This window comes from Triturus cristatus, chromosome 5_1, assembly GCF_964204655.1.
Source record: "Triturus cristatus chromosome 5_1, aTriCri1.1, whole genome shotgun sequence".
Lineage (NCBI taxonomy): Eukaryota > Metazoa > Chordata > Amphibia > Caudata > Salamandridae > Triturus > Triturus cristatus.
The window spans coordinates 912,031,632-912,175,810 of record NC_140587.1 but is presented as its reverse complement, the minus strand read 5'-3'; the positions used below and the strand labels follow the sequence as shown (position 1 = coordinate 912,175,810).

At 46.6% G+C, this 144,179-nt stretch overlaps 1 long non-coding RNA gene across 1 annotated transcript; it reads left to right on the top strand.

The window, feature by feature from the left end:
- The first annotated feature begins 38,404 nt into the window (after nucleotides 1-38,404).
- Nucleotides 38,405-90,378, top strand: LOC146831591 (uncharacterized). Its single transcript, XR_014961594.1, has 3 exons — nucleotides 38,405-38,487; nucleotides 56,521-56,668; nucleotides 89,701-90,378. It is a non-coding gene; the product is annotated as an uncharacterized LOC146831591 (long non-coding RNA).
- The last annotated feature ends 53,801 nt before the right edge of the window (nucleotides 90,379-144,179 follow it).

The following is a 144,179-nucleotide window of genomic DNA, read 5'->3' as shown; positions in this document are numbered from 1 at the left end:
TTGTGTGTCTTGCTCTCTAATCTCATAAAGAGGTTAGTAGAGAGTGTTTAGAAATAAATACATACATTTTATATATATACCTTGTGTGGTTCTCCTTTCATTTAGTTATTCAAAAGGTGATAATCTGGTAAACCAAGCTGCTTTACACTCCTTCAAGACTTAGCCTGAAGGCTACTCTCCATAGCTACCACTAGGATAGCTTTCAATGAAGGTTGTCTTAAACCTCTTCATCAATAAGGGTTGTTTGGACTGGTGCAAGGTGCCCACTATAACTAGTGGACAGCATATGCAAGGCCAACTTCTCACAGCTTGTGCACACTTATTTTCCATCATAAAGCTGCAGCAATCCTGATGAATTTCGGTCTCATTAGACCTTGATCACAAGTGACGGCAATCATGCCCCTGTGCTGGAATCTGATTGGCTGACAACACTTTAACGAGAAAATGTTGGCAATCATCTTGGACTCAGCTTCAGTGGAGTCTCACAAATAATGTTCAAAATTAAGAAAAGGGGGTAGGTGAGAAATATCCTTACCCCCTAGGTGGGGTGGGGGGGTTAAAATACTTTTTTTTAAATCTTGCAGCGAAATTTCGGATGGATTTGCACATTTGCATCACAATTGCACTATACCCCCCTCCCCCGGGTGGGCCAGGTCCTGCATGCATGTGTGCCAGATAAACTTTAATGTTAAGGCTTATTGGTATTATGCATTACATTTTATCTAATTATTGTCAACGTTGTAACTATTGAAGATAACAGCCCTTTTATAGCACTGTTTCTAGGGAGGAATAACAACAATCATTGATTAACATCATTTTATAAGGTGGCACTCAGAATGAGAGCTCCTCGGGCCATTGTGGGAATTTAGCAGAGATCGCTGTTAGCATGAGCTGAATCCATCTTGTTTGTGGCAGCCATTTTAGTTGACCATGTGCTCGCCATGAGCTTTTTCCCTCTTCACTGTTGACTGCTCTTCTATTTCACTTGAGTTAGGAACTATAATTAACTCCTTCAGTATTGAGCCAGAGCACTGCACATGCTCAGAAAGGCTCAGCTTCTAGAAGGCACCTGTCTTAGTTTGTAAATGTCAGGCTGTTTCAACTGATGTCAGCAACTCATTTCTCCTCTTACTTTGTTGACTGAGCATTTTCTGTATGTCTATGTAAGTGAATAGCTATTCTTGTGTGTACTTGTACCGCCTCCTTTTGAGCTCCTGTGTGGGTATAATAGACACATAGTTCTTCTACTCCTTGTACTACCTCATACACTGCCTGAGGGTTTTGTATGGATGTAGTCCCACCTCATGAGGTTTAATAAACTGTTTTCTTGATATTCCAGCTTCTGTGCCAATCTCTACTTATTGGTCTGAGGACTTGTGCGCAAAGAAGAGCGAACCCCTAGCACCGGTAGGCCTTGCTGAGTTCTACTTCTATACCATCACTAATCAATGTAAGACATGCGAGCATCAATTCATGCTTAAGATGTGAAATGGCACACAGTGAAAGTAAGACCTATTTTGAATGTGTCACCTTCTTTGTTATTCAGATATATCACTGGAGGCGCTGGGCTCCTGCAGTCCATGTATGTTTATGGAGTTCTCCTCCTTCATGAAACAGGCAGTGTTTTCAATGAGGCTTCGCTGACCGCTTCACCACTGTTGCATCGTCCAACAGATGCTTATAGGTGCAATCTTAATTAAGGATTAGACAAAATAAACTCATCATGGGCAAGTGGTGGCAGATGGTCTTTCGAAGCACAGATTCCACGAGACGACAATCAACCACAGGCGCATCAGCAGGGTACCCTGCAAGAGAACTAATGAACGCTTCAAAGACAAGTGAATGGCAAGGAAGAATACTGTTTCTTAATCACAATTACTAGCTGATCAACTCTGACTGTTGCCTGAAAAAGAAAAACGAAGAATTGGCAAAGCTAGTACATTTGGGGGGATATTCTCAAGAACGTCTGATAACCATCACAAAATTAGCTTAACGCAACTCTTCACATCGCAATCTATTGTGGGAAAATAACTACGTGTTAACGTGGTATTCTCAAGCGGCGGCACCATGCGATAGTCCCGCGCCAAATGACCGCGTTAGAACCAACACGACACCGCAAAAATGCAAAACACGAACGCAAACAAAGTTGCGATGAGGCCAAGCGCGATACAAAAATCACCGATAACCAGCGACAGGTATGCAAATCCCACGCGTCATGCGGGAAAATGCACTATAAAAGCAGAACAAGAAAAACACACCAAAAACAAAATAAACTGCGTAGCAACCTGGATGCACCCGGACCGAGTGTGCAGGTCAACGCGAACCCCACAAGCCCCACAGACCACCAGCAAGGAATCTCAGGCTCGGGGAAGGCCAAGGAGAAGAGGAAGACAGGGTACAGTCCGCATGACAACCGGATCATCATCACGAAGATGACAGAACACTAACAACACCTGTCCCTCACCTCCGCCTTGTCATTGGCAACACAGACGGAAAAATGGCACTCCATCGTGTCGAGGAGGCCAAGATGCTCTGGCATGATGTGAAAAGCCAAACCAAGCAGAAACCCGCTGCCAACAGGAAGGCAGCAACGGCGAATGGAGGTGTGAGTCCAGAGCCACAGGAGCAGCTGGAGCAAATGGCGGCCACAGTCATCAGTGTGGAGACAGTGCAAGGAGTCGGGAGTCCGGGCACAGCTCGACATGACCTGACACAACATCAACAGGGTGAGTAACAAACAAGGTCTGGGGGGACGGGGGTTACCTGCAAAATGGCACACATGCACAACACCGCACACCCAAAATGACCCTGGGTCATGTCCCTGATCCCCGCGGCACACTGCAGCACACATACAAACATCAAGTAGGCCACCATGTCCCAAAGGGGTTCCACCCCACACATCACCAATTCCACAATACACACATGCACCCGTGCGAAACACAGCAAAGATGTGTATTTGTGAGCCACACTGACAATGCAAGTGACACTACATGACAAGCAGCATGGCTGGAGTACAATCACCATGACATCGTGCAAGCCACGACACTGAGATGGCTGAGTGTGGACCACATCCGTAAAGGAGCAGGTCACACTCTGACACATCCACGTGCACAAACAACCACTGACGTCAACAGTACATCTGAAGACATACAATGCACAAGAGTACAAAAACGGTCCAAGAGCACAAATGACCCAAGTCGCCAACATCACAGCACCTTAAAAGCACAAAAGTCAAAGGCACACCGCATCCAAGGGATAAGGGGCAGCAAAATCACAGCTGCAGGCGCGACTCTCACACAATGCAGCACACACACATAGCGATGACAGCACATCCACATGGACGACAATGTGGTACACAGTGCAACACTTACACTGCAGAACAGAGGACACAACTGGGTCGTAGAAAATGGTCAATCACATCTGACATAGCAGGAAACTGTGAGATGAAAATGTATGTGTACAACCTCACCTAAGTCATGTAGTCCAAATGTCCACTGTCCCGCATCAAATAGTCCGCTCCTCACAACAGTCACAATGTACATTGTCATGCAGTCTGTATATAACCTTGAACAATGCGTCAACATACATGCCAACATAATGTCAACAAGAATATGCCCTTCACATTGCAGAGGGACAAACAACACCTCCAGCAGAGCAGACCAGACAACTCTACAGTGATGCTGAAGAGAACCTCCACACTTCCTACAACAATTCATGGACATCTTAGGCAATCGACCTGAAGGCAGCACAGCTGCATTGAGGATACCCCACCCCCTGCACAGACCACACAGCTGGACGCACCCACCACCACGGCTGGCTCCCAGCAGCCCACCGAAGCACACATCGCATTTAAGGCCAGGTGTCAGGCTGCCAGAAGGGGGTGGCCCAACAAGTGCGGGTGGGGTTCTACCTTATGGAGGCCGAACTAGATCACATACGTGGGTGTCTAAGTCCCTTCAGGGACCACCTACACTCCCCAACGGAGACCCACACTGCGACAGAGACACATGCCTTGGCACATTTCCAGTACTAAACCACACCCAGAGCCACAGGACAATCATCCACACCCCACACTGGACTGGCGTACCCTGGTCCAGTCCACTCCTCTTACGAATTGAGTGGGGAACGACCAAGCTACATGTGCAAGGTCCCACCCACTGCCTGCGGTGACATGGCTGCATCCGCTGTACACGGCACAAGGTAATGTTGTAGGGCCCGGGGCCCTATTGCATACATCATGAGCACAAGGACACACTCAGATAGTTCATTGAACTGGCAACGGGCACGTGTGCTCGACACCTTTATTGCCAGAGTCACATGTACAGTGATGCCTGTGCTGGATGGGTGTGGGGTGAGTGTAAGCCAGCCCTCATAGAGTCGTTGGTGCTGGCAACAACTTGAACAGTGATCACAATTAAAGCGGAAACAGAAAACACCAGCAAAACATAAACAACTGTGAAGCATCATGGTGGCAGCCGGAGAAAGTACAGTGTTCACCCAATATGCAACCAGAATGGTCCGTGAGTTGTGCTGCACTGAGTTAGTGGCACCTGAAGAGCTGAGCAGGGTATCAAGCTGATGATGGCACCTACGACAGCGGCAAATGGAGGAGTGGAATGCTACAGCCTCGTTTTTGCCACAAAGGCAGTATCACCAACATGATGATAAAGACAACCCCCAGTCCATAGACTCAATCGCCACCAAAGTTTAACCAGAAAGTGTCCATGGATGCCGGGGAACAGACTTAGTGGCATTGGAGCTGAATGGGGATGCAGTCTGCGATGAGGCCAGTACGATGATATAAAAACTACCCTAAATAAATCAAGACTGAGTTCCCAATGTGTGACCTACTCGACCGCAGTGTAGGCCCGAGGCAGCGGTAAGCAGGAGCACACAGCCCCGTGTCGTTGGCTCGTGATGCACAGAGTTAGTGACACTAGAGCAGTTGTTGGCAGTGTTCGATCACCTCCGTAACGATGATGCGAGTAGTGTAGGCCGGAGGCAGCGGTAGAGTACGTCAACGAGAAAGGAGTGAAGCGGGCCTGTGTCGCGGAGGAAGTGATGGTCTGAGGAGGCTGCCAAGGTCGCGGGCCTCGGGCTTGGAGCTTGCACCGGCATGTGGTGGGCCCTCTATGACACACGCCGGTGTCGGCAGGTGAGCAGTGAGGCCTGGCTGCGCAGGGGCGGGCATGACGGGTTCGGAGACCAGCGGCCCGGGGTGCAGCAGGTGTACAGGATCGCAGGCCACACCGCTCACAGCGACGGCGTCGGCCTCGTGGCGGGGTGGGAGGCACCACCCTGGTAGACACGTTGGGCATTCCGGAAGAAAACCACACCCAGAGCTATTTGCTTTTTATTCACACCCCTTTGCTGGTCTGGCATACACCAGGCCAGCCCACTCTGCACACGCTTACAGGGGGAATATCAGAACCTATAGTTTGACGATCTTCCTCACTGGCTGGGGTGACATGGTTGTTTCCACTGTCCACCACACTCCAAACACCAGCAGTGCATTTAGACATGGATATGTCTGTGGTCTGCATACTGCAATCTGTCCAGCACATCTCTGCCACACTTGGCATTGTATACAATCTCATTCATGGGTCACTTGCCTCCTTCGCACATGCCTGGTTTCCACCTCTACCCACATTTCACTATTGTGTGGCTGAGTTGCCATGTTGTTGATGGCTCATGTACATGGCTAACCAAGGTTACAACAGTAAGTTGTGCTGTCGTGTCTGGTGGGTGGGCATGTTGTTTGGCATGTTGAATGTGATTTTGTGACGTGTGCATTGCCAGAGTTGTGAGTTGCGTGATTGTGGAGTTGAGGCGTGTCTGGTGGGTGGGCATGTTGTTTGGCATGTTGAATGTGATTTTGTGACGTGTGCATTGCCAGAGTTGTGAGTTGCGTGATTGTGGAGTTGAGGTGTGTGTTGTGTTCATTTGGTACTTGCCAACGAGCAGTGCATTCCCATAGGTGCCATGCTGGAAGCACTGGTTGAGGTTGGACTGTCGGAAGATGAAGGTATCATGCACACTGCCTGGGTAGTTGGCGACGACATTAGTGAAGAGTCCCCGGTGGTCCACTATTGCCTGCACATTGATAGAATGTGTGTGCTTTCTGTTGCGGTAATTGTGTGCAGTGTCGGCAGGGAGCACAAGTAGGACATGTGTTCAGTCAATTGCCCCCAACACGTGCGGGAATCCAGCTATGGCGTATAGTCCTTGCTTGGTCTCCAGCTGTTCATGCCCATTGTGGGGGACGTATAGGTACTGGGGTACATAGCTGATGATGGCATCCCGGACAGGTGTGAGGAACTTGGATGGGGCTGGCTGTGGGCCTCCTCCAACTCTGGCAGTTCTTGGTTGGGAGGTACCAGAGGCCAACAGGTCTAGCACAGCCAGCAGCTTTGTCTGAGGGGGATGTTGGTTGTCTGCTGTGTTGGTACCATCAGCCTGGGGGCAATGATGGTCAGGATGAGGAGGGTGGTTGTCCTTATGAGCCTGTAGTGGGCATTGACATTGTCTGGTGTTAGGTCTGTGAGGCTAGTGCATTTCCTGAAGGTCCGTTGTCTTTGTCTGTGCTGCCTCTGTGGTGGTCCGGCGGGAGGTTTCCGGTGGGGACGGTCCTGGGGGTGGTGGCGGTGGGCGTTGTTACCCTCTCGGGGCTCTGAGATGCATGGTCAGTGGCTCCATGGCATCTGTTGTTCTTCATGTGTGGCTCTGGGCTGGGCTCTGTTTGATGGTGCAGGTTGTCGTCCGACTTTGCACCAGGTAAGAGAAAGTGTTAGTTTTCTGCAGCTAACGCGCCTTATCGCATGTTTTGTGTTCTTATCGCAGATCTGATTTGCATATGGCTGGGTTCAAACTGGAACGGCATGGTGAGCAAAACAACGATGGATTTAGGCCCAGAGCTCTGTACTGGGGTGAATGTATGACATTGTTCTGCATTCTGTCCATCAACTGTTGTTTTTGCATTTGTCACCCCGAGTGGGAAGGGTAAGCCCAGACGTGGGTCCCGTGCTCTCCATGCCACTGTAATCAAGCTATCCTGGCTGAAGAGGGGTGAAACCCCGAAACCGGTCCTAGGATGCTTGTTTCCGGTCTAGGGAGGAACTGGCTTGGCAGTTCGGGCTGGACAGTACCCATGAGGCACAGGGCCAAGACTGATGTGCATATGGCTGAGTTCAAACTGGAACAGTATGGTGAGCATAAAAACGATGGATTTAGGCCCAGATCTCTGTACTAGGGTCAATGTATGACATTGTTCTGCATCAACTGCTGTTTTTGCACTTATCGCTGATCTGGCTGGTCGTTGAGAATGTTGAGGTGTGGTGTTGTCGGGGATTTTTGATCGGGAACACCTACTCTGCATCTCATTAGCGATAGTTGCCGGGGTCATCTGTGGCGATGTTTTTTGCGGATGCTATCGCAGGTAAACTGGTGATATCGGCTGTTTGCACTAGCTTGTGAATGGGGCGATAAATTTATAGCAACTTCGGCTGCGATAAAGTGCTGATAACTCGGCGATAGATCCTTGAGAATATACCCCTTGGCTTTCTATAATCCGTGCACTCCTTTAAGGTACCAATCTAAACCCTTGTAACACATACCGAAATCCATGCAACCAATAACATAAAATGAGGGCACAATGAGCACATCAGCAACATGCATAAAGGTAATCATGCAGACACAGGTAACACACACACTGGCATGGATGCACACAAACAGAACCAACATACCGTTACCCATGCACACAAAGACAACACACATAGCGACACTCGGGCAGGAGTCAAGTCGGTTAACCTAGCTATGCCTTTTCACAGCGACACAAATTTGAATTTTTGATTTTGATTTGATAATTTATAAGATGCAGCAGTTACCAAACAATTAAGTTTTAGATGATAAAAGCTGCAAAAAACTAACTGAATAGGAAAGTTTTCAGTGCCCATTTAAAACCCAAAGCACAATGAATGAATGAATCTATCAATCAGGAGTTTGCATAGCGTGGCTACTCACCTGTGAAGGTCTCAAGGCACTGGGGTTGGGGAGGGGGGTGCTGATCCGTCTGGGTGTCGAGGTTCAGCCAAAGAGCCAGGTCTTGAGGTCCTTCCTGAATTGGGTCAACAAAGTGGATTGCCTGAGGCGGAGGGGCAGGGTCTTCCAGGTCTTGGTGGTGAGGTAGGGGAAGGATCTTCCTCCGGTTCTGTTATTGTGGATCCGTGGGACAGGGGCCAGGGCAAGTTGGGCGGAGCGGAGTTGTCTGGCAGGTGTGTGGAATACGAGGCGGTTGTTCAGATATTCTGATCCTGCTTCATGGAGCGCTTTGTAGGCATGTGTGAGGAGCTTAAAGGTGATTCTCTTGTTGATTGGGAGCCAGTTTAGTTGTTGGAGATGTTGTGTTATGTAGTTGCGGCAGGGGATGTCGAGGAACAGTCTGGCTGCCGAATTTGATACATTCTGTTGTTTCCTCATGGTGGCCGAATAAGTGGGTGTGTGAGTAACTGTGTGGGTGAGTGAGTGCCTGTGTGAGTTGCTATATTGTGTGGGTTTGTCAGTGGCTGTATGGGTGAGTGAGTATCTGTATGGGTGGGTTAGTGGATGGGTGAGTGGGTGTTTGGTTAAGTGAGTTGGTATGTGAGTGGATGTTTTGAAGAGTGAGTGTCTGTGTGAATGGCTTTATAGGTGAGTGAGCAGATGTGGGAGTGCTGGTATGGGTGTGTGAATAGGTATATAAGTGATTGGTAGGGGTTATCCGGTGGCAGGTGCTCCCTAAGAAACACTGACTCCCTTCTATTGAAACCACAGAAGTTTAAAAAAAAGAAAAACATACAACCGCTCCTCCTTTCCCCCAGAATTTGGAACACTCATCTGCCTACTTAGAAAAAGAAGCAAAAAAGCTCTTGATGCATAGATTCCTTCTCCAGGAGCGATGATCCTTCTTCAGCTTGTCTTTCATTGGGTGGACTCCAGAGGATCTTAGAACTGCTATATTTAACAACATGCTGTAAATATGTACTTCATGTTTATTCCTTCTTGGATCATCACTTGTTTTTCTCCTATATATACAGACAGATCGATAGAAAGATAAATAGATAGATAGATAGATAGATAGATAGATAGATAGATAGATAGATAGATAGATAGATAGATAGATAATAGATAGATAGATAGATAGATAGATAGATAGATAGATAGATAGATACATAGATAGATAGTTAGATAGATAGATAGATAGATAGATAGATAGATAGATAGATAGATAGATAGATAGATAGATAGATAGATAGATAGATAGATAGATAGATAGATAGATAGATAGATAGATAGATAGATAGATAGATAGATAGATAGATAGATAGATAGATAGATAGATAGATAGATAGATAGATAGATAGATAGATAGATAGATTAACTGAAAAAACCCAAAGGTTAAAGGGACATTATAGCTAGGTGAAAATGTCAGTTAAAACACACTGGGGCATATTCTCAAGAACCTATGATAACCATCGCAAAAGTAACTTAACGCAATTCTCAACATTGCAGTCTATCGCGGGACAATTACGCCATGTCAACTAAGTATTCACAACACGGCAGTACCATGCAATAGTCACCAGATATCGTGCCAAATGGGCGCGTTAAAATCAACACCATGCCGCAAAAATGCGAAACACGAACGCAAAAAAAGTGTCGATGAGGCCAAGCGCAATACAAAAAGAAGCGAAAACCAGCCACAGGCCTGCAATTCACACGTGTCTGGCGGGAAAATGCACCATAAAAGTAGACCAAACAAACGGTGAGATGACAACGTACGAGCAGAACCTCACAGCTATGACGCAGAACAAATGACCATTGTCCAAATCAGATAGGCAGTACACCATAAACAGCCACAATGTACATTGACATGCATTCAGTATGTAACCTGCGCCAATGGAAACATGGAACACACTGTGAAACCGCATCTCCTCTTCACATTGCAGAGGGACAAACAAACCCCCTTGCACACCGACGTGCCATGTCCAAGACCAAACAATGATGAAAGCATGGAACAATGTAGGGGCAGTGACTCCCCTCATGTACATGTCGCCCATGTCACGGGACTTGAGTCACAGGGTGCATCCCTGCATCATGGCGGCACATATCAGAGCCCAAAATAAGCCCTGTTGTCACTTGCAGGCCACAAATGACAGCCAAAATGGAATGAATTGAGACACATGTGAAACGCCGAAGAGTGGGATACCATAACAACTGTGACACACAGAACTGGCAGTTTGAATACGTGACACCCTAAGTAGCCTCACTGCACAGAGGTGACACACCCACCATCCATTAACAAATTCCTAAATTGTCAGCACAACATGTCGCACCTACACTTGTCTGAGTGAAATGCCTGTATAGATGAGTGACATGCACGCAGGGAATGTGTTTCGGAATGCATTTATTAGCACATGCTGTGCCTGTGGTCAGTCAAAGTACTGTGCCATTACTGTTAAGGACCCTCACAATGTGATGTCATATCAACCAGAGAAGAAATTGTCAATGATGTAGTCCCTACGGGCTATTCCTGCTGCGGCTGCAGTGGGGTGTGGTCCACCTGCCTCATCTTCATCATCATCGTCTGGTGCATCTGGCACTCGTATCCATGGGGCTCTGCTGAGTACACATATGTTGTGCAACACACAACATGCAACAATCATCTTGCACATGAGGCCTGGGATGTACAGAAGCTTTCCACCTGTGACGTCCAGGCACCTGAAACGTGACTTCAACACGCCAAATGTGAGCCCCACGATGCTCCCGGTGCGTTTGTGTGCCAAATTCTACTGCCTCTGGGTCTGTGTGTTTGGGGCTCGGAGGGGTGTCATCAACCAAGCGCAGAGTGCATATCCTTGGTCACCTGTGACAGTGCAGAGAGATATGAGTCAAGACTACATACTGCATGATGTGTTGGCAGGCTCACCGGTTCATTGGTGTGTGATATGTGTGACTTAGTGATTCCTGTATGACATGTCCTGCGTGTTGCTAATGAGCAGCATCACTGTGTATTACGTAGCCTCACTGCTGCACCTCCCCCCGAGCACATTCACTATTGTGCGCAGCGCGATTGCATCACATGCACCCCTAAGGCACACCATTGTCATGCCTGTCTGCGCATGTCCACAAGCCTGACTACGACACAGTGATGATGTTGCGCAGAATGTGGCCAGCCATTTGTGTGTCGGCCCATTGCAAGGACATGGCTGAAACAGATGTAGAGCACCTGCCTGGCTGAACCCGACATGCAGTTGAGGGTACATCTTTGGCTCATGCTGCGATAATAGCGACACACACAACAGTTGACATCAGTGATCCCTGACCCCGAGCGGGCATGCCCTCCCCATGTACCCCTTCAGCCGAGCATGCACACCGGGGGCATGCCATATCGCAACATTGTCGATTGCGTGACAGGGGCGTAGACACTACAACAGAGACACACGCATCAGCCACATCCTCGGCAAGACCTACACTGAACCACACACCTGTGGAGGAGCCACACCCCTACCCAGTACTGTTGTGTGCCTATCCACCCCACTTATGCTCACATGGAGATACGACATGGTTACATGTCCCAGGTCTACACCACTGCCTGCGGTGACATGGTTGCGCATGCACAATTTAAAGTGGAATGTCCCCGGTCCCTCATGCATACATGATGTCCACATGGACACACTGAGTGAGTTTGTCGGACTGGCCACGGGCACGTGCACCGGGCCCCTTTTATTGCCAGGGTCACATCTCCAGTGGCGCCTGTGCTGGATGGGTGTTGGGTAGTGTAAGCCTCCACTCAGGGGTTGGTCGGTGCTGGCAAAGACCACAACAGTGAGCAGACAATCAGCAGTACAAGGTACAAACATCATGGGTCCCTGACTTAAGCAGCACAGAGTTTGTGGCCCCGGATGCAAAGCGGCCGGCACAGGCACACTGCCACGAGATGGTGACTTGCGGTGCACTGAGGTAGTGCCACCCGAGCTGAACGTGTACTCGTCGATGTCCAAGGGAAAATTCGCCTAGGGTTGCGAAAGACAGTGGAAGATGTCCTTCCAGGGCATGATGCAGAGGGCAGAAGCAAGCAGAAACAGGCAGATGGCAGAGTTGAATGCCACAGACCCCACTTTTCCACCTTTTCAGTATCAGCTACATGTAGATGAAGACAGCCTCCAGCCCATGGGCTCAGACACCACCGACGTCCAAACAGAGATTGCCCATGAATTTCAGGGCACACACTCAGTGGCACCAGAGCTGGAAGGGGATGCATTCTGCGATGAGGCCTGTACAATGACATGGACTCTGCTATGTAGAGAGTGTGAGAAGTTGGCCTGGTATATGATGTTCACTAGTTAAAGTGACCACCTTGTACCATGCCAAGCAACCCTTATGGTGTGGTTGTAAGTCAACCTTTTCGGACCAGCTGCCCTAGTGGTAGCGTAGGCTAAGCAGTCTTTCAGGCTAAACTCGTTTAGGCATGTAAAGCAAGCTGTTTTACCATATGTAACCCCCCTTTATACCAATGAAAGGACACCACACAGATATATATTCAAAATATATATGTATTTATTACTCAAAGTATCCCCTAGACTCTTTATGAGCACAGGAGCACAAATCGTTAAACAAGAAAGTATCACAATATACAGAAGTTGCACTTTATATGGATAGGCCCTGGTGGCCGCTCAAACCATATACTAAAATAGTGGTATAAGTACCACGAATAGGAAAGGTAGAAGGACTAGGGCCTCTATAATCGCTGGGCCTACAAAGAGCTAACTTTAGTTAGTGACCAGGAGGTCCACGGGTCGCGTGTGCAGTGAGGAAAGTTACACGCGGGCTCCCATAGGTTTTCAATGGGTGCGTAAAAGTTCAAAAGTTACTGCTAGAAGGGTCTTCTGGTTGGACTACGAAATCAAGACTTAAAACCTAGACATTAGAGATGTTACTCTACACTTGTGCACCGGAGTGCCAGCTTTACCTCACCCACAGGAAGCGGGTGCATAGGTCTCGAAGTGCGTCGGGTTTCGTCTATCTGTTCAATGGAGCCTGACGACAAAGATGCTGCAGGCGGTCGGTCCAGAAGAGATGCGGTGGATCCAAGGATGGATCGGAGTTGTAGAAGACCTGTAAGCAGAGGGGACAGTGTTCACAGTCACTAGCCAGTGACCGGCGTGGCACCAGGTAGGTACCAGGCGATGTCGGGTGCAAACAGGTGAAGAGGTGTAGCTTGTCTCTGCAGCCACGTGGTCCCTGAAGGTTGACGACGTCCAGGAGTCGGTTGACGAGCTGTCCCACGCAGGCTCTCACTGTCGGCGGTGTCGGCAACTCAAAGGAAGCAAACAAGCCTTGGCAAAAGCAGGAGTTGCAGGAATCGAAGAAAGCTTGTAGTTCTGACCAGCAAGGTCAGAGGGGCTGCTCCTTTGGAGGGCAGCAGGGGCCAGTCTGGAGCAACCAGACCAGCATCGTAGTTTTCAAAGATGGTCGCCAAGATGGCCACTAGCCAACGGGCCAGGGACCGGGCAGGCGCGTCGAGTTGCAAAGTGCAGAGGGCACGCTTGCAGCTTGTCGAGTGTCTTCCAAGATGGCTGGCTCCACGTGTCTCGGTGCCTCCACGGGTTCCTTCTTTGCAGGGACTGTGGATCAGGCTGTGAGAGGTCTGGAGGTCCAGTTCTTGTCAGTCTCTGGGCTCGGGCTCCGGCAGGAGGTGGCGGCAAATCAGATGTCGATTCGCTGGATGGTGCTTGCGTTAGCAAGAGGGTCACTCCCTGACCACAGGGGAGATTTCCTTCAGTCTTCTGTGCAGCAGAACATCAAAGTTCCCGTCTTCTTCTTAGTTTCAAGTTGATTCCAGGATGTCTGAAGTCTTAGGACACAGCTCCTACCTTTAAACGGATTCTAGGGGCCGGACTACCTGCTAGGTCCCTCCCTAAGGGTGGGACCAGGAAGGGGGGTGGTTACACCCCCAATCCTTTGTCCAGCTCGCCCCAGGTCCGGGGCTGGTGTGCCCCAGGACCGGTTTGAACTGGCATATGCACCGAGGCTCCTTGTGACCCTCAGGCATGTCTGATTCTATTCAAGCCCTACCTAACCAATACACAAAATCCTGTCTGGGGTGGTGCTCGCACCTCCCCTGGCAGGAAACCGTTTGTCCACGTCTCCCAAGCTGGAAAGACTCCCAGCAGCAGGAGGGCAGACTTGTGTCTGTGGTGGCAGCGTCCATTTTGTGGAGCTGAGGCTATGTCTGATTTTACCCGGGTTTCAGGTTCTGTACATGTCGTGTCCCTCTAGAAGGGTGGAATGCTAACCCCGTCGCCAGAATTGGCGAGGGGTTAGTATTCCAATTCGTATGACACCTTACTCGACATGTTTTGATAAAGCCAAACCAAAGATAGCATTTAACCGCGAGGTTCATAATGCACTTAAGAGTATATGGTATGGCGATATCTGGAAACGGTAGAAGGAAGTTGTTCCAACCACTGCAGACAGGCTCAGCTCATGCCAGAGCACCATCTCACACGTAACCAAGCACTCTGCCTTCAGGATTGTTAAGGCCTGCCATAGGAGTGACTTATAGGTTAACATGTGTCCCATTTAAGGTTAGGTATAGGCATACTACACCTAAGTAAGAGGTGGATACACCAACTTACCCCAGCTGAGTGGTCAGCCAGTTGTGTCAAATTGTTAGGCCAGGCCAGGGGTTGCACAATACATGCTTCAGCCCCTGGTAGGCCTTAGATACACCAATGCCCTGGGTACCTAGTGTACACTGGTACAGGGGCTCACAGGGTGAACCAGTTCCAATTGGTTATGCCCCTAAAGTGCATAGTGTCAATTTAGTAGAGAGAACAGCAGGCAGGGGGTCTGATTAGCAGGCCCACAGCCTCAATATGTCAAAAACCAGTGAAGCAAAAAGCAAAAATTTGGGGTGACCATAGGATAGCAGACCCTACTCTCCTACAGAGAGCAAGACTCAATTCAAATTGTGTGACCTACTCCACCGCAGTGTGTGCCGGAGGCAGCGGTCAGCAGGGACCCACAGCCACGTGTGGTAGGCATGGGCTGCACAGAGTCTGTGGCACCAGTGCAGTTGTTGGTAGTGTCCCATTAGCTCTGTATAGGTGAACCTTTTCTCCTCCGGACTGAAGCGCCTCTTCCTCTTACTCCTCTCTTTGCGTACTGTGACATGAACACTGCCATGAAGAAATCAAGACTCAGTTCCAAAAGTGCAACCTAGTTGGCCGCAGTGTCGACCGGAGGCAGCGGTCAGCGCGGGCCAACTGCTGTCCAGCCATATCCTCCTGGATCTCTCACATACGCCGTTGGAATGGCATTTGTATTAGATTTGTGGCTGATGTAGGTAGTGGCACCAGAGCTGAGCGGGTGTGCAGCCGGCGAGGAGGCTGTGTCCTGCCTGTGACAGATTGCATTGGATTGGTGTGAGGCCTGCAGGACCGCAGTGCAGGCCGAAGGCCGGAGTCAGCAAGGGCCCACAGACACGTTTGGTGGGAGTCCTATGCACAGACTTGGTGGCACCACATCGGAGGGAGTATAGTGACATGAACTCAGCCTTAAATCATGTACTCTGCCATGGTGTAATCAGGACTCAGTTCCAAATGTGTCCTACTTGTCTGCTGTGTTTGCCGGTGGAGTACGTTAACGAGAAAGGAGTTCAGTGGGCCTGTGTCGTGATGGTCTGAGGAGTCTGCCAAGGTCGGGGGCCTCGGGCTTGGAGCTTGCACCGGCACATGGTGGGCCCTCTTTGACACATACCAGTGTCGGCAGGTGAGCAGTGATGCCTAGATGCGCAGGGGCGGCCATGACGGCTTCGAGGACCAGCGGCCCGGGGTGCAGCAGGCGCACAGGATCCCAGGCAACACCGCTCACGGCGTAGCCCTCATGGTGGGGTGAGAGGCACTGCCCTGGCAGGGACGTTGGGCATTCCGAAAGAGGACCACGCCCAGGGCTACGTGCTTTTTATTCACAACCATACGCTGACCTGGTGTACGCCGGGCCAGCCCACTCCTCTCACGCTTACAGGGGGGGACGCAACAAGCTACATTTCCTTGATGTCCCCCACTGGCTGGGGTGACATGGTTGCGTCCATTGTCCACTACACCAAACACCAGCGGTGTATGTCGACATGGATATGTGTGTAGTCTGCATACTGCAGTCTGGCCAACACATTCACGCCACACTTGGCATTGTGTGCAGTCTCATTCATCGGTCACATCGCCTCCTTCGCCCATGCCTTGTTCCCTCCTCTTCCCACAATATGCTATTGTATGCCTGAGGTCCCATGCCGTTGATGTCTCATATACATGGCTAGGCCAGGTTCCCACGCTAAGTTGTGCTGTCGTGTCTGGTGGGTGGGCATGTTGTATGTGGATTTGTAATGTGTGCATTCCCAGAGTTGTGAGTTGTATGATTGTGGAGTTGAGGTGTGTGGTGTGTTCATTTGGTACTTACCAACGAGCAGTGCATTTCCGAAGGTGCCATCCTGGAAGCGCCGGTTGATGATGGACTGTCGGAAGATGTATGAATCATGCACACTGCCTGGGTGGTTGGCGACGACATTGCTGAAGAGTCCCCGGTGGTCCACTATTGCCTGCACATTGATGGAATGCGTGTGCTTTCTGTTGCGGTAATTGTGTGCAGTGTCGGCAGGGGGCACAAGTAGGACATGTGTGCAGTCTATTGCCCCCAACACATACGGGAATACAGATATGGCATAGAAGCCTTGCTTGGTCGCCAGCTGTTCCTGTGCAGTGTGGGGGAAGTAAAGGTGCTGGGGTACCAAGCTGATGATGGCATCCAAGACAGGTGTGAGGAACTTTTGATAGGGCTGGCTGTGAGACTCCTCTGACTCTGGTGGTTGTTGGTTGGAAGGTACCAGAGGCCAACAGGTGCAGCACAGCCAGCAGCTTTGTCTGTGGAGGGATGTTGGTTGTCCGCTGTGTTGGTACAGTCAGCCTGTGGGCAATGATGTTCAGGATGCGGAGGATGGTTGTCCTTTTGAGCCTGTAGTGGGCAATGATATACTCTGGTGTTAAATCAGTGAGGCTGTTGCGTTTTCTGAAGGTCTGCGGTCTGTGTCTACGCTACCTCAGTGGTGGTCTGGGGGGTGGTGCGGGGGGGTCCGGGGGATTGTGGCGGGCCTGGGGTTGGTGGCAGTGGGTGTTGTGGGCCTGTTGGGGCTCCGAGTTGCATGATCAGTAGCTCCATGGCATCTGTTGTCCTTCAGGTGTGGCTGTGGGCTGGGCACCCTTTTCTGGTGCCGGCTGCTGTCCGACTTTACACCAGGTCAGAGAAGGTGTTAGTTTCCTGCTGCTAAAACGCCATATCGCATGTTTTGTGGACTGATCGCCGATCTGGCTGGTCGTTGAGAATGTTGCAGTGTGGTGTTGATGAGGCTTTTTGCACGGGAACGCCTACTCTGCATCTCATTAGCGATAGTTGCCGGGGTCGTCTGTGGAGATGTTTTTTGTGAATGCTATCACACGTAAACTGGTGCTATGGGCTGTTAGCACCGACTTGTGAATGGGGTGATAAATTTATCGCGACAATAACTCGGCGATAGCTCCTTGAGAATATGCCCCACTGTTTTAAATTAACAAAACCACTGAAATTCATCAGTTATACTTATCTCTAGTAGACTATGTATTATCTACATAGTGAGAAAAATGATATCTGCTTTATACAATAAACACATATTGATGATAAACTTTTGACGTACATGAAAAAAGAATGGATGGGTGAGAGATGTAGTTGCCTTTCCGTCTAAGGGGAGGAACAATTTGGTTGCTATCTTATTTTCGAAATAGTTGGGTCTGTAAATATTGGACAAACGTTCAGATGGGGATGGTCGATTCATATATGCTAAAGTTCAATTTGGTCACTTTATTCTCCACATAGCTAAAATTAATGGTCCCGCAGGAGACAATCCCTTATTTTGGAAAGAATGTATTACAGAGATAGTAAGTCTACACAATGTGCCTCTAATTGTGAGAGGGGATTTCAATCTAATATATGATCCTTTCTTGGACAGACTGCCTAGAGTTAAATAGAAACCTTTGAAATCTGCTCAGATGTTTAAAGCCTTTTTCAAAAACACTAGGGGACATATTAACAAGGGCTTTATCTCCACTTTTTGACTTTCAAAGTTAAAAAAGCAGAGATAAAACTATTGCCCTATTTACAAGAGGGTGCTAACATGCATAATCGCATGTTAGCACCCTTTTTCCCGATGCCTCCCTTTGCATCTCTAATGAGATGCAAAGTGGGCGTCACTGGGCAGTACAGCCTTGCAAATATCGCTGATGTGCACATCGCGATATTTACAAGGCTGCCCCAGCATTTTAGCAGACGTTAGTTTTTGGAGAAAACCGCAGTTTTCTCCAAAAACTAACGTATGCTAAAATCCTGACTTACCCACCCCTAACATAGGGGGTGGATTATGCTGCTACAACCACAGGGTCGTATCAGTAAGGTTATCGCCCTTTTGCAGGGAACATCGCTGAAAAACCAGCGATGTTCCCTGCAAAACGGTGACTATCTCGGAATGTTTATCGCCCTGGAGCAACGTGTTGTTGATAACGCGCTACCAGGGTGATAAATTCCAGAGATAGAGGGCGATGAATAACACAGCGCTAAGCGCGCTTTGCGTTATTCATCGCCGTTCCATGCTGATATGCCCCTAAGTTCATTGGTGCATGGAGGCTCCACTTTCCTACACAGAAAGTCTTTACATTTGTTTCCAACTCTCATTATTATTGCTCCAGAATTGATTATCTCCTCATAGCCAGCAACATTTGCTCTACCATTTCATAACCACATATAGGGCAAATAGATATTTCTGATCATGCTCTGATCTCTATCACCCTTATCATAGAAAATTTTACAACCACTGTACCTGTATGGAGAATGAATGCGACATCATTTTAAATTACTCTAATAAACCACATTTTTTTTATCATTTAGCGAAAATTAATTCATGCATAACAATACAGACGCTATTTCTAAACTAACCTGCTGGGATGCATTTAAAGCCTACATTAGAGGTATAACAGTTTGAATGCTGGCATTTGATAACAAACACTGTTATACTAAACTAAGTCCCTTGGAGAAATACATTTCCAAAACTGAACGCCTTTTCTTTATATCTAATAATAAATCATACAAAATGACTTTTAAGAAACTTCCTTATGATTATATCTCACTACTTAGTACTTGTGGGGACCTTCAAATTTCCAATGCAGAATAAAAACTTTCATTTTAATAAACCAGGTAGACTACTTGTAAATTATTTACATATCAAAAAAGGTAAAACGCGGATACATGCCATCAAAATCAGTACTGGTAACATTACAACAGCAAGTTCTCATATTTAGTTGCTGAATTAAAAAAGTTCCATTCCATCCTCTATAGTTAACCTAAACCATTGATCCAGTAGAGATTGATTCCTTTTTGCCAAGCTATCATTTGCCTGTTCTTTCTCAAACTGATAAATTAAGTTTAGAACATTCCATCACTCACGAAGAAACTTAATATGATAATTAAATCTCTTAAAACAAAAAAAAACACCTGGTTCTGATGGGATACATGCAGAATTTTACCAATCCATCTCATCTCAATTGACTCCTTATTTTTTATTCTCTTTACAGAATTTAGTGAAAGGGGTCAAGTTTCTGGTTCATTTAAAGAAGCTTTGATAAGTGTCCCGCTAACCCGGATAAAGACTTCCCTATAGTATCTAATTAACAACCTCTCTCATTAATAAACCAAGACTGCAAAATATATGCCAATATATTAGCTAACAGAATTGTTAAAGTCCTCCATACCATCATTAATATTGATGAGGCTGGCATCATGAAAGGTAGATTTTCAGCTAATAGACTAATAAATCATCTATAAGAGAACAATGCATCTACAGCAATTTTTTGTTTTACACTATGAGAATTTTCTACTTTGGTGATAACTTCAGAAAAAATGTAGCTGCTTTATACACTTAACCATCTGCTCAACTATATCTTAATGAATCTTTTTAATCATATTTTCAGCTATACAGAGGTACTAGACAAGGTTGCACTTTATCACCTTTATTATTTTTTAACCTATTCTATGTTTCTTAAGAAACTCAGAGGAGTATAGAGGTATCAATATCAGGACTTTTACCCTTAAAACCTCTGTATAAGCTGATGACATCTTTTTGTTTGTAAAAGAGCCTGATTCTTCCATTCCTACTATATTAAATATCATATATAACTATGCTACAGTCTCAAGTTGTACTCTAAATATTAACCGAACAGATGTTTTCCACTGAACATTCCCTGTTCATCAGATGTAATTTACCACACCAACACTATTTGGTGTGCAGACAAAATTAAATATCTTGGTATATCTTTCTCTAACAACCTTAGCGACAACATAAAACTAAACTGTCATTACATCCTTAATAAACTCAAAGAAAAGCTTGGCAGGTGGTCATCACTTTATATGAACTGTTGGGGTAATATTGAAGCTATTAGGATGATGATTGTCCCACAAATTTTATACATTTTGTCTATACATCCTCTCCAATTTCCTATAACCTTCTTTAAATCCTTAGTGCAATATCCAAGTTCATTTGGATTAACACACCTCCTTGTATCAAGTGCAATTATCTAAGAGCCTGTAAACCAAATGGAGGTATCGGTTTACCAAATTATCTATTGTATCATAAAACTTTTCTTATTAAACAAGGCACACTGGGGTTTCAAGTGCTTTCATTATGAAATATGCCTAAATGGCTTCAAATTGGAACAAAATATTATCCAACCATTTCCTTTACCTTCTTTGTTATCTTTGACTAACAACAATGTACTTCTTCAATCCATGTCCATCACTAAAACATCTAAGCTTTCACTCTTAGACCTGGATTCTGTATTCAAAACCAATATTGTTATTACTAAGAAGTCCTCTTTATGGTATAACCCTTTAATACCATTCACTACCCAGCCTTAGCTTTTGGCAATCCCGGATTCATGCTGGAATTATCTGCATACATGATCTTTATAAGGGAGTTATGTTTTTATCCTTCTCTGAATTATGAGATAGATTCTCTATACCTTTATCAGATTATCATAAACATGAACTATTATGCAACAGCATCTTGAATAGTTTTTCAAATGTTTTACCAACTGCCTCAATTTCAGATATTGAAATGTGTTTAAAATTTTCTTTAGCACTGATCACACTATTTCTAAAATATATAGACGGTTACAGTATTTTAAGACATCCAATTTGTCTACAATTTGTTATTATTAGAACAATGAACTTTTATCATCTCTATCTAAAGACGACTGGCAGAAGATATGATTTATTTTACTGCAGGGTAATTACCTGCCATTTTATACAAGACTCATTCAGCCAAAACTACTTTATATATATAGGTGCTGCGAAACTGCTACTGTATGCCTAACAAATTATTTAAAGCTAATTTATCTGAATCTTCAACTTGTTGCATTGTCAATCTTCTGAAGGTTCTTCAAAGCATATGTTGTTTGATTGTTCACATATTTCTATATTTTTGTCGGATTTTGGAATGTTATTATAAAGATTCCTAATTTTACTGATGGTTTAATATACAACATTAAAATACAGCATAGTCATATGTAAATCTTTCATATTGCTTTCTCCACTTTCTCCCCATCACAAGAAAGTATTTGATTTTCTAGTTTCTTTAGCTGTTAAGTTAATTGCTCCTCATTAGAAGGATGTTGCTCAGCTTTCAGTTCATAAATGGTGGTCTTGGATAAATGTCATAAGACAAAGGGGTATATTCACAAGAACGTGTGCTAAACATCACCAAAAAATGCTAACGCAACTTTATACATCGCAGCCTATCGCGGTAAAATAACCCCGTGTCAATGTGGAATTCACGAAGTCAACAAAGGGGGGACACTGTTCCAGAGTGAGTGAAGGCAGAAGGCAAGCGCTCACTATAGGAAATCTAGAAAAGAAAAGAAAAGAAGTGCTAGGTCAGGGACTCAGTAGAGGGGGGACGACAAATCTTGTCTCTTGTAGCACTCACACACCCTGAAGGATGTCATGCTTCATCATTGGGCAGTTACTCCTCGTCGGGCCGGCGGTGCAATGCCCTACGGGTCCCCCGAATGGTCACTTTGGCAGAGATCTTTTGAGAACTGCTGTTGGGTGCATGTGGGTGTGTGAACAGAGTCCTAAGTGAAGGGTGATGTTCGTGCGTGCAATGCGTTAAAACTGTCTAAGGGTTACCAAAAAGGAATTTTAATGAAGAGGTACCCTTGGCAGACTAAAAAACCCATAGGTTAAAGGTTACCAACAAAGGCGTAATGTGCCCAGGTAACTATAAGGTCGACATGTTTCACGCCTCATTGGTCATAAAGATCCCTGGTGTTTCATCAGGACCATAAAGAACTGTGAAGGTGATTTTGTGCACGAAAGTGAAAAAATGAAAAAGTAGAGGGGTAACATTAGCCCGCTAAATGATCAGTTGGAGCCATCACCTTAAGTACTATAGGTTGTGGCTTAGACTAAGTAGTCGGATATGCCCTCTTGATCGTGACCTGAAATACAATAATATGAGAAAAAACAACAAAGAGAAAAAGAAAGACAAGCCTCAGATAAGTGTTTGAAGCTCGCAATTGTGTCTCCAATGGTGTGTTTCCTGGAGGCATATCTTGCGGAAAAGTGTGCAGAGCAAGACATGGCAAATGAGGTAAACCACCCATCTTCTGCATGAGCCCAGTTGAATTCACAACACGGCGGTACCATGCAATAGTGTGCCGAAAACGCGGCCAATGTCTGCGATACAACCACTGCGACGGAGATACAAACATAAACAAGATAAGAAAACAGTGACAACCAGCGAGAGGCCAGCAATACCCACGCGTAATGCGGGAAAAAGCACAAGAACAGCAAACGGAAAATGCCACTAAAAACTACATCAACTGCGGAGTACCACGGATGCACCCTGACTGACTGCAGAGGACAACATGAACCCCACAATCCCCACCGAGGAACACCCAGGAATACAGGGCACTTGGAAGGGCAATGAGAAGAGTAAGAGGAAGACGGGGTACAGTCGCCCAGAAAACCCGATCATCGCCACGGATGAGCCAGAACACCACCACCAACTGTACGTCACCTCCAATGTGTCATTGGCAACAAAGAGGCAAATATGGCACACCACCTCGGACATAAGTATAAGTGCCTCTCGACATTGACAACATCCCGGTAAAAACAGCAACACCTCCACAACAGAACACAGGACACAACTGGTGCCGCAAATGTGCACAACATGGCAAATCACATCTGGCAGGAAACTGTGACATGACAATGTACAAGTACAACCTGTAACCTGCAAATATGTTTTATTCACACATGCTGTGCTCTTGGACATTTTGTACTGTTCCATGATTGCCAGGGACAATGTGACGTGCTCATGAGAAGGAATTGTCAATGATGGTGTTCCTGCGGGCCATTCTTGCCGCAGCTGCAGTGGGATGTGGGCCACCTGCCCCATCGTCACCACCATCATCATCATCGTCCGGTACTTCTGGAACTGGGATCCATGGGGTACTGGTGTGTACACAGATGTTGTGCAATACACAACATGCAACGATCATCTTGCACATGATGTCCGGGCTGTACAGGAGCTTTCCACCTGTGCCATCCAGGCACCTGAAACGTGACTTCAACGTGCCAAATGTGCGTTCAATGATGCCCCTGGTGCGTATGTGGACCGCATTTTACTGCCTCTGGGCGGGTGTGTTCGGGTCTCGGAGGGGTGTCATCATCCGAGGGCAGAGTGCATATCCTTGATCACCTGTGACAGTGCAGGGAGAAAAGAGTCAATACTTGGTTCGGCAGGATGTGATGGCAGGCCCACTAATCCAGTGACGCATGTGCTGGCTGTGTGTGGGGTGAGTGTAAGCCAGCCCTCAGGGAGTAGCTGGTGCTGGCAACAACTCCAACCGTCATCAGGCACTCAGAAACGCAATGTCAGAACAACAAGGGGGGATGACTTGAGTCGCACAGGGTTAGTGGCCCTGGATGCACAGCGGCCGATACGGGCCCTCCGCCACGAGACGCTGACCTGCGGGAGACTGGGGTAGCTTCATGAGGGCAGAACAGGGTCTCGTATGTGCCACAGGTACCTTCCGCGGAGTGTCTCGGGGGAGAATGTGTGGTCTACCCCAGGGCATGATGCAGAGGGCACATGCCAGCTGTGTCCTGCAACATGGTGGCTATGAATGCCACAGACTCATGCCAGACACCAAGTCCGTACCTGCTCGTTGCTGATGACAACCCCCAGGCCACAGGCTCAGACACCAACGCTGTTCCGCCGGCGCACAGGGTTAATGGCACCACGTGTCGCCGGCTTGCGTTGAACAGGGTTAGTGGCACTACGCGTCGCCAGCTTGCGTTGAACAGGGTTAGTGGCACCACATGTCACCGGCTTGTGTTGAACACAGTTAGTGGCACCATGTGTCGCCGGCTTGCGTTGAACAGGGTTAGTGGCACCAAGTGTCGCAGGCCTGCGATATGGAATTATGCCTCACTGATCGAAGGGAGTCTGATGCTGTGGCCACTGCCACGGACTAGGGGTCACTGCCATTCAGGACTCAGGACACAGTTCCACATGTGGGACCTACTGGGCCCGAGTGGACGCTGGTGGAGTATGTCAATGAGAAAGGAGTAATGTGGTCCAGCGTGGGGGGCCAGCGATGGTATGCGGAGGCTGCAGAGGTCGCGGGACTGGTGCTTGGAGCTTGCACTGGGACGTGGTGGGCCCTCTTTGACACACGACGGTGTCGGCAGGTGAGCAGTGCGGCCTTGCAGCGCTGGGGCGGGCAGGCCTGGTCTGGGTATCAGCGTCCTGGGGTGCAGCAGGCGCACAGGGTCGTAGGCCCCACTGCTCACGGCGTCAGCCTCGTGGTGGACTGCGAGGAGCCGCCCTGTCAGTGACGTTGGCCTTTCCGGGAGAGAACCACGCTCTGCGGGGTTTTTGTCCACACCCCTGCGCAGCCCTGGCGTACTCAGGGCCAACCCACTACGCTCACGCACACAGGGGGGACGCAGCTAACGACATTTCCGCTATCTGACCCACGGCCTGGGGTGACATGGTTGCGTCCACTGTTCACTACTCTCCAGTCACCAGCAGTTGTGGTCTGCATGGACATATCTGTGGTTTGCATTCCCATGTCTGTCCTGCACATCCACGCCTCACTTGTTGTTGTGTATATTCCCATTCACGGGTCACTTGCATCATTCACACATGATGAACTTTGATAGGGTTGGCTGTGAGACCAACAGGTGCAGCACAGCCAGCAGCTTTGTCTGCAGAGGGATGTTAGTTCTCCGCTGAGTTGGGACCGTCAACCTGTGGGCGATATGGGTCATGATGCAGATGATGGTTGACCTTTTGAGCCGGTAGTGGGCAATGACTTACTCGGTCTGTGAGAGTGGTGTGTTTTCGGTAGGTCTGCTGTCTTACTCTGTGCTGCCTCTGTGGTGGTCCGGGGTCCTTGGGGTGGTGGCGGTCCTGGGGGTGGAGGCAGTGGGTGTTGTGGCACTGTTGGGGCTCCGAGCTGCATGATGAGTAGCTCCATGGCATTGTTTGTTCTTCGGGTGTGACTGTGTGCGGGGCTCCGTTGCCTACTGCAAGTAGTAGTCCGGCTTTACACCTGCAGGAGGCAGGTGTTAAATACCTGCTGCTACCACGGCTCATCGCGTGGTTTTGACTCTGGCAGTTTGTTGTGAAAGTGGTGTTGTGGTTTTTTCGTGTGTTTTTGCACGGGAACGCCTACTCTGCATCTCATTAGGGTTAGTTGGTGGTGTCCACCGTGGAGATAATTTTTGGTGCAGTTATCGCGTGAATACTGGTGTTGTCTGCAGTTTGCACCAGCTTGTGAATGGGGTGTTAAATCCATTTCCACTTTGATGCTTTAAGGTGGAGATAAGTCCTCCAAAGAGCAAAGAAATCTGCTGTTTGTTCCCGTAAAAATTCCTTTTAATTTCAAATGTTTTGGATACCTTATGATAACTATATTGATTCATTGTACTTGTATTTTTAGAATAATGGGCATTCTTTAATAACTGAGTGTTAGATGATTTCCTTCATATATTGCTAGCCTTCTTTTCATTTGTTTTGTATTTTACCATTTTATTTTATAGTTAATTTATGTAAACTATTTTCTATAGATGTTATTCATTAATTTATGACATCTTTTTATCTGTTATATCCTTTGTGACACATCCTTTTGTCATGCATTGTTTATACATAAATTATAAATTTATTTGAACAAAAAAGAAACGTAAGCTGAAGCTGTTGGTAGGTGATTACCTCCTCTAATGGCCTCATTGACAGTTGTAAGAAGACACCATACAACAGAATCAAAATGATTGAAAAATATGACACTAGTATTCTATCATAACAGAATTACACCAAAGTGTGAAATGAACAGATTATAGCTGACAAGGCAGTCAAATATTTGACCCTTCTAATGAGTGGACTCCCTTGCAAAATGCTATTGAAATTACATGCATTACTATAAATCAGATTACCAAACACTTAGGGGCATATCAACAACAACCGGCGATAATTATCGCTCAGCGCTCTTAGCGTGAGGATAATTATCGCCGGATAGCGTGAATTTTTATCGCTGAGATAGCGTGCTATTAGCAACGCTTATCTCAATAGCGATAAAAATCTACACGCTAACAGGCTAACGTGAGATTATCGCTGGAAACCCAGCGATAATCACACGTTACCTTGTTGATAGGGACAGGCAAACTTAGCCATGATATCCTCCTTCCATAGGATATCATGGCTAAGTCTGAAAATTAGCAGACGTAAAAAAGCAGCGTTAACCGCGGTTAGCGCTGCTTTTTTTGTCTCTAACAGGGTTAGCGACATTCTTGATAATAGGAGAAATGTTGCTTAGCGACATTCCTCCTATTATTTTTCTCTGGAACGCCCCCTTTGCATCTCATTAGAGATGCAAGGGGAAGCGTAGAGTAAAAGGGTGCTAACATGCAAATTTGCGTGTTAGCACCCTGTTGTTGATAGGGCGCTAGTTTTATCTCTGCTTTTTTGGCTTTTAAAGCCAAAAAAGCAGAGATAAAGCCCTTGTTGATATGCCCCATAGTTCCTTAATGACTGAAATTTCCCCAGCCACAGGCCTAATTTTGAGATCCCAATCAGCTATACTAAAAGCATTTAGCTCATACTATGCTGAGCTACATAAGGCACCTCCTGCTCCAACCCCTAGCACAATTAGATGTTTCCTAAATCCCCTTCCCCTGCCCACCATCAATGTTATGCTACGAGAGGAGCTGGACAAACCCATCATTGTGACTGAGGTTAAGAAAGCAATACATGACCTTGCGCATTATAAGTTCCAAGAACTAGACAGGCTTTCAACTGAATATTATGATCCATTTTCAATCAGCCTGGCCCCACGTCTAGTCGAGGTGTACAATGAGGCTCTCACCACCGGCATGCTCCCAGCTACTCTCCAGGAACCTCTTCTAGTATCTCTGCTGAAGCCTGACAGGAAGTCCACTAGCCTCTCCTCCTATCGCCCGGCAGCCATATTGGGTGGCGATTATAAAATACTCAGTAAAGTCCTTGCAGATCAGTACTTAAGAGTACTTCCTCTCCTCATCCACCCCAATCCAAATGGATTTGTACCAGGATGCACCACATCGAATAACATAAGATGACTCTTCAAAGTGATGGATCAGGCCTCACTGCGAAACCCACAGGCAGCATGTCTCATATTGGACTGCGAGAAGGCCTTTAATTCATTGTCTTGGGAGTTCGTCTTCGAGACCCTATGGACAGCAGGCCTGGGCCATCGTCTGCTGACTTATACGAATCTGTTGTATACAAATCCGACATTTAGGGTGTGCATTGGTCGCTTGATTTCATCCTCCTTTCATATAGGCGAAGACACACATCAGGGCTGCCCTCTCTTCCCTATTCTATTCCCAACCATCAAAAGTCCCTGGCTCATAGCCTTTGCTCAGAGGGTCAGCATTGGGGATTCCCCTAGACAGACCCACACACCCGGTGGTATTCTATGCAGATGACCTGTTATTATATATTCAAAAGGCTTCAGCGGACATGTCTTCAATATCAAATATTTTTTGGGACTTTGAGGAAGTTGCTGGCCTCAATGTGAACTGGGTAAAATCATGTGCCTTTCCAGTTTGCAGTGATGCACCCCCACAGGTAATCCAAATTGGAGATACTCTGCTAGCCTGGAGGACAACTGCGGTCTGTTATTTCGGGGTTCATCTATATCACTCCTAAAAGACCTATTGAAAGGCAACCTAAAATGAGCCTACTTATCTCTTAGATCTTAAACCCGCTTCTGGCAGTGGCCCCCCCTTGCACTCACAGTCAGGATAGGACTTTCTAAAATGATTGTTCTCCCCTGCCTCCTTTATTATTTTGTAAATATTTGTGTAAATTATTGTGTCTAGAAAGTGATGTATTAATATTTTATATAAACAAACTTGATATTCATATCCTTGAGTGCTTTTCTAATTTGTGATATCGGGCACTAAGTTATATTTAACTTGAAGAATTTCCATTGGGACCAACTGTTTTGCTGTACCAAATATTACCCAGGTTCTACGGCTTACTGGGCTGCCCCATTGTTTTGTAATGCTGCACATGTTAAATGACAGCAGCTCATGGTGTTCACCTCCACATACTGTGATATGGCTTGATGGTTATACAGGTGCACTATCTTCATTAAGCCTGGGCGGAGATTGCGGAGTTCCACTACTCGGAGCTTCGCCAAGTGCAAAAAAACTTCTGCCGCGCTACACGGAGCTCCACGAGCAATGGAGTGCATTAGATAAATGCAGTTTATGGTGATTCTCAGTGCCAGGTGCTTGTCCGCACTGAGCAATCATCCCGAACGGCACCATGCACAGCGCAAGAGGGCGCTGCTTCCTTTCTGCCGCTCAAGTAGATTTTTACTCGAGCGGCAGCTTTCTCAACGCGAATGGATGGTTTCTCAACGCGAGCATACACGACCACTCGCAATGAGAAATCTGACCGCCCGCGTTGGTAAATCTCACCAGGAGGTTGATTTTCCACGCTCGTGCTCGCCAACTTGATGTTGACGAACGCAAATGAGGAAAAATCTCACCGGGAGGTGGATTTTCCGCGCTCGCCAACTTGATGTTGATGAATGTGAGCAGGGAAAAAAACTCTGCTCCGTGGAACTCCATGAGCTCCGCATAACCTGGAGTGCGGAAAAGTCTGCAAACTCCATGAGGGGAGCGGAGTTTACCGCCCAAGCTTAATCTTCATACACCAGTCTATGTTTACAGTATGACTCGGTGTACTCATGTGGTTGCCTTTCACCTCAGAACCACAAGAACTGGCTTTGAACCTTAACCTAGTATAAAGAGGAGATCATTTTTGCAAGTAGGAAAGCGTGAGTCCACAATCTTTCACATATATGTCAATGGGATATGCAACATTTGTTGAAGCAAAATCAAGCCGCACACCTCTAGGCACACTGCCTGGTTCTCCGCCAAAAAACCCATGGCACTCCATTGGTAGAGAAGTCACAATGTCACACATGGGAAAACCTGGAGGCACATGTTCTGTGGTAGGCACATGAACCTAGCCAAGCGAATACTCTCCTTTGCCACTTTATCCCCAATTCGACAGAGCGCTGTCCACTGTTTGCATGGGGGTCCACATACTTAATAATGGTTGCCTAGATATTCACTGATGCAAGACTTTCCACTGCGAGAGCAGAGGCATAGACAGTGTGTCAGGAGTCCTACTCCAAGGAAGAAAATTGCCCACCTGGCCACTGTTAGAACTATGATATACAGCAATAATAAGAGTTTCAGTGGGCCTCTCTGGCATTTGTGCACTGGTGCCACTGCACCAGCTTCACCAATAGCAGCTACACCCCTGTACGAGAGTTGAATATCTCAGTTGGTATCAAAATGTATTTTTTCTATTTGTGTCTGATCTGCCACTCAAATCGGTAGGTTGAGCAACAAGATGAAGTCAGGCCTGTACTGTGTACACTGAATTGGTAATGTGCTAGTTATATTGTATACCGAACAGACAATGGGAACTAGAAGGGAAGTATTTTAGGAGGAAGCCTCAGTATGTTCGTTTGAAATGTCCTCTTTTCTTGAAGTGTATTTAATTGTACTGGGACATAGCATGCAATTTATAGTAGTAGGCTACATTCAAAGACAGTCACAATGCTATATCAAACAATTTTACTAAGGAATATTTTTGTTATAAGGAAGTCTGCATTGTATGCGTGACTCAGTGGAAAACTCTATTTGCATACTGTGTTGAAAGTGTTTTTTTATGTTTCGCCTGCAAGCACTGTGCTTGAGAAATCTAGTGTTTTTCATATAAACTTAAAAGGAAATTACATCTCGACTCCTCTCTTTCTTGGTTTGCCACGGATTCCTGTGCGTGCCACTTACTTTTCCACCATTTTTATTGGCTGTATCATATTTCCCTCCATTTACCAATGCTTGTTCCTCGTCTGCATCTCTTATCAGTCTCCCGCAGCCAAAATACTGTTAACATCTGCTTGGGTGGAACTATTTTTTCATAAAGTTTTGCCTCTTTTTACTTTTTACTCTTGCAGTATATTTATATAACAAATTATGACCCAGAGAGATTAAGTGATTTGCATAGAATCACAGGATGTCGCACCACGAGACTCGAACTGGGATCCCCAGCTTGAAAGTCAACAGCTCTGGCCACTGTGCCACATCCTCTCCATTCCTGTGTTGTCTGTTAGGGAGCGCTTTCTTTCTGCCAGATGATGATTGATAAAAACAGCTCTTTATTCATTACACAGGCAAAACCGATGCATTACCAATGTGTGTTAGTACAGTGGGAGATTATCTGCTGGAGGAGGTTTTCACTGCATTCTGTCTGAACTTTGCTTTTAGTTGGTTTTACGGTTTTGTTCATTCTTAGGTCTGCTTTTGTTCCGGGTGTGTAAGGTTATGAGTCAAAGAGCTCCTCCTCAGATAGTTAGAAGTAAAAATGGTCAGAGTACTTGATTGAGTACAAATTTCCGTTTTATTCTTTTAAACATAGAGGTTCTTATTCAAAGATTCCAACACTCAAATTGTATTTTTTCTTGTTGTTATTTTGTTTTTTTCTTCACATTAAAGCAAAAACAGCCGACACGTGTTTCACCCAGTGTCCAAATTTGGCCAGGGCTTTTTCAAGGCTGGAAAGAATATTAATAAGGTAATGTTAGACAGATTTATCTCAAGATCTCGGTGTCTACCCAAATACACCCAGTGGTATGTGAGCCAAAATAGACGTAATATTCAAAGGGCAGTGACACTATATAAGTGCTCAAAAAAGGATGTGAAGAAGAGGAAATTACTCACAGTGATGGATAGAAAGGAATAAGGAAGGAATTGGTTTACTCAGATAAAAAACAGTAAGGGTGCCCAAAAATAATTTATGTTTTTTGTTTGTGCTGTAGTCTGCATGTGAAGCCAAAAGCGGGTTTCAGAAGGAAGGCAACCTTCGTGACAGCTTAATGTTTGTTAGTATGGTTTTAAAATCAAGTTGTATTAGTACATGCTTTTGTCTACAACAGGGTTGCTAAATTCTACCCATAAACATGCTATTTCCTCGATATTCTTCATGCTTCAAAAAGGGGTCATGCAGGAATGTATAGCACATTTTTCATGTCAGGGATATACCTTAAGATTCAGGGTAGAAGCGTGTCTTATTGACATTGACATTTCGTTTTTCAAAAATTACTTCATGTTAGAACAGAACAGATATCTAGACAGGAAAATAAAGGGTAAAGAACAAATGTGGATACCTGCATATTTAACAAGATCATATGCGCTTAATTAGTTGTACCAAAGACATCTTGCATGGAATAGCACGAGGGTCAAAAATGATATTATATTAACGATACAAACTGGCCGAAGGAGGAAAAGAAATATCATTTTAGCAGGATAATTTATACCCGTTTTAGTGCAAAAAATATGAGGTCCCAGGAGATTGGTATTTAGCTGGGTATCTCATACTCAAAGGTAAAGAGAAGGTGTATATTATTTCACTCCCCGGTCTCGTTACATAAAGCCTATTAATCTTGGGCAAGTGAACACATTAATTCGAATAAGTAAAAATTCCTTCAACGTGAGCATCAGGTGCTATATTTTTTCTCTTGCCTGACCAGTTTAAATAAAGACAACACGAGAGAGCGCGATTTCGTGTTTCTCAGAGACGCTATTAGGTACAGGTAGCAGCATATTCAGAGCAAACTCTAGTGTCACTTACTTTAATCAATATGAGGGAAGTCGCAGTCCCAAGGTAATCTTCCCACTAGAGTGTTGACGTTATACGACGCTGACGTCTTTAAGAGGGGACTGCCAAATCTAATCACATATTTGGTGCCTACAGGATAGTATGCGTTCTCAAGAGGAAAACGCCATCTTTGAGGGTATGACTACAATGTATATTGTACAAGAAGTTAAAAGCCCAAGAAAGTGATATGTTAGTCTCATAGGGCCATACAATAATAAGCCCAGTTATGCTTGTTATGCTTTTTTGTTATAAATTCTAAGCCTATTACTCGAAAACAAGCTAGCACATTTTTACGGAACATTTAAAATTTCAAATAGAGCGTTGTACGCTATATTCCTCCTTCCCTAGCCCGTTTTAGCTGGAAACTCAATGGAGGTAGTTACGAGTTTCTCTGGGCCGCTGTTAGATATCATTTAGGGCAGATTCGAGAGTCACTTACTTAAAATTGTTCGAAAGAAATCATAGTCCCGGGATAATTCCAACACAGTTCTTTCCACTGGAGTGATAGTGTTGTGGACCGCACCATCTTTAAAGGAACTACAGCGTCCGATCACGTGTTGAGGGCGTTCAAGGAAGAATAGTGCTCACAATAAGGAGCGCCATCTTTGAATATGTTGCTACAATGCAATGTGCGCTCGTCATTCATATTTCCGAGGAGATAAATAGCTAGAAAGATTTTCTGCTATAATTATTGGTACAGTCTTATTTTGTTTTTTTATGGTTTTTTGTTTCAAGAGGACCGGAAAACGGGGAGATTAGTCGTGTCGAATTAGGTTATGTTCCAGGTATTTTTTGAGTGATGTCTCTTTTTTTACCGCTTTTTCCAAAGCTTGAAAAGTACTCTTTTCAGAATGGGGATTAGTAACATTTGATTGTCTAGATATGCCAGCGCCTGATGGATCAAATACTTCTTCCAGTCTACTGTTTCTTCGTTCTCTTCTATTGTCATAGGTTGCCATTCTTCTCGTCTTCAACGTTTCATTACTTGTAACAAAGTGACAGTTACACTTGATCTTTCGAATTCTCCACTTGGTTATATTTAGATTTTCAATACCATTCTAGTTTGTTTATTTTATCATCTATGTTTAAAAAAATAAAACGGAAATTTGTACTCAATCAAGTACTCTGACCATTTTTACTTCTAACTATCTGAGGAGGAGCTCTTTGACTCATAACCTTACGCATGTACTTTCCCTGAGACTATAGAGGTCCAGTGTCTCGAGTCAATCTCCTCAAAGTAATAAGTTCTGGATATTGGGCAATTTTCTCTGGAACTGGGACCCCTGGACCTTAGCAACGCTGCATTTTTTTCTGGGTGTGTTTGATTCTGAGTGAGAGCATTTTTCTGAAGCTGCACCATGCTTGTTATGTCTACATGTCAGGCAGTTGCCTATAATATAACCTTTAGAATGTTCAGGGGACTGTGACAGGAATTCTAACCATTTAGGTAGATTAGAAAAGAGCAGGCGATGTAGCACTGTGGCAACCCTAATAGGTATCGTTAAAGAAGCATTTGCAATGCAATGGGTCTCACATTAGTGAAAGTTTAAACTATTGGTGGTGCTAATAATAATGTACTGCCATTAGCTCAAACTTTCAGCAATACGAGAGCAATTGCATTACAAATCAATGGCAGTACTAGCGCTTTAGCTTCAAACATCTTAAGCTAAAGCGCTGATTGTTTCAAAAGTGAAGAAATTTAAAAAACATTTTTTTTCAATTTCTTTACTTTTGAAGCAATCGCGACACCCATGCTTCAGCTCAAGATGTTTAGAGCTAAAGCGTGGGTGTCGTATTTATAACAAAAGTAAGCAAATAGAAAAAAATTGTGGCTGCATGCTTTTTTTTCTATTTATTTACTTTGTTACAATGGCGGCAAAACATCTTAAGCTTAAGCTAAAGCACGGGTGCCTTGATTGCTTCAAAAGTAAAGAAATAGAAAGAAATGCACATTTTTTTCTCTGTCTTTACTTTTGAAGCAATTGTGGCACCCGTGGTTTATCTTAAAATGTTTAAAGCTAAAGCACGGGTGCTGCAGTTTGAACAAAAGTAAATAAACAGAAAAAAGGCAAGCGGCCACGGTATGCGCCACAAATAACTAAAGAAAGGCGCGTTTGCCATTATGTTAGCCAAGGAGTCCCGTGCTGGGTATATTAAAAAAAAGTGTTGCAGGAGAACTTGTCGGGAGAAAGCCATGGAAGAAAATAGTGCTTAGAGCCTGTAACTAAAATGTTCTGAGTAACAACACATGAAACAGGGAGTTTCTTTATTGGAGATTACAAGAAGAGAAAAGCCGGTAGTAAGGAGAGATTACTAAGCCTATTGACCAAAGAAAAGCTACCATTTACAAAGGACAGTGACAGGAGCCAATTAAAAAGATGGCGGAAAGTGGGTTGAGCATAATGCCCATATCCTGAATACAGCATGCCTTGAAGAGACATCACAAGCGCTGCTTAGGCGAGACCTAAAAAGCTGCAAAGCTGTATGAAAACGAAAGATGAAAAACTGTGGGCAACTAACAACAGTAACAAAATCTCTTGTGATCCCATTGTCAGTGACAAAGCAAAATACAGATATTGTATCAGGAGCCAAGCTCACCAGGATGAAAATAAAACAGGACAAGAGGAGGGAGAAAGAAAATGGATCAAAGTTCCACAAAGAACTTCACTCACTCACAACTACGGAACCCTCCTGCACCACCTGCCCAGGCTTGTCAAAGGTGCAAAGAATCTCATCCCACAATTGGGCTACTGGCCATCTGTGAGGGTTCTGGCTCGCCTCTCCATGTAGCACTAGACTCTCACATTTGACAATTGACTTACATCTCGCCGCCACCCAACGATTAGAGTGGACAATGCATTCTTCTAGTTCTTACCTCTACATCACTTTACTAGGACCAGAACCTCATATTTGGAACTATTCTCAGCTTTTTTGAGCTTTGGTTTTGAGTACAAGACCTGGAGAGAGGAATGGTGTTCTTAACATTCTTCTCTGTCAGCCACAGCTTCTAGAATGTGGCGTGTGATATTGGTTGCCTAGTGCTGTTCAAACTTTTGTCTTCAGATGTTCTCAGCTCTCTGCTGGATGGGGTCTCTATGTAACTGTGGTCCTCAATAAACAACACTTAATCAACAGTGTATGCCTAAGCCTGTTCTTCCGAAAGGACCAACTTCCACATTTTGGCGATGATTTACCTACGCGTGGGACACACACAGTTTTACTGCATAAGAGACCCCAACAGCGAAATATCCGCGAAGAAGAAGCTTTCAACCTACAGATTGCCACTACCGGTGAGCCTTGACTGCTTCTCCACTGCCTGCACTGTTTCTGCTTTCAGCGTGGTTCCTTCTGAGTGAGAAGCGCTCTTCGAGCCCACGCCGTGCAAGACGGTAGGAACACTTCATGTACATTTCCTAGTCTGCCAAGAGTTTGACGCGGGTTCAGTCTCGTTTTTGAACTTCTGTAAGAGGTGTGTCGGTGGTGTTCCCTCATTGAGCCCTCATTCCTGCAAGCACCTCTCATTGCTGCCCGATGCTGCCTGACCCTCTGCGCATACTCTGTGGCCTCCATCACAAAGTACATCATTGTGCTGAGACGCAACCACCATTTTACGTTAAACTTTACCTGCGGACATCTTCTGTTTCTGCCGTATATCTCCAAGTGGTGTTCGTCACAAATACGTCATCACACAAACCCGCCATCTTGAGAGAAACTTCATTCCAGGACGCGGTCATTGTCAACTGATGCGTGACGCTGCCTGACCTGTTGTCATTTATCACTGGATTGCACAAGGTTAGGCGCTGATGTGCACAGCTCTTTATCTTCTACAATACGCGCTGAAGCGCACAGCTGAGTATACCTTAATTTCACTTTAGCCTGCAGCTCATCAGTTACCTACACGCTGATGCCCACAGGTCACGTTTCCTAGTGTTGTAGATCTGAAAAAGTCAGAGAGGTGGATCTTTTTGAGGAAGATGTAGAAGAAATTGTTATTTGCCAAGTTTCTGAGGATACATGTGACGGTCCTTATGAACTTGTACTAGTTAATGACGCACCTGTTAAAATGTTGTTTGACTCTGGAGCCAATATTAAGTTGCTGCCAATGACCTTTTATGAGAGCATTTTACCAGGCAAGGTGTCTGTTTTAAAACCTGACATCAGACCCAAAGGGTATGGTGAGGTGACTATAGACTTGTTAGGTTACTTTTGAGGAACAATTGATTTCAAAGGGAGGGTCATCCCTGGGAAGATCAATGTTTCGATGAAAGGTGATTCACTTATTAGTTGGTTTCATCAAAGGGACCTTCATGTGTTTCTTGATCCTAATGAAAGCCCTCCAGTCTGCTTAAAAGAGTTGCCACCTGTGAGTGTGGATGACCATTCCACTCAAGATTGGATCAAGGTGTTTCCTGCTGTTTTTGGAAGTGATCTAGGTTGCTTTAAGTACTATGTCCATCGCATAAATCTGAAGAAAAATGTTGTTCCAAAAGTTGCAAAGGTTAGAAACGTGCCTATCTTGGTAAGGGAGAGTATGAAATGTGAGTTGGACAAACATCTGAAGAAGGGTATCATTCAAGAAGTTGAGGCAACTGAGTGGGTCTCTCCGGTTGTGATGGCTTGGAAGGCTAATGGTGAGGCCCGACTTTGTGTGGACCTGAGAGAGCTCGTTGACCACTACCCTTTACCCAACATCACTGAGATGTTGTGCTCTCTTGAAGGGGCAAGACATTTTTCTTCTTTAGATTTAACCTCTGCTTACCACCAGGTTAAGCTTCACTCTGCTTCTCAAGATCTCACAGCCTTCGTGACACCCTATGGAACATTTAAGTTTCCAAGGATGCCTTTTGGCCGCATTTCAGCTGCCTCCGTCTTTCAAAGAGTGATGGAAAGCATTCTTGGAGGTCTTCAGGGTGTCAAAGTGTATCAAGATGATGTACTCATTCTTGGGGTCAATCTTGAACAACATGATGTGAGGCTTAGGTCTGTCTTGAAGAAATTGCAAGATGCGGGTCTCACTCTTTGTGTTAATAAATGCAAGTTTAACGTTGAAGAGATAGAATATCTTGGACACTTCATTTCAGCGGCAGATATTAAACCAAAGACTGCTCTAGTGAATTCCATCCTTAATCTACACTCGCACTCAAGTAAGGATGCGTTATTCAAATTCTTAGGAATGGCTGAGTTTTACCACAAATTTGTATCTAACTTTGCAGGGAAGACTTAATCTCTAAGGTCTCTTTTGAAGAAAGGGTGTGAATTTGTGTGGTCTAAGAATTGTGAGGAGAAATTTGTTCGCATTAAAAAAAATCTTAATATTGCCCCGTTCCTTAGTAGCTTTGACCCTGCCAAGATGTCATATCTTATGACGGACGCCAGTTCGACTGGCCTAGGAGCTGTCTTGTTGCAAAAGGTTGATGGGGAGGAGAAGACAGTCTTGTTTATCTTCAGACCTTTGAGAGATGCTGAATGTGATTATTCGGTTGTGAAAAAGGAGGCCCTGGGTGTATTTTGGGCTGTACGTAAGTTGAGGAAATTCCTGTGGGGAAAGGAGTTTAAAGTTTTCTGTGACCACAAGCCTCTTCTCCGTCAACGAGATGCTGCTTGCACCGCTTCCTGTGGGCACCGCAATCCACAACGCTTCGCTACATGCTGCAAAGACGTCACCGACACCGTCGCTGCCCGACCGGAACATCGACCGGCTCCGTCGCCGCCCCATGACCTGCCAGCACCGCATCGAGCACTGTCTCACCCTTCAATGCAAGCCCTGGTCTCACCGACTCCATCAACAAGTCATTGCCTGTGTTCCATAATGGATTGCTCCCCTCGGCAATGTGCTCCCCCTAAGCATGAGCGCATGCGTATTTCTTCGCGCACGCGCATGCATCAACAAAACATTCAGGCTGTATATCAGGCTATCAGGATCTGCTCCCCAGCGCACAAGTCAACGCGCATGCGCGGAAGCATTGCCCTGCGCATGCGTCTTTGTCATGTATTCAAAGCTCCGGTGGCAACGTTACCTATTGTGGTTACCTAACCGTTACCAGTGATTGTGGATGTTGGTGCGTGGTGGCCGTTCGAGGAAGAAAAAGGTCTGTCTCTTCCTTTTCACGCCTATATATAGATAAGGTTCGCCCCTTTGTGGCCGTTCGGGACGGACGGGCGGGTGGGCAGAAAAGACTTTTCCTTCTTACGAGAAGACGAGTACAGTGTCAGCTTCCGCTCTGCTGCTGGCAGCTGCCCCCATCTCTCTCTCTTTCTTCCTCTTCCCCCTCTTTCTGTCTGTCTCGCTCCTTCTCAGTTGCTGAAAACCGTAACTTCAAGCTCTTACCCTATCTTTCCTTTAATTGTTCCCCTATGAAATGGATCCAAAAAAGAAAGAAACTCTTTTACTGTAAATGTCTTTTTCTGACATTTTACTATTGTAAAGTGCAGCCTCGGGCAGAGAGAAAAAAAGGTCAGAAATACGAAAAATAACTAAATAAAGCAAGCCAGAGTGGTCGCAAAGTGGCCAGATTGGTTGTATCCACACCCAAACATATTGGGGCTACTTTACAGAGTTTGCCAGTAAAACGCTTCTTTCATTTTCTCATCTTTTTTTGAACAACGGGGCCTATTTACAAAGAAGTGACAGAGCAGAGGCGTTAGCCTTCTTGGCTAACGCCGCGCTACGCCACTTTTGAAACGCAGGGCTGCACCCTATTTACAACAATATGGTGCAGTCCTGAGTTTCCCCCTGCGTTTGTCGCTAATTTCAGCTGCCTAGCGCCAACAGTCACTCTTGCACCATAGTGCAAGGGCGCCTGTGCTGGAGGGAATGATTGTTCATGTTCAGGAAGGTGCCCCTTCCTGCACATAAACATTCTTAAATGGTGATTTATAACTTCTATGTGTGCTGCTATGTGCAGCACATATAGAAGTTGCAACGCGTCAATTTTTACATTATTGATTATGTGCAGGAAGGGACACCTTCCTGTACATAAACAATCATTCATGGTCTTATGCTGTTTTTATGTGAGCTGCACAATGCAGCACACATTAAAAAACAGCAAAATCGAGGAGAAATAAAGCATTTCTACTCGTTGCGCCCTGTTAAGACCACGTTGTTCCTGCTTACATTTATCATGCTTTACTTAATCTTGCATTCCATATGAGTAATTGCTTTTTGTAAGATGTTATTACTTTTTTCAGGCAGCATATTACTCTTGTCTAGTGCATAATTTGAATTGAGTCTCATCCAGGTGTTTATAGCGGGTCAGTGCAGTGCGAGTTTCTCTCAGTGGGGCAGTATGTTGCTCAGTGGGGGAGAGGATGTGGCGCTATGGCTAGAGGTATCAAATTTAGAACTGGGGAACCAGGTTCAGCCTTCACAACCAGCCCACCAGATCACTCTACTTAGGGAGCACATTCCCATGCTAGACCACAGAAGCCCCCGTCAGACTGTACAAGTCCTGTTGTCTTCGCACCAGCAGGTGGACCCTAGCGATAGCAAGTGTGGGTTAACCTCGAAAGCCTGTCCATCACAATCCGTGCTGAAGTTCACCTCCAGTCTTGCGGGCAGGCCTACAAAGCAGCGCACCCCAGAGTGACAGTGACTCTGTCACAGGACCCTTGAAGCCAGTCCCCCTCACCCATTGGTATCTCCATAGGCCTTGTTTCAGCAGTAGTAGCTGCCACTCACCATGGATCGGCAGTGCAGGATTTGCAAGCACAGCAAACTAAGTTCACAAACTTCACGGTCTCTGCTTCATGCACAAGCACTTTTAATATGGGCTGCCTGCTTTGGGGCCAACAACATTATGCAGCAATGGAGAATAAAATGATGCCGCAGTCTTGACTAAATTAAGGCTGCAGCGTAATACAGTATATTTTCTGATACTTTATTATTTTTATATGTACTAACAGTCTCTGCACATATTTTGTCTCATTAGTTCCAGTGTAACATACAAATGCAGCAGTGAGAAAGGTGACCAGTCAACCTTTTGAAAGGGCCAACCACTTTTCAGCGACATAAGTCAAATTGTTTAGTTACTTTTGATCCGTTTAAGCTACAAACAATTTATTAGTTAAAATCATCAGATTATGCAGCAGAGGATGTATTATGTGGCAAATATGGCAAAGCCATAATTATGTTGAAAATATTTAAAAACTAGGATATATTGCCGTTCATGTTTGAATTGCTCTTATGGAAAAAGGGAGAAGTGATGATGATGATAGAAACTGCATGGCTCGGACACAACTGGGTTGTGATTCCACTTTGTTACATATTTAGGGCATTCTGTGATTGGAAACATATCCCACTTTTTGAATATATTTTAATGTCAATAGCTCATTAAATCTTTAATAAACCAGTGTATCCATTGGTTGAATTAAATAATGCAATAAGTTGTAATTGGCCAGTGAAATGCCAAACAAATACGAAAAATTGGGATGTTTGGCTCTTTCTGGCCACACCTCTGACTCCACCCACTGACCCATTCCACAGGTTATTCCCGCCCTCTGATTCTCCGCCCACAGTTCCCCTACTTTTTTTTCCCCACTTCGACCACTGTGAAAACCACCCACTTGTTGGAAATGTTGTCTTTATATGACAGTTTTGAATTCCAAAGTGCAGCCTAGCGACGGATAGGAAAAAAGGTTTAACATAATTAAATAAAGCAAGATCGAGTGGTCGCAAACTGGCCAGATTGGTTATTATTCACACCCAAACACATTAGTGCCACTTTTACAGAGTTTGCCAGTGAAGCGCTATTTTTTTTTTTTGGTATGTTAGTTTGAACAATATTGTTTTCCCCGTATGGGGAAGCGCACCATTCCTGGAGGTACTGCAATACTTAGTTGGCATGTGGAGTGGAAATTGTTTAATGTGATCTGTGTCAGCTGTTTTTCTCACTTTAGTTTATAAAATGTGTACCGCTGCTCTGTTCAGGGATGTGGTCTTTTTAAATCGTACTGCTGTCATGTTAACTCTTGAGGCAAAAATACTCATTGATTTCTGAATAATGTAAAAAAATGTTCACCATGTTGTTCCTGCTTACGTTTCACTTGCGTTACTTAAACTTGCATTCATTTTAAGTGTTTACTTTTTCGAAGGCTTTTTTTTTTTTTCCAGGCAGCATATTACTTTTGTCTAGTGCGTAATTTGAATAGGGTCTCATCTAGTTGTTTATAGCGGGGCACAATAGGGTTGTAGCTAAAAGTACTGCAAGTTTCTCTCGGTGGGTCAGTATGGTGTTCAGTGGGGAGAGGATGTAGCACTATGGCCAGAGTTGTTGATTTTGGAACTGAGGAATTATGGTTCAGCCTTCATGACCAGTCCACTCCCCAGAGGGAGCGCATTCCTATGCTAGACCTTAGAAGGCCCCACTACACCTTAGGAGCGCTGCTGTCTCATAGCACCAACAGGTGGACCCTAGCAGTGGCATTTGTGGGTTAACCTTGAATGCCTGTCCACTAAAATCCGTACTGCAGTTGACCTGCAGTCTTCCGGTCAATCCTACGAAGCAGCACATCCTAGAGCAACAGTGACTGTCACTGAGGTCACAGGACCATTGATGCCAGTCCGCCTCACCCTTTGGTACCTCTATTGGCATTGTTTCAGCAGTGCAACTCACCAGGGATTGTCAATGCAGGATTTGCACGCACACCAATCTAAGTTTGCACGCTTCAGGCACAAGCACTTTTAACTAATTGTTCTAGCAGGGAAGCCAGGAAAAAATAATAAGTTTTCAGATTTTTACATTCCTCATTCAGCTACCAGATTATCATGTCTTGCCCTCTTACACTTTACATTAAAGGTTAATTTTAATAATGTGTTTTTCTTTAATTTGTGGCGCTTTAGTTTACAGCGTGTGACATCCAAAAGCCACAACGAAGCTCGGATTATTTGAGCTCTGGCTCAAAGCTCTCAGTGGCTCGCACACATTTTAGTTTAATCTCACACCACCTGCACTCGGTGGGAATGTGGATACTGCCAAAGTGTTAATTATCTTCCCTGTTTGTGAGGGGAAAAGTAGGCCAGGAAATCAGATTTTATAGGGAACACTCACCTAGAACAGTCTGGTGTGTACTGGGTGCAGTGAAACTACAAATACTGGTCCTGCCACTGTGGGACGGATCACATAGACCGCCCTTTAGTTATGTGGTCTGCTGATATGATTCCTTACTTCCCAAAATTCTTGGTCTTTGCAATGTTTGTAGATTGTCCGGTATTTTAAGCCATCTTTCTCATTGTTGTTTATTTTCCACTTTTCCTTTGGATTGTTTACGACTCCCAGCCATTGCCACCCCTGTTTATTTATTATTTGTCCTGTATCTGACAAATGGGAGCATTTTGATGTTGTTGCCATGTTTAGTGCTCCCGTACCGAGGGGGTTGTGACACAGGGCGGGAGCGTGGCCTGTCGGTAAATGGATGGTGCGTGCATTCTTTTAAATGGAAACCTCTTGAGAAGGGCGACTGATAAATAGGGGCCTGGGGGAGGAGGGATGTGACGTTTCCCTCATTGGAAAGTCTTTCATTAACTCTTCAATACTCTTGTGATTCAGTCGCACACAGAATTCTATTGAGTGGTTGACTTGCATCAATGCACTTGCCTTTCTGTCAGTGCATTAAAAAGGCTTCCAATGTGTCCATAATTGTTTCCTGAGGCAAGCATGAGTCCCTGAATCAGACTGTATGACCCAGTGTGTAATAATTGTATAGCTCTTCAATCCCTGGCGGCACAGCACCCCGGATAATGTGCTGCACAACTGAACACTTATAAGGTCCCAAAAGTGCAACCTATTGGCTATGCTGATGCTTGTTCACTCCAGTGAACTCCACAAAGAGCTGATGACTCACCTGATGGTTTTTGGTACAATCTGTATAGAAAGTCTGCACTCTCGTGCTCCAAGTACTGCACCAGGCGACACATTTGTCCTAACAACTGGCTTTATTAATTTTACTTAAGGGATGCCTGGCTGCCAAGAGGATATCAACCACCTCTGGAGTAAGATCAAACATGTTCCGCTGTCGCCGCTCAATCTCCATGCACGAACATGGATTTTTCAAATGCCTAGGCTGGGAACCCAGCCCTTCTAAAGCAATAGCAGGTTCTCCCGTGGACACAGCCACATCAGTGGACAGATACTCAAACCCAGGAATTCTGATTATCATACCCTCCGTGCCCAATTGGGGTCCTCTGAGTCCAAGTTATCCAAGTTGGTCCTAATATTCTTGAGTGTGAGACAGGAGTGGTATCGACAGGAAGGCAAACAGGAGTCTGGTCGGCCGCGTCTAGGAGGCCGGCATCCAGGGCTCTGCCTTGGCCTGGGTCCGCTCCTTCTTGAGCAACCGCCATCAGGCGGTTCGGCTCTCTCAGTTCTCTGCTGACGAGGTTGAGGTAACCTGTGGCGTCCCGCAGGGCTCCTCCTTATCCCCCCTTCTTTTTAATTTATACCTTACCCCCCTTATTCGCTCTTTACGAGGCAGCTGTGTCACCGCGTTTAATTATGCGGATGACATCCAGCTGGTCTTCGATATTAACTCCACGGCCCAGTCTATCGACAATTTTCAAACTACTCTTTGTTACATCAGTGACTGCATGGGGGCGAATCATTTGAAACTTAACCCTGACAAGACAGAACTCCTGCTTGTCGGGGGTACAATCAACCCCTGGAACTCCACCTTTTGGCCCACAAGGTTGGGCACCCCCCCTAATCCCGTCAGCTCAGTGAAGAGCCTTGGGATCATCATTAGTAATGATCTCTCGATGAAATCCCAGATTGGTGCGGTGGTGTCTTCCAGCTTTTTCCAGTTGAGAAAAATCCATAAGATTGCCCGCTTCCTGACCACCGAAGCCCTCACCCTGGCATTACTGGCGCTAGTCATCTCCAGGATAGACTATGCCAACTCCCTCTATGTTGGCATACCAGTATACCAATCAAAGAAGCTTCAACTGGTCCAGAACCAGGCAGCACGGCTCATTCATCACCAACCCAAACACCAACATGTACGCCCTCTTTTAAAATCTCTTCACTGGCTCCCTGTCACTGAGCGATGTAAATTCAAATTGGGCTGCGTTATTTTTAAGTCCTTTGTTGGTACAGGACCCTTGTTCATCTCTTCACTTTTGCACCCATATGTTCCTTCTCGCAACCTTCGTTCCGCCCACCTGGCTCTACTCCAGATCCCAACCTTCAAACGTAAAAAACAGGGAGGACGAAGGTTCTCATTTCTTGCCCCTTCCTTTTGGAATGCCCTTCCACTAAGTTTAAGACTGGCCTCCCCCCTAACCCACTTCAGGTCTCTCCTAAAAACCCACCTGTTTCGCATAGCCTATAACTACTCTCCTTAACCCCTTCGACTGTTTGTTTTCTTTTCTCTTTGCTTCCAGCGCCAAGAAACCGTCTGGTGTTAGCCGCGCTTTATAAATTCTTTTTACATTACATTACATTACATTACATAAGGCGGAACGCACATCTGAGTGAGAGATGCCTTGGAAATATTGTTCTGCAGAAGTGCTGACATTGCTCGTTCTTGATGGTGGCAAATAGATCAAGCCAAGTTTCTGCCCATTCGTGGAAGAGAACCTGCCGTTGCCTCCAGGTGTAATTGCCGCTCGTGATCCACTAGGCGCTGTCTGCTGAGCCAATCCGCCAAGACCTCTGGCCTCCTGGTCAGAATACTGCTTTTCCCCTCATGCAGCACCCCCGTTGAGTGCCTGCCCCCAGCGCTGCAAGGTTGATGCTCGAGGCTTCTGTGCCTCCTCCCGCTCGTCTCTGCTTCTGTGCCTGATTCTTTCCTCCTTATTCTTGTCTTTTAATTTTTCTTTTCCTTTTCCTTTTCATGTTCTTTTTTGCCTTTTTCTTGTTCCTTTATTTATTCTTCCCAATTCCCCCTTCTTTTTTTTTTCCTGCGTTTTTCGTCGCTGCTGCCCCCACGTGTTGGCGCTTCCGCCTCTCAGCTGTCCCACCGTCCCAATATTTAATGGCAGCAGCGGGTGCACCAAAGGCAAGCCGGTCTGCGTCCCGACCAGTGCCAGGGACCCTGGTCCTTCGACCCACCAGCACTACAGCTCCCCGATCCTCTACGCACTCAATGCCAGCCAAGACAACTACAAGCATTCTTCACTTATCGACACACACAGACCTTTTACCTGCTGCCACTGTCGGCACTTCTTCGCCTTCACTGAGACCCAGGACCCACCTCAACCCACCCGCCACAACTCCACTGCACCCCAAACCATGCAATGAATCTTCCTCAACGTGGACTCCCTCCACAAACATATCGTTGACCTCCTTGACAGCACTTCCACTGACGTCGCCTTCCTCATAGAAAACTGGACGAGCGCCGTCTTGGGACCGGACATCGTGATCGCAATCCCTGAAGGCTCCAACATCACCCGGAAGGACCGCCACGGAGGAGGCATCGCCATTGCTCACAAATCCAACTTCCGACTGAGCACCTACACTGACGGGCCCACAGACATGATGGAACACCTTCACTTAAAGATACAGCCCAACCCGACCGCCATCTTCCGAGGCACCCTCCTCTAAGGACCCGCACACCTTTCTCCGACTCCATCACCAACATCACCCCGCATGACCTCGCCTCCACCGACCTACACCTTGCAGGGACACCTCAACTTCCACGTTGACAACCTCCAAGACCCCAACTCCTCCTCCCTCCTGGACAACCTCATCAACATCGGATTTAAACAGATCGTACCAGAACCCACACATTCATCAGGACACACCCTCGACCCCATTTTTACAGCAGGAAACTCCATCACCTTCAGCCCCACCACTCAACTCCCATGGATGGACCATCATTGCCTCCACTTCACCTACAAAGCCAACATCACTCGCAAATGTCCACACCAGCTCCAATGCAGGAATTGGAAACCACATCCCCGATGAACAGCTCCCGCATCCCTCATCTGCTCTGCTCCCACCACCGTGGACGACGACCCAACCACGCCTTCTTCCACCACAAAATTAGAACAACCTCCAGGACAACCTACACGCGGAACCTACACCCACCATTCCCTACACCCTACACTCGACAGCTGGACCGCCCTCTCCATCAATGACACCCTGAAGACTATGAAGTCAGTCCACTCTGGGGCCCCACTGACCCTTGCCCCCACCACATCTCCCACAGAGCTGCCAACATCATTGACCCACTGAGCTTCTACGAATCATCAACCGCTCCTTCGAGACCTCCTTCCCCGGTGACTAGAAACACGCCAATATCAACTCTCTCCTTTTTAAAAAAAACCCTCAGCGGACCCCACCAACCTCCAAAAACTTCAGACCAATCTCCTTACTCCCTTACCCGGCAAAAGTCATTGAAAAAGTCTTCAACAGCCAGTTTGCCTCCTTCCTAGAAGAAAACAGCATCCTCGACTCGTCCCAATTTGGCTTCACGTAAAATCACAGCACCGAAACCGCCCTTCTCGCTGTGACAGACGACATCTTCTCCCTCCTCGACAGAGAAGAGATTGTGGCCCTCATCCTCTTGGACCTCTCCGCAGCCTTCCACACTGTATCTCATCACTCCCTAGCCCAAACACTACATGATGCAGAAATCCAGAACAAGTCCCTATACTGGATCCTCTCATTCCCATCTGTCAGTATGAAGCAGGTCAGACTCCCACCCTTCCTCTCGTATCCCACACCGACCATCTGCGGAGTTATCCAAGTATCCTCCATCAGCCCCACCCTGTTCAAGATCTACATGGCCCCGCTCGCACCCATCGGACTCACTATCCAATAAACCCAATATCTCCAAACACAACTTCCAAGAAGTAATGGAAGCTGTCACCAGGTGGATGAAGAAAAGCTGCCTACAACTCAACGCGGACAAAAGTGAAGTACTCCTCATAAGCCCACACCCAGATGCCTGTAATGACTCCTTGTGGCCCCCACCTTCTGGAACCCTCCCTCCCCCACCACCACACACGGAACCTCTGAATCATCCTGGACTTAAAACTGCCAAATAAACGCCTTGTCCTCCTGTTTCCACACCCACCGTTCCCTACGAAAGACCTTCAACTCGATTCCTTTTGAGCACAGGAAAACTGTCATCCACGCCCTCCTCAGCAGCTGTCTGGCCTACGGCAATGCACTCTACGCTGAGATCAACAAGAATCTTACCCCAAACAAAACGTCCAGAACGCCTGCACTAGACTACTACTCAACCTACTTCGCCACATCACCCAACACCTGCGGACACTACATTGGCTCCCCATTGAGTATAGAATCCCCTTAAAGCTTCGCCCACAAAGCCCTCCAAAACACCAGACCTACCTATCTTGTTTTACGCACCCCAAAGATCCCTCCGGTCAGCCCAGCTCTCCCTTGCTATGGTGCCGCTCATCAAGAAGACTAGAACAGGAGGCAGTTCCTTCTCCTTCCATGTGGCCAGGGTATGAAACATCCTCCCACCTCACCTCCAACAGACGCCAACACTCTCCAAATTCACGCAGGACCTCAAGACCTGTCTCTTCGACTCAGTGAACATCCGGGACCTGCACGTGCCCCCTGCCCCTCCGAGCGCCTTGAGACCCTTCGGGTGAGTAGTTGCGCTTTACCATCCTTGATTGATTGATGGCCCTCTACTCCAGAAGGTTGATGTGGGGCTGGGACTTCGACAGAGGCCACTGATTCACACCCCCCCCCCCCCCATCTTTCACAGATCGCCACTCTCAAACCAGAAGCAACGCATTGGTCACTGTCCGCTCTGGGTAGGGAAGGCTCTACTGCTGACTCAATCACAGTTCAGTAAGAATCACTGAAGATCTTTCGCAGTGTCTTCCAAAATATCAATTTAGTCTGAGATGTCCCCTTGATATTAAGCCCACTGAGACTTCCGATCCCGCTCCAGAGCCCACATTTGCCACTTGATGTGCTGGAGGCTATCAGTTCCCCAGCCTTAGAGTTGGCCTTAGTCCAGTACCACAGTGTTACATTGAAGGATGCTACTTTGATGTTCAAACATGTATGTAAATATGAGTACTAAAACATGCGGCCTAAACCTGTATATTATTTTTAGCTTTGTACATCAGGCTTTCCATCCTCCTGTTAAACATTGAGGGATTCTGCTTTGTGAGGTTTGAGTGTGGCAAGCATAAGCCATGTGGAGCAAGTGAAGTCTCTTCAAAATTCACATAACCACACTTCTTGTTGCTTTGTTTTCCATGGAAAATAATTTCGTGTTTGTTGGTATTCCTCTCTGCATTTCTTTAAAATGCGGAAGATCTTCACCTTATTCTTAGATTTTCTCCTACACGTTGTACATTAACTGTTGCACCTTATGTGTTTGAGCATGACGGTTCAGAATCCACATGCAGCAGATGATTGATCTTCAAAATTCCTCCAACTTTATTTTTTAAACATGGGTATTTTCAACTTTTTACATTAGATTTTCGCTTGCCCATTCCACATGAAGAGTTTTTTAGATTTTTCTCTTGCCTGTTTTATATTGGGTTGCTGCTTTGTATCTGCACATCTTCGCCCACAGACACAGGCCAGCACGGACGCGTAGGCCGTTGCTGCCGATTTCGATTCACCACTGAGGCTACGCGGAGCGACCTCTGCCTCGGGTCCAGAGAGGGCCCTGTAAGACCTGGGACACTTTTCTTGTCATCTTGCTAGGGCTGTGGTGCGTCCATCCCTGTTCTTCTCCAGGTCTCTTCTCCCCTCTAGGAGTTATTCTGAGCTCTAAGAGCAGCCACCTTCTCACGGTTCTGCTCCTGCTGCCTCATACTGCATATCCTCATTATGCCTCGCTCTTTCCTCTGCCTGTTTGCTATACTGCTGTTACCTCCCAAGTGTGCCGCGTTCTCTCGTGCCTGATTATTAGATATCCTAGTGTTCCGTGCTCTCCCTACTGACCTGCCGGTAATACTGTTTACCCCTTCATTGTGCTTTGGCCTCTCCACTCCTTATTGTTAGACTGTGTTTGTTAAAAATCTGGTACATTGTCTCCCCTCATTATTTCTCTCTCTCACCCCTCTCTCTCTCTTCCCCCTCCCTCCCTCGTCACCAACTCTACCTGTAGGGGAGTAGGATCTGCTTCTTATAGTTACCCCCACTTTTTGCTGATGTTTCACTGTTTTTTGACTTATGCTGTGGTCCTGATTGGCAGGATCCCAGTCAGACTATCTGATTTCCCTCTAAATTGATTCCATGTACTTTAGGTACACTCCAGATTGGATACTGGGGTACCCTTATGAGTCCCTAGTATACGGTACACTATGTACCAAGGGCATAGGTACCCCAGAGGTCTACCAGGGTCTGCAGCATATATTATGCCACCTCTGAGCAGCCTTCCAAAATGACACCACAGGTCTGCTACTGCAGCCTCAGTAAGGTGGTGCATTCACCCCTTACTGTGGTATAGGTTACCTATATAAATTTTGATCACACACATATAAACCTATAAGTCTTAACAATCCTGAAGGCAGGGTGCTTTGTTTTCATGTGAGAGGGTGCCCATGCATGAGCAGATCCCCTCTGCAGCCTTCGGAATCTAATCCCCAGGGTTGTATGTGATGCAGCCAGATCATATACTATTAAATGCATTATAACCTCGCGGTAAATGCTAACTTTGGAATGGCTGCACAGAAACATGTTGTGTTTGGTGCCAAACACTTTGGAATCATACCTCCCTGCCAGTAACTGGCGTGGGAGGTATGATTCCACCCTACTAGAGGGAGAAACATGACTACACTGGTACCAGCTTAACAGACCCCGGTGCACCACAAAATGGATGCTGCAGACACAAGTCTGCCCTCCTGCTGCTGGACGAAACTCTGGCAGGGGAAGGCCTGACGATCGGTTTCCTGTCACAGGGAGGTGTGACCACCTCCCAGGCAGGCTTTATTGTATTGGGCCTGGGTGGGGGCACTCCAAGAGTGCTTTGATGTCTGCACTGGGGCACGTTTGGTGCCCCTGTGCATAGTCCAGTTCAAACCGGTCCCAGGGGCTACCAGCCCCTGCTCTAGCGCAAAACTGGACAAATGAAATGGGTGTAGCCACCCCTCTTTCCTGACCCTCCCATAGGTGGGTCCACAGAGTGTACAATCCCTTCCTTGGGTATAAAGTAGGAACTCCTGGCTACAGGACTTTAGATATTCCTGGAAGAAACTCTGACACTGAATCCTGGATCTTCGACGATCTACAAGACTAGATAACTGAAGAATCTCCCTTGAAGTAAAGGAGTTACTCCCCTGCTTGTCAGGCACCAAAAAGACGCATCTGTTCGGAGTCCTCAGGAGCTTCGGAGATGCCAACAGAAGACTGTTGCCACACAGGAGGTGGGTTTCCAAGCGTCCATGAGGCTTACATGATTCCTCAGCAAACCTGAGACCCGTAGCCCTTGTGGGGACCGTGCAACCCGAACCCCTGGACACTGTGACCATTTCCAGCTGCACACTCTTCCCGGCATTCCCCGAGGCTGTGCTTTGGGCTACTTGTAGTCCAGACCCCGAGCAGCGATTGCACTGAAGATCACTGGCCTACACTCTCCGAGTGTTCCGTGGGCTGTGTTCCGTGGGCTGGTTCCAAGTGTTTTCTCTCAACACCCCTTTCTAGATCTCTTGTCCGTTGACTTGTGGGTCATTGAGAAGGGCAACTTTACTTTTAGCAGGCTTTCCTGATTGCTCCACAAGTTCCCTGACTCTCCATTGCTTGGGGAGTCCCCTGGACCTCGCTTGTCCCCACCGAAGCCTTTGTTCTCTCACCACGTGGGTTGCCACTGCCAAGGCTTGTTGGTTCCAATCCGGTAACTGAGACCCCTCACTGGACATCCTTTGTGGGACAGCTCGCCTGCGGATCCTTGTCGTCGTCGACTTCTCCTGGTCCTCGTGGCAGCAGAGTCCCACTTCACCTGTCTTCAACTGAAGCACACGACATCGGTGGGCATTCGCCTATCTTGCCCCTGGTCACTGGCTATTGACCCAGACTCTGTCCCCTCTGCTTTCAGGTTCTTCCCATCTCGGATCCAAGCTTGGATCTCCTCGGACACTTCTCCTCTTCACGGCAGCAGCACTTTACATCATCTCGCCATTGAAAACAAGGACGACTTCCGACACCATTTCACACCCATGCACCCGGCTTCCCTGGGTTAGTTAACACGAGTACTCCGGTGCTCCCGTGGGTGTTGACATTAGAACCTTCTATGTCCAAAAGGGTTTGTTCCTAGTCCTCCTCTAAGTGTCCTTAAACTCTAATTTCTCAACCCCAACTTTGTCATAGCATTGTACGGGGCTCTGTAGTATATTGTGCTTATTTACTGTGTTGTATTGATTGCAACATATGTGCTTTGACCTATAATCTCATAAAGAGATTAGTAGGGAGTGTTCAGAAATAAATACATATATATATATATATATATATATATATATATTTGCTCCTCTGTCGGGGGAAGATTTGGAAAAGGTTTGAACGGCTTGGTTCCGGCGTGGAGGTACGCACCACCAGCAAGTGTGCCAAATTTGCCCGACCTTTAACCATTTTTGTTGCCCGCGAGAGTGTAAGGGTGGACTGGCGCTACCGAAGACTGTCTCCGGTATAGATCCAAACATCCTTGAAAATGGGTTGAACACGGAGCACAAGTATGAGCTGAAATTAACAAATGTTAATAATTTTCCAACAACGAGGAACCGCCCACTGGAGGGTATGGACTAAAAACTGTTCAAAGAACCACAAGTTCCAGGATGCCTTTCGAACTGTGATCGCGCCCCCTAGAGGGCTATAAAAATAAATTTAGGCAATCATTGTGCATTTGAGCAGTGCCGTGTGTGCTTGGTCTACCTTTGAGAAAGGTCTTTGTAAGACCGAAACGCGTCCGGATTGCCAAAATTATTAAAAAGTGAAAAGCCAACTGTGCGAGTGTGCCTCCTTTGCTCCTCTGCTGGGGGAGAGTTGGAAAATATATATATATATATATATAATATATATATATATATATATCACACACACCTGGTGTAGATCTCCTTTTATTTGGTTATTTAAGAGATTATAGACTGGTAAAACAAGCTGCTTTACATTCCTTCAAAACTTATCTTGAAGGCTGCTCACCATAGCTACCACTAGGATAGCTTTCAATAAAGGTTGTCTTTAACCTATCATCAATAAGGGTTGTTTGGACTGGTGCAAGGTGCCCACTAGAACTAGTGGACAGCATATACCAGGCCAACTTCTCACACTATCCACATAGCCGGACACACGCCTGACCCCATTTTCACGTCCAGAGACCTGGTCAGGTTCAACCACATCTCGCAGCTCACCTGGGCCAACCACTACAGCATCCACTCCACCATCTCAAGACTTACCAACACTGGCACCATGCTCCCCAATTCCATGCGCAGAAACTTGAAAAATATAGCAGAACAGTGGAACAATACTCTCAACTCTCACCTCCCACAATAAGCTGTGAAAAACTTCATAGAATCCATCGACATAATTACCACTGCCAAGCAAGCCAGATCCAGATAACTTGTCAGAAGAGCTAGCTGGTTAATCGCTGAGCTGACATCCACCACATGCAACTGTTGGCAAGTAGAAAGAAGTGGCGCATCAGCAATGAGATGGGGAGTCGCACCACCTTCAAGACAGCTCTAAACCAGTACCACCCCCTCCTGATAGAAAAAAAGAACGCTCTAGCTGACCGCATAGAGCCCAGTACAAAACGAAGCAAGGAGCTCTTCGACATCGTGAATGAGTTCTCTAACTCCCCAGCCACCAAGAACTACACCACCCACTCCATAGAAATGTGACACCCTGACTAACTACTTCCATGACCAGATCAGTCAACAACGAAAACTTCAAAAGCCTAACCCCCAGCTGCCAACATAATCAGCCTGCTCACACCCACAAACAGAAACCCCCAACACCTGCTCACCAATTGGGACCTTCACAATTCAAGCCACAATCTCCCTTATGAACTCTATGTAAAAAGGTTTACCCACAGACCACTGTCACCACCCCGCCTTCACCCTCAGGAGCAAGACTATTGGCGACAAGCTCAAAGTCCTGAACACCTTCGTTCCCTCAGCATTCTTCCCTGAAGACTGGAGACACGCTTAAGTGCAGCCCCTCCAGAATAAACCATCTGTTGATCCAGGAGAACTGAAGGTCTACCGGCCCATCTCCCTGCACCCGTTTCAAGCAAAGGATCTCAAAGACATTCAACCAGCTACTCGCCAAACACCTAGAACACAACAGTCTCCTGGACTTCTCTGAATCTGGATGCCGAATCAAACACAGCAGAGACAGCCCTCATTGAAGCCACCAACGACATCGGGGCCTTCATTCTCTTGGGCGTATCAGCTGTCTTCAACCCAGTCACCCTTCACATCTTGATCAACAGACTTCACCACATCAGAATCCAGTGAGACGCTCTTAAATGAATCACCTCTCACAGAAGAACTCAGAGAATCCTTCTCGCACCAGTCACCTCTGAGCCGGAGAAGATATGCAGCATCCCACTTGGATCGGTCATCAGCCCCACTCTCTTCAACATGCACATGACCCTCCGCCCGTCCCCCCCCCCCCCCCGGCAAACACACAGTCAGATCGCCCAGACTCCACATCATCTCCTGTGCCATTGACACCCAGATCATCTTCACACTGTCCGAAGACCCCTCCCCCCACAGACAACTTCCACAGATGTATGAGAAACGCAGCTGATTGGATTAATGGCAGCTCTCCCAAGCTCAGCACACATAAGACTGAAGTCTTCATCTTTGTGGACAACACCTCACCATGAAACAATGCATGGTGGCGTGCTTAACTTGGCCCATGCCCCGCCCCGACAGACCATGCCCGCAACCTCTGCGTCATCATGAACAGCCATCCATCTATGAAGAAACAGGTAAACGCAGTCTCATCCACCTGCTTCCACACCCTACCCAGCTTGGCAAGGTCTTCAGTTGGCTCACATTTAACACCAGAAGGACCGTCATGCAGGCCCTTGTCACCAGTAGTCGGGAACACACTCTACAAAGGAGTCACCGCACATCTTCTGAAGAGACTATAGACAATACAAAACTCAGCGGCAAGACTCTTCCTCATCTCGCAGACAGACCAGCATTACACTCAACATCAAGAAACTACACTGGCTCCTGTTTCGGAAGAGATTCCGGTTCTAGATGCTGATCTACTCGTACAAAGTCCTGCACAACGAAGGACCAGTATACATCAACAAAAGCATAACCTTCCACTAACAGACCAGACACCTGCGATCGGCTTCCCTCTTCCTCGCAGACAAGCCCTCTGATGCCCCGTGGTTAATAGTCGAGGACGCTCCTCACACCTGGTGGCAAAAGCTTGGAATGACCTTCCCCTGCACCTTCTGGCCGTTCCGGCAATTCAGAAAATGGCTCAAGTCCTGGCTGTTAAAATGAAAAGAGCACCACAAAGCAGTTCAGCAACTCCAGTGCGTTGAGACCCTCACAGGTGAGATGCCTTGCTTTATAAATCCTTGATTGATTAAGAGGTCCTAGACTGTCCCCTCAATTGCTCTGTGGCACCTGGATAAGTGTAGGGAACTGCAGAAGCCTGAATCCTGCTCTGTACCTACTCAGAGCCTTGCACAGCAGCAATGACTCTCTGTGGTCCACCTCTTGGATGCCTTTTCAGGCTGCTCGAGTCATGCGGGCCGGTTGGGGTGTGCCTATACCCTCCCAACGTGAATATGGCTATGCTGTTGGAGAGGGGCGTGACTAGCTCCCACAGCTGGCCCAAAGACAAATTCACCAGTACATTGAACCTACTGTAGATACCCGGTGGACCGCAGAGCACCTCCCCATTAATAACAATAAACAGACATGCCCATCATTCTCAAAGCAATTCAAGGCGCCTGGTATCAGTAGAGACAAAAGTGAATGAGGTCTAGGTGGATGTCACCCTCCTGTGCCAATATACTCACAAAATAGCAGACCGGTTGACTGAGGCTGAAGCCGGGGTCTCAACGGTTGAGGATGAAGTGACGATCCTTAAACTCCAGGCCTCCAAGTTGCTCTCCACAATGGATATACTGGAAGAACGAGCACAGGGTGCTGAAAACCAATGCCTGAGAAAGAGCCTGTGGCTCGTTGGGTTCCCAGAAGGAGTTGAGACCTCAGTGACAGACTGCTTTCTGGAGCAATGGTTCCATTCTTGTGTCCCATTGGATAAGCTGTCTCTTAGTTTCGTGGAGGAGAGGGCGCAGCGGGTCATGGCTAAATGTCTTCCCCCAAGGATTTTCTCATCCCATGATGGGCCACATCTTCAACCACCACTGTCGGTATGTCATCTTCCAGGATGCTCAAATCACCAATATCTGCGCTTCACCACCAAGCCCATGTTCTTCCCAGACTACACCTGGGCAGCCCAGCAATGCAGATGCTTTCTTTAGGTCGTTAAACAAACTTGTGGCCCTTCAGATCCAATATATGCTCCCATTCTCGGTCCATCTGAAAGCTATTTTCAACCCGTCCACCTATTTCTTTGAAATTCACCAACAAGCATGGAAGTGAGCGATGGGTACTCTGGCCCACCAGAGTTGGGGAGGCAGCAAACTCTAGGACAGCTGGGTCCCCCGTGAGCTCTCTCAGGTACCCCTGGGGAATGAGAACCAACTCAAGGAGAGACAGACCGAACCAGCACAGGTGACTATGGTTATTGAACCCATCTCCTGCTGGGAGTCCACCAGGAGCTCTGGACCCAAAGGCGTCGCTCTCAGGCACCCCCACTCTCTTTCAGACTAAGATAGCGATCATGAGCCAATCAATTGAACCCTGGCAGGTGGAGAGGTGCAGAATGCCCCAGTCATGGATAGCCAACCATTGCTGCAGACGCTGTGAACTATTCTATTGCTATATTGCTTAAAAATGTTTTGGATGTGGGGTGGAGGGAGTGTTTTCCTGTGTTCTTTTGTTTTATTGTATGAATTAGAAATTGTTGTCGGCCAGTGTGATCCTTCAATTGAGCAACAGGGAGCCTCCGATGGATCCTGACCCACCCTACTAGTTTCTTTATGTTGAAATATTGGGCGACAGATACTTTATAGTTGTAAGTATGTGCTGGAGGTGGGGCTGTTGGGTGGGATGGGTAAGTGTTCTGTGTTCCTTTTATTCTTGTTTTCTTTTGCAGGCATTTAAATCAAATTTCGTCCACTGCGGGCACTCTCATACAAAATGCTCTACGGCTCCACTAAGTCTATCCCCCTTTGGACCAGGAGGCCTCTCATGAGGAGAGGGGCCAGTTCACCACTTTCCAGTACAGCCCCCAAATGGCTAAGGTAATTTCCTGGAATGTAAACCATGTCCTCAGTTTATAAGAGATTGGCAGTACTTTGCTATATAAAGCGGTTTAGCAACAATGTGGTCCTGCTTTAAGAAACGCATCTTTTAGGTTCCCACTGTCCCTTCGCATCATGTTTGGCTATGACTGAGTTTTTTAACTGAGTTCTTAAGAGGTTCACGAGGGGTCGTGATCCTGCTGCATATGTGCTTCCTAGTTGCGGTGTCCTCCTCATACATTGACCCACAGGGGAGGTACATAGGGATGGAGGGCCCTCTAGAGACTAGACACCAGTACTTCATATCGGCCTACGTTCTCCAACAGAGGTTGCACTGGACACTACAGGCTCTCCAGGACCTTGTGGTGCCTCCCAACCCCCTGGCCTATCTGATTGGGGGTGTGGGTTATTTTTAATGCCGTCCCAGACCCCAGTCTTGATATTTTCGAGGCCCTTTGCCCAGGCTGAATTGCGCGCTCATCACAACTTACATTGTAGGCCAACTCAATTGGCCTATGCGATGCTTGGAGATTATGTAACCCCTCACAAGGGCTGTACACTTGCGTGTCAGCAGCGCATAAACTGGGTCAAAGACCTGGAGACCCTCATTGTTGAAGCATCTGTGTTCTACAAATCATGATTGATTTAATCCGTCTGACTTGGCTCCCAGCCAGTGACCTCCCTTGTATTACAATGCAAAAAGATCCTGACCTGAGTCATCTCGGAACACACACCCCTCTTTAAAATGGAAACCCTTTTGTGCACCTTATGACCTATGTAGCGCATCAACGCCTGGCATCTAGTAGACCAAGACTGTATTGACTTTATAGAGCACTAAAGATCTTCTTTAAGCTCCGCTGTAATACTGTGGCCTCTGCTGGACCCCTATGGGCGTCCAGTAAACCCACCCTGAGGGGGTCTGACCAAGGGATATGTAGGGGGAAAGAAGACACGCCAACTGGTACAGGTAATGGATTTAGGAGCCCATATCCTCTCCTTGGAGTGGTGGACCTGTGGCTGCACCTCGGCGACATTGAGCGACAGCTGCAAGTCCACCACTCTAGATAGAGGATCTGGACTGCCCACCCTGAAACAGATCTTCCTAGAGGGAGTGTGGGAGAGGGTTGGCCCAGCTGGTCTACGAGCATAGATACAAATCTAGCAAGCTCTTATTTTGGCTGGCAGCTTATGCTGCCTCGACTAGAACTGTACCGGCCATTTGCAATTTTCATGGAACCCTTCATGAAAGTATGCCCGAGGTTGCTCATGTAATCGCAGTGTAAAAAAGACTTGTAGGGTGCAACCCCTGTACCCCCACAGGAGTCTGCATTCCCACTGCTAAAGGAGATTTCCCATGCACTCGATTCCCTGCCTTTTATAGCCAAAAAACTTGACCAAAAGATCACAACTGAGGAGATAAACATGGCAATTTCAGCTCTCAATTTGGGAAAGACCCCTGGCACAGACTAGTTCAGCATGGCATTCCTTAAAAGTTACCCGACCCGTTCGCTCCATCACCTACTGGCCCTCTAAACTGAGGGGGCAGAGCATTGATCATTCACCCCAAGACCTGGCACTGCCATTATTGTGGTGATTTCTAAGGACAACCAAGCCGCAGAAGATTGCTCCTCGTATATGCCTATCTCTCTCAAAAACGCAGACATCACATTTTTTCGAATGTCCTAGTGACTACATTGTCAGACACTGAGTTACCTAGTCTACCCAGACCAAATGTTGGTTCATGCCTGGCAGGAGCACCCGCTGTTGCATACGGAGGGTACAACTCACCCTGCCCCAGGCGTGCCGATTGAGCAGCCCCCCCTACCGAATTGAATTTGAAACGGCCTTTGACACTGTTTTGTGGACCTTCTTGGAAGCTGTGCTGAAGCACGCAGTTTTTTTAACTTACTACTTTGGGCTCATCAGCCTGCCATACAATGTCCCTGCATCCAAGTCCAGGTAAACTGAGTCCTATACCCGCCCTTCCCAGTAGTCAGAGGCTCCAAACAGGTCTGTTCTCTGTCTCCATTTCTTGGCTTAGTAATTGAACTCTTGGCACGTCTTATCCGATGCGACTCCCAAATTCTGGATGGCTTTAAGAGGAGGATCCTGAAGAGCGCACAGCTCTGTATGTGGATAACATCCCATTACTTCTGGTTTACATGCAGTCTTTCGGCCCCAGACACCTCCACCTATATGGTGAAGCCTCTGGTCTGCAGATAAACATGAACAAGTCACTGTTGGTACCAGTTGAAGACACAGGAGGACATTCCTGGTGCCCTGCGATCCCGATATGCTTACTCCTTCAAATAGTTTGATGTATGTATATTCTACACCTCCCAGCCCTGGCTTGGACTCTTAATTTTCAGCCCCTTTACTAAAACCTTGACTAGGGACCTGTAGAAATGGGGCATCCTGCCTTTAAGCGCTATGGGGCGGGTAGCTTTATTTAAGCAGATGTGCTTCCCGCTTTTTGTATGTCATTGTGAACTTCCATCACACAATCCTTCGAGGACAGCCCTGTTGTGCCTTTTGGAGGAAGTTGGTTGACTGAGACTGGAGAGAACCTTTAATGGCATGGCCATAGAGAGGGTTGGCCTAGCTGGTCTACGAGCATAGATACAAATCTAGCAAGCTCTTATTTTGGCTGGCAGCTTATGCTGCCTCGACTAGAACTGTACCGGCCGGATGAACGCCTCCTCAGCGCCCGACATTGTCACAGACATTGTCACAGCCATCCCGGACGGATACAAGATCTCCCGGAGAGATTGCGTCCACCAGATTGGAGGAGGCATCGCCATCGTACACAAGAACACCATCTGCATCACGACCAACTCCGACGACACCTTCACCGCCGCCGAACACCTCCACTTCCAGATACACTCCGACCTCAAGACGACCCTCAGAGGCACCCTCATCTACAGACCCCCGGGACCACGCGCATAATTCAGCGAAGACATCGCAGACTTCATTAGCCCGCACACCCTCCCCTCCGGTGACTACATCCTCCTAGGGGACCTCAACTTCCACCTGGAGAACAACAAGGACTGCAACACCACCACCCTGCTGGACAACCTCGCCTCTCGGACTCAAGCAACTGGTGAACAGCCCCACCCACTACGCCGGCCACACGCTTGACCCAGTCTTCTCATCCAGCAAACACATCTCCTTCAGCCACTCTACCGGACTTCATTGGACTGACCACAGCTGCTTCATAAAAACCACGACCCACCACCACCTGCAACGGGTTCCTCGCCGAAGCTGGAGCAAGATCGCCGCCGAGCAGCTGACCACCTCCCTCAGCCGGAACCCTCCCGCCAGCACAACGGACCCTAACGAAGCAGCCAGCAACCTCACACAGTGGCTGACCGCCTGCGCCGACGACCTCGCACCACTGAAGAACCCTCCCAGCTGACCCGGCAGCAAGAAAGCCCCCTGGTTCACCGACGAACTCAAGGACTCGAAGAAGAACTGCCGCACCCTCGAGAAAGCCTGGCGCCACGACCAGACCAGACAACATGACCGCCCTCAAGCACGCCACCCGCAGGCACCACCAGCTGATCCGCACCACCAAGAAGACAGCTTACAAGGAAAGACTGGTCAACAACGCCCACAACAGCAAGGAACTATTCAGCATCATCAAAGAGCTCTCCAACCCCAGCGCCGGAAACAACGACATCACTCCCTCACAAGACCTCTGCAACTCACTCGCCTCGTTCTTCCACCGCAAGATCGCCAACATACACAACAGCTTCGGCACACCAAACACGCACCCAACCAACGCCCCCCACCACCACCACCCCCCTCTGCGCCTGGACACCGGTCAGCACCGAAGACCCCACCCGCGCGATGAACACCATCCACTCCGGATCACCTGCCGACCCCTGCCCCCACCACATCTTCAACAAGGCCGACTCCATCATCGCACCCCAACTACGGGACATCATCAACACCTCCTTCCACACCGCCACCTTCCCGGAGAGCTGGAAGCATGCCGAGCTCAGCGCCCTCCTGAAGAAACCAACAGCGGACCCACCGACCTCAAGAACTTCCGCCCCATCTCGCTCCTCCCTTTTCCGGCCAAAGTCAAAGTCATCGAGAAGACCCTCAACAGACAGCTCGCCGCCTTCCTGGAGACTAACGGATCCCTCGACCCCTCGCAGTCCGGTTTTCGAGCTAACCACAGCACCGAGACCGCACTGATCGCAGCCACCGATGACATTAGATCCCTGCTCGACAACAGGGACACAGCGGCCCTCATCCTCCTGGACCTCTCTGCAGCATTCGACACTGTCTGCCACCGCACCCTAGTACAGCGCCTCAGCAACATCGGGATCCAAGAGAAGGCACTGGATTGGATCATCTTGTTCCTCGCCGGAAGAACTCAGAGTCCGCCTCCCCCCCCCATTCAGATCCGAGGCCACCGAAGTCATCTGCGGCGTACCACAAGGATCATCCCTCAGCCCAACCCTCTTCAACGTCTACATGAGCCCCCTCGCAGCCATCACACGCCAACACAACCTCAACATCATCTCCTATGCCGACGACACCCAGCTGATCCTCTCCCTCACCAACGACCCCGCCACTGCCAGAACCAGCCTCCAGGAGGGAATGAAAGACGTCACCGAATGGATGAAGAACAGCCGCCTGAAACTGAACTCAGACAAGACGGAAGTCCTCATCCTGGGATCATCACCCTCCGCCTGGGACTACTCCTGGTGGCCCCCCGCCCTGAGCGCCACTCCCAAGCCTACGGACCACGCACGCAACCTGGGCTTCATCCTGGACTCCTCCCTCTCGATGACCAGACAAGTCAACGCCGTCTCATCATGCTTCAACAACCTACGCATGATCCCTAAGATCTTCCGATGGATCCCCAATGAAACCAGGAAGACGGTCACCCAGGCACTCGTCACCAGCCGACTGGACTACGAGAACACCCTCTACGCCGGTACCACAGCTAAGCTTCAGAAAAGACTCCAACGCATCCAGAACGCCTCCGCACGACTCATCCTGGACATCCCCCGACACAGCCACATCTCCGGCCACCTGAGAGACCTGCACTGGCTCCCCGTCAGCAAGAGGATCACGTTCAGACTCCTCACCCACGCACACAAGGCTCTCCACGACCTGGGCCCCAAGTATCTCAACAACCGCCTGACCTTCTACACACCCACACGCCAGCTTCGGTCGACCAGCCTTGCCCTTTCTGCCGTACCACGCATCCGCAGAGCCACCGCCGGAGGAAGATCCTTCTCCTACCTGGCAGCCAAGACCTGGAACTCACTCCCCATCCAACTTCGGCTGACCAAGGACCATCTCTCCTTCAGGAAGCAATTCGAGACCTGGCTTTTCGAGCAGTAACGGACCCCTCTCCCCCAGCGCCTTGAGACCCTCCGGGTGAGTAGCGCGCTATACAAATGCTATGATTGATTGATTGATTGTTGGGCAAAAAAAATATCGCCCGTAACTGGAAGTCGCTGGAACCATGCCTCATTCGAGGGGTAGAGGGGGGTGGACTGGTGTGCCAGCCATGAGAAGCCGATTTACAAGGCCCTGTTTTGCCAACGAAATTATAAGATGTGGAGCGGGTGTTGGATAAATCATGGCCTGAATGGGTAATGATGTTGATGATAATGTATTTACTATGTCTATATCTCCAATGCATTTTTTTTTAGTCTTGTAGAATTTTGTGGAAAATGACGAAATCTGAGAACTTGGGTATAAAAAAAAGAATGATGCTTTAAATTCCCACAGTTTCCTGGATAAGGACAATTTGTCCTAGTGCCGGCAGTGCTAAAGTTAAAGTAGCTGCCACCCATGGGCTGTGCACCACAAAGTTTTATCTTGCCCGCACCACAGGAGACCTAGCTGCAGGCCCAGAAACATTTGGTAGTCTGGCTTATAATTCTACAGCGGCTGGTTCTGGAAAAGAATACCCGCCTATTTGCAACCATCTCTGGACTTGGATCTTCACGCTGCTCTTCAGAGTTGACAGTAAGTTCCTTTGGTTTCTGACAAAGATTTTGAGTGCGTCAGTGTTTACAAAGTTTATTGAGCAGATGCACTTATTGTGTGAATCTCGACCCACGCTGGTGTTCAAGATCTCCTCTTGCAAATCTCAGGTGTCTTTCACACACTCAAGACGACGTCCCAATTCTGGTCACATCACTGCCTAGGGTGACATCCTGGTCTTCTCCAGCAGCAGTGTACCAATGGCGATGGCCCTTGAATCCCCATGAGCCTTTCCTGGTATACAGAGGTTGTGTTACTCGCCTAAGGAGGCAAGCTTCTTGGGGTCACAGCTATAGCCCTATTATTTCAACATCGCTGAACCAGGACAACTGTCCCTAAGTTCCTGTTGCTCACTCTTGTGCAGTGGTTGTCTCTCACATTTATGGCAGCCCTATAGTCTCTGATGTATTGTTAAAACGCGATGGCCCTAAAGTTTCAGTCCCCCCTTTTCTAATTCAGGGGTCATGTCTCGCATGCAGACAGGTAGTCCGATCGGTGCAGTGGTCCGGATGCACCCTAACCTTTCATTCTGCCTCTCAGATTCTTGCACCATGACTTCTAGATCTTGCTACTGACTAGCTCTGTCCTGAACCTCAGAGTTCACTGGTCTTGGGTTAGGTAGAAGGTTGTGCACTAGGTGAGAATTCTTGATTCTCTTGGGTGATGTTTCCTCAGCAAGCATGGGAGATTGGACGACCCTCTGGGTCACAATCCTGGTTGCAATAAGCTGAACTTTGACCAAGTCTTCGTCTCAAGCCTCCTATTTAAATATTTTCCATATACACTGTTAGATTTTGTCTCTCTGCTTTTTATGTTCGTGTAACGGGTCGCCTATTTGCAAATGCCCACATCTTATGACACTGTAAGTCATCTATCACTAAAGAACAGTCTTCAAATTTGGGAACTCCCAACACAGGCCACCTTGATTTTTTCATCAGTGATATGTGGTTTTAAAGGTTACCCGTGACATTGTTCCCACTCGTTGTGATTCCCTTATCAGTCCTATAGTCTTCGACAGGTGTGCTCAGGCCTCCTTTGACCAGTGATTCCTTACAAATGAAAGAGTTACCTTTTGAAATGCAGGGCAGACCCTTGCTCTCCCTTCACCCTGTGTTTTCCCTTCCTGTGTGAGAAAATGCAATCCACATTTCTATTTTTAAGATTTATTGATTGACATCTGAACTTAGTGTTGTTTACTGTTGATTATTATTAGACTTTTTTGACTACAGTCTGTCACATGACCTCTTCAGACTTCATGGCAGAAGACAGAGTGCAGGAGTTGCTACGCTTATTGCGAGAAGCAAGGTGCCAAGATTCCCTGTTGGACATGGGAGCGATCTCTGTGTCAGTTCGTCCGGCTAGCCGCCGCAGTATTGGCATGCACTCTAAGTCAGAGCCAGGGGACATTATGAAGCCTAGGTAGTTGGATGGGCCGCTTGTGGGTTCAGGGAGGGCCTCTGAAAGCAGGGAGATGTCTGAGTGAAGTGAGGGTGGCAGGATCGCAGACAAGTGGCATAACTCAATGCACTTACAGTGCAAGATGCTTCCCGCTTGGACTCATGGCATGCAGAGAAACAGAGATAGCTAGCATAATGAAGCGCATGTGGGGGTTGGGCAAAAGTCATGGCAAGCGAGTCCGGGCACAGAGGTGTCTTGCCCAGGGTAGTAAACAAAGACTGATGCATTGTGGTGCGGCCACAGAAGAAAGCAGGCTAAAGCAATTCACAGGCAATGTTGCACAAAATAAGGTTACAGTTCCTCACATAGGGTGAGGGGGTGATATGGCTGATAGAAGGGTGGGTGTACTGGGATTCGGTTGCAGCGGGGGGGGGGTCTAAGTGATCAGATCTGAATGCCATCAAACACCCTGAAGGGTGTCCAGCTTCATCATTGAGCAGCTCCTCATTGGGCTGATGATGCAGTGCCTGACCGGCTCCTCAGTGGGGTTCTTTAGCTTTGATCTTAGCCGTATTGATGAATTCAAGTGAGTGGGTGTAAGATAAGGGTGTTGTCTCGGTGACCGAAAATAGCCTAAGGAGTGCCGAGGTTACTTTTACTAAAGTGGTCCCCTTGACAAAGTAAAAACAATGGAGCAGTCACGGGTAATGATGTACCAAGATAGCTTCAAAAAGGGTGACGTGGGATCTGCCTGACGTAGGCCAAGCACATAGTCCAAAATAGCTAGGTGGGCCTCTTTGAGAGTTCACTCCCAGCCTTTGCTAGACATGGTGGTCCCCTCACAGGATGACCAAACAGAAGCTCATAGGGACTAAATACCACTGCTTTCTGTGGCACTTCTCTGTAGGTAAAAACCAGACAAGGCAAAAGGACATCCGTAACCTTCTGAGTTCATCAGAGAGTCTCGTGATCATACCTTTTTTACATTTTCGTGAATACGATAACAGAAAGCAATCCCAGAAGTACATCAGTGTTGAGCAGACAACGCAGTAATATAAAGAATGCATAGCATCTACTCAGTATGTTACATGGAGATACATCAATGCAATTAGGTGCATAAATAGACACGATGTTTGATCAACGACGAGCAGAATCTAGTACTCACAGGGCTACAACACATGCAGTGAATAACAGGGTTGTTGTCCAATCATCCCACAGGGTGAAACCCTTGTCTCAGTCTGCACCATAAGTCAGGACCATCCCCTTCAGTCACATCCATCTCTTTTCCCGCTATATAGTGCTGATACAGACCCCAAAAACGTTTAGGGCGATTCTAGGGCGATAGTAATTCACTATACAATTCAGATTGTGTAGTACATTAAACCATATCTTTTGACCAGTCTTTGACAGTAGGAGCTGGTCCTCGAGCCCAGCGCATCGCAACCCTGCGTTTTGCAAGCAGTAGACCCATGTCTATTAATCGGCGTGTCTTTCAGCAGTCGCCTTGTACAACCCGGCAAAGCCAATAGTGGGTACAATGGCAGTGGCAACCCTGTGATTTTGCTCACCATGCGACAAATTAATCTCCAGTGGTTCGCAATCACTGGGCACGACCAGCGGTATGCAAGAACACAGCTGGCGTGACTATACACCGCTCACATTCTGCAGAGTCACGGAGGGCATATCTGTGCAGCCTGTCAGGCGTATAATAACCTCTATTAAGGAACTTAAAATGTATGACTCAGTGTATCCCTTTCAAGGAGACATTCTGCGTGACCTCACAGCAATATGGCCAGGTGATGTCATGGAGACCCTCCCCAAGATCATTTTGCCATTCCAGCTAGCCTTGCTGAAGTGATTCCTACGATAGTCCAGTGATATGTTCTAAATACTGGAGTCTATCTTACTAGGAGATTCCGTACACAGAAGGAAAGAAAAGGAGGCTATCTTGGGCAGTTCCGTCATGTCCTCCCCAAGTGTTCTGCGAATGGCATGCCTCACCCTGTGAAAGTGAAACTTCACAAGCGGTGTGTGAACATGCACTTCCGCCTCATTATCAGCTCATCCTCTAGCCGTGCCTTCAGAAAGTAGCTCCCCAATTTTAACAATGTTAATTGATACCAGTGCTTGGACCACCTCTCTTTCACGGTATGCTGGCAGCCAATGGCATCACTCCAGCGGGGTTGAAGGGAAATACAAGATAGTGGCCGCCTGCCTTTTAAACAAATTTTGACATGCATGAGTACCCGAATTAACGGAGTCCAAAATACCAGCTCGCCTGAAACAACAACAATGAGAGAGGAGGGGGCCCAGCCGCAACCATTTCAATCTGTACATGTGGGAGGCCACTGGTGTACCCAGTGGTACGCATGTGAACCTTGTTCCACAAAATAATTTAATTCCAATTCCGGGGCCCGCCTCAACACTACCTGCATGAAAGGATTTCACTGCGTCGAGAGACCTCAGCAGCTTTGGTTTCTGGCTTAATATGCAGCAGCTTTGGTTTCCGGCTTAATATGCTGTATTGTTCCAAACTCAGTCGGTAGATTGTATGTCGAGGTATGCCCTGGGACAAACCCTGATTGTTCCGGACCAACAAAGAAAGCAACCAGCGGGCCAGCTGGTTAGCTAAGATTTTAGCGAAGAGCTTGGTATCCACATTAAAAAGTGACCGGGGCCTAAAGGATGAACATTCATTAGGGAGTTTGTCTGGCTTTAATAATGTAACTGTTAAGGCTTCCCTCGTTGAGGGGGCATTCCCCCCACCCCCTATCTCCTCAAAAAGAGTAATCCGGTGTGGAGTAAGCAACTCCTTAAAGAAAGCAACAGTAAGGCCATCTTGCCCTGGGGTGCTTCCAGCACACATTGCATTTAGCGCAGCAAGCACTTCACCGGCATCTAACGGCCTCATTAGGTGCTCCTTATGCTCATCAGTCAACCAGGGCATCCAAATATGTTCTAAGTATTCTTTGATCGCTGCATCATCAGCAGTCACTCTAGAGTGGTACAGATAGGAACAGTACTGATCACACTTATCTGCTATTGCTGTTGGGTCTCTCAGTAGCTCGCCACTCTGCACGCAACTCAGACACACAGCCCGACTCACACCAATCTCTCAGCACAGCTTCTTACACTGAGCCCGGCCTTTCCCCTCCCCATATGTTTTGGCAACTGCGTATTTCCCCATGTGTTTAACCTTGCTGTCAGCGATTTCGTGGTACTCCTCCAATGAATTTAATTATTCCGCTACCCGAGCATCCCAACTCACCAAGGCCTCCTGCTCTATCTCGATCAACCAAACGATTCTCAAGGCTAGCCAGTGTAGGAAACTGGCTCTGTATATACTATACCAAAGTGAGTTATAGTGTGCACAGAGTCCAGTTGAACCACAAAGGTAGGGAGAGGTAAAGTTAGATAGCACCTCACTCTCTATTTGTGGTAGTGTGGTCAAGCAGGAAGGCATTATCAGAGCACCATGTTAAGCATTTGTTGCACACACCCAGTAAGCAAATTAATTCAAAGACTGAACTTCAGACCAATTGGTTTTGTATAAAATTACTCTTTGTTATTTTATTTCCTAGAACCAAGTAAGCCTGGCACAGGTAAGTTGATAATTACTTTGCAGTAAATATACAGTTTGAAATGCCGTTGCAAATGTACTTTGGAATGGTTACAGTTTGAATTAATGGTTATGCAATACTGTGAACTGCTGCACATATACTTTGTATTGATCTTGCAGTTAAAATTACAGGCAAGTTATTTTTACGTTACTTTCAGATTTCTTTTTAGATTGTTTTCTACTCCCTGTGATATGCCTAGCTATCACACTGGGACATTTCCAAGAGAAAAAGTAAGTTAAGTCAGTTTTGCACAATTGTTATTTTTCAGGTTTCCATACAATTCAACTCCACACTTGGAACATTTTTCAGAGAAAAACAGTAAATAGGTTCCTATGGAGAGAAATTAAGTTAATGGTTACCAGGTAAGTAATCGGTCTTTGGAGTTGAGCTTCTGGGTTAGAACAAGGGTTCCCCCAGGGTCAAGGATTCACTCTCGTTACACCCTCAGCGGCACTAGGGCGGCCGGGTTAAGAGTGCTGAGGCACAATATTATCCAATGGGGGATGGGGGTTCTCCGGTTGGTGGCTGCTGGCTAGCAGGCCAGTTGGCTGTGTGAGCAAAGCTCCTGAACTTTAGCTCAGGGCAAATGGGGAAACAAAGGTGCACCCTCAGCGGCACTAGGGTGGCCGGGTGCAGGGTGCTGTTTCGACGTCAGGCACCCTGTTGTTTGCTATGGGGAACCTCCGGTTTGAAAAGGCACTGCAGGGAAGAAGGTCTTCTGGGTGCGACCACCACTTCAAAAGGTAAATTGGGGGTTGGCTAAGCACCGTTGGTTGGGCCACCCAAGGCCACGTGGCGTCGGTTGCTGGGTTGCCTTTTGGGGTCCCTTTTGGGGTAGGATCTTCGTACCAGCTCCTGGTCGCGGTTGAGGGGTCCTTTTGGATTTAGGTTGCAGGCGTCGGCTGGAGGCTTGAGGCAAGTCGGGCATCACTGGATCTCGGGTCAGGATCACCAGGGGGACCACCTCGTGCTGTTTGCCCACTCGAGCTCCGGCCGTGTACGGCGGGTGCAAACTTGTGCGAATTCTCAATTTCCGGCCGATGCCAGAGATTGCAGGTTAACAAATCCGGTGTTCAGGGGAGACAAAGTCTTTGTGGTTGAAGGCAGGTAGGTCCTCCGGGGTTTTCAAGGTTGCTGGCTGCAGGACACAAAAGGATTTTGCAGGAGCAGGTTCGAGGGGGAGACAGGCCGGTAGGGCTGGGGCCAAGTCAGTGGGCGTCTTCCACTTGTGAGGTTCTGCACGGATGTTCAGTCCTTCTTCTTCTTCTTCTTGTAGTTTCATCTTGTTTGAGGAAGCAAGGTTCAGGAGTGCCCCTAAATACTAGATTCAGGGGCGTTACAGTTTGTTAAAAAGGTTGCGACCAATGGCTCCCTTCCCTGTGGTGGGTACTGCCCCTATTATGCTACCCTACAGTGGGAGGGGGCATAGGCCTATCCCTGGTTAGCTGGGTCCCCCCATCTGCAGGATGGCATGGACTGAGATTTGTGCTTCACCTCGCTTCCCCCACCTGAGGGGTGAAGTTGGCAGAGGTGGGCACACCTCTCTCCTCACTTGTTGTTCCTGCCGGTTTTCCCGCCCAAAGTGGGGTTCTAAACCACTGGGGGCCAGTTGCTGAGAGCAGCAAGTGGCCTAGGGAAGCTTACAAAGGCGGTAAGCCTTTGACGCTTCCTCTTCGTGAACCCTGCCAATCCTGGGGGAGGAAGCTTTGTACCTCGTCCCAGGATGTACATTGTTTCAGGCCCCAGAGAGCAGTAAGCTCTTGCCACAGGGGTCCAGAAACATGTTTGGTGGTGGCAGCTGAAACACTAGTGGTAGGTTAGTTTTCAGTGGGCATCTCTAAGATGCCCTCTGTGTGCATTTTTCATTCAGTCCCACACTGGCATCCGCGTGTGCTTAATGTGCTGAGAAGTTTGATACCAAACTTTTCAGTTTACAGTGTGGCCATTATGGCGTTTTGGAGTTCATAATGACAAACTCCCAGCACCATATACTCTTAATGGCAGCACTGCACTTACAACATCTAAGAATGGACTTAGACACTGTAGGGGGACATGGCTCATGCACCTGTATCCTCACCACTGGTATAGTCCACCCAGCTAGAGGGGAGCATGACCTATGCCAGAGCAGTGGGTTGCAGGCATGGCACAAAGAGAAGTGTGTCATGTTGACTCTTCACTTTGTTCTGCACCAAAACACACAGCCTGCAAAGGCAGTGTGTGAGTGAAATGGTACAGGACCTCTAAGGGTGGCACAATAAGTGCTGCAGCCTTTAGAGGCCTTCTCTGGTCACAGTGCCCTGGGTACCTGTGGTACCATTTACCAGGGGCTGACCTTTGGCCAGAGATGCCAATTGGGTTTAGGCTTCAATGCAGTTTTAGGGAAAGAACATAGTCCCTGGGTACCTGATTAGCAGGAGCCCAGGGCACACTCAGTCAAAGCACATCATCTATTCAGAAAAAGTGGGGACAACCATGCAGAAAGAGGGCACTTACTCGCAGCCAGTCTCCCTCTAAGAGAACAGAGGACCCCAGGACGCTTGGACATGGCTATCCCCTGTATATAGACTTTTAAAGTCTCCCATACTGTATAAAACTGGCGAACAGAGCCAATATTTGTTTCAAAGAAGCTCTCTATGTCCGCAGCCATCTCGGATTTGAAGACCCTGTCTAACAACGAGTATGGCGGAAACTGCCATGTGAAGGGAGCAGGCCTCTTCTCAGGTCTCTCTATGTCCAGCATTATTGGTGAGTGATCTGAAAAGGAGTGGGGGTGAGTCAACCAGGCGCAAATCTGAGGATACAAAGTTCTAGCGACCAACCAATAATCCATTCTGGTATGGAGGTCATGCAGGGCTGAGTAGTGGATAAAGCCCCCGGCAGCCGGTGAGAATGTCTGCCAGACATCCAGCATATTCAACTGAGTTGCCACATCAGTAATCACTATCCGCAGCTGAAGGGCAACGAGCAGGGCCCCAGGATCGGTCCAATGCCTGGCCCAGCACGCAGTTGAGATCCCCACACCATATTTGCGTTAGAGAGGACTCCCCTTCCAGACCCCCAAACAAGTTGTGATAGAATTGGTGATTATCGTAGTTAGGTCCATTGATCTTAACTATAAGTATGTCAGCTCCCTGCCCTAGACAGCTAGAGATCACAAACCTGCCCCCTTGGGTCTGCCTCAAGCACCTCCAAATGTATACCTGATCTGGGGTTGACCCAGGTGAGCACCCCCATGGCATGCGTAGTGAACCCCGCCGCATGAAAGGTACCATGTAAACGCCTAAGTGTAAGCATTTTACTATCTATGGGCAAATGGGTCTCCTGTAATAAGGCGATATCAATCTCGTGCCTAGTAAGATAAGATATCACCTTTCGCGTCTTTCTAAAATCATTAAGGCCCCAAATGTTCCATGTGAGGAAGCGAGCTCTATTGCCCTGGCTCTGCGTCATTTCAAGTTACATTAACTAGATCTGCACTATCTATAGGATCCATGCGTCTCCAACCCTCTCTCATATAACAGTGCATTGTTATAGAATTATGTAAGTACTGTATGCATACTGTTACCAGCTCACCGCTTGGAAATCCACAAAGTCAGAAATAAGACGTGGCCATTTGAACACTGTTTATACACCCATCGAGCAACAGTTAACTGGATCCCCTAAAAGTTGAGGTAGTCTCACTGTCACCAACTCAGAGGCCTTCCTGCCAGGCCAGAGAGGACCATTCGCAAGCTGCGGCAGATCTAAAGTCTCAATGTCGATCTCCATCAAAGCTGACCGCATCCCCAAACAAGCATCTGAAGTTATCCCCTCAAACTCTGGGCAGCAGGCATCCATGAATCACCTCTAGTGCACTTCAAACAGTCCATATGTTACATACCTGTTCAGAGAAATGTAAGAAAACCAGAGGACAACCGTGTTATACTTGCCCCTCCATATCAACCCAAACGCCCCGGCCAGCTCCTCAGTGTCTCTTCTCCGTCCATCAGTCTTGATGTACTCCTTGTTGGCCTTCTGCAGTGACTTTGGGTCAGTGAAAATCTTTGATCCGCCATCCACGATGACCCTCAATTATGCTCCCATAGGCAACTCATCAAGGGAGCAAACTGTTGTCTTTCCTCATGCACCCTCATGGTGAAGTCTGGGAAAAGCAAGATCGAGGAACCCTCAAATTGTATATCGAGTCTCTCTCTAGCTTGCCTCAACGCAGCATCCCTGTCCCTTTAGTTCAATAATTTAGCAATAACAGGATGTGGGGGAGCACCAGGCGGTTTCCTAGGACCCAGGGAGCCTTGGGCACGACAAATATGGCTGAAAATGTGTCGCGACCCAGGAGTGTCACCAAGAGCTGCTCAACTAATGCCTCCATATTGCCCATTGCTGGAGATTCAGGAAGGCCTGTGATGCGGATATTACATCTCCTTGATCTAGCCTCCAAATCCTCTCCCTTGTCCTGCAGGACGGTAATGAGCTCCCCCATCTGTTTCTGGGCATTAATTGTTTCCATCTCAGCGTCTTCAGTTTCGAACACCAGTCTCTCCGCCATATTTAGGCGCTCACTATGCTCAGACATGCGGTCCATCCGGTAGGCCAGAGAGTCACTTTTGCCATTTATCGTAGACCAGCTTTTCTGTCTTGCCCTCAAAATTTGATGGATATCACCTTCAGACTCCTCGGTGTTATCACTCTGCACATCGGGAGACTTGTCAGCGCCTATATCCCTCTGTTTCGACTTGCGCTGCTCAAACTGCAGCTTAGACTGTGATTTGTCCATCTTGCCCATAGTCTTTAAATGTCCAAGCCCCACCACAGCTGCCACAAGGCTCACAGTCTCGTAGTACTCTGCCCACGTCAGCAAGGGTCCACAAATCAATCCGCTCAATATTCAGGTCCAGGCAAGAGTCCTCTGCTTAGTAAAAGCCTACACGGGTAGCACAGCAGGGATACAAACAGGAGAAAACCATAGGGGGAAAGCCCAATCCCTGAGTCGTTAGTAGATCGTAGCAGTTGATAGTGGGCATGGGAACTCCCTAATCTATCTTCTGGTGCCAGACAGGACAGAGTAACAAGGCCCTCTGTGTGCAGCGATAACGTCTAAACATGTCCCTCATCCGCCGGCCAGCAATTTAAGTCTCCCCTCACCGATCCCTAGCAGTCTCACCAGGCCTCCCCCAGCAATCTGGAACCAGTATAACAGGGCCCAAATTGCTATCGCTGCAATTGCTGTCAGAGAGGCGGCTGGGGGCCGTCCACCGGTGTTTGCAGTGCACTCCCTGTCTGCCAGCAGGAGCGTGCTCGATCCGGGCAACGTCGTGGATATTGCCCAGCCGCTGACAACCAGGACCCAGCACCACCCGCCGTCCACCGGTTGGGCACAAAGATCGCTCACGTCCAATGTGGGCACAAGGTTGCGGTTTTGGGCTACAGGGCAGCCATGCAGAAGCGTACCACACCTCGCCGCACAAGCAGCTTGTCCGTGCCCAGACCGGTCAGCAACGAGCCAGATGCCGCCAGCCCCAAGGATGCCATCCGAGCAAGGTATGTGCTCCGCTCACCAGCGGAGGTCAGTACGGGCCACAGGCCCTGAGACTACTGGTGTCCGTGCTGCCACGTCTCAGCCGGTAATAGACTGCAGCACTCGTCTTCACTAGGCCCTTGGAGGCCGCAGCGCAGCCCCGTCCACCAGCAACTCGGACAGACACGATGAGCATGCCGATGGGCAATGAACCTCAAGTGCTTTACAGAGCGGCAGCGAGCATGTAATTTGTTGCTTGGATGTTGCCGGATTCCTGCCGGATAGTTACGATTGCATACGGAGCTCACCTAGAAAGCGGCCATCTTGAGACCAGGAAAATGAATTGGTGGGTTGTATGGACTTTGACTATGAGAAGGATAGCCTGGAGGAGGACGAGGTCTTGGGCAGTCATGTAATTGATAAGGCGTCACAGACGTGGTGGCAGCAAGGGGCAGGAAGGTCAGTGGGTGCTGGGGGCTGGATTTGTTAATCAGTGTCCACCTAGTGTTTAACAGGTTTAAGACACAGTATTGTCCAGATCCACTGACACAAGGTTGGCGGGCAGGTGACTTCTACTGGCAAGGCAACAGAAGCAAGGCAGCAGACTACGGAGCGGGTACTGACTTTAATGCCAGGTGAGGATGTAAGTGCCACTTTCTCTGCCACTGTTATGTTTTCAATTGTGGTGGAGGCTGAGAATGGAAAGTAGTAAACAACATGTCTACAGATGTACTGGTATGTTAAGGACACTGGGTTAGGCACGGAGGAGCGAAGCTCTGATACAAAGGAAGAAGGTACGCAAAAAAAGGATGCTGTACAAAGAGATGGAGGATCTTGTGCACGGACAGGTAAGTCAGCAAGAGAACAACGAGGGGGCAAGGTCAAACACGGGAACTGATGCTGTGGAACAGATTGTGATGAGAGGTAGAAAGGTACGGTCAAAATAGCGGAGTTCAAAGAAAGAAAGGATTTGAAAAAAGTTTTCATACATGGTGACAAAACAGATGGGGGCACACAATCTGTTGTCCACCACAGAAAAGATCTGGCAGGGATTATATGTCGGAATGTTTAAGCTGTTGCATAGGGAGCTGAAAACTACAGAAAGGTCCAAGGAGGAAGAATATGACCGGTTCACTGTTAAAATATCGATGTAACATATCGCAGTAAAAATATTGAATACCAAAATATCGACTACCCAAAACTTGAACAGGTAAGTACAAAAATATAGATGTAAATAATATAGATTTTTTTTAAATATATATAACCAAAAATATAATGTATTAAATACGAATGTTATTTTTAACCAAACTAATTAAATTTAATTGACATTTTAACTAAATATTACAAATAAAATTAATTTAAAAAATATAAACACACAAACAATAACTTATACATATATTTACTTAAAAATAATTTAACAATTATCTTTATTGAATTTGTAAACTTTTAAATTACATAAACATAAAATTAATTATATCAATTTAAAATTTAAACATACCATTTTATAAGTAATTCTAACATTTAACTATTATAAAAATAATTACAACATACATTTCACAGTAAAATAAATACAACAGTAGGGAAAATGTTGGATAGCGGAGGGGTAAAAATTACTATTCCCACTCCAGTGACTGCAACAGTAGGAAAAGTGTTTGAAAACACAGGGGTAAAACTTACTATTCCCATTACAGTGAGTGCAACAGTAGGGAAAGTGTTGGATAGTGGAAGGGAAAAAATTACTATTCCAACTCCAAAGAGTGCAACAGTAGGGAAAATGTTGGATAGCGGAGGGGTAAACATTATTATTCCCACTCCAGCGAGTGCAACAGTAGGGAAAGTGTTGGATAGCAGAGGGGTAAAAATTACTATTCTCACTCCAGTGAGTGCAACAATAGGGAAAGTGGTGGTGGTGTTATATGGTAGGGAACAAAATAAATAAATTTATGTTTTAAATGTTTTTTTGGTTTTCAAATTTGAACGTAATTAATTATGATTTTACAAATTAGTATAAAAAAAGATTAATACACATTTGTTGAATGCACATTCTTTAACACTATAATATGCACAACACACCGAAAATAAATTAAACAATTACCAAAATTACTTATTAATTTTTTTTAAACTAATTATTGATTCCGAAATTTAAAAATAAATTACTTCTCACTCTTCTCATCATTTACACCTATAAACACCACAACACCCCTAACATTAATTGCACAATTACCATAATTAATTACTAATTAATTCAAAATAGTTAACTAATTAATTTATCAATTAAAAATAAACTACTTCCCACTCTTCTCACCATAACACAAATAATAAAAATACAAACAATTCTTATACAAAAAATACATGCATCACAAACATAACATATTTACTAAAATACATAACATTAATACAAAAATTGACATTTTTAACATCTATATTTCTGCAAACTATATTAAACACTTCGATATGTTTTACATTTATATTAAATACACAAAATTGATATTGTGCATCACAATATTTTTCTTTCGATATTCTTGACCAACAATATTTTTAGCACGATGTTCTGGCTCGGCACCATATGACCTGCCCAAACGACCTAGGGTTCCCATGACAATATGAAACTGAACAGCAGTATTTTTGCTTTTCGCTAGTGTATATTTAGAAAAATCTCCAGAGCAGAGTGTGGTCCTATTTAAAAAGTTGGATGTTGGCAGATGCTTGCTCTGTATATGGTATACCACTTAGGGGCCGATTCCGATCTCGGTCGGAAGGGCACCGAATCGGGTTACGGCATTAACGAATCCGATTCGGAGGCTGATTTTCAGTCCGAGTCATACACGGGTCGAAGTACGATGCGAACAAGCGCGAAATCTCCGACCGAATCTTTTCCGGTTCCGAACCGCTCGGTACAACATGGTCACAAGCAAACCGTGGCGTGCAATGGAGACGTTTCACGACTGAGCTAGTATGATGCTCGATTCGGACAGCCAGATCGAGTATGAGCGTCCGGCTTGCAATAGCTCCCGGAGATGGACTTCGGGGGTCCGCGACGGACCCCCCCCCGTCACCCGCAGACTTACAACTCGGACACAGGGGGAGACCTATGGGTCTCCCTAACACAGGCATGTACGGTTCGGATGGCACCGACGCGTACCCACTTTAGGGGGCGCACTTGTCCGCGACGTACCCATTCAGTCAATGGGAGCCCATGTACGACCGGCTCCCTTTGACTTCTATGGGAGTTCGACTGAACCTAGTCCGACAGCATACGGCCGCATCGTACTTGCTCGGTCGGACTGCAGGACCCCGGCTCTTTTGGAAAACACTCCGGATCTGTCTCGGTCGGATTGCTGTCCGACCCGGATCGGAATCGGCCCCTTAATTGTAAAACTCATTACCCAATGTACAGTGTTAACGCATTATTTTTTTCTACATTTTGTAAAAGTTTTTCTCTTTTGCATTAAGGAGCACATTCAAGGACTTCATCTTGAAGTAGATTAGTGGTATAGTAATAATAATGTTACAAATATACTTTGCATGTTTTTCGTGTTCATCCAAGGATTCAGATGTTCAAAACGTTTTAAAGGGTTTCAGTGTAAGTACAGCCAAACAAGGATGGGTTCCAGGACATCTGGATAACTACATAGGGGGTTAATAACACACTCCACAGGACAACATGATCAGTGTCCAGGGCTGTTCCTTAGACTATGTAAAAAAAAATTAAAAATCAAATAGACCTAGTATTTCTGTACTACTATTAGGTCTTGGACACAATGTCTACTCATGGTCTAGCCATCATTAAATCAAGGAATTGTGCTTTGGAAATTACATGGAAAATCACTATTGAAGAAGGGGCCATTATTCTGGCTGAGTCAGGTGTGTCGCACAGGCGTCGTAAGGTTCTGGATGTGTTACCTATGGTGCTTTTGAAGTCGGACATGCTCTCTCCTCCTTGTGAAGAGCCTTAATTAATCTACAAGTCAATATTAGGAAAATATTAAACCTATTTTGATTTGGCATTGTAGGAACCTGGATCTCTATATAGTGCACCCAAGTAAGGTATACTATGTAGAGTTAAGATGACCCTTCTTGCTTTACAGGGCTCAAATGACGACCACTACATGCTCTATTTTGTGGCAGTGTGGGTGGGAAGTTTAGGCTTATCAGAGGTTATTGCTAAGCATTTATATCAATTTAGATACCACAAACTTCATATATAGGTATGTACTTTCTGTGTTATTGATTTTAGCAGGTAAGTCAAACATAAAATATATTGCGTCTTTACGTGTAATGCTTTCCTATGAGACGAATAACATTTACTGCATACAGATACTTGTAATGCATTTCCGTGGGACCCATTTCGTACGTGACACGTTTGAGGGATCAGGACCAAAGTTTCATCAGCCGGTTGGTCATATCTGCCCTGGTGAGGGTTCGCTGACAGAATATCGACCGCAAAATATTGCGATACATAAATATTGCAACCAACATATCGATTACAAAAATATTCTCATCCTATGTTCATAATCTGAAGTACAGAAATATCAACAAAAAAAATTTATGTAATTACTAGCATTATACTTAATATTATTTATTTTATGTACTTTTAAAAAATAAGTTAAATAATAACATTCAACAAAGTGAAACACATTAATAAATATATAATTTTTTAAACTAATAATTTTAATTTATATCAATTTCAAAAATTATATATTCTAAAAAAATACATATACTAATAAAATCTTTACTAAAACACCATTCTAATTAAAAAACAAAACAACTTTTTAAAAATTTGGTAAAAGATATTTCACTCATGAAAAAACAATAAATAAAATTATCATAATTTTGAATAAAAAAAACCAATTGAAAAAATATGTAATAAAATATAACATTTAATACATATACTATTCACACTAAAATGTATTTAAAACTATGCAAACTATTATAATAAAAATAGTTAAACGTACAATTCCCACTTTACGCAACGCATTTATTATTATTTTTTTTTTTTAAATCTCCCTCCAATAAATACGATAATAGTGAAAATGCTTATATTTCCTGCCGGTAACCACGTTACACCTAGTCCTACTCCCATTTATCTCTATTATGCAATCAGGCCCGTGTGCCTCGTAGACACACTCCCCTACCAATATAAAAAGACATCGGCCAGTACACAATACCTGTATGTACCAAGCCAACATAGCCAGTTGGCCGGGCCACCAGGAGGAAGGGTGAGCCGCAGTGGAGATAAGCGAGAGCAGGACTAGGAGTAATGTAATTACCGGTAAGTAATATTACCTCCACGTCCCTCTTGCTTATCTCCATTACGCAATGAGCCATACCAAGCTAAGGAAAAAAACAGGCCAACGGTCCAAGCATCATCCCAGAGCACCACAAAAGATGCCCAAATTAAGGGCAAACAAACAGAAAAGATAGGCCAGTCCCAACACTGTGGACCGAATCACGGAGGTACGCCCGGCCTCAAACACAGGAAAGAAGATGACCCACAGATAACGAGCCGAGGACCCCCGAGCCTGCAAGCCGACACAAAAGGCAACCCGAAAACAAAAGGAAGAAAGCCAGCAGAACCAGAAGGTGCAACACCCACAGATAAACGCAACAAAAGGACCGGTACAACAGACCCAGACTGATCAACAGACCCCAGCATTAGGACCGCTAAGCCCCTAAAGTCCAGCCGGAGTGCCAGAGAAACAGAAAGGAACCACGAGCACACCACGTCCCAGCCAACAGTCGACGCAGAGCACCGTAAGACCAGACAGACCCCCAAAAGGCACTCTCACAGAAGAGGCGACCAAAGCCGAGAGACCAAGGCACCATCGTCCACCATGCTCCATCTGCAAGACGCCCACTTGGGAAACACCCGAGAGGGCACCAGGAAAAAAGAAACCACAAGGCCACAGTCACCAACGGACTCGGAGATTCCAGACCCACCACCAACTCCAATAACAGAGGGACTAAAGGAACAGGACAGGCCGGAGGCACCAGAAAACCAGACTCACATCCCACTGAAACCGAACCCTGGAACAAGTCCTAGAGAGAGAAGCCACCAAGAGGCCCGGAGGTCAAGTAAACCGCAGAGCAACCCCCCCACATCCACAAACCAAAGCGGTAAACTATGTAAAAGAGGCGCCTGAACAGCCCCTAGGGCAACCCACACCCAGGTGATCACAGGATATAGCCCGGTCGCCAGGAACCAGAAAGGCTCAGAGATCACAGCGGACCCCCCAAAAAACGCAGAAGACATGGACCAACGGGGACGTGCAGGAACTTAACCAGCAAAAAGAAGCAGGAACGAAGACCCAAGTGCCAACGGCAAATGTCCCTCCCCTGACCCAAAGCCGGCAGAACCAAGGGGGCCTGCCAGGGTACGGGAGCAGGGAGGCACTACAAACTAGTTTGGAGGAAAAGACGGGAGACCCGAACAATCCAACACACCCACTAGAAGGAAAGGCAAGCCCCCAGCAGGATTACCCACGGCAACCAACCAGCCACAGGACAGGTGCACACTGGCCACCCCAGACTAGGCACACAGCCAGAGGGACCTTGCAGGACAGCAGAAAAACAGACGCCAATCTCATCCAGGCAGAAACCACCCCACAGAAGGAAAAGAAATGGGGTACTGCATGCAGGAAAAACCCATGGGATGCAGGCAGCCAAGCTAGAAAAAGAGCCGAGAGAAGACCAACCGGACCAGGAGGGCAACCAAGCCTGGCAACCTGGTAAACCAAACAACCGGACACCAAACATGGAACCAGCAGGCCAGGACAGAAGAGGAGGCTGTCACCGATGCCCCATGAACCCGAAAGAAGCAGTGGCAACAAGAGGGGCCATGAAGGAACCAGGCAAGACCTCTGAACTCCTGTTCAGGGACTCTGCCCTCTGCCCAAGGAGCTCCGCTAGTGTCGCTGTCGCTGCCCCCTCACCTCGCCTAGTGATTAGGTGTGGTGCCTGGTGAGCGTTGATCCACCAGGATTCGTAATTGTGCCTGTATTGTAATAGTGATTCTGATGGATACATCTGCCAGTGGATTCCTCACCTTGTGAATATCCCCTGCGCCAGCATTCCACGGAACTTTTCTTTCCCAGCACTCCACGTCGACGTGGGCGACGTCACAATGCATCGGCTCCGCTCGCGACTCCGATCGACGTCACCGGAGCCATAAGAAGCCCATGTCAGCGTGATGACGTCAGTTCCTTTTTTTCCGCGCCTTCGACGCGCAACGTTTTTTTTCCAGTGCTAGTTGGCTACTTTGTAGTTTAGCCGTGTTATTCTGTTAATTCGAGTATGTCTTCATTTTTGAATATATTTTTTAAATTATATTAGATGTGGGTTGTGTTGGAGATTTTGGGTGCGAAGTTAAGTTATTCTTGATTATTTAATTGAATAAAATGTAAATTGTGTAACTATCATATTTTTAAAGGTACATTTTAGCGGCAGGTTTAGTTTGTAGGTCAAAATGGCTTGGCAGGTAGTTAAATAACTATTTGGTAATTAATCTTTATTAAAATGTTCAATTTAGTGATAATTTGCAAAATTCTATTTGCACTTTTTACATTGTATGTTTGGTGTTTTTGTGGTTGTAGGAGAACAAGGTGGGAAGTTTATTTAGCAGCTAAATTTAAAATAATTTATTTGATTTATTACTTGGGGCCACATTACGATCTCGGTCGGAAAGTAAACCACCTGACTTCTTGTCGGATACGGTTCCAACCGACTCGTGGTTAGCTGTTACGCCTGACTGATTATTATGCTTCCGAACACCGTTTGGAAGGACTCACATTGACTTAAATGGCAGCCTGTGTTCCTACCAACAGCACAGGTGCCTTTATGGGGAAAATGGGTGTTTGCAGAAAACCTTGCACCCTGTGGCGGTGACCACACTGCATTATTTTACAGGGGGGTTCCTTGTCTACCCCCTTGACTCCAAACCGGAGGACTCAGGATGAGGGTGGCCCTACTAGTCACTTTACCACAGCCTTTTCGTGTCGGCCCGACTCAGACATGCTGTTTGAAGCCAACATCGTTATTGCTCATCTGGAAATGCAGTCTGTAGGGTTGTATGATGCGGGTCTGACCGACATGAATGCTCCGAGAGCTGATCATAACCGATTCGGAAAGACCATTTGGTTTGAAATCCCACCGTGAACATTGTAAGTGGTCGGAAGGTTTCTGACACTGTATAGGGGAATCCAACTGTTGGGAGGCGGCTTTACGCCTGACATCGTAATGAGGCTGTTAATTGTAATTGAACACTTAAAGGTTATCAAAACCGGCATGAGCGTTGAGTAGTCATCTACCCGTCGCGTTACCAATTAGAGTGCCATTGTGCTAATCCTCACGGATAAGGTTTAACACACCTATTTCTGAAGCTAATTCTGCCGCAACTAGTTGAATTACGGATCGAAACTTTCAGTTTAAGTATCCATGCAATAGATGGTTGGAGGCGTGTTTTGGGAGCCACGAATGGTGACGTGTGAGCCAGTAGCTCCGCGCCGGCCCAACAACTTTAATGCCGTAATCAAGCCCTAGCCCGCAACGCCCGAGATTGAAACGGTGGCGCAGGAAGGGGAAAGTCTGCTGCATCAATTGAGACGCTTTGATTCAAGGCGAGAGGAAGAGACGCATTATTACGAGGCTTCATCTGCCCCGTCGCCACTGATCGCAATATAGTGGCAGTGATGTGTGGATGTAGAGATGTGGCCCTCCCTCCCTGCTGGTAACATGAGGTCGTGTCTTGTTGAGGGCCTGAAGGACTGCTGAGCTGACTGCCTGGATCCCGTGAACCACACGCTTTGCCGAAGATCAGGCCGTGAGTGTTGGGAGCCTGAATTGGTCACCGTCCCAGAACCAGTTTGGGAGCGGAGGGCTGAGGCCTGCTGCTGGTGCGTACCACCGGATCTGCGACGGGAGGGAGGAGAGATTAGCCACTTGATTAGCTCCTGCGACACCGCCTGCACCGGAAAAAGGTGATGCACCTTGGGGAGCCGCACAACTGCCCAAAACTGCATCAGTCCGATCTGCCTGAGGGGAGAGTCCTGTACTTGTCTGCAACCCTCAACTGAGTGAGAAGTTGAGCCCTGCCCCAAACACCTCGTAACGAAAGTAGGACTTGGGGCGGGTGAGGTGGTCTGCACTAGAGACTTCAAACCTCACCGCCCAGTTGACAATTTTGCCCAGGTGGAGGGAGGCAAGACCTGACAGCCCTCCACAAAATCAGGGAGATGCAAGATACTGGGGCCTGCAAGCTGGAAAAATCACTGGACGCCACTAGTGGGGAAATGCAGCGGTGTTCCTCATTGGACCTAGTAACTGGAATGTGAGAGTACTCATCCAACCCCATGCGTGGCTTGGAGGGGCAGGCCTGCGCCTCCCATACTGCTCAACCTCGATCTCCATCATGACCCCCACAACCTGTGGAACTGGGGGGTGGGCTCAGAGGACAGAGATCTAGCCCTGCCTCGGATACACCGCGGAGGAGGGTCAGCTTGAATTGTTAGGGGCACGTCCACTCGCATAAGCCCTTGGGGACAACTATACATTTTGTTTGTTTGGAGTTATTGCCCCTTCCCCCCCGTGGTCGACAACCACCCCCTTGGTGCCTGGAGATTAGCCCCGCTGATGACACTCTTAAGTACACGATAAGACCCTAACATGGGTAAACCCAGTACGAAGGCGTATAAAGGTGCAGACCCTCCACAGGTCTCGGAGGCAACGCCATCAATGGCCGACCCAGTACAAGGGTGACTAACTAAAATCCTGGAAGCGATAGTGGACACCAAACCTACCTTGCACAGGGTCCCTCCTCGCCCCCCCACACCCCCCCTCGCTCCCCCACCACCCCCCGGCTTCGGGGCGCCCAGCACACGCAGTGGTAGCGAAACCCCTGCACTATAAAGATCGACATCCTACTGCAGAAGACACGTACGGATGGCCCATTCACCGTGGACAACTCCTGGGTCTCAAGTTTCTCCGACTACGCCACTGAACTACAGAGAAGATCAGCCTCATATTTGGCAAAAAAAAACACTTTGAGATGAAGGCTTACAATACTCTGAAGTTCCCAGCTCGTCTTCGTATAATACTAGATGGGAAAAATTACTTTTTCAGCCTGGGAATGGTTTGAATCCTACAAAGGTGATAAAGACCCAGGTACAGTCTTTGAGCGCCCACTAACTATAGCGTAACCAGGAAAGAACACAGACCCATTCAAGACGGAAACCACCAAAAAGACCGAGCCCACCCCAAACTGTGAAGGAGAGCTGCAGCCCTACAAGCGGTGGCTGACCTCATGAAACCAACTGACTGTCTCAGAGCCCGGAACTAGATCCCTCAAATGAAATGATAGCTCAGATTCGGACAATTACGAAGCAAATAGTGCCATAATGCCAGATGTTACCGCTAGAACAGGTGATGACCTATAGCCAAGAAGAACCTCCACATTAGGGGTCCAAAAGGAGAAGACATCATGAATCGTATCACCATGACAAAGGACACTACTGCTGGAAACGTTGAATGCATGGACTGGCATTGGCTACGTCGGACACAGGACTTCGTGAAATAAACAGTGGTTTGTCCATCAATAGCCTGCCCCTGTGGAAAGCTCCACCCACCCATGGATGGAGCCTGCCGAAGTCTTGGACAATTGGCCTGTAGGTTGGGCGGCTGGCCGTTGCCAGGCTGCTCCGGGGAGAAGGGAGTTTTGGTTTGTGGGAATTTTAGTTTTCATATCCATGTTTTGGGTTTTTATGTGCAAGTGGGGCCCTGGCCCATCGCCTCTGTGTGTGGGGGGAGGGGAGGCAGACCTGGATGCCTCTATTCTTACAATGCCCATGGAAAGGCTTACACTATAATGTGTAACATAGAACATTAGTCGAATGGGCTCTACCGTCAAGCATCACAATATACATAGATATCTGCGCATGAGGGGGTGCAGATTGAACTCCTCCAGGAAACACACACTACCTGTGGGTAGGGTGAGAAGCTGCGCAGACGATGGAGAGGGCAGGTATTTGCAACCTCTTATTCTGCATACGCGAGAGGGCCATTGATTTTGATCAGAACTGGCATACCATTCGAACCCTTGCACGTACTGTTTGGTAGAGAGGGTAGATATGTAGTGCTGAAGTGCAGAATTTATGGACAGGAACTCACATTGGGTAGTATACATGCCCTTAATCAAGATCAAGTGCAGTTCCTCCGTAGGCTTTCATGCTCCTTGACTGCGGTGCTAACCCCAAGCGTACTACTGGGAGGGGGCTTCAATTGTGTTGCTGACATGGTTCTAGATTGCTCTCACCCCCCACTGCCGAGTGCCCAAATACATAAAACTGCGGCGGTGTTCCAAGATTGGAGAGGACACTGGAGGACATGCCAGAGACCGAGACTACTCATTACTCGCCCTTACATCACTTGCAAACAAAACTGAACTTCTTCTTGGGTACACTGGGCCTGAGTCGCTTAGTAACACACAGAATATTTGGGGCGGACGCTTTCTGACCATAGTCCCCTTTTGCTAGCAGTCCAGCCGGAGGAACACCGCCCGCCAATTCCAATGTGGCGGTTGAACACTCTGGGTCTTTAATATACTTGTTTCAGAGCGACCATAGACACAGCTATAGACTTCTACTTCGACAGCAACAGACAGACTGCCTCCAATACACTGATAGAGTGGGAGGCTTTCAAGGTAGGACAGAGGGTGAAATGTGTGGGGGAAACAGTGGGAGCCCAGAGGGAACTTCACCTGGAAAGTGGACACCTAAGAAGGTGACCTACATAGACAGGAAAACTAACAAGGAACTAGAGTAGACACATCCAACTCCCTCAAACATGCACGTCATATCAAGCTCTTGACCGACAGCTGTGTCACGACTTTAGGAGTTACCTCACCTAGGTGCAAGAAGTAGTTTGGGGGTTGGGTAGGTTGTGGCTTGGCTATTTTAGCCGGAGACGCGGGGATCCCCAAACGCAAATTATACCTCCTGAGGGCGACCCATTTTATGGTCCGTAGGCCCTTCATGCCTTATTTTGTGACTACTATTCATCACTAAGGCACCTCCCCTCATATACAGAAGGAATTCCTGAAGTTGCTGTGCCCCCAAATCCTTGATGACCACATAATTGACATGCTGGTAGGGCTTCTGACAGTCTCCGAGATCCGGGCTGTGAGGAAAGACCCCTGGACCTGACTGTCTCCCGGACGAATTCGACTCAACTTACACTGCACAGCTTCTGCCGCAATTGGAGAAGCTCTACGCAGAATCCCTGAAACTTTGATGCCTGCCAGAGACCACAGGCGATGTGCTGGTCATCCCCCCTCCCCAAAAAGCCTAAACAGGTGGCATAAGTCGAAGACTTCTGGGCACTTTCTATGTTAAACATGGATTTCAAGATCGTTGGTAAAACCCTGGCGCTCTTCCTCCTACCCCACGTGCCGACCCTGGTTCTCGCTGACAAGAATGGATTTATTCTGGCCAGATACACATCATACAGCCTGCGAAGGATGTACTTGATGCTGTTCCATGCAGATACTTGTTATTTACAGCATGCAGCCTTCTTGTTGATAGATCTCGAGAAGGCCTTCAACCTCATGCAATGGGACTACTTGCTTGAAACTATTAGACACATGGGCCTGGGGGAAAGCTGGGTAAACTGGGTGAGGGTGCTTTATGAACGTCCCACAGCTAGGATACAGACAGGGAAAACTGTCCCACAGTATGAGATCTTCCGAGGAACACAAAAGGGATACCCATTGTCACCTCTGTTGTTTGCACTGTCAATGGAACCATTGGCAGCATCTTTCCACCAAGGCGGGGAGGGACTAGGCATCCCATTAGGGGGTAACACTCATAATATCTCCCTGTACGTAGATGACTTATTGATATACCTCAGTGACGCAATGGTGTGTACCAATACTGCACTGCGCCTGATAGAGCAGTTTGGATTGCTGTCTGGCCTCAAAGTTAACCGTGGCAAAACTTAACTCTTCCCCATCTCTGCCAATGTGATTCACCCATTCGATTTTATGGTGGGCATTACTGGGCCCCCACAACCTTCAGTCATCTGGGGATTCCGGTCTTCCACTCGATGGACTACTTACGTGAAGGTAATCTTGGCATGGCCCTCCGGTCTCCGAGATCAAATGTTTCCTTCTGGTGCACTCTACAACTGCCGATCATGGCCTGGGTTTCCCTTGCAGAAATGGTCATGCTGTCTCGCCTGCTGTACTTTTTCAGCAATCTCCCCATAACCGTTCCTGCTTCGTCGTTTGGACAACTAGATGCTCTACTGCGAGATATGATATGGTAAAAAGGGAGGAGGCGGTAGCCCTGTCGATCCTACAACGCCCACCCGCGGAGGGAGGACTCTGAGTGCTTAAATTCGAGCTCTACTTTTTAGATTCTCCACTCCAGTGGCTGGTGCAGTGGTTGGCAGATATGGGCACAGTAGGCACTGACCAAGGGATCCGTACGTATCTGATGCTGGCAAAGATGCTAGACGCGGACAACACCATCTCATCTATCCCTGCTGCAGACCACGGCTCTACGCTGCTGGAAACGCTGCCTCTTTAAAGAATGAAAATCTCCCCTATATACCCCGGCCCTGCCCCTGGTGGGCCTCACCCACGGGAACACCAAGCAGATACTAACCCCAGCAATGTTGAAGCCCTGTAATAATGCCAGACCATAACTGGTGGGGCATTGCTACCAGCAAGCAACCCTGGCTCCATTTGAAGACCTACTTGAGAGCTACGACCTACTAACAGGCCAAATCTTAACCTATGAGATAATACTGCGCACCTTTTGAGGACTATGGGAGGGAGCCAACAGAAGCTTAAATCACACTCGATATTACACTCTGTCCTTACATTAGGCACTGCAAGACACCAGGTAAAATGGTTCTATACATCGCAACTGGAGATGGTCTGCACAACCCCAACGAAACTGCGCACCTGTTGAGAGACTGCTCTGGATAGACACATCACAGACCCAGAATGGTCCAAAATGTTGCCATACCCTAAGAAATTGTTACGCAATACTAGATTGAAGTACACACAGTTCAATTACATAAACATGACACCTCACAAACTTCAGCTTGCCTTTGGAGACACTGGATACAAATGGCAAATATGCGACTGTGCAGACGCAGACTTTTTATACATGACTTGGGATTGTGGCCCACTACGCTAGTTCTGGGAGGAAACAATACAACTCATGTGTGCAGCTGTGGGGCGCATACTTTAACCTTCAATGGGAGTGTTCCTGTTGGGGCTCTTTCCCTGTTCTCCTAAAAGGAAATTGGGAAACCGATTCCTAGATTTAACCCTGGTCTTAGCCTGGAGAAGAATAGCACTGGCCTGGGAATTCGTACATGGACCAGCAATGGAAGCCTGGAAACACGATGTAACCCATTGGGCGGGGGCAGAAATCATAGTACTGACGAGGTAAAAGGTGCTTGGATTGTGGCAACTCACCCTTGCCGACCTCCGGAAAGATACTGGAGGCATGGGAAAACACAGACCGAGACAGGTGCGACATAGGGGGGGAGCGAAGAGGGAACACATACGAGCGGCGAGGAGGATGACCAAAGGTATGACGCCTAAATGAAAACACTGAGTTGACCTTCATAAAAACACTACTGCAAACAGACCCTGATATACCACACGACAATGGCCAGATAGGGACTGCACACACTGCCCAGCTCACACATAAAACTTGGGGACACTGTGAACTTACGGCCCGACATGTGGATAATGACCCACTTGTGGTCTAGCGCTCACCCGGCCCCCGCCTCCCATGCCCCACACACCCTGCTTAACGTATTAGCAAATACACAACCCTGGGCCCCACTGCACAGTTAGTTAATTACATAGTATGATTCACGAGTTGTATAGTTTTTTTATTAAATCTGTGAGATATTTACAGACTGGCATATAATATGTGATAGTATACAATAACCGTAAAGTTTCAGGCAAAATAAGACTAACATATGAGACTATGATTCATGTGTAAGAACTTTAATGGATAACCTGCTCTGTGGCTTCTTCGAAATGTAAATAAAGTTAGTACAGGACGATTTTATATATTCTATATGCCAAATAAGTGCTGTATAGTGATATATCACTAATTGCTGAACTATACAATTATGGATGTATATTAAAATAAATGCCAATAAAAATGTTTGGGAAAAAAAAAGGTATCCATGCAATAGATGTCTGGACTTAGCGGGGACAGGGGCGGAGAAGGGAGGAAAAACGTACTTCATGCAAAACTCAGTCGGGCTTAAGTTCCCACCAGAGTGGGTCTCTTTAGTTCGAGTGTGACGTGCTGGTCAGGTAACCTGGCAGTGGTTTGTATTGACAGTATAGTTAAAAAACCCTGGAAAGCGGCCGGTGACTAGAATGCTAACTGCAATCTGGTACGCTAGTGCGTCTAGGCATGTAAATTAGTACGCGGATTCACCAGCAGCAGCTATGGAGAGCCGTTCTATACAGTGGACTGCTGTGTTGTGCACATGCGTGAGTTTAGCAAGTAATTTATTGTGTAAATTCAGAGACCCAGTTACCTTAGAGCGGCACAATACATGCTGCAGCTATAAGGGGCCTTCCTCAGGACCCATGCCCTACATACCAAAAGATAGCCCTTACAGAGGTGCAAAGGACCTTGCCAATTGTGGCACAATTAAGCATTTACATACATTTTTGGGAAATAATACCGGCACTGTGGCACCTGGTTAGCAGAAACCCAGTGCTCTTCAGTCAAAGATGCATCAGATATCATGCAAATCATGGGGCTAGCCATGTCCAAAAGGGGCACTTTAATACAGGCCTTTCCAAAAAAAAATCCTCAACATGACTAGGGGCCTGATTACAACTTTAGCGCAGCAGCAACGGCATAATGCAGCCTCTGCTGCACAAGCACCGCCGACCGTATTACGAGTTGCAAATGTGCAGCTCGTAATATGGTCGGCAGTTCTTTGGCCTTTTCCATGGTGATGCACCCCAATAGGAACTGCCAAAAAGTTCCAGCAATGCATGGGCGTTGACTTCCATGCTGTGCTGGAACTGTGGGAAATACAGGGGGGGGGGACATGTTTTGCCCCCCAAATGTACACCCTGTAGTACTAGCAGCACCAGCTTTTTCATGGTGGGCCTGTGCCATGAAAATGCTGGTGGTGCAAGAACTAAAAAATATGCTGCCTCGGACTGCGCCAGTCCCTGCTCAGTATATTGCGTTGTGGCGCTGCAGCACCACCGCCACTGTTCCCTGGCGCAGCTTGTGTTCCACCGGCGCCATTACGACTTTGTAAGTTGTAATCTGCAGTACAGTGAACCGTCCCCATCCCTCACCCTCCTCCCGTGCCACCGCAAGACCGCCAGACTTGTAATCAGGCCCTTAGTTAGCAAAGCTAAAACTTTTGTTATGCCTAATAAGCAAACTGTCTAACATATTTTTGTTTTATTTGTTCCCTTTTCCCAGCAGGTACTATGTATTTAATTCTTCAGATGGATACATTTACAATGCTTTCAAACAGAAGAGGCAACCTTACTAAAGCAATAAGGCTTTCAATGTAGTTATTAATGATCTTTGGAGTATTAAATGCAGAAGTATAACCCCATTATGCTCTTAGTGGATCGAATAGAAATATCATGATACGTAGGAGGTAGAATCTTAATGTGTTTAAAATAATATAAATATTTGTTGTGCTCATTGTTCTGGTTTTAAAAGTAAAAGTTTAATTTCATATTTATCTACCAATTGTAGCACCCTTTTTGTACAAAAGTGAAAGGATTACTGTAAACATTTGAAAAGTGAATTGTGGATTTCCTTTATACTGTCTTGGGTGTGTCAATCATTTTTGAATATGCAACTACAAGGTGATTTTCCTCGTCATCACTGACAAAGAGAGTCTGGCTTTGCGTAACAACGGAAAAAGGTCCATTTTCAACATTTAAAATAATGTAAATGCATTGGAAACTACTGCCATTTTTTAAAGATTTTTTTTTATTGCAATAAAGGCTTGGTTTTTTACTTAAGGTGTACATATATGTTTTTTTTGCAAATTTTCAATTCATCATCTAATTTCAAAGAAATAAAGAAAAGTGGTGTTTATTTGTTTCCTGTTGCTCACTCTAAAATAAGGTGTTTCGCTGTAATTATTATTTATTCATAATGATTGTGGTTTAATATTTAAATGTCTGTTAAAATCTCACTGTTGTATTCATTTTTGCCCTTAAAATAAATTTCAGTTAGTATGTAAAAATTAAGTATTACCTGGGTATTAATGTACTACCCCGCCCATTACCCCTATATCCCTTATATCCTGTCACTAAAGGTGAATATAGTAGTGCAATTAAATTATTGAAGTGTAATGCTAAAATTAAATGTATTTAAAGACCAAGGGGCATATGACGAACTCTATCATATACCCTCCAACCTTAGGTCAGAGGCTTTACGACGATATCGCCTGTTTTATTTCTGACCAGCTGATTACAATGCAGCCGGTCAGAATTGAAACTGGCTGGTCATTACAGCTGAATTGAGACAGGCTCTAGGAACCCATTGGCCATTCGGAGACCGGCCTGTAGTCCCATAGGAAGGCGTTTCCACCTTCAGTATTAGGATTCTTGTTTTCCCACAGTCTTTCTGACGTGGGAAGCCTGATGGAAAGCGAGTTTGGGGGCCCCGTTGCCCTTGCTTCTCCACCTTGAGGTTCCTGCCAAGGAGTGCAGGGATTAACACAATCTCTGATTGGGAGTTTGTGTTATGCTCGGTTTACGGGTGTAACACAAGCTCCCATAGAGAAACCGGAGAATGTGACCGTGCATGGTGCGGTCTCATCGTAATAGCGGTGTCTGACATCGTAATCGTGTCCCTAGTAATTAGTACTCTGGAATTAAAATTTATGCCTGGGTATTAATACAATTTCATCTCCCGTTACCATAATATTATTTGCACTTTGTCCCTAAAAGTGTTAAATTTGGGTTTAAAAAAATGTATGTTTAATAATTTTTTCAGTTAAAAGCCTATTAATTAGTACACAGGTATTAAAATGAATTCTCTTTCCTAAAGGTGAATGTTCATCAGTTCCAAAATATATTTAAGTTTAAAGATTAAATAAGGTATATTGTGGTGACATCCACAGGTGCTCAGGGTTTCCAACAAAATAAAGACGGAGGAGAAAAACCTAAAATAAAGGCTTACTCTCTGAAATGGCTTCCTTAACCATAGTAAAAGGATGGTTGCACCCCAATGTACAGTGTGCTACAAATATGGGCACAACAAGGGTAAACGCAAATGTCCCATAAGGGCACACCCCTCTACCTGTGGGCAGACACCTGGGTTGTCTAGTGATCGTGATGGAGGTAGTCACAGTTACTTTTGGGGGTGACAGGCAGAGGTGACCCTAGTTTCCATGGATGATAGAGGAATAGAACCATAATCCAACATGCCTTCAAATGCTTCCAGATATAGGCAGTGGGACACCATTAAGAGGTGGAGGCTCTGTGAGACACCGAAGCCAGCATGAAAACTGTCAAGTGTTAGCTGTTGACTGCAGAGCAGGTCCTAACAAACACATTACACAAAGTCCTAATTTTCTGGCACCCATGCGAAACATCTACCAGTGTCTCCAGTCCCATTTGAGGGGTGGGGGATCGTCATAGGTTTGCAGGTCAATGTTGTTAACATACAGCTTCACAATATAAGCAAAGTCTTGAAATAGAGAACGCAGGATTGACGCTCATGGTAGATGGGGGGACATGGCCTTTCGATTGAAGCTAAGCATGGATTAAAAGTTATTAAAAAGCTGAAATGCTCCAAGCTCTGCTGGGTTGAAACAGGTGAACTCCAAGTGGGTGAGATAGCAGATCAGCGGTTGCCAAATCTAATGAAATGTAACTTCTATGTGAGGTAAGTTGTGGAAAAGTTGTTGCATCACCATCCCCTCCCATGGGCGGTGAAACATTAAATTATTGGGAGGGCAGTTGTATTTTTCAACTATATTAATACCAGCTGTGCAGCATTCAGTATGTGGCTAATAAGCTTCCAGTCAGCGTGGGTTATTGCTTTCAAGGCAAGGTATTGCACACCTAGTGTAACTGTGGTGGTAAGAGGCAGGGAATGGTTCCCCTATGGTGACCTTGTTCCAGAATCACTTTCCAATATGTGGTAATGAGGCTGCAGGAGCATCGGAGGTGGTAAGTATATCCCACTACTAGCACACACTGATGGCAGAGGGAAGATGTTGATGGGTATATGCTGGACAAGTAAGCTGGTGTATAATACCATTGAACCATGATCTTGTAAGCCATTTACCTGTGGGATAAACTGCGGTAAGTTTTAGGAGTCTCACCAAAGGGTTTCCTATTGCTTAGACGAAATGCCCTCTATATTGGAAGTCTGCAAGAAAGTTTGAAATCTGTGGGTTTGAGGGGGTGTGGAGTGTTGAATGGTCCGGTATATGTTGGAAATTAGTCCCTTAGAACCGTCATGTTTGCAGTCATTTTTCAGATGGAATATACAATATGGTAGCCCTATAATAATTAGAGGGGTGCAACACTCAATGATACAGCTGGCGATACTCCAGCCTGGTCGTTTCAGGGTGATGGTAATCAGCCTTACATTGGTCAAAAAATGTTATGGAGGCTCCCACAAAGATCAAATTTGCATGCAATCAGACTGAGGGGGAGGAGAAGATACTAAGCCCCTCCATTATTCCCAATCTGTCCTATATGTTGAGCACTGTTCTAGTGGGCATAGCTGTTCAGACTGTTTTTGTGCTACCAACATAGACATATATACACACACACACATACCTATAGGTGCTGCACAGTCGAGCGTGCTGGCATAGCCATGCTAGAACCCGGATTGTCCGGCAGGCCACTGCCAGATCCATGTGGACCCCATTTTTCACACTCTAGCGGACCACCCAAGACATGTAAGTGGGCGGCCAAATAGTGCTAGAGAATATTAGGGCAGACCAGTCTACCGCTTTCTCTAGGGAAGAGTTGCAGATCTTTTGGCTGCTTCCCATTCTGGATAAAAGAGTGAATGCCCTGTTGTATGTGAGTGTTATAATCTTGGGTGATATGAGTAGGCAGGGACTGGAAAAAGATATATGGCCCATGGGATGACATTGATTTTTATGGCATTAATGTGAACCACTTAAGAAACAATGAAGGGTTTCCAATGTCTTAGATCTGCTAGGATGGACCTTCGGAGTTACTGCCATTTGGTCTGTGTCTAAGAGGACCGCGTGGGGCTAGATTATCACCCAAATATCTAATTGCGTTGGGTGCCCATTGTAACTGCGTTATGGCTTGCAGAGTAGGGAGGTCTTGCCCGGCTATAGTTCGATTGAGCATGCAAGATTTAGTAATGTTGATTTTGAAGACCGATACCGCCGCAAATGTGGCACGTCTGTCAACTATAGGCAGTAGAGAGGTAGTGGTCCAACAGAAGTAAGCAAGGGATGATTTGCAAACAAGTTAACCTTATGATCTCAGCCACCAAAGGAGATGCCCACAATAGCAGGATTGCAGCAGATGGAGATGGCAAATGGTTGAGCTGCTAGGGCTTAGAAAAACCCGCTGACCAGCATTTTTAGCATGTATCTCGTCTATAGCTTTATTGATACCACTAGAGGTCTTTACGTTGGTAGGCATAGACTTGACTGTGTTCTAGTTTAGTTATAATACACCCTGCCAGGGGAATTGGAGAAGGAATTTTGTATAGTCAGTAGTTATCCACAGGTAACTGAATTCAGGTACCTTTTTCACTTGTATTAGCAACCTTTTCCTTCCCTTCCACAGAATCATTGCATACGTTATCCTCAAAACATGGTCTAACCTGCACTTTGTCGATAATACTCTCTGTTAAGCGGATGCACCTCCTTGATGTGGCCTTGGTAGCAGTTACCTTTCCCCACACAGAGCATGACTAACCCAGGGACCAATTAAGATGCGGCCTGTCAGGGCTGCGAACATCGAGCGAAGAACTACAGCCCAGATCGTATTCTCGTTTTTGATTCTGTACAGACAGACCCTTTTCAATAAATTAGTTTGAAAGTGAGTCCAATTTGTTTTTGAAAATATAGTACAACGGGCATTGATAGCCCGTCAGCCATTCAGAAGTCCTGCAGTAATCACACCCCCTGCTATATTACTGTCGAGAAATTACAATGGCGGATTACCACTGCCATTCTGTGCAGGCCTTTCTGACACTGAAAAGCATTGGGAATCTATGTTTGTGGCCCCCCAGGATGTACAATATGAGTGAAAGGATGCAGATTGGCAACCTAGGGGATACCTGTGACTCACTACTTTAGATCAATGGATACAATAGGCGTTAAATTAAGGTACCTGCGCCCGGGTGCAGAACTGAAATGCACCCATGATCTTTACAATGAGAGCATGCATTGCTCAATTAATGCAAGCTTTAATTGTAATGCAAAGGATTGCGACCGAACAAGGTTGAATGGCATTGCACTTGCGGAGCTGTAACCAACTCCAGATGGTCATTCAGTTACTGTTCATAACCAATGTGTGATGGTCTCCGGTCTGTCAGGCATCGGAATATGCCCGTCAGACAGGATTGTGTGGGTGCTGTGATACTTGCAATTAAGACAAATCCCACAACCCAAGTAGCCACTTGACACAGAAAAAAAAGGTGTGACCATCCTGTTATTGAATCCCTGGTGCTCAGATCATTGTGGACACGGATAGAACCAATGGGTAGATATGTCTAAGTAAAAATATGGACAACAAATAAGGTCCTGAAAAAATGGTAAGTTTTCTGCTTTCGGATGTGAAAAAGTGGGCTTCCTTGCCAAAATTCACAAACTACCTCTTTTTTTTGGCAACCGAGATTTGCAATGTCTAGAGTGCTCATGGTTGTGTGTTTCTGTGTGGGAGGGACCTTGACACAGATGGTAATTTGATGGTGCTACCCCAGCGGAACAGATTCCTGTTATCTGACATTAGAGATGTTAATGCCATGACAGATCCCTGTTGAAAGACACACCAGAGAGGCAAAGACCACCCTTTGACCTTATGCCTCCAAAGCACAGGTTTCCATATCGACTAATTTTTACTCCCTAGCGCGCTGCTTGTTAAGGTAGATTTTACTGAAAAAAAAAAACCAATAAATCCTCACCTTAAGATCTCAGCAAAAATATTTAAATATGTAAAATCTATTCATAATATATATTAGCACAGAAAATCACAGAATCATTGAAGTTAATTGTTCGTTGCTACTAATAGCATTTGAGCAAATATATATTTTAGTTTATATGAAAATCTCAATTGTAAGCATAAAATAAGGCAAATAAGAACACAAATTTAAATACCATGCAAATTATATTATGGTTTAGAAAAATATCTATTAAATATAATTAATTACAGAAATTCGCAGAAAAACACACATATTTAAAAATATATATATCTATAAAACTATAAATATATATAAGCAAATGTGAATATATATATATATGTGGGAATATCTATATATATATTTTTTTTTCAACCAAAAAAACAATAAAGTAATAATTTAATTAAAGATGTAGATTCAAAGTTAAAACTATTATACAGTAAAACGTTTTGGCAATTTTGTTTGATATTGAATTGTATATTAAATCACAAAAAAACTTTAAAGAAAAAAAAATTACATAATAAATGAATAATTTAAGAATTGAAAATTCTTTCTAAACCTAAACGTAATAATAAACTTTTTATAAATGTAGATTATACTATACAATCTGTCAATTGAAAGATATAATATTCACACTAAAAGGTATTAAAAAATAGTAAAAATTTAAATATTATAATGTGTAAAATGTACGCAAACCACAAAAGAAAATCACACATTAGTAACAAAATAGGATTTGTCGAGGGGTAAAAAAAAGTATTTCGATTTCAATAAGCACACAAGTAGGAAAAGAGTTATTTGACAAAGGGCTAAAATTTAATATTGAGACTCTAGTAAGCGCAATAATAGGGAAATAGTTGTATTGCCTAGGGGTAACTATTATTAATTACTACTCCAGTAAGTGGAATATTATAAACAGAGTAACTTATTCAAACAATGTATAACATGTTTGAAATAATACTAAATACACACAAAAATTACATGTGAAAATACATATCAAAATATGATAATACACAAAAAATATAAATATTTCAAAAACTATATAATATATATGTGTTATAACTCTAAAAACAATGTGCATGATTATAATATCGGTAGGACCGTCAGTATCTGTAGTACTTTGATCTCTACACACGGGCGAGAGCCACATTAGGATGCAGTCCGAAATAATTGCCGAAGGATCAACCAAGCCAAATCTTCCAATTGCCTCAAGTAAAACAGCGGACGGTACGATTGAATTCCACCGCAATGGATTATGATGCAACATTCTGCCAACCACTTTGCTTAGCTTGTGCTGACTTAAAAAGGCTGGTGGAACATTGTTTTGGGGGTACGTATCGGGGGCTGTGCCACCTATGGGCCTCCGCAATGTTCAAATCCTTCCATGGTGCAACACCTAAACATACTTGCATGCCGTGCCTGCCATGTGGTACAGGGATGTTAAAAACAGGCCTCCTTGGATTGAAGCTGGTGATGCGGTACTTTGCAATGCTTCAGTACAAGCCTTTATAAAATAGACATGTTTAGGAATGACTGAAAGGCAGTCTGATGATAAATTTGGTATGGTGGGACTAATGAGTACCTGTTGGTCCGTCACATTCTTGCAACAATGGCGGCAGGACAGTCTTCCAAATGCAATCATAATAAGAAATAATGTTATTCACAAGCCAAATCACACGGCAATAAAAATATACAATAACCAAATATTGTAAAAAAAACAAGTAATTCTAAAAACCTTTATTATTTTTTTTAAAAATGTATACACTTTACATATACAAAGTACACAAAAAGAATCGTAAACAAAGTATTCAAATGATGTAATATACACGTTATTAAAATTGTAATATGTGAATCTATTAATAGCAACTAATAATATAACACACTATTTCTAATTATAAACATACATACAGTTAAGAGGATAGAATAAAAAATCAACCAAAACATAATATACAAATTAAGATAATATTCAGTGCTGTTTAGATGAATACCAGTTTAATTATTATTAGTTATTAACTAAAGCGAATGAATTATATTACATTAACTTAATTTCAATAATGTTCCGACAAATGCCAAACGTCACACCGATTATATCAAATAAACATTATCACAAGTACAGAATAAGAATAAATATTTAACATTTCATTAGTTAATAGGGATCAACATGGTATTTAATGATTAAAATTACATTACTTCAGAGGGTTTAAACATACTGGAATAACATATTGTATTAGAGTCGCTCAATCAGTACATTTGTAGAGCCCACAACTTACCTGTGAGGGTGTCTCGACGCTGGGGGGAGGGAGGGCGTGGATGCTGGTAATGCTCAAACAGCCAGGTCTTAAGCAGTCTGCTGAAGGCCAGCAGGTCCAGGGTCTGTCGTAGGCTTGTGTGGAAGGTGTTCAAGGTTTTTGCGTCGAGGTGGGAGAACAATCTGCCGCCGAAGGTCGATCAACAGATGCAAGGGACTGTGGCGAGTGCGAGGTCAGCATAGCGAAGCCTGGCGGTTCGGGGTATAGAAGGTGAGTCGTTCATTTAGTCCAGAGTTGTGGATTAATTTGTGAGGGTGGGTGAGGAGACTGAAGGTGATCCTCTTGTTGACTAAGAGCCAGTGCAGGTATTTCAGGTGGGCTGTGATGTGGCTGTTGAGTGGGTTGTTGAGGATGAGGCGTGCAGAGGCGTTCTGTATGCGTTGTAGTAATTTCTGGAGTTTAGGTGACGTTACTGCGTAGAGAGCATTGCCGTAGTCCAGTCTGTAATTGACGAGGGCATGGGTAACTGTCCTTCTGGTACCGGGGGGGGATCCAACTGTAAATCTTGCGGAGCATGCGGATGGTCTTGAAACATGAGGAGGAGACGGCGTACACTTGATGGGTCATTGACAATGAGAAGTCTAGGATGATTCCCTGGTTGCGTGCGTGGTTAAAGGGCTTCAGTGCAACTCCTGGTGCGGACGGCCACTATGAGTCATCCCAGGCAGAGGGGGTGGATCCGATGATGAGGAACTCCATATTGTCCGATTTCAGTTTAAGGCGGCTGTTTGTCATCGGTTTGGAGTTGGCCTTCATTCCTTCGTTTTGGTCGATTTGGCGGTGGTGGGGGCCTTGGTGAAGGAGAGGATCAGATGGGTGTCGTCAGCGTATGAGACGGTGTTGAGGTGGTGCGATAGGGTGATGTTGGTGAGAGGTGCCATGTAGATGTTAAAGAGTGTCTGGCTAAGGGACGATCCTTGGGGTTTGCTTGTGGTACGTATTACAGAATAAAATCAATACATTTTCAAGCTAACCTTGAAAATCAACTAATAATAATAATTACATTCAAAATCTTTGAATAAACATCATATGCAACTGCACAACACAAAAGACTGAGCAAAAAAATAGGGGTCTAATAGGATAGCAGAAAAATGGTTGCCTCAAGGCCGGCGGTAGCAACCACCAAGCCAGCGGCGGCCATCCGTCTGCGAGCGAAACCCGAAAAATGGATGGTCACATTAGCATTGCGGTGATAAATTCCACAGGCCACTTTTCCGCAGTTAGCAGTCCTCACGCTTGCATGGTGGGCAGAGATGGACCGCTAAAATGGTGCATATGCAGGGGGAGGCTCTTCCGGCACTATTATGATGACAGCGGAAGCCAGCCTTTCCCCAGCATTGGAACCTCCATTGAAAGGATGGCGGAGACATGTTCCGGTGGGCCAATTGGCTGCCCCAAATGTTTTGGGGGGGTGTGGGTGCGCTGGGGGGCTAATATGTACCTGTACCAGGTGGCAGGCACTGTGCAGTGCCTGCCACACAGTGCATGGAAATCAGGACATACCCCTTTTGATATTGCCGCGGTGCTGCTGGCAGCAGCAACCAGAGCAATGTTAAAGGCCAGGATTGTACCGCGGAGGTCGGATTTGGACTGCGGAGCATACTAATTGGACCGTTGGTAATGCCGCGGTCCTTGTGGGCGGTCTTTTTCCGCTACCATGAAGGTCGGGGTGATTTTGCGACCTGCATCCTAATGACCCCCATTGTGAAAAATTGTAGTATTCAATTGACATACATATTTCTCAAATAAATAAGTAATACTATCCAAAACATAATAATTAACTTCAATTCATTACATACCTTCACTATCTATACACCTAAAAACACATGCCGCTAAATAATCTTTATTCATAAATAACATTTAATTATATAAGCGACAATTAATGTTTATTTATATTTAATAAATTTTATATATTAATAGTTTGCTGATGAATTATAATTTATTTACTATCCACCCTAAATGGTTATGAACCACACAACCATTCTGTATTTTAACATCACAAAAATAATAAAATGTAATTAAAAAAAATTAATTACATTTTAAAAACACTAATAGAGATAAAAATAAGAAAAAACATTTTATAACAGATAAAGTCAGAAAACATATTTAAAAAAAATCTTTAATATTCTTACATTTCAAATTTATGTAAAATATAGAAATAATTTCAATAATACTAACAACTGTATTAATTTCATCAAAAGCAATAATTCTGATTCTTATATTCTAGCACAAATTATTTCTATGTGCCAATATTTAATACTCGATGTTTATGCATGGCAGTATTTTATGTAACATATTTTATTCAAAAAACAAAATATATTGAATACCTAGATTGTAGTGAAGCATACATCTGAGAAAGAATGTGTGTTGCTGTAACTTGAACTGTGTCTCCTGTAACCCGACCAGGAGCCCTTGATTAGGACCAATATACAGTACAAGGCACCAGAGGACAAGCATTGGTTGGGCCACTAACTGAGATTCTATTTGGTATTAGAATGCTGTATTAATTTGCTCTACACAGGTACTCTGTACAGACAGATATTAATCCGTGAGAGGAAATTTGTTGAGAAACTCAACTGCCTGCAAGCCAAGTTGGTTGAAACAATGCAAGTGGTTGACTGACATGATCATTTGCCTGAGTATGGCACATAACAGTTTACCAACCCACTCAGTACATATTGAAATTAAAAAAACCAAGATCAATAGAATCACTTATTGTAAGGAGTTAAAAGAGAAAATAAATTTTTTCTTCAAGCTGCGAATTTTAAAAAAAGGATAAAGGCTGGATGTTGATTTGCTGCAGAGTTTTACCATGCTCAGTCGTGTGCAATGATAAAAACAATAAAATAAACGTGATATGCCAGTAACTGGCAAGCAAGAAAAATTGCGTAAATATGCAATTATTAGCAAGGCACTTACCTACTTAACTAGGCAATAACCTTCTTTAACAAAACTAGTGTTTCAATAAAATTCACAATTACATTTCCAAGAACGCAACTGTGAAGGACACGGGAAAAAATAAATTTTTCCAATTGCATTCAACGAACAGACTTAAAACATTATAATGCATTTTTAACATCAAAATGATACTGTGTATATCCAGCATCCCAGATAATCGTGCATTATTAAGTAGGGGGCTTATTTCCTTATTTGCATGCCTATCAAAAAATTGATGTAAAAAATATAGATCATTTAAAAAAGGTTAAAATAAAAAGCCAACATATTAATTACCTATACCTTAACAGGTAAATTCGATAAATGTTGGAAAAAAACTAATTGAATTTAAAAATATTGTTCTGAAAATTATATATGTATGTGTATATATATATATATATATCTAATATTTTATATAGATATTTTCTATATATATATCTGTGTGGGAAATAAATTAAATATATATATATATATATATATATATAATTAAAAAATTCTTTTTTTATTAAAAAATAAAAGTAATAAACTTTTAACAACATATACCTCATAAAAATTAAGGTAAAACAAACATACATAATCAACAATTGTATAGATATTAACTTAAAAAAAAAATACATTTTTGTTTTTTTAGTTTTAAATTTATTTCGAAATATAAACACACACACACACATACACATATATATATATATATATATATATGTATATATATATATATATATATATATCTCTTCAAACCTTGTTTCGCGATATCCTCTGCCTCAAAAGGGTGGCGGGCTGCCAGCAAGGACGCGACCCTTAGTATTCCATCAATCAATCCTTTGCTCATAAAGATTGCGCCGAGCCCCAATTTGTTTGTAACAGCGTGCTTTATTCCATCAAGTTTGTGGCAAACAACTCCCGACGCGTTTCGAAACCCTACGGTTTCTTGGTCACAAAGAAACCGGAGGGTTTCCAAACGCGTCGGAAGTTTTTTGCCACAAACTTGATGGAATAGAGCACGCTGTTACAAACAAATTGGGGCTCGGCGCAATCTTTATGAGCAAAGGATTGATTGATGGAATATATATATATATATATATATACACATTTCAATAACATAAAAATAGTAAAAAATAAATCTAAAAGTCTTTTAACTATAATATAGTAATACAGTCAGTGCAACAGTAAGGAAAATGTTGAATAACAATGGAGTTCAAAGTACTATTCCCAATCTATGGACTGCAACAATAGTAAAAGTGTTGGATAGCGGAGGTGTTAAAAAAACTTTTCACAATCGAGTACGTGTATCAGCAGGTGAAAGTGTTACATAGGGGAGGGGTAAAAATTACTGTTCACACTCCAGTAAAGGCCCGATTCTGGTGCGGGTTGGAAAAGCTTCCCAAACAAATCTTTTGGGAAAACGTTTCCGACCCACTCGGATCGGGAGAGTCCAGCCGGCAGAGTACGATGCATCCGGATGCTTCCAGATACCATATGGTTGGACTCCCCTGGACTTAAATGGGAGCATATGTTCCTAACCGCATCATAATTGGACCCTTGGTCAGGAAAACACGTTCCTGATCCAATTTGGAAGGAGCAAATGCCATTAGGAGGAATTCCTAACCGCATCAGTGGTGAAAGTGTTGGATAGTGGCGGGGTAAAATGTACTGTTGCCAACAAAATGAGTGCAACAGTAGGGAAAAAATTGAATTTGCGAGGGATAACATTTACTATTCCCACTACAATAATTGAAACAGTAGTGAAAGTGTTGGAAAGCAGAGGGGTATAAATTAAGCTTCACAATAAAATGAGTGTAACAGTAGTGAAAGTGTTGGATAGCGGAGGGGTAGAAATTTACAATTAGAAATGCAATGAGTGCAACAGTAGGGAAAGTGTTAGATAGTGGACTGGTAAAAAATAATATTCGAACTCCAATGAGTGAAAGAGTTGAGAAAGTGTTGGATAGCAGAGGAGCAAAAATTATTATTCATACTCCATTGAGTGCAACAGTAAGGATAGTGTTGGATAGTAGCAAGCTAAATGTTAAAATTCACACTGCAATCAATAAATAGAATTAATATTATCACTACAGTCAGTAACAAATTAAAAAGAATAAAAATATTAAAAACAGCAAACTTATTCACAAAAAATATATATATATAAATCTGATAAAAATTCAATTGAAAATATATTTAATATTACATATTGAGCAAAACATATACTAAGGATAAATGCATATATCACATGACTAAATATTATATTGAATTAAAAAAACTTAAGAAATTGGCTTGACCCAAAAAGAAAGAAAAATATTAATTTTTACTTAAACGTACTTATTTTTATTATCTCCCCTATAAGACTATAAAATTTGAAAAGCCACCTCTAAATTTAAAAAAAAATAGTACTTACCTAATACACTTAGGTGCCGATTCCGACCCGTTAAAAATATTCCCCGTACGAATCGGATCCGTGTTTTTTTACGTACGATTCGTACAAGTCCCGCACAAACTGGCAAGTACGATTCGTATGTGAAAAACTACATATGAATCGCATTGGGAAAATTTCTCGACACGTCGTCGGATTGAAAAAAGTCCCCAACACGTCCCCGTACATTTTTACGTACAATTCGTAAAATTGATGCCCAAGCGTGCAAGTACGATCCGTCCCGTCCGTCCAAATATACAACCGTATGAAAAAAACACCGTACGGAGCGAACTCCAATAGCAACCATGCAGATGTCTAAACATGTGCCCGCATATGCGCTGAACACCCCCCCCGTATGTACGCGCCGTACCCCCAGCCCCCGTATGTACGCGCCATACCCCCGGTCCCCTGTATGTACGTGCCGTACCCCCAGCCCCACCTATGTACGCGACGTACCCCCAGCCCCCCCGTATGTACGCGCCGTACCCCCGGTCCCCCGAATGTACGCGCCGTACCCCCAGCCCCCCGTAAGTACGACCTGTACCCCAGGCCCCTACACCAGCACCCTCACCTAGCATCGTGCATTTACGAATCGTACCAAACCATTGCAAATGTGAGCACTGTACAACAACATGGCCGATGTACGCACCTTACAGACGCAAAAAACACTCGTACTGAACCAGGACACTGCAAAACACCACAAGGAGGGTCAATTCGAATCGCACAACACCACAAAACACGTCCAACAAGCCCAAATACATGGAATACACTGACCTGCAACATCCAAACAGGTAAACAGAGGCCCAAACCACAACCACATCTTATAACACACCCACCCAAATTTCAAACACAGCCACACCCACAAATGGACCAATAAAAAGGGCCCACACACACAAACCATGAGCCTTTGCAACAGACCCACTGCTGACAGACCCAACATACAAACCACTGCACCATACCTGAATCCTGACTACACCTTACACTTGCACACCTTCACACAACCACCTTCACAAACACCCCCTAATCACATTCACACACACACCGTCACAACCACACACCCACAACCATCCACACCCACACCCCACACCATGCCCACAGACAAGGATCCAAAGTTCACAAGGGAGGAGCTGGACATCCTTGTCAACGAAGTCATCAGAGTCGAGCCACAGCTCTTTGGAACATTGGTCAGACAGACCAGCATAGCGGAGAAATCAGCCATGTGGCAGAGGATCGTCGATCGGGTGAATGCTGTTGCGGCCATCAGAAGGACCAGGCATGAATGCCAAGCCAGGTGGTACGATCTGCGGAGGGCGGTAAAGAGAAAAATGAATGAATAGCACGCCCAGACAAACATCACTGGAGGCGGTGCCCCCCGCAGACCAGTACATTACCATACCTGGGAGGAGAAGGTGATGGGCACGCTTCCGCCGGTGGGAGTACATGGGCTTGAAGGAGTCGCATAGCCTGGTGAGTACACAAACAACTCACGTTACATGGGGGAACCGCATCCGCAAGCCAACTCCAAATAATACACGCAACTACCTCAAAGCCCACACCAGACACAACCACACTAAAAAAAAACCGCACATGCCACTAACGGGTCCATGCCCCATTCATCAAGCAAGGCCATGCCAAGTCACAGGCCACACAAAATACCAACACAAGACTGGATGTCCGCAATGCCGGGAGGGTGGGCCTCTCAAAACACATTGTGCAACTCAGAAGCAGACACCAATGCCCTCAGCCCATATGGCCTAGGGCAGAGCTTTCCAAACAGTGTGTCCCGACACAGTACTGTGTCGCCTGCAAATGGTGGGCGCGTCGCAGGATGACATCGGTATGAACAGCCATTTTGCACATAACAGCAGCTAATGAAGAGGCATCCCTTTGAAAGAGTGTCAGCACACACCGCCGCAGCAGCGCAGACTCAGAGACACTCTGCTCTATGGGGGCCGGGAGATTCAAAACTAAGCCTCATGAACAAGCAAATGGCCTGTGAAAGACCTGCAAAGTGTGTGTGCCCAGGAAGCTGGGCTGAGGTGACAGAGGGTGACAGACAGACGGAGGGAGAGGGAGATAGAGGGAGGGAGACAGACAGAGGGATGGAGAGAGGGAGACAGAGGGAGACCAAATCCCCCTTGGGTGGTTTGGGCTTGCTCGCTCGTCAGCAGGTGGACTATGTGCATGGTTACAAGGTTTGGCAGTGCGTGAACCAGCCCTTCTTGTGTTGTAAATCACTGGGGCATGTGTCAATCTGTGCATGAGTAGATTCTTGCTTCAGAACAAACCTAACCTTACACACAGTTTTGCCACTCACTGTGTTTGTTAAAACTGATTCACAAATACATAAGTAACCTTCCTGCTTACTCTAATTGTTTTGAAAATGCACCATTTGCCCACTTAAAGTGCAAACCGTCAGGCGGTACTGCCTCGCTCGCTAAGCTCGCTCGCTAAACAGACTTACTGAGTCCCAAAATGAAGCATCTACAAAAAGTGTGTCACCAACAGGAAAGCAGTGGCCTAGGGACATACCCATGCCCCATGCTCAATGCACAGGGACTTGCCAAGTACAGACAAGGTAGATGACACTTGGCCCTGCTGTAGACAGCACAAGGACCTCCTGTGACCACTGTACACTCAAACACCAACTCCACATGCCTCTACCTACCACAGGAACTCACATTCACTGTCATGCCAGCATGCACCATGAGGGGATAGAGACATCACCTGGTAGATCCAATGACAAATCACACCACACCCAACAGCATGCCCGGTCAAACCCCCCCCCCCCCTTACACAAGCACACACCCCCATGGCAGGCAACGGATTTTGACACTGACACAATGGACATGTGACACAACAAGACCAATCCATAGCCAAATAAGCATCCTACCACTCATTAGACAGGCCAAAGACTCAGGAGTACATATCAATCTGTCCCCCGCAACATACCCATCCACAAGTGTACTTTGAGAGGAATGCTAGCCATATCCAACTACCTAGAGGAACTGTGCCAACATGAATATGTATCAATCATGGATGTCGCATGAAACACCATTAACATTGTCTCTCTCTCACACACAGGGCAACGTCGTCGATCTTCCCCCAACTCTGGGGGGGGAAGAATCACAGGTCCAGGCTCCGCGTGACGATGATCCCACCGGCAGCGACGACTCTCACCACTCCGTGGTTGACCCCGACCAACCTGTACCCTCTGGTGCCCAAGCCCCTTCAGCACCTGCATCAGGTACAACTGTGCCAACCACCACCCCCATTCCTGCCACATCCCAGGATACACCTAGGAGCCCTGCTCGCACTGGACAACACAGCCAGTCTGACCAGGAGGGACAAGGTTCTCCGGGCACCCAGGAGGAGGCAGGCGACCCCGCAAATGCCATCCCTCAGGGGTCCCGTAGACCTGATGTGCCCACAACGGCAGGCCAGGCTCGTGTGGGCAGGGGTGGTGGGAGTGGAGGACGGCGGAGGCGAGCACCTGACCAGCCAGCTGAGGGAACCGGTATGGCACACGTACGCCACATCCTCGACACATACCAACGTGACACCAGGGCCATCAGCCAGGTTGTGTCGACCCTCACAGACATCAAGGGGACCCTCGAGGAGATGAAGACCCTGCAGGCCGAGCAACATGCCAGTCAACGACAACACCAAGGACGGATGGAGGCAAGAGTGTCTGAGCTCGTGGCGGTGCAAACGGACATGAGCCGTTCACTCCGTCGGATTGCCGACAACATGGGCAACCCTCCCTGTGCCACCAGGTGAAGATCACCACCAGCCACAGGGAGGGATGAGGAGGAGGAGGATTCGTCCGACAGAGCATCACAAACATCGTCGCGGCCTGCATCTGAGGGTCCCCAGAGGAAGGTGGGTCGTCCACGGAAAAGACCGTGAGAGTCAGCGGACCATCAACATCTCCCACGTCACCTGGCCTGGCACCTGGCCCTCTGGCGCAACAGCAGCACCTCATCCAATGACATTCTCTGCCACATGGACTTGCTGGTCACAGTCTGACCAATGATGACCAAGACTGTGCCATGGACTTTGCTGACTTCCAATGCCAAGGATACCAACTCCCCCTGTGAACTTTGGATTCTAGACACCCGGCGAGCACCTCTTTTCATCCACCCAAACACGTACCCCAACACAAATAAAAATCCTCACAATCATGAGATGATGCCGTCATTTTGCATTATTCCATTACATGTGTGTTGTAATGTCAAACAATGCCTGAATGTTGAAGTAACTCCAACCATCCATACCCTGGGATCTGAGTCTGGCACAGGACACACATGGGTTACAATGTATCATTCAATACAGACATGGAGCACTATACTCACCCGTGATGGGCTCAACCTGCTGAGGGGGGGCTTGCACAACTGTGCGGACAGACCTATTTTGAAGAGCATCATTCATGCGCAGAGGTCAGGGCTCATGTGGAGTGTCCTGGGGTGGGAGTCCCAGGTATATGTAGTCAGGTGCGAGAACTGTGCCCTGCATGCTGGAGTAAGGTGGATGTGGAGAATGGTGGCCAGGCCAAGGTTGGAAGCATGGAGATGGCACAATGGGGTCTTGGATGACAGTGCCACAAGGTTGTTTTGGGCTCGTGGTCGTGGACTGCATCCTGAGTGTGGGTGTGGATTGTGAAGGTCATCCTGCAGCAGACAGTGATCCATTGCAGCTATCTCTGCTGGACGGTGATGTGGCAGGGTCGCCGGATGTTGAAGCACAGCTGTGCAGATGCACCCTGGATGTGGACAAGTATAATGGGAGTGGTAATTTACTTGTTCCGTAGAGGGCAGGGTAGGATTTGGCACGGATGTTGTAGTGGACCTGGAGGATGGTCTGTCTTGCCTTGAGGTGGATCGAACTGGGGATCATGTGCATAATGCAGAGTGCGCTGCAGCATGAGGTACAGATGCTGGTGATCAGCATAGCACATGTGATCAAGCAATACATGATGCACACCAGCTTGTGTGCGTGGCCACTGGGTGCTTGTGCAGGGCTCTTGCGGGTGGGACACAAGCAGTTGACCCAGCTGTAAGGGGACAATCCGCAGATGATCACCTCAGTCCTGTACAAGTCCAGCCTCAGGTGGCTGATGTTCAGCCATCTGCCAATGGATCTCATGCATTATTGAATATGAGAACTGGCAAGGTCAGCGTCTTTGGGGAGGGTGAGGAGCACCTGGCTGTCAATGGCACACGAGATGATGATGAGGTGCTGTGCGCATGTGATGGTGTAGAGGGGGATCCAGGACACATTGTAGACTGACACGCTGAGACATGATACCTCTGCCATGTGTCCGACAACGACACCATACTACATGCAGAGGCCTTGAGTACCACTCCCATGGGCTTGTTGGGGTACATAGCCGGTGCGGAGTAGGAGGGACATGACCTGGTTGGTGTGACAGGGCCTGGAAGGCGTGCCAGCGCTGTGTAGGCAGTTGGAGTTGCACACTCATTATGCAAAGGTGTCGTGTGGGCGCTTACTGCATGCCTGAGTGCAGGGGACAGATGTTTTGGATGGACATTGCTTGGAGGGTGGCTGCAACATCATACTGTAGCATGATGTGGCTCATGCAAGGACATGAGGCTCGTGCAATGTGCACGTAGCATGTGCAGACGGTCCAGCCTTTGGCACCGCGTGGTCGCAACTGTGTCACACACAAGCTGATTACACCCAAATGAATGGGTGGAGGGAGGAAGGGAGGAGCATCTTAGAGGCGTGTGTGTGAGGCCAAATATAGAAACTGTGTGCCCTTGCTGCAGGGCCTGCACCAGCAGGCGGCATGTCCTGAAAACCATGCCACAAGTTTCACACAAAGACAAGGATGTCAGAAAGGACTACTGCAAAAGGTGTATGTTAAGGAAGAAGTGTCTGGTTCAACATGGCACACACAGAGACAATGGATGCACAATCAGAAAAGATGACTGACAATGGATCAGGAAACTGAAGGGCGAGATGCGCAGAGGAAACAAACACTCAGCAGGTGTTGAGTGCCCGTTGTGGGGACAGAGATGCAAAAATACCTACACAGCCATGGACTTCATGCACAATACAGATTCTAATCCCTGACAAACAGCCTGCATCTTGCTACTCTGCACATAGACTCATATGCACAATCTCTGAAAACAAAACAAGAGATGCCGCATGCACAGTGGCAAGAGACCTGCATTGACAGAGATGCGGCACCTTGGAGCATGAGGGACACCTTTATTATTCATGCTCGCATGAAGGCAAATGCATCAATATGAACAGACGCACAGGTCAGGTGGATGAACATGTGGGGCCTACACTGGCACCCCCCTTTGCACCACAGATGCTGGAAATCCATTGAACTGGCACACAAGTGACAGGGTTGAGCCAAACACCCCCTGCTGGTCACAGAGAGGCTGCTATTCACCATTGAGCCTCTAATGGGGATGTCCCACACTATGTCAAGCCGGTGCATCCCGTATGTTTCCGAGGGCAGTGTGACACACATTGATGCCTTCATCACAATCCACAGTCCCATTACAGATGACTGTCACCAAGTGTGACTATCAATTCATGTGAATACTGCCACATGTCATGTGCCCCATGCTGAGTCGACATGTATGCATAGTAAGAAAACAAGCACAGGAGCAGTGCACACACATTGTAAACAAATACCACACCCAAAAAGCCGTGCTGCATCCTATACCCAAAGGAGACTTTTCACCATGTCCTTGCATGTAACGCTGATTCAGCACAAAATGGTTTGAATAATTGGTTGATGATTATTTGTACCAAAAATTATACAAAAATGTTGAAAAAGTAATTAAAAAAAAATTTAAATATAGAAAAATAATTTATGGATAAAAATTTTTTTATGTATAAACCTGTATTTCAGGTTCAAGTGATAAATTAAAAAAAATATTATTTAAAATTATAACATAATTTAAGGGATGATTAGCATTCAGCTGTAAAAGCCTCCGACCCTTCATCAGAGCCTTTAAAGATGCATCGTAATATGCCTGTAAGATTACTTTACGAGTGCCTCATTTTCATGATAGCAGTCGTAATGGAATTCAAACGGTCATTCAGGCTAACTTAGAGGCGTAAAAAAAAAATTATGCCAATTCTGTATTGGACACCCGACCAAGTGAGGTATCATTTTACTCGGAAGACTGAGAGGACTCTGTGTGGTAAGACATTTGTGCCAGCATGGTGATCACACACAAAGGTGCTGATTCCGATCCGGTAAAAATAATTAGCGTATGACCCGTATCCGTATTATTTACCTACGAGTCGTACAAGTACCGTACAAACAGGCAAGTACGAATCGGTAGTGAAAAATAACTACGAATAGCGTCGGGAAAAGGGTACGACAGTGCGTCGGATAGTTTTTACGTCCGAATATAGTCGGGAAAAGTGTACGAGAGTGAGGCGGACATTTTTAAGTGCAAATCGTAAAACACAAGTCCGAGCGCGCAAGTACGATCCCGACGTCCGTCCGAATACACATTTGCACGTAAAATGGCCCGTACGGAGCCAACGCAGTAGCACACATGTACACGGTAAACTAATGCCCGTGTATGAGCCGTACAGCCCCCCCACCCCCAAATATGTCAGCACCATACACCACCCTGTCCACACTGTACCCCAGCCCTGCAACTGTACATGCCGTACCCCCCATGTACGCGCCTAACCCCCCCTGTCCGCACTGTATACCAGCACCGCACCTGTACGCGCCATACCACCACCCCCATGTACGTGCCTTACCCCCCCATGTATGTGCTTAACCCCCCCATGTACGAGCCTTACCCCCCCATGTACGCGCCGTACCTCTGCATGAACGTGCCGTAGCCCAGGGACGCACGTGTACGCACCGTACCCCCACCACATGTACGCACCTCACCCCCCCATGTACGCGCTGTACCCCCAAATGTACGCGCTGTACCCCAGGGCCGCACGTGTACACACCGTACCCCCACCGCATGTACGCGCCACACTCCAACACCGTACCCCAGCACCTTCACCCAGCATCGCGTATATACGGATCGTACCTACGCGAAAACTAGTCTTACAGAACCAGGACACTGTAAAACAGCACAAGGAGGGTCAATTCGACTCGCACAACACCACAAAACACGTCTACATGACTAAATACATCTCAATGACTGACCTGGCACATCCAAACAGGCAAACAGAGGCCCTAAATCACAACCACCTCTTATAACACACCCACCAAAATTCAAACAGAGCCACACCCAAAAATGGACCAATAAAAAGGGCCCACACACATAACCCATGAGCCTTTGCAACAGACCCACTGCTGCCAGACCCCACAGAGAAACAAATCTACATTACTCATACCTGCACTACACCTCCACTCACACACCTTCACACAACCTCCTTCACAAACATCCCCCTCTTCACATTCACACACACACCGTCACATTCACACCCACACACCCACAACCATCCACACCCACACGCACACCCCAAACCATGCCCACAGACAAGAATCCAAAGTTCACAACGGCGGAGCTGGACCTCCTTGTCAACGAAGTCATCAGAGTCGAGCCACAACTCTTTGGAACATTGGTCAGACAGACCAGCATAGCAGAAAAATCTGCCATGTGGCAGAGGATTGTAGATAAGGTGAATGCTGTTGCGCCCATCAGAAGGACCAGGCATGAATGACAAGCCAGGTGGTACGATCTGCGCAGGGCGCTCAAGAGGAAAATGAACGAAGAATATGCCAACAGTAACATCACTGGAGGTGGGCCGCCCCGCAGACCCGTACACTACCATCCCTGGGAGGAGAAGGTGATGCACCTGCTACCGCCGGTGGGAGTACACGGAGTCGAAGGAGTCGCAGAGCCTGGTAAATACACAAACAACTTACGTAACATGGGGGCAATGGGGTCCACACCACATGTACACCAAATGCACGCAACTTCCCCAAAAGACCTTACCGCACACAACCACACTCAAAAACCAAGCTCATGCCACTAACGTCACCATGCACCCTTCACAAATCAAGGCAAAGCCATGTCCAAGGCTACAGCAACCACAAACACAAGACTGGATGTCCGGGAGGCTGGGAGGGTGGGCTCCACACAACACATTGTGAAAATGAGACGCAGACACCAATGCCGTCAGCCCACATGGCATAGGTACATAGCCATGCACAATGCACAGGGACTGGCAAAGTACTGACAATGTAGCTGACACTTGGCCCTGCTGTATGCAGCACAAGGCCCTCCTGGGACCACTGTACACTCAAACACCAACTCCACAAGCACAGGTATCTAGCACAGGCACTCACACTCAATGTCATGCCTGCATGCACCATGAGGGGACAGACACATCACCTGGGAGACCCAATTACACCTCACACCACACACAACAGCAGGCCCGGTCACAAACCCCCCTAACACAAGCACACACCCCCTCGGCAGGCAACGGATTTACACACTCCCACAATGGACATGTGACACAACAAGACCAATCCACAGCCAAATAAGCATCATAGCCAACAATCTACAGGTCAAACACTCAGGAGAACATCCCAATCTGTCCCCCGCAACATACCCATCCCCAAGTGGACATTGAGAGGAATGCTAGGCACATCCAACTACCTGGAGTAACTGTGTCAACTTGAATATGTATGAAAGATAGATGTCGCATGAAACACCATTAACATTGTCTCTCTCTCACACACAGGGCAACGTCGTCGATCTCCCCCCAACACTGGGGGGGAAGAATCACAGGCCCAGGCTCCGCGTGACGATGATCCCACCGGCAGCGACGACTCTCACCACTCCATGGTTGACCCCGACCAACCTGTACCCTCTGGTGCACAAGCCCCTGCAGTACCTGTGTCAGGTACATCTGTGCCAACCACCACCCCCATTCCTGCCACATCCCAGGACACACACAGGAGCCCTGCTCGCACAGAACAACAGAGCCAGTCTGACCAGGAGGGACAAGGTTCTCCGGGCACCCAGGAGGAGGCAGCCAACCCTGCAAATGCCATCCCTCAGGGGTCCTGTAGACCCGATGTGCCCACAACGGCAGGCCAGGCTTAAGTGGGCAGGGGTGGTGGGAGTGGAGGCAGGCGGAGGCCCGAACCTGACCAGCCAGCTCAGGACACCGGTATGTCACACATACGCAACATCCTGGACTCATACCGGCGTGACACCAGAGGCATCAACCAGGTCGTGTCCAGACTCTCAGAGATGCAGGGGACCCTCGATGAGATAAAGAACCTGCAGGTCGAGCATCATGCCAGTCATCAACAACAGCAAGGACGGATGGAGGCAAGACTGTCTGAGCTCCTGGCGGTGCACAGGCACATGAGCCAATCACTCCGTCAGATCGCCCAAAGCATGGGCAACCCTCCCTGTGCCACCATGCGTAGACCAGCACCAGACACAGTGAGGGAGGAGGAGGAGGAGGATGAGTCTGACGGAGCGTCCCAAGCATCGCCAAGGCCTGCATCTGAGGGTCCCCGGAGGAAGGTGGGTCGTCCACGGAAAAGACCGTGAGAGTCAGCGGAACATCCACATCTCCCAGGTCACCTGGCCTGGCACCTGGCGCAACAGCAGCACCTCATCCAATGACATTCTCTAACACATGGACTTGCTGGTCACAGTCTGACCAATGATGACCAACACTGTGGTCTGGACTCTGATGACTTCCAATGACAAGGATACCATCTCCCCCTGTGAACTTTGGATTCTATTCACCCGGTAGAGCCCCTATTTTCATCTACCAATACACGTACCCCACCGCAAATAAATATATTACTTTGGTCATGAGACGTTCCTGTCATATTGCATTATTCAACCACATATGTGTGTGGAAAAGTCAAACTATGCCTGAGTGTTGAACTAACTTCAGCCATCCATACCCTGGGATCAGAGTCTGCTACAGGACACACATGGGTCACAAGGTATCATTCAATGTAGGCATGGAGCACAACACTCACCTGTGATGGCCTCTGGCTGCTGAGTGGGGGCTTGCTAAACTGTGCGGACAGACCCATTTGGGAGAGTATCATCAAGGCGTAGAGGTCATGGCTCATGTGGAGGTTCCCAGGGGAGGGAGTCCCAGGTATGTGTGGCCAGGTGGGAGGACAATGTCCTGTATGCTGGAGTACGGTGGATGTGAAGAACGGTGGCCAGGGCAAGGTTGTATGCATGGAGATGGCCCAACGGGATCTAGGATGACAGACAGTGATCCATTGCAGCTATCTATGGTGGACGGTAAGGTGGCTGGGGTGCAGGGTGTTGAAGCTGAGGTGTGCAGATGTGGACAACTTTCCTGGGAGTTTGGATGTACTTGCTCCGTAGAGGGCAGGCCAGTATTTGACACGGATGTTGTAATGGACCTGGGGGATGGTCTGTCTTTCTTGGAGTGGATCTATCTGTGGATCATGTGCATAATGCAGAGGGCGTTGCAGCATGAGGTACAGATGCTGTGGACTACCATGGGAAATGTGAGCGAGCCAAACATGATGAACGCCATCTTGTGTGTGTGGCCACTGGGTGCTTGTGCAGGGCTTCTGCGTGTGGGACACAAGCACTTGACCCAGCTGGAAGGGGACAATCCTCAGATGATCACCTCAGTCCTGTACAAGTCCAGCCTCAGGTGGCTCGTGTTCAGCCATTCATCAATGGATCTCATGCATACTTGAATAATGGAACTGCCAATGTCTGTGTCTTTGTTGAGGGTGTGGAGCACCTGGCTGTCAATGGCATACGAGCTGATGATGAGGTGCTGTGCGCATGTGATGGTGGAGAGGGGGGTCCTGGACACTCTGTAGATTGACATGCTGAGAGATGATACCTGTGCCATGTCCCAGACAATGACACCATACTAGATGCTGAAGCCTTGAGTCCCACTCCCATGCCCTTGCTGTGCTACTGAGCCGGTGGGGAGTATTAGGGACGTGACCTGGTTGGTGTGACAGGGCCTGGAAGGCAGGGCAGCGCAGTGTAGGCAGTTGGAGTTGCACACTCAGCATGCAAAGGTGTCGTGTGTGTGCCCAGGGTATGTCTGACAGCAGGCGTCAGATGTGCGGATGGACATAGCTCGGAGTGTGGCTGCTACATCAGACTGCAGTGTGATGTGGGTCATGCAAGGACAGGAGGGTGGTGCAATGTTCACCTTGCATTTGCTGATGGTCCAGCCTTTGGCACCGCGTGGCGGCAACAGTGGCATAAACAAGCTGAGGACAGCCAAATGAATGGGTGGAGGGAGGAAGTGAGGAGCATCTTGGAGGCGTGTGTGGTGCCAAATCAGGATACTCTGTGGGCCCTTGCTGCAGGGCCCGCAGCAGCAGGCGGCATCTCCTTGCAAAATGCCCGAATTTGCACACAAAGACTAGGATGTCAGAAGGATAACTGCAACAGGCGCATGTGTAAAGTAAGGAGTGTCCAGTGTCACATGGCACACCCAGAGACAATGCATGCACAATCACCAAAGAGGCATGACGCCGGATCAGGAAACTGAAGGCCGACCTGCGCACAGGAGACACACCCTCAGCAGCTGTTGATGGCCCATTGTGTGGACCAACATGCAAAATAACATACACGACCGTGTACTTCATGCCCAATATGGAGCATAATCCATGAGCAACTGCATGCATGTTGCTAAACTACACATGGACTCCTCTGCATAATCTTCCACAACTATGCCAGATATGCCGCGTGCAAAGTGTCAAGAGACCTGCATTGACAGAGATGAGGCACCTTGGAGTGTGACGAACACCTTTATTACTCAGCCTCACACTAAGGGAAATGCATCAATTGGAACAGACTCACAGGTCATTTGGCTGACCATGTGTGACCTACACTGGACACCACCTTCAACACAAAGATGTGGCAAGTCCTACAGAGCTGGCACACAAGTGAAGGGGTTGAGCCTAACACCCGTTGCTGCACACGGAGAGTCTGCAATTCCCCAATGAGCCTCATATAGGGATGTCCCACACTATGTCCACCATTAGCATCCCATATGTGCCTGAGGGACGTTTTACACACATTGATGCCTTTGTCAGAATCCACAAACCATTACAGATGACTGTCAGGAAGAGTGACTATCAATTCATGGGAGCCATGTAACACGTCATGTGGCCCATGGTTAGTCGACATGTATGCATGGTAACACAACATGCACAGGAGCAGTCCCCACATATCACAAACACGTACCACCCACAAAATGCCATGCCACACTCCTTCCCCCAAATGACATTTCACCATGTCTGTTCATGTTACTCTGATCCAGCACACGTAGCAATACTCATGAGGAATAGCAGGAGGGCAATGATGACATGAGCAGACGACCGGCGCAATAACCTGTGGAGGACAGACACACAACAAGTCAGCAAAGAGCTAGTAATCCACAAGGAATGATGTTGTGACCATGCTCTTAATAATTTATTGTCCCAGCAAAAAGGTGTGGAATGACATCATCACTTTAATGACATCAGAACACAACTCCAAGTCACTTAGCACACAGTCAGCTGGACACACACATTGCAACACATGCCACACAAGGCTCAAAGCGTGCACACTCAGACACAGGGACTCACCATAATGAGAAGAAGTTGCAGATAAGCTGACTCCGGATGTCCTCATCCTCATCCTCATCCTCATCTTCACTTGCCCAAGCCCTTCATCCTCCACGGGTGGATGATCCTGCTCATCGGGATCCAGGATGAGTGGCACGGCCTTCTCCACTGCCATGTGGTGCAGCATGCAGCACACAATGAAGATTTTGCAGACCTTCACCGGGGCATATGGGAGGGCGCCGCCGGTCCTGTGGAGGCACCGGAATCTGCTCCTCAGGAATCCAAACGTCCTCTCAATCACGCGCCTTGTCTGCCCATGGGTGTCGTTGTACCGGTGTTCTGCGCCTGTTCTGAGGTTGCGGAGAGGCGTCATCAGCCATGGCATGTTGGGATAGCCAGAGTCCCCTACATGGAAACATCATGTGAAGAAGTGGGTCAGGAGATGCCGTACGATACAAAGATAGCGCTAAACACAGGACTAACAGAGTATACCCACCAACAAGACATGCTCGTTCCGCGTGCAGCTGCAGCATCATTTCTGGCACCCTGCTACGCCTCATGATGTATGCATCGTGTGCGGACCCTGGAAAACGTGAACAGACATGGGATATCAGCATGTTAGCAAGACACACCACAAGGGCATTAATGGAGTGATAATGTTTTCTGTTCCTATAGGCTACCTCCTGTGCCTGTGGTGGTACCAAAGCCACATGTGTCCCATCAATGGCCCCAATTACATGAGGCATCCCTCCCAGGGCATAGAACTCACCCTTGACACGTGTCAACTGCTCACGAGTGGGGAAATGGATGAAGTCATCCAGGTGCACCAACATGGCTTCTAAAACATCATGCAGGACACGGCTGAACATTGTCTGGGACATGCCACAAACATCAGCTATGGTCAATTGAAACGTGCCGGTGGCAAAAAAATGTAGGGCTGCGATCACCTTCATTTTGGGGGTCAGAGCCGTAGGATACCTGTGTTGTGGTTGGAGGTGTGGTGCAAGCCGGCGGGTCAAGTCCTCTATCAACTCTTGCGAGAAGCGGTATCTGCGTATGCAGTCATGTTCACGCATGGCATCCAGGTCTGGCATTCGTCTGGGGAGAGGCGGTGCCCTGCAGAGATTTGGAAGGAATAACAAAGAGTGAGTACATTACCACACCAATGTCACTGAGGTGAGCACATGTTCAACAGCTAATACACATCTGCTTAATACAGAGTCTGGCCTGTGCAATACATCCAGGACACGTAGGCCAGCCAGGTGATACTCCTACGAAGTGCCAGCCACAATAGTTGCATGACAATGTTGACGTGACATGCCATTAAAATAGCTGTGTGCCAGTGTAAGTGACAAGCCAGACACATTACATGAGTTACAGACATCCACATATCAGCATTTGAAGGATGTCATATCATACAGACAGCTGCCGGGAGTCTAGACGCGCAGGTCACATGTCATCTGTATAAGGACAGATAACACACATTTCCATGAAGGGGTACATGTCAAAAACTGATGACACAGACATTGAGAGAACGCAGATCTTGCCTCATGTCAGGAAGTCATCTTCGAACCATCATGACATATGCAAAGTGTGAGTCCACATGCGGCATGGTGTGCGTATATGTGTGTCATGCACATATGCACACAGACACATGTTGGATGCTGCAACAGCAGATGGAGTTGACGGAACACCAACGCCAAGCTCATGGGAAGACATGACACACACATGACAGTCACATCGTGGCACGCTGGTAGTCACATGTCAGGTGTAATTATCCATGTACCTTGCATCAGGGGACAGTTGCGGGTATTGCTGACTGTGCCATACCAGTGATGCAGTGCTTGACACGTGTGTCCCACATGCACACATGTGCAAAGTGTGAAGGGGAAGTGTGCCACGTAGTGCCCCATCACACATGACATGTGTAAACAGCTAATCACACATCTATTGTGCCACTACATGAGGACACATGTGCCGCATCACTGCCTGACACACCTAGGCCCTGCACATGAAGGACTGCACTGACAATGACTTGATGTCCAGCCTTGTGCGAGTCTGACACCTCCATTCCTTTCGTGTGCGCCTCCTATCACCAGTGTAAGCTGTTAAACGCATTACACACGCTCTGAGGGCGTGTGTACGGCCCGTACTCACGCGTGAGTACCTGCCGTACACGCTTGAGTACGTGCTGATCACTCTGCCCTACAGTAACACAACTATAGTGATCAGTGTTCGGCACGTACTCACGCGTGTACGGGCCGTACACTCGTGAGTACGTGCCGATCACTCTGACCTACAGTAACACAACTATAGTGCTCAGTGATCGGCACGTACTCACGTGTGTATGGGCCGTACACGCGTGAGTACGTGCCAATCACTCTGACCTACAGTAACACAACTATAGTGATCAGTGATCGGCACGTACTCACGCGTGTACGGCATGTACACGCGTGAGTACGTGCCGATCACTAGGGCCGACGGTAACACAACTATAGTGATAGGCACGTACTCACGCGTGTACGGCCCGTACACGCGTGAGTACGTGCCGATCACTGATCACTATAGTTGTGTTACTGTAGGGCAGAGTGATCGGCACGCACTCACGCGTGTACTGCCCGTAAACACGTGAGTATGTGCTGATCACTCTGACCTACAGTAACACAACTATAGTGATAGGCACGTATTCACGCGTGTACGGTCCATATCACTGTAGTGACGGTGCCCTAGGGGTACGTGTGTAACGCGCCGTACCTGTGTGGGGATGTAAGAATTACAATGGAGACACATGAGGGACAAGTATTAGGGTCTAAATGCATGCTGGTTGTCATGGATACCGAGTTTCAAGTTCAAATTTTTACATCATGTGGTCTGGAAAAATCAGTTGGCCACATTATACATTGTTGAAAAGTGGTTGTTGACTTGACATGATGCTGCAAAATCGAAAGATGCAAAGGCTGTCACTGGTGTAGGTTTCAAGGGATTGGAGGAAACGTAGGATGCAAATGAGTCTGACCAATCACTCTGTACTCCTGTAAATGAAATAGGCCAGCAAGGCAGATATAAGGCAGGCAGAACCCATGAGAGGGCACTTGCCTGCACAACATGTCAGTCGATACCACTGCTGCTGTATTGTCTACCTCTGGCACCATGTCAAGAACTGTGGAGAGGGCCCAGCCTTTCACACAGGAGGAGAACCAGGCCCTGCTGGATGTGATCCTCCCACAGTACCCCATGCTGTATGGTCGACCAGGGGAGCAAGTGAGTGCTGACTCCACTACCTTTGCCTGTGCACCTTTATTGTGTCTGTCACTTCTGGCATTGTGTCCAGGTGTGACAGACATGCTATGTTGGTTGGACTGGGTCCCAGGGGGAAGGGGTGGCTTATGTCTCTCATGCAGGGCTTGATGTAGTTAATGTGTGCACTCATCACTTGCATTGTGCTTACTGTGACATTCACTGCTTAGTGCATGGCACATTCAGCCAGCCTAATCCTCTTGGGCATTCTTGTTCTATTGTCCTGCGGTGATGCAGTGGTCACCCCGGTGTGACAGGTGACTGCACCCACAAATGTGTGTGAGAGTTGAGTGGAGCTGTGGTGAGAGTGGTGAGTGTCAAAATGATGTGTACGCCCCCTGAACATTGATGTGTGTGAATGTTTCTTGTCATGTGGGTGAGTGTCTATGTGGAGTGTTGCACCACAGCTGCATAGTGGATGCAACTGCTAAATCCATCTGATGTGTGAAGTAAGCCGTGCTGTGTGTCTGACTTGCTGAGCTAGCCCCACACCTGTGACCCCCCCCCACCCCCTGGCAAGTGGCACATGTGCAGAGTGATGTTTGCATCCGCTGTTGCCAATGGCTGGTGATTGATGTGTGCCTGTGTGTGTCTGTGTACTCTGCTGAGGTTAAGTCAGTGGCCTGGGGCATGTGACTGCTTGGAGGTGCTGTCCATCAGCCTTGTGTTGCTTGGGATGCACAGTGTGTGCCATGATCAGGGATTGTTTGGCACCCCTCATGCCACCTGTGTACTTACTATGCCATGTAGTGCATTGTAGCGTCTCCAGTGGAATTAGTCCCTATGACTTAGGTGCTATTACTTGCCAGCATACTATGCCCTGTTCAACAAATAAAAGATGTTCAAATGTGTGTCTCTGTGACATGGTGCAGGTGTAGTGATGTTGTCCCAATTTGTCATCCACACAGGTAACCGCCTACCACAAGGGGAAGATCTGGAAGGACGCCGTCAAGGCCGTGCAATCGGTGGAGGGTCGCAGTCGGCGCCTGGCACAAGTGAGCAAGAGATGGCAGGACATCCGGTGCTGGACCCGGAGGATCGCCCGGGTCATGTTGAAGGATGAGTCTCCTCGCAAGCATGGCGGGCACCGGCGCCTGACCCACCAGATGATGTGTGTCCTGGCGGTGGTCTTCCCTGACCTGGATAGGCGGATACAGGAGTTACAGCAGCAGGAAGGGGGTAGGTACATGTGTGTTTGTTGTGTGTCGCCAGCTTTTGTACATTTATATGTACTTACTGATACGCCATTTCTGCCTACCAGTGGCTGATTTGAATGAGTCTGGCAGCTCCAACAATGACTGTGTACATGTAGTTTGGTGTGCTCATCCTTGTGTGACTTATGCTATACAGACACATGTGTGTTATGTTCACAGAGTGCCACATTCACACATGATAGACATGTCCATTGTGTGAAGGGTTGTGATTCTCCAGGAGTCACAATGTATTTCGTTGGGGTGTCAAAAGTACTCACAGGTCTCTGAGTGTGGGAACACCTTCTGCATTGGCATGTGGTATTTTGCCTTGGGTGCGACAATACTGTTTGGTTCACAGTGCACAAGAGGTGGCATGCCTTCATAGTCTTGCTGTGCTCAAATGATCCCAGACACTAGCTTCTCATGATCTTGGTATTTCTAGTTTTTTGCTGTTGTGCCCCAATTTTCATTGTTCCCAAGTGGCATGGTGGGTCATACAACTGGGGAGTGCAGGGCTTACATATGTGGGGAGTATTCTAGATGTTACTCATGATGCCTTTCCTGTTATGCACTGTTGCCTATTTTGTTTGGACTCATGTGTCAGATGTATACAGGTGACTGATTTCTTCCTGTCTCTTCACCTTGCCCACAGAATCATCGGAGGACACCGAGGGAGACACCGGCACGGACATGGAGGAGGGATCGAGCACTGGTGCCGCCAGTGCTGTGGAGTCGGCGGAATCAAGTGGCACGGAGGGCGAGGGGAGTGAGGCGGAGGACCTGCCCAGTACCAACACTGACTACGAGGCAGACGGGTCCGAGGCTGAGCTCCCAGGGGGGGCGGAGGCTGCTCCCACAGCTGAAAGCAGCAGTACATCTATGGCTGCCCCCTCCATTCCCATCAGCGCCCTCCCACTTGCTCGGGTCCCTTCTGTCCGTGCTAGGCCACAACGTGTCTCCTTCGTGCCAGGCACCGCACCCCCTGCCCTGTCCCCCCTGCTGCCCTCACTGCAGAGTCTGTGGACATTCAGCGGCAGTTGCAAGTTGGGCAAACATCGATCCTGACTGTCCTCCATGGCCACACCAGACTGCTGACCCAGATGGTGTCGTACATGGAGGGCATGTCATCAGCGATGTCTGACCAACGGATGTTGCTGAGGTCCCTGGACTCGTCACTGACGGCAGTAGCGAGTCACCTGCAGCGCTGCCTCCCCCCCCTACCCCTGCCCCATCCACAAGTCCCACACCAATGCCTGTCCCAAGCACAGCAAGACATCCACACACACGCACCCCACCAGACACAAGCAGCACACCACCACGTATGGGCAAACGCACACCTCCTGACACGCACACTCAGGGGTAAGCAGGCACACCCATTTGGTCTGGGGCACACAGGCAGGCACGCAGCCACAGTCCTCGTCCACATGACTCACTCCCCAGTCCCTCCGATGTCACTCCCCTTGGCTCCCCTGCCCCAGATTTGGAGAAGGAGGCCTACTTTGCTGGGCTGGGCCTCCGGCCCACTACTTCACCTGGCCGGAAACGGTCAAGGCACTCCACGGGTAGGGGAGTTAAGTCCCCCAGCCTGCCCACCACCTCCCCCAGTAGCGCTGCAACACATCCCTCCGACCCACCCCCCCTACTTGGGGCCTGTTGTTTCTCCGGGTGCAGGGGAGACGCTTGAAGAACTGGCAGAAGTGTGCAGCGCCGAGCTCACCTCCACCTTTGGCGCTGCCCCTCCCCCTGTGGTGGAGTCGTCCGTCCCTGCACCCACCACACCTACCCTTCTCCCTCCTGTCCCTGCGGTGCCTGGTCCTTCCCCACATGATGCCCCCCCCCCAGTCGACGACACAGAGTCTTCTGTTGTGCAGACAAGCTAGGGGAGACGCATGGCCATGTGTCCCCCCCCGAAGGACTGATGATATGGACTGGCCATTGGCCTTTGTGAATAGTCTCGTTTCCACATTATTATTTTCATGCTGAATAAAGCATTTTCTATTTTCGTTCGAAATGTCTTGTAAATCAGGTATTGATGTTGATGCTGATGCTACAGGAGTGGGGGTTGTGGGCATGTGTTATGTTTCAGGGAAATGTTGTAGTCTGCTGCTCATGGGGTGGAACCTGGTATCTGCGTGCCATCACAAGGTCTCTGCAAAGATTCTTTGTCGTTTATGCTCTTTGTGTTTGGAGACATTGTCCGAAGGAGTGTTCCTTCCTCTGTGGCACATGTCATCTTCCCTGCAGAGAGTTGCACAATATTTGTGTCGCCCTGTGTCTACATTTCCTTTGTTGGTGATGGATCCCTTCTACTCTGGCCATGCCTGCTCTGCAATGTCTCCAGCTGCATCATCTGTGCCATCCTTGGTACTCACTGTACTTGTGTATTGAGTATTTTGCCATGCCTTCATGGTGAATTTGTCCTTTTTCCGCACAATGCATGTGTGTAATCCCAGGCTAGCACACATATGGGACTTGTTCTGCTGGGTATTTGAACACCTGCCTGACAATTGTGGGCATTGTATGTGTAGGAACTCCACCCTATTCCTTCCATGAGAGACAACATCTTGGTGGCTGGTCCCGGCACCTGAACATTCCTATCAGTCCTGGGATGTGCGTGACAGTGTGTGTTCGCTTTGGCTCTCTTAGTTTAGTGGGCAGTGACATGAGTATACAGTCTTGTGGCATGATCTCAGTGTGTGTATTGTGCTGCATCTGCCAGGGGTGGGTATGCATGTGTTATTTGTCTTCACACCCACATGTGGTGTGTCATGCAGTGGGGGAAAGACATCCATCATCCTGGGAGTGGGACAATGCTGTCAGTGATGTGTTGTTATGGCACTATCATCATTGTCCAAAGTTAGGGATGCGTACATACACCCATGGAGTTGTGGTCATCTGATAATTATGTACACCCCCCCATGTCCCTGTCCACTGCTGGTATTCCTCTGCACCCACCCCCATGTCTCTGTCCACTGCTGGTATTCCTGTGCACCCACCCCCATGTCTCTGTCCACTGCTGGTATTCCTCTGCACCCACCCCCATGTCCCTGTCCACTGCTGGTATTCCTCTGCACCCACCCCATGTCTCTGTCCACTGCTGGGAGTCCTCTGCACCCACCCACCCACCCACGTGCGCCCTTGCTGTGGTACACTGCTGTCCTGGGCATACTCTACCCCCAATTTATAGCTGGTGTGCTACACCAAGCCGTACACCTACATCCGTGGCGGGTGTACGCCTTGTATCCATCATGTAATGGGACTGTAGGGGTACGTGTGGTACGGCCCGTACCCACGCTCTGGGGGGCGTGGGTACGGGCCGTACCACCATTGTGGCGGTGACGTAGGGGTATGCGTGGTACGGCCCGTACCCACGCTCTGGGGGGCGTGGGTACGGGCCGTACCACCATTGCAGTGGTGATGTAGGGGTACGCGTGGTACGGCCCGTACCAATGCTCTGATGGGGCGTGGGTATGGGCCGTACCACCATTGCAGTGGTGATGTAGGGGTACACGTGGTACGGCCCGTACCAACGCTCTGATGGGACGTGGGTACGGGCCGTACCACGCGTACCCCAATGTCACCGCCACAATGGTGGTATGGCCCATACCCACACCCCCCAGAGCGTGGGTACGGGCCGTACCACCCTTGCAGTGGTGATGTAGGGATATGCGTGTACGGACCGAACCCACGCTCTGGGGGCGTGGGTACGGTCCGTACATGCGTACACCTACATCACCACTGCAATGGTGGTACGGCCCGTACCCACGCTCTGGGGGGCGTGGGTATGGGCCGTACCACCATTGTGGCGGTGACATACTGGTACGCGTGGTACGGCCCGTACCCACGCTCTGGGGGGCGTGGGTACGGGCCGTAACACCATTGTGGCGGTGACGTAGGGGTACGCGTGGTACGGCCCGTACCCACGCTCTGGGGGGCGTGGGTACGGGACGTATCACCATTGCAGTGGTGATGTAGGGGTACGCGTGTACGGACCGTACCCACGCTCTGGGGGCGTACACCTACATCACCACTGCAATGGTGGTACGCTCTGGGGGGCGTGGGTGCGTCCCGTACCACCATTGTGGTGGTGACGGGTACGCGTCCACTTCCATTGTGGCGGGACGTGGGATTGGTGGACACGCCACCATAAGTGACCAGACCATGGAGGTAATTAATGCGCAGGATATATTTGTTTTTGTTGGGGTGTGGGTTATGTTTCATGCCCCTTGCACCCCCCCCCTTTGCCAATGGGGATTGCTCTGACATTCTGCGGCGTCTGCGTCGGTTTCTGAACACGAGGTCGTAGGCTATGAGGGCCGGGATGATGCGTAGGTTGGGGTCCATCGCTGTCCGTCGCGTACCGGTGCTCCTTGTTCGCGTCGTCCTCAATTTCCCGACAGTTTTTGTCTCCCGTAAAAAATGCTACGTGCGGAGTGACGTAGGCACGAATCGTACTTGCTGGTCCGTAAAACGCTGCCTGACTCCGTCCGGACGTCGCGTATGCGCCGTCCAGATTCAGATTTGTATGTATTTTTTTGCCAGTCGGTCTTTTGTACGACTCGTACGGAAATGGTATTTCTGTGCGAATCGTACTTGCGTGTTTGTAAGGTGTTTTTCCCGGGTACGAGTCGGACGGAGAAAACGCTCCTTACGACCATTTGTACCCGGGTTTTACAGGATCGGAATCGGCACCAAAATATGTGGAAAATGTGATTTTTAAAACTAAAATTGAGGTTTGCACGGAATTCAGGTCAGGAATATTTTTTGGAGGATACACGCAAGCCATAAATCCCTGTATTCGCCCAGATGTCTAGTTTTGAGACATGTTTAGTTTTAAACAATGTATAAATTTGCTAGGTTTCGCTAGGTGCAAAATCCAAAGCTTGGCACTTGGAAAAATAAGGGTCAGTTTTCACTTTAAAAATGTGGTGTGTCTACATTGCATTTTGGGACATTTCCTGCTGCAGGCACTAGGCCTACACACGCAAGTCAGCTACCATTTTTATCAGGAGAATTATGGAATACAGGGTGGGTAGAATTTTGTGGGCCAAGGCAGATTCAATAACTTTACATCCCAGTAGTAAGAGGAAAATGTGTTTAATTTTTTTTAAAGTTTAAGGTTTGCAAGGGATTCTGGGACATAGAACATGAAGAGAGACACAGAAGTGACCCCATACTGGATTTCACTTGGAGGCTCATTAGTATGTCGTAACGTTCGACACCGCCGAGCCTGCAGTGGCGACCACCACCACATCGTAACAACTTAAACCAACCGTCATATTACAATGGCGGGGGTTCCCAGCGGATGCAAAGTGCGTCTGCCGCTTTTGCGCCGTCAGGCAATCATTCCAAATGCCAACTGGGCATAATTGGCCCCTAATATGTTGGAGGTGCCTAGCAGGCACCACCATCCATATTAGGATGGTGTAATTAGAAGACCTATCCATGGCGGCTTCACCACCATGAACAGGCTGGCGGGAATTGCTTTGGGGGTCTAGGGGTTAGAGGGGTGGGGGGCTGCACTTGGGGGCTACCTATGGTACCACCCTCATTGTCAACTACAAGGTGGCAGGCACAAAGAGGTGCATGCTACGTTGTGCATGGCAATGCAAGACATGCCACTTTGGCTTTGCAGCGGGTGCTGCTTACAGGAGATGTGCAAAACACACTGCTTGTAAAAGCTATATTTTGTTTAAGAAATATTTGGCTTTCTTTTGTACCTATATTTATCTGTTTATATTTACCAAATGAATTGCGATAAACACAGTACACAATGAAACAAGTAGAAGATGCAGCTCAGTTTTTGGATCTGTGTTCCGCGGGTTCTTGGTGAACCTATAAGTCCTACATATCCCAAAAAAAGAAGGGTTAGGCGGATTCAAATATTTAGACAAATGTCCCCATTACTTAATTCATAATTTTGTCTACTTTTCAGAAATGTCTAGTTTTCGGGGCTCCATTTTTGTTTTGAAAACCCATTCCTACCACAGAAAGATTTAAAAACTTCAAAGAAAATTTAAATTACTGTCAAAAGTTTACTTGCCCCTGAAATCAGAGATGATGAAGATTTTATCACCACAAGCACATTGTTGATGCCATTTACAGGAAACACAGCAGACCCTTTCGAATGTAGATATTTTTCATTTAAAAAGGCAAAAAATTAAAATATTTAGAAAATGTATGGGTACCTTCCAGGGGAATTAAAAAACCCTGCGTACCTTTCCAATACTGCGGTTGTTGGGAAAAAGTGGAAAAAATTAACATTGATACCTTATGTGGACAAAAAGTTACAAGGGCCTAAGTGCGAAATAACACAAAAATAAAAAAAAGAAGGATGAGCACAGGGTGGTGGGGAAAGGCACTATTATATTTATGTATAAATATATACATATTTGTAGAAAAAATTATGGCATTACTCATTCACGAATAAACTCCTTTTTTCAAAATCTAAAAATACTTTAAATAACAAAAATTTCGGAAAAATAAAGATGTTCAAATGCCTGATGCATATGCTACATATGAAAATATATTCAAAAGTATTGCCTAAAAAAGGAAAGGTTTTCAGTCAGGTAGGTAAAATAGCTGCAGCGCTTTAGGGGAGGCATAGACTTATGGCCAGGCACCAACAAGCAAAAGACGTAGGGGGAGCACATACCGATGGGGGAGCAGAGCTCGATAGCTTTATGCTATATTTGTAAGCTCCCCTCTGACGTAGGGGGAGCAAATCCCGATGGGGGAGCACTCCTCCTTAGAACACCTGCACTGTATCGTGAGGACATGCCTCTGCAACGTTCCGCTTCACAACGCGACCGCAGCATTTGCCCCGACCAACTCGCACCGACATGTTGTTCGCAACAAGAAAGGTACTGTATCTGAGTCTGTTAACGCTTTAGCTGGCCAGTATTGACGCGGTCAGCTGGATTTCTTAGACTCTGTCGTATTCAGTATCGCGGTAGCCCCAGGAGGAGCTAGAGTCAGAAAAACTTTGTTTTATTGATTCCTCTGCAATTTAAAGGTTATTTTGCCAAAGTCATATTTTTTAAGAGTATTGTATGTTGGATTTTTATAGTATTTGGTCTTGTTGGTTTAGATAAAGAATTGCTATTTTTCTAAACTGGCGTGGTGTCCATTTGTAGTGTTTTCACTGTATTACTGAATGTGTTCACAAATGCTTAACACACTGCCTCTGAGATAAGCCTGTCTGCTCATGCCAAGCTAACAAGTGGGTGAGCAGGGGTTATTTTAGAAGTGTCTCCCCTTTAACCTGACTAGAAGCAAGGGACCCTATTTGGACAAAGGTACCTACCTCTGCCAACTAGAGACCCCCATTTCTAACAGTAAGTAAGTAGTTTATTATGCATAGTTAATTAAAACCAGTGCAAACATTTTACAAAAATGTAAAAGTAACATAGAAGTTTGTTCATAATAATCATCATTTTTTAAAAGCGTGCAGTAAAAACCCCAAAGTAATTGTCCAGCAGCATTTTTCCCTGATGCAGGGCAGCATGTTCCTTTGGCATCCTAATGACCTCCTACTTCTTGTCTGTGTAGTCGATCGCCGGTTTTAGTGAGTTTAACAGTCTGTGCTCGGCCATCGCAAGGAACTTAACGTATCTGCAGTTCAGTTTCGTGTTTGCAGGGTTCATGCAGGAAAGCACTGCTTGCCTTCTAGTGCTAGTCCCTAACTGCTTGAACTGGTCCTTTAGGAGGTGTTGGCGAGCTAGCCGAAGCTCTTCACAGAGGCAAGTCAGGTGGAGAATATCGCCCTTTTCTTGATTACAGAGCGGACAGGCTTCTTGGCCTTTGCTCCTCAGCCATGGTGGAAGATGCTCTCTGCTCGGCAAGACCCCTAATCTGAGTTTCAAAAACCGCAGTTTTGTGGTCTTGGGGTAGCCCTGACTAAAGTATGATTGTGGTGTCAGGGTTTTGTATGAGTTTAAGGTCATCCATGCGTGGTTTCTTTTTGTGAATGCGGCCTTATCCTCTAATAAGGAAAGAGATTTTACGATTTTCCAAACCAGTTTTTTAAACGTGTTATGCCCAAGTTGCATATCCCAAGTCGCAGATTGGTTGGTGACCCCCAGGGCTGCCTTCAAATAAGATCTTGCTTGAGATTCGTCCCTGCTTTGGATGTCTTGCCATAGCAGCGAATTTAGGGTGTTAGCCATGGCCGAACGGAGTTTGTGGCAGCAGATGATGTAGGCTCCCTGTCTGGCAAGGTCTTGTTTTAGCAAACCAAACTCCAGCCTTATTTGGGCAGGCGAAGTGTAGTGCAGGAGCGAAAACATTATTCTGTAGGCTTTTGTTTGGATTATGTCCAGGTTCTTGGAGTCTCTTCCTCGTAGTGCCTCACTGCAATAGCAGATGGAAGGGAGTAGTTTGGCCTGAATAACCTTCAAGTAAGGAGTCAAAATTGCCCCCGTCAGATGATTGGCTAAGTTTTTCAATGAGACGGCAATGCAGATCCCTCTCCTTTTTGTTTCTTGTTTATGCTGTGCAAATGTGCCATCACTGTCGAAGATGACTCCAAGATATTTGTACTCAGACGCTGGCTCTATTTTTTGGCCACCTAGGGCCCATGACTTCTGATGTTTATTCTTGGTGTTGATTGACATGGTTCGGGTCTTACTCAAGTTTATTTTTAGATTGTTTTCCGTTGCGTAGCTATGCATTTGGATCAGAAGCTGTTGGAGGCCGACATAGGTGTGGCTGAGTAGTGCGACGTCATCCGCGTACAGACGATTACTCAGAGATTTTCCTCCCAGCCTCGGGGAATGGGAGTTGCATGTTTTGAGTAGACTTGGTAGGTCAGCCATGTACAGATTAAACAATATTGGGGCAAGCACACACCCTTGCTTGAGGCCTTTGATGGTACAAACCTTAGATCACAAGTGTGTGCCGCCTCCTAGCTTCACTTGCACCCAAGTGTCAGAGTGGAGGAGCTTCAGCATGTTGAGCGTCGGCTGTGGTATGCCCCATTGCGCCAATTTCCCCCAAAGTCTGCCTCTCTCGATGTTGTCAAATGCTGCACTGAAGTCGATGTAGCACAGATGCAGCGGAAGTTTTTTAGTTTTTGCAGCATCTATGATGAGGGAGATATCCAAAATGTTGGTTGATGTTCCTGTATTTTTCCGGAAACCGGTCTGGTTCAGTGGGATGATCTGGTTTGCTTCCGCCCATTGCACAATCTCTTCTAATATAGTTCCCGCAAAGTATTTTGCCTCATTATCAAGGAGGGCTACTAGGCGATAGTTGTTGGGGTCCATTTTGTTGCCTTTTTTGTATATAGGGACGATCGTCGACCCTCTCCAAGACTCTGGAATTCTATTTAGGAGTCTGACTTCCGAGAATATCGGTTGCAGAATGGTTGCCCACTCTGTGTTTTTTTCCTTAAATAGGGCTGGCGGGATGCCATTGGGTCCTGGTGCGCCTTCTTTCCTGCCCTTACAAATCTGCTTTTTTATTACAGCTATTTGCTGAGCGGCTGATATCTCCAACTAGTTTTTAGTTTGGCCTTGCTCTCTCTTAATCAGGGATCCCAGCGTTGGCGTAGTGGAGTCTGCCTCTATGTTGTTACCTCTTTGTACTCCTGTGTGTTCCAGATGGTCATTAAAGTGGCTGTAGAGGTAGTTGATCCATGACTGTTCCACGATGTTCGATCCTAGGTCTTTATGTTGTGGACGCAAGATCCTGTTCATTGATTGCCAGAAGCGGGCACTATTTCTGCTTTTAGTGTCATATAGTAATTTTGCCCATGCCTCGTTTTCAGCGTCTTTTTTTATGGTCCATTTTATACGGTCGAGCTCAGCCCTTTGTTTTCTCAGCTCTGCTCGAAGATGTACATTGTTAGGGACTGATCTTTGCTTCCGTAAGGTCAAGATGACTGTTCTTTTATGTGACCTTACTTGAACTCTCGGACCTTTTTTTGAGTCGCTTTTGCTATTTTCTTTATGGAAGTTACTTTTTGGGGCGTTCTTAGTTGCTAGTTCTTTTAGCAAAAATCATGTGTATTGTTCCCAGTGGGAGATGTGCCCAGCTGCATCTGGTTTGTGTGTGTTGTATATGAGGAGGGCGGTTTCAGCCAAGATGGTTGAGTTAGTTGGCGTGCATTTGATCCTTTTCAGGTTGATCGAATAGATCTCCCCTAGCATATTGTCTGGCTTAATTGCAGTATGGGTCTTAGATGTCAGATGGCATTCCTGGGGACGGTGGTCGCTTTCACCCTTGTCCCCCATTCTGAACCCCCGGATATGTGGGAATAGTGCCAGACTGGCAAAAGTGTAATCCAGAATAGAGCTAGCAGTTTGTGAGTAGAAGGTTTCTACTGGAGGAGAGTCAGTCGGAAATCTTCCATTTAAGGCCCGAAGATTTTGATGTTCTAGATCTTTAAGTAAGGCGTTATTTTGATTTTTTTTCCTATGTAGCGGGGAGCTTTGTAATGGAATGGTGTAGATTTTATTGAGGGCTAAAGCCTCTTCTTCTGCTGATGAACCGAGTAAATTTTGGTCGAAGTCCCCTGTCAATAGGAAGAGAGGCTTTTCCATCTGAGTAACATACTCCGTCAATTGATTGCAGATTATGTTAGAGTCTTTAGCTCTGTGTTTGGGGTGAACGTATGCGTTGACAAGGCATATCTCTTCTTCTTTATTGCCTAGCTGCATTTTTATCTTCACTGTTAACGTTGTGGATGTGGATGAGTCCACGAGGACTGCCGAAGGTATTGTTGTGGTAGATATGTATGTAGCCAAGCCTCCAGATTGGTGACCGAATCTGTTAGTTCTGACCGCTGCTGTGGAATAGCATTTCTAACAGGGTTGTACATCTGGCCCTAGGTGGACTACTACAGAGTGATACTACTTATAACATATATTATGTGAGTGGCGGTGTGACTCTATGTATCCTCTTGTGTATGAGTGTTTGAGTGGCTGTATACGTGGATGTGTGAGTAGCTGTCTGGGTGAATGAGATGGTGAGTGGCTCTATGGTGGCTAAGTGGGTGGATAGTGACTGTATGGGTAAGTGAGTGGGTGTATGAATGTCTGTATGAGTGAGTGACTTGGTGTGTAAGTGGCTGTATGGGTGAGTGAGTGCTTGTTTGGTTAAGTGAGGTGGTGTGTGAGTGGCTCTATTGGAGAGTAAGTGTGTGGATGGCTGTATGGGTGAGTGAGCAGATGTGTTTGTGCTTGTATAGATATGTGAATGGGTATGTAAGTGGTTGTATGGGTATGCGAATAAGTGTGTGAGTGCTGGCATGGGTGAATGAGGGTTTGTGTTGAGAGGCTGTATGAGTGAGTGAATGGGTATGTGAGCGACTGTGTAGGTAAATAAGTGGGTGTGTGAGTAGCTCTATGGGTGAGTTACTGGCTGTTATGGTGAGTAACTGGTTTTATGAGTGGCTGTATGCGTGAGTGAATGGTTGTGTGAATGGCTGTACGAGTGAGTGGGTGTGTTTGTGGCTCTATGGAGGAGTGAGTGTGTGAGCACTGATATGGGTCTGCAAATGGGTAAGTAAGTGGTTGTGTGGCTGTATGAGAAGTTGAATGGGGTGTGAGTGGGTATGTGAGTGGTTATGTGGATGATGTAATCAGTAATGTCATTTGAGATCCCATCAGTGATGTCATCAGTGATATCACTGACCATGTCATGAGTGATGTAGTATGTGAGTTCATAAGCAGTGCATTGCAGGGGCGTTAGTCATAGTTAGCCCAGGTAACTATAACTGCTGAATTTCACTGGTTTTGTAAGAGCAAAATCTGGTTCCAACTATAACGTCCCTGTAATCTTTCGTTTTTTTAGTGAACTTCAAAGGTTTATTTAATTCTATTTCCTAACTATAAAATCCCTGTAACCTTTGGTTTTTTTTAAGTGAATTTCTATGGTTTTCATATTTTATTTTCTAACTATAAAGTCCCTGTAACCTTTTGTTTTTTAAGCAAATGTCCATTTTTTTTAACTAGTAGTCACATTTGCAGAGTAGTGGAGAAAGGGGTCAGGACCTCTGAAGATCTCTCAGGAATTCTACTGTATCAAACTTACTGGAGGTAGCAGGAGGGGTTCTTGGCCCCCAAGGAACCTCAGCAGTGATGGGTACTTTATCCCCCAACCAGTACTGCACCAGAAGGCACGTTTGCAGAGTGGTGGACAAAGGGGGTGTGGCACTTGAAGACCTCTCAGCAATCCCACTGTGTGGGACTTACTGCAGGTAACAGGACGTTTGTTGGCCACCAAGGACCCTGAGCAGCCAAGTGGATGTTATCCCATAAACAGTATTGCAGCAGGAGGCGCATTTCCAGAATGGTGGAGAAAGGGGGTGTGACTCTGAAGACCTCTCAGCAATCCCACTTAGTGGGACTTACTGGAGGTAAAAGGAGAGGTCCCTGGCCCCCAAGAACCATCAGCAGCCAAGGGGACTTCACCCCCCACCCAATATTGCATCAGGAGGCACGTTTCCAGTGTGGTGGATAAAGAGTGTGGGGTCTCCGATGACCTCTCAGCAATCTCACTGTGTGGGACTTACTGGAGGTAACAGGAGGGGTAGTTGGCCCCCAAAGACCCTCAGTAGTCAAGGGGACTTCATCCCCCAACTAGTAGTGTGCCAGGAATTGTACCATTTGAGATGTCCTCAGTGATGTCACAGACCATGTCATGAGTGATGTAATATGTGAGGTCATAAGCAGTGCATTGCTGGGACGTAAGTTATACATGGCTCAGGTAGCTATAGCTGCTGAACTTCTCTGGTTTTGTACAAGTGAAATGTCAGCCTAGCTATTGTTTTTTAGTGAAAAAAAATGTATATACCGTATTTCGCTTTAGAAATCAGTGCATAAACATAAAAGAAAAATTAGTTTAAATACAAAATGAATCTAAAATGTTTAATTTCTTTGAGATGTTATTTAATAAAACAACGTACATCTTATATTATTAATGCCTATTATTTGTTAAATTAATAATTATTTTTAGTGAACAATACACTCAACTGCTACTGTAATAAGCTAACTCTACTTCACAAAACATTATGAAACGAGCATTAAATGAGAGGGTCCCACTTACTATCATAACAACGGTCTCTCAAACACTGGGAAAAGTGCATAAATTAGATTGGGAGATTTACTATTCTCACTCCGAACCCACAAAAATTGTGGAAAGTGGACTATTTGAACACAACCCCCACAAACACGAGAGAAACTGATTCATCTGGGTAATGGCTGATGACATTTAAAATTCTAATTTCAGTCTCACAAACATTGGACAAAGTGGACACATTAGGATGGGGGTCAGATTTACTATTCTAAATCCAGTTCCATGTATATTCAGGGAAAGTGCATACTTTGGGGGGCGGGAGAGATGAACAATTCTAACTCCAGTTCCACAAACATTGGGTAAGGTGCATACATTCTGATGTGGGATTTAACATTATGACCCCAGTCCCACAAATGTATGGGAAATAACATAAAAGGGAGGTAGGTGATCTGTTTTTCTATCTTCAAACCCAGAAACATTGTAATTGGGGTAAGATGTATTATTCTTACTGCAGACCCAAAAACATTGGGTACGTGGATTAATTGGGATGGAGTCATATTTACTATTCTAACGCCAGTTCAAATAAATTGGGTAACTGCATCACGTGGGAGAAATTTACTGTCCTAACTCCAGTCCCACAAATGTTGGGGAGAAGGAGGGAAAAATTCACTATTGTAATCACTGTCCAAGAAACACTGGAGAAAGTGCATTAAGCTGAAAAGGGTGCTCAGTTAATATTCTAAATCCAGTTTAAGTATTTATAATGTTTATTGTTGAGGGATAGCAAATTTCATAAGCTTAACCAAGCAAAATATGTTTTTACTCCAATGTTTGTCAGGAATCTGGTCAGGCAGCAGGCATGAAGAAGCTGGAAGTGCTGGAGAAAAGGCTTGTAGAAACTTAGGGCCTCATTGTGATAGAGGCGGTCGTACTGCTGACAAGCCATTGGTGGCGGTCTGACCACCAACAGCTATTCAGTTTGACGGCTGCATTACGATGCTGGCAGTCGGAGCCACAGCTGTTTGATGCAAGCCACCTGCCTCCATAAGGATCAGAGATCCTGACGGGGCAGTGGCTGGAGCTGTGTCCTAGAATGGCAGCGGTGCTGAGGCAGGTACTGCTAACGGAATTACAGTATCCCTTTCTGACAGCCATTTCATGGTGGGAACGCTGCTAAGAAAAGGTTGTCAGAAAGGGATATGGAGGTCCCCAAACTGGGCCCGGTCTTTCTTTGACACTGAAAAGTGGCCCTGTGGGCACGTGTAGTGCCTCCACTCCCCTCCATGCAAGACATGGTGCATGGTACACAATGCATGGATGTGCAGGAGGTGCATGCACTGCATCAGCAAGTGCTGTGGCCCTCTCCCATGGCCGCAGCATGCCCCTACTGTGTTTCTGACCACCAGCCCAGCGGTCCAATCCCAATATGGCTTTCAAACCGCACACATGCTTGTCGGCGGTCTCCTGATGTCCTTAGAAAGCCAGAAACACTCTACCTTAAACTAATGGGGATACACGCACATTTACTTCCTGGGTTAAAGTCACTTCTAGATCAGGAGGGTTAGAGTCCTATTTAGACGTCCTGAGACCTTAGCTCAGTAAATGGCAACATGTTGCATGGTTACATTGGCTTTTACACTCTTTGCTGTAGTTCACACACATTTGGCATCCTGGACTGATTTTTGTTTTTCCCCTTTAGGTTACCATGGGTCTTTTGTTAGTGTCCACCTTGGTTTGTCATCTTGGTTGTTGTCTGTTATGACCCTTTTCTTACCTGTGTGTGTCCAACAATGTTCTGGGGGCCTCCCCGGTTTCCTGGTGAGCATGAGGCTTGTCACAGCATCACCCCCTGCTGGGACCAGTAAACTATTTCAGTCATTACTTCTATGTTATGCTCTAGCTGATATCTATACTGACCCTCTGCCTTTAAGCTGTTCAGATCCACACAAGATAAATTAATATCAAGGCAGAGTGGTGCCATCCCATGAAACAGATGCAGTCTCAGAAAGTGAGGTCCAGTCTTGGATTTCTCTCATACCGCATTCCCTGTTTCTCCCCCAGTTCTCATGCCTGGTGATAATTAACATTACCCACCATCACGCTAAATATGCTACATATCTCTAGATAAAAGAACAACAAACATGAAAAATATCCAAGTAAAATATATTTAAATTATGAAAATAATGATGAAAAAGAGTACTCCAAAATAAACAAAAACCTTAGCGCTAAAATATATGATTCCCAAAATTTGCAATCATTAGCCATTGTAAATTATAATGCACAACAAATATCAATTATAAACTAAAACTCCAAGAAAATAAAATACATTGATTCGCTTAATAAATCGAATATATATATATATATATATATATATATATATATATATATATATATATATATATATATATATATATATATATATATATATATATATATATCCAACAAAGCAAGGTTACCCTCTATATGTATATATATATATATATTATCTACTGGCGGTCGCCAGTAGATAGTTATAGTTAGGACCGTGTTTCCATAGGAAATCCGCAACATTCTATTTGGAATAACTTTGGCGCCGGTTGACGAATACTCGCGAAATTTTCAAAATAGGTGGGGCGCTCCGCTCCGCTCCTACCCTGAAAGTCTCGGGGGGATTCGTCAAGCGGGGGCTGAGAAAAAAGGGGGGTCCCAAAACGCGTTTTCCCCATGCAATTTTCCATAGGGACCTTTAGTCCAAGGTACAGCCCGAACGGCTGAACAGAATTACTTGAAATTTGGCAGAGAGGTAGTCCTCAGCTCAGGGAAGTGCCTTTTGCAGGTCTGGTGTCAATCTGTTCAGTCGTTCCTGAGAAAATCAAAAGTAAAATCATATATATATGTGGGCGGAGCCTAACCACACATCTCATCTTGAGATCTGATTGGCTGTCAGCACTTCATCCAAGAAGTGTTGGCAGCCATCTTGGGACCAATATACATGATAGCACCTCATTAAAAAGCATTGTAGTTAATAGAAGGTTTTAAGACTTTAGTTACATTATAAATCATTTGTTGATGGTACCATGTGAAAAAGCCTTCTGCTGGGATATCATGATTGAGAGAAAAATATTTTCTCATGCTTTTCCCACAGAGGTTTGGAAGGTGATCTATAAGCTAAACTGAGAGCTTATTTTCTGTAAATTCACATTATCTTTCTCAGTCATGTGAGAATGAAGTCTGACATTCTCAGTAAAACATGTACATCCAACAAGGGCAGAGACTGTCAGTTGATTACTTTGTGTTCTACTGCAGCTTCCCAGAGTGTTCCAAAGAACAACTAGAGTGCTAACAGTCCTACTTATGATAAACGTATGGCACACCTGAAGCCATCTTGCCTGGATTAAAGTGGTAACTCTTAAAACATTTAATTTAAAAAGGAACAAAATGAGGGGGTTCATTTTTTCAGAACACGTATGATTAGTGCTGCAGAAAGAAAAACTAGGGCACATTTTGACTTCTGAAATCCTCTTTTATTTCATTAAAAAATTCTGACATGCAGACTGAAACATGCACTTTCAATACCAGCAGCAGTTTTCCCTGGTGAGCAGTAGCTTTACTACAGTGATCTAATGAGCAAAAAGAGTGCTAACATTCTGAATTTATGGCAAATGTGTGACATATCTGAATGCCTTCTTGATGGAATCAAAGTAAAAAACTGAAAGTATTTCCTACTGAGGAGACTGCAGTAAATGAGGAAATTAGGAAACTTCATAACAAATAAGTCTCCCAAGATGGCCACCAGAGACAAAAGAGCCCAAATGTAGCCCAAATATCACCCAGATGTAGCCCAAGTATAGCCCAATGACAGAATGTCCCAGAGTGTTCTTAAAAACAACTAGAGCGCTTACTGTCTTCATTATGACAAAAGTATGGCACACCTGAAGCCATCTTGATTGGAATAAACTGGTAACACTTAAAACATTTAATTTAAAAAGGAACACAATGAGGGGGTTCATTTTGCCATAGAAATTATGATTAATGCTGAAGAAAGAAAATGAGGGCACATTTTGAGTGACTTCTCAAATCCTCTTCTATTTCATTAAAAAATTCTGACATGCAGACTGAAACATGCACTTTCAATACCAGGAGCAGACTTCCATGGTGAACAGTAGTTTTACTACAGTGATCTAATGAGCAACTAGAGTGCTAACGTTCAGAATTTATGGCAAATGTGTGACATATCTGAATACCTTCATGATGGAATCAAAGTAAAAAACTGAAAGCATTTCCTACTGAGGAGACTGCAGTACATGAGGAAATTAGGAAACTTCATAACAAATAAATCTCCCAAGATGGCCACCGGAAACAAAAGAGCCCAAATGTAGCCCAAAATCACCCAGATGTAGCCCAAATATAGCCCAATGACAGAAGTGTGCAAAACACTTATTATTTTGTGTTTTTGCAGTGTTATATAGTGCAGACTTGTCAGGTATTGGAGTGCTTTACATGAGCATTGGTTACATCACAAAAGAACAAATTCATTTTGGTTGTAGACATGGGGAGACTAAGTGATTTGACCAGAATCACAGAATGTCGAGCTGAAGCAGAAATTCCAACCTGGTTCCCCAGTTGCAAAGTCTGCAGTTCTGGAAGTAACACCACATCCTCTCCCCTAAGTGCAACATTTAATCAAGTGGTCAACTGGATAAAAAAACATAAAGATAACAAATAATTTAAAAGTGCTTTGTCGCTATTTGAAAACTCAGAAAATATGTCCTTATTTTAGTCTTTTAGAGCACTAACCATAATTTTGATGCCAATAAGACCCTCTCATATATGTAATTTCTAAAGGAAATGCTCTAGGTATTACAGTTTTGATTACATCAAGATGACGTCAGGCGTTCCACACTTTTGTAATAAATATAGAATGTTAGCAATCTAGTTGTTCATTAGGATACTGTTGAGAGGCAGAGGCCAGGGGCACGGACTCTGAAAATTGAAGGCAGGTAGGAGGGTGCAAAGGCAACAATTTAACCACACTGAGCAGGCATGAAGCGCCGTGGCAGCACAACAGACTATGGAAGGCAGTGGAAAGGGGGGCAGGGGCAACAAACCAACAATACAGGACTTGCAGGAGAGGCTCTGGCAATGTAATAGACCATTGTGGGCAGAAGGAAGAGGCAATGGTAGTACAACCATACATGCCAACAGACCCGATTCAGCCAGGAAACGTGCAATGTTTTTAAGCTCAAATGGGCTTTATTTGACCTGTCTCCTGTCTACAATCTCCTCTTTTTCAATGTAACTCAAAGGGGAAAATCAATACCCCAGTTTTTTTTCAAAATCTCCCCCTTACCTAGTTCAAAATGTTCGCAAGTATGGTACATTGGATCATGGAAAGAAATGGGGTAGGTACATGGACTTGGATAACAGAGGACAGGAGGGACATGGAGAGGTGCACCAAACTGACCCTGCAGGGCAGGCATCAGGGTTTGCAGCAGCACAATACACCACACAGGGCATGCGGGACGGGAGTGCAGCACAACAATCCATAGAAAGCAAGAGGGAGGGGACAGGGCCATGCACATGGACAACAGAGAACAGAGGGGCAAGAGGCAATGGTAGCTAGCTGACCATAATGGACAGACAGGAGAGAAAGCTGCAGCATAACAGACCATAAAGGGCAGGAGGGACGGATCAGGGGCATTACAATGTAACAGACAAGCCAGGAGGGAGGGAGTAGGGGTCTGCACATGTAAACAGAGGTCTGGGGGCAAGGGGGCAGGGCAGGAGCAGCAAGATATCCATGGGGGTCAGGCAGGATGGGCACTAGAGGCAAGACACACCATGAAGAGCAACAGTGAGACTGTGATGGCATTCACACAGACCATGGAGGGAAGGTGGGAGGGGGTCAGGGGCAGCTAACTGACCACACAGGGAAGGTGGGAGGGGCCATGGCAGCACAAAAGACCATGCATGGCAAGTGGGAGGGTTAGTGGCAGCACAATGGCTATGATGGGCAAGAAGGAGGGTGCAGGGGCATGCACAAAGGACGATGGAGGATAGAAGGGAGGGTCAGGACCTGTGCACAGACAAGAAAGTTCAGAGGAAGGGGCCTCACAACAGACCCCAAGGGGCAGGCAGGAGGAGCAGTTGCAGCCCAACAGACCAGGGAGGGCAGAAGGGTGTGGCAGTACGATGGACCATGTAGGACAGGAGGAAGAGGATAGGGGCATGGCATGTGGACAGGCAGGGTGGAGGTGGCAGGGACAGGTTACAGTCATCTGACAATGCTAGGCAGGTGGGAGGGGAGTGGCAGCTCAACAGAACACTCAAAGTAGATAGGAGTGGCAGGTCCATGGAACATGGTGGGCAAAAAGGATGGAGCAGGGGCATGCACAAAGACATCGGAGGGCAGGGGGAAGGAGAATAGGGGCAGCAAGCTAAGCACAGAGTTTAAGCAGGAGGTCAATGATGGGGCATAGAATTGGGCAATGGAGGGCAGGAGGAGGGGACTGGTACATCATACTAAATTGAGGGCAGTGGCAGCACATCAGACCATGCATGGCAGGAGGGAGGAGGCTAGTCCATGGATTCACACAACAGAGGATAGGGAGGAGGGGGATGGGGCAGCAAGCTAACTGTTCAGAGAAGGCGGGTATTAGGAACTTTATTGTTTTTAAAACGTGTGTCTGTGCGAACTACTTAAAATATGAACAAGTATGCAGCATTATCTCACTTTTATTCAGGAAGAAGAGGACGTTTGTGACTGTGACTCCGGGCTCACTTGGCAGAAACACCCCCTGACCCTCCACCCCCTATCGCAAAATGTAATGCCCGTGAAAAGGGTAGGTGAACACAGTGTTATATAGAACATAGTCCTGAGAGCACGATTGAAAATGAAAACTAGATATAGTGTATGGTATAAACTATGCACCAAAAAGTGTGATATAAGATGAACCGGGCGTGAAATATAATATGCAATACATTGTGCGTAATGACAGATTCATTGGAGAGCGCGAGATAGCACAGGCACTAGCGCGTGCTATGCGATGTGCACCTTGGAGTGTAATATGCACAGGGCAGTGTTGTGTAACCTAACTAGTCTCTAAAGTTGTAATATAAAATATGTGCTGGGGAGTGTAACGTTGCACATGCACTGTGACAAAGATATGGATCCCAGATTGTAATATGTATGGCATAGCACTGTGCGTTATAACATAGGCATCGAGGAAGGCACGTTAGATGGGGCAATATAACCCTTGCGAAGACAAGTGTGGCATGACATATTCACGGGGTGGTGTTACAGTGCACATGGGCTAGAGAGTGTCATAGCATATGCACTAGCTGGTGGAATACAACACAGAGGTGTGTGGCACTCGGCAGGCAATGGTGGGTGTAACACAGCATTGGGCTCTGCCAGGAGCGCGCTGTGACTCTCAAGTCATGTTCGTCCCCTTTCCAGAGAGTAAAATAAAAAGTATTACACATCCGGCAGTGGATGTGTGTTTTATTAACCGTGAGGGGGGTTTCTTACATAGTTTTGGTTGAATTTTTGTCGAATCCCCTTTGAATGGCTTGGTGTGCATGTGTATTAAATGTGCCCGTCAATAGCTACCCATGTTTGTATAAATAAACGACAAGGGTGTCTACCGGGATTAGGCACATCAGACATGTCAGAGCTTCACTAGTGGTGTAAATACATTCCACGTGGATTCATTGTATGCATAGTCGCCTTTTAATGAATATCACTCAAATCGTCATGGTGATAGGTACGTACGGTTTGTCCAGCATGTCCTAGGTGTGTCTATAAATATATATATATTTTTTAAATAATAAAAAACAGTGGCCGGCCCTGGGGATTGGGGTCAAAAAAATATAATTAGGAGACAGGCCCTGGGGGATGGGGTCATCAGGGCCCATAAATTAGAATAAGAAGGGGAACCACACAGCCCCCCTTCTTAAAAAATTAAAATAAATAAAAGACTGGCATCGTGCCGGAGGCCACGCCCCCTCCTTGCAGCACTCTGCAAACGCGCCCCCTGGTGAGTTGTAAGTTGGGGAATTAATTCCTCTTCAATACTGAGGGTCCCTGAGGGCCAACTAGCCCAACAGGCATCTCCAGTATGCGCCAGGGAGCTGCGCTGCAGACAGGTGTTCTGAGGCCAAGCCCCTTTATACACCTCTCTGCAACGCAGCTCTGTGGTGCTTACTGGAGGTACCTAGTGGTCTAGTTTGACCCTAGGACCCTTAGGATTCAAGGGGACTTAATCTCTCAACTTAGAACAGCCACAGGGCGCGTTTACACAGTGGTGAAGGGAGGGGACGGGGCCTGAGGTGACGTGTGCAAACACGCACTATGGCACATTTTAAATTGGGGATATAATTTCCCTTCAATACTGAGGGCCCCTGGGGGCTAACTAGCCCACCAGGTGCTTCCAGTAAGCGCTACTGCACTGCGTTGCAGAGAAGTGGTCCAGGCCGTGCTACTTTTTACACCTCTCTCCCTCTCTGCAACGCAGCTCTGTGGCGCTTACTGGAGGTACCTAGTGGGCTAGTTGGACCCTAGGGACCCTCAGGATTCAAATGAACTTAATCTCCCAACTTAAAACAGCCACAGGGGAAGGGAGGGGACGGGGCCTGAGGTGACATGTGGAAACACGCCCTGTGGAGCGTTTTAAGAGGTAGTTTTAATCCCCCTGCCCTATTATATACTAGGGGCTTACAGAGGAGGTCATGCTAATCACAGGGGGACACCAACGCATAGTGTTTCCTAGTGTATGTAGGTGTTTTCACTGTATTCTAAGTGTCTTTTAACATAGCACTGGCTCTTGGACTGGTTAGTCAGACTCAGTTACCACCAGTATCCGTCTGAAAAAGTTGAGGGTACAGGATGATTTTGCAACAAGGCTTCTTTCTGCTCTTCTGTTTGTTCTTTCTGCACGTTATCCTTCTTCTTGCACTTTTCTTCATCTTTGAGGACTTCTGTTGCTTCTTTCTGCACTTCTTTTTTTTCTTTCTGTGCATTTTTTCTTCTTTCTTCACATGTCCTATCTCTGTAGGCATAGTTAGAAATTAGCATTTAAAAAACCTTTGAAATTCACAGAAAAAACCATAGGTTTCAGGCACATTATAGTTAGGAATTAGCATTTAAAAAACCTCAGAAATTCACTGAAAAAAACATAGGTTTCAGGGGTGTTATAGTTAGCTGGACTTTTCACTTGTACAAAACCATTGAAATTCCCCTGTTATAGTTAGTTCAGCTAACTATAACTCGCGCGCCCGCAATGCACTGCTGATGACGTCACATATTACATCACTCATGACATGGTCAGTGACATCACTCATGACATCACTGATGACATCTCAAATGACATCACTGATGACATCACTGATGACATCATCCTTGTGATAGAGTGGCAGACCTCCTCTCACCCTAATATAACCTTTGATACACACATTCAAAAATAGAGACTAAAATTTTCAAAACAATGGACATACCAATACCAGTTACAACAACCTCTTCAGTAATTCTAAGATCCACATACACATCCACTCATTCACCAACAGTCCTATACAGTCACTCATACATGTACTCACTCATCATATGTACTCATACACCAATACATCCTGTTACACAATGCCACTCATCCATAGAGTTACTCACACACATAGTCACTCATGCTAATAAAGAATCAAACATACATTTACTTGCATATACAATTATACACACACCACCACACTTACTTCTACGGAAACTTACACATACTTAGTCTTTTAAACAATCACTTATAGAAACACATACTTATTCATACAGGAACTCTTTCAATCTCTCACTCTCACATATACTCACTTATATACACCAATAGTCACATATACTAGTTTAAAACATATGTAGTTACTCATAAAGACACTATTGAGACAGTCATTCACTCACTAACACACCCATGCACACACACTCATCCACCCATACAGTCCTGCACACATGCTGTCTTCAATACATACAAACAGTGAGTCACTCATTCATGCACCTATGCACTACGTAATACCCCCCACCGAACCATGCAGACACTCAGACTGATACTCAAAAAACCAACTAATAACCTATATAGACA